The sequence below is a fragment of the Lygodium microphyllum genome, chromosome 2 (assembly GCF_053477565.2).
Source record: "Lygodium microphyllum isolate KBCC chromosome 2, Lygodium_microphyllum_v1.1.10, whole genome shotgun sequence".
Classification (NCBI taxonomy): Eukaryota; Viridiplantae; Streptophyta; class Polypodiopsida; order Schizaeales; family Lygodiaceae; genus Lygodium; species Lygodium microphyllum.
In genome coordinates this window covers 53,233,912-53,371,092 of record NC_141136.1, presented here as the reverse complement: position 1 = coordinate 53,371,092, position 137,181 = coordinate 53,233,912, and the positions used below count along the sequence as shown (strand labels likewise).

The 137,181-nt window shown below is 42.2% G+C and overlaps 1 protein-coding gene and 1 long non-coding RNA gene across 2 annotated transcripts; one reads left to right on the top strand and one right to left on the bottom strand.

Annotated features, from left to right (window-relative positions):
• Nucleotides 1-24,694: 24,694 nt before the first annotated feature.
• On the bottom strand, nt 24,695-102,777 carry LOC148039742 (hyperosmolality-gated Ca2+ permeable channel 1.5-like). Its single transcript, XM_087693585.1, has 11 exons — nt 101,417-102,777; nt 71,536-71,685; nt 71,291-71,426; nt 71,077-71,178; nt 51,211-51,330; nt 51,012-51,092; nt 50,436-50,776; nt 50,056-50,301; nt 47,173-47,497; nt 25,555-25,788; nt 24,695-25,217 (listed from the first exon to the last, which is right to left on the bottom strand). Exons 1-11 carry the CDS (start codon nt 101,731-101,733, stop codon nt 24,975-24,977), a joined length of 2,295 nt encoding a protein of 764 aa, XP_087549711.1. The 5' UTR covers nt 101,734-102,777; the 3' UTR covers nt 24,695-24,974.
• Nucleotides 102,778-102,897: 120 nt separating this feature from the next.
• On the top strand, nt 102,898-111,232 carry LOC148039741 (uncharacterized). Its single transcript, XR_015688360.1, has 2 exons — nt 102,898-103,225; nt 110,854-111,232. It is a non-coding gene; the product is annotated as an uncharacterized LOC148039741 (long non-coding RNA).
• Nucleotides 111,233-137,181: the final 25,949 nt, after the last annotated feature.

The window sequence follows — 137,181 nt, the reverse complement described above, 5'->3', positions numbered from 1 at the left end:
ATACCTTTAAGGTATCTCATGACACCCTTCACGACATCCCAATATTATTTGCGAAGTGTAGTAATATAATGTGCCACAACTCCCACGGAAAATGCCATGTTAGGATGAGTGGCTATGATGCTATACATCAAACTACCCACCGAGGATGCGTACTGAACCTTGGTTATCTTGTCCCTCTTGTGCTACAACTCCCACTACAAATGCTATGTTAGGATGAGTGGCTATGATGGCATACATCAAATTGCCCACCATTGAGGATGCATATTGAACCTTGGCCATCTTGTCCCTCTTATCATTTGATTGCAGACAATTGGCTTGACCATCCTTCAAATGAGAAGGTAAAGGACAACCAATAGGATTATCATCCTATACATGTAATTGCTTAAGTACTTTGCAAATGTACTCCTTTTGGGACAAGTAGAGAAGTCCCTTGGACTGATTGCACATAATGCATCGAGTATGTGTGAGGCCTGTCCCATATTCTTCACCTCAAAGTTCTTCTTAAGATGAGCCTTTGAAGCATCTAGCTTAACATGAACACTCCTAGTAATAAGCATATCATCAACATGAAGCACTAAGATAATAAGGCTACTATCACATGCCTTCTTCTTGTATAGACATGAATCCATATCACTATGAGAATACACATTTGAATGCATCAAAGCATCAAACTTATGGTATCACTCCCTAGCTTTTTGCTTAAGCCCATAAAGACTCTTTTTCAATTTGCGCACTAGGTGTTCCTTGCCTTTATTCACAAAGCTCTTAGACTGTTGCATATAAATGCAGGTCCCTAGGTAAAAAAGCCATCTTAACATCCAATTGATAAAGATCCAAATCCAATTAAGTAACCAAGGCCAAGACCAAGAGTCAGGTAATCATCTTGATCATAGGAGAGAAGATCTCATCAAAATCAACTCCCTTTTCCTACTTAAAACCCTTATCAACCACTCAAGCTTATTGTTGGGGGTAAAGGCGCCTCCGCCTAGCCGCCCGTGTATTACTACACTGATAGTCACTGCCACTGCACACTGCAAGTGGTGGGCACCCGTCACCGTCACTTTATTCTTTATTCTTTTAGTAATAGTTTGAATAAAGGAAGGCTCGGTCACACATTGTGACTGTTAGAGTTCCCATTTCTTGTCTCTCTCTTTCTTGCTCTTGCTCTCCCACCATAGCTCTCGAGTGCAAGCTTCCATCCTTCTCACCTTTCAACTGGTATCAGAGTACGGCTTTCGACTCTTGAGCTTGGTTCGTGGCATTCTCAGCTTCCCATTGACTCCCTACTCGCATTGGGTCTCCTCCCCGGTAGCCATAACTCATTCTCTTGAGCTCCCGTCACTCCCTGGCTTCCCGAGCTTCTTCCCGGTCTATTGAGGCACCATCAGGGCATTGACGTTGAGGTATTGCTTCATTATTTCAGAGATTTATCTCAGTCCACACGTCTAGGTAAACAAGGTTTTCACAGGTTGTGGGCAATCATAGCTCACACCTCTTGGAGCTTCCTTCACCTGGATCTTGCTTCCAGCCTATCAAGGCTTGCTGAGGCTTGGTGTAGGCCTTCTTTGGCCCCCATTTGTGCTCCCTTTGGGCCCCATTGTTGACACATGGGATAGTAGACCCCCAAGCTAGCTCACATTTTTTTTGCGGCTGTTTCAAAATCTGGCCCAAAAATCACTCTTTTTGTCATATCTCGGGCATTCGTAACCCGATTCAGGCAAGGTAAGAGTCTAAATTGGGGTTTTGGCATGCTCCAGACGCGATGATGATGTCGGATTTGCCAAATTCTAATGACAAAATATTCTGCAATAGATTTCAGGTCTGAGACAACATGTATTTGTATGCCTATGGCTTATGTGATGCTTCTACTGATGTCTATTGATACCGGATCACTTGTGGATGTTATGCCTCATTTGGAGCTGATTTAGCTCAGCCATTGACTGTTTTGAACAATCCCAGATCTGTCCAAAACATGGCAGCCACCTGTTACTTCAATTTTATGCTTATAGGTCTTGGCATTTGATGCTCGATTATGACCGGTTGGTGCCTATACATACGGGAATGTATGCCTATGGTTTGCCTATGGATTTGAACTTAGATTGATCACTGATTTGCTTAGTTTACAGAGGTTATATACTGCTGGAAACTTTTGGGCTGAAGCTATTTATGCTACAGTTAGGTTATGCCTATTGGTCACGGGGTGCTCCCGGCTACTCGGTATGATGTCATGATGTATTTGGACTATACCACATTCCTTGTTTATGCTTTGGAATGCTTTTGAGTTGAGATTAGAGCTCGATTTGGGTTTGACTGTCACTTCTTTGCAGCTGGCATTTCATCTATGACATGGTTTATGCCTAGGCTACCCAGTACGGGTTATGATGTCTTGGTGAATGCTTTATGCTTTGGCTGTGGATGGCAGTTGTTTGAGCTCGTCTCGACATTCATTTGAGTATTCCCTTGAGCAGTTGGACATTGACTTGGATTTTTCCGTTACGACTTGGCTTTTTCCATTATGACCTTGGATGCTATTGAGGCGTTGTCTTGGTTACCTGTCTTTGGTACTTTGACTTGGTTTGCTTGAGCTGTTGAGCTCGTTTATCCGCCTTTTGAGCCAGTGGGAGCATCTTGTATGCTTGACCGACATTGAGCAGGAGGTTTATGCTATTTTGAGCATTTTGCAGATACTTGAGACTTTGGGATCTCTTACACTTAAATGTTGCATGGCTCATGCACTGATATCTTGGAGTTGCTTTTGACCTGAGCTTGGGCTTTGCACTCTTGTGAGCATACACCTACTGGTGTCAGGTCTTGCCAGTGTTATGTATACTTTGCCCTATTGTCCAGGGGGTATGCCTAGTCATCACTGACGGATGCTTTGGTGACATGTTTGGGTGTTTGCTCAGGGTCTTGATGATTGTTTGGTGCTGATTTATGCCCGTTTATGGCTGGTCATATCTTGGCTGTCATTTATTGACTTGGTGCAGTGATTTGGTCAGCAATTGACTCTCACAGTACCCTGCTGTCATTTATTATAGCAACCATATAACTCCGGATTGACATGGATTTTTCATGCTGAAATATTCTGAAATGATGCACTTTCACTTGTACTTGGTGGGCAGCAGCTTTGGTTACACTTTTCTCGCCATTTTCTCTTGATTTTGGTGACTTTTTGGTCATTTTTTGCAGTAAACAACAAGTAGTTTTTGAAATGTCGACAGTCTTCCCGCCTGCATTATGGCGAGTTTGTCCACTGATCATGCTATTTTTAACATCACTAAGCTTCATGATACGAATTACTCTTATTGGAAGAGCCAGATTTGGTAGGTGTTGGTGCAAAAATCATAGATCAAACCATTGAGGTTCAGCCGGGCAGCCGCCTGCAACTATGCCAGATGAGGAATGGTTTGAGCTTGATGAGTTATGCAAGTCCACTATTGTATTATCTCTCACAGAACAGGTTCATTACAATGTATTTGAGGAAGAACAGAGTGCATGGTAGTTGTGGGATAAAATCAAGAATCTCTATGACAAGAAAAGTCCAGCAAGTTAGATGCATTGACTGAAGCAGCTTATGGATCTGTGCATGAAGGAGAATGTGACTATGTCTGCTCACTTGAGCCAGTTCCATGCTATACTCAAGAACTTGACTTCTTAGGACATCACTTTTGCAGAGGATGTCACTCCTCTTTTCTTGCTTGGTACTCTTAATGAGTCATGGGATGTATTCCGCATTGCATTATGTGCCTCTACTGCTACCTTGAAATTATCTGATGTTGAGAGCGCCCTTCTGCAGGAAGAGGTTAACTGTAAGAATTTGGATGCCTCTTGTGTGTCGCATGCTATTACAGTTAGAGGCAGGAATGATGGATATGGAAAGCATAACAATGGCAGTGGCCGTGGACGGGATTCTCAGAAATCTCGGTCCAAGTCTTAGGAATGCAGATGTTACTTGTCACCATTGTGGGAAAAAGGGCCATACTAGGCCACAATGCCATGAACTGCGCAATGAAAGGTGCAAAGATAAGGGGAGAGACAAAGTGCAGGATAAGTCTTCTGATCGCAGCATAGTGCCTGCAAAGTCTAGTGTTAAAATTGAAGAGATCAATGTTATGCAGCCTGAGGATGTTGATGATGATGATTATATCCTTGCAGCTTCTTCTAGTGCTTCGCAGATGACAGAGATACACTCTATGTATGCACAGTGTTGGCTCTTGGACTCAGGTGCGTCCTTTCATGTGACACATTTTCGAGAGTGGTTTCATTCATATCGTACTGTTTCAGGTTTTGTGCGCTTGGGTGATGACAGCTCTCTTGATATTGCAGGCATTGATGATGTTAGACTACAGTTTCCTTTTGGCAGTAGTTTTGTTATGCACGATGTACGTCATGTATCTGCTTTGACACGCAATCTTCTGTCAGCTGGACAGCTTGATGATGCAAGTTATCATGTATCTTTTGGAGACTCTGCATGGAAGATCACTCGTGGTAGACTGTGATTGCGAGAGGTGCCAAGGTTAGCAGCTTCTATCCCTTGATTGTATCTGCTTCTTCCCTTGATCATGTTTTATCTGTGGATTCTATCCCACATGTATCTCTTTGGCATGCCCATTTGGGCCATATGTCTTTGAAGGGAATGAAAATGCTTTTTGTTTTGCAGTACTTACCGCCCCTTGATTATGCATGTTTTGATTCATGTGAGCATTGTCTTTATGGCAGGAAGACTAGGTCTATGCATAAGAAGTTTGGTAGGCCACGAATGAGTGAGTCCTTGGCATTGGTTCATTCGGATGTCTGTGGGCCCATGCCTTGTCAGTCTATGGCTGGTGCCAAGTATTTTGTTACTTTCATAGATGATTTTTCACAGAAAGTTTAGGCTTATTCCATTAAGTTGAAATTCGATGTGTTGGCTGTGTTTCAGAGATAGCTTGCATTGATTGAGAACCAGTCTGCGCATAGGCTAAAATGTCTAAGGACAGATAATGGGGGTGAGTATGTCTCATATGCTTTTGAGCAGTTATGTGGTGAGAGGGGTATTAAGCGTCAGTTGACCCCCCCTATACCCCTCCCAGAATGGTTTGGCTGAGCAGATAAATAGAATCATCCAGGAGCGCATATGCAGTATGCTTAGCCACGCAGGCCTACCACAGAGCTTTTGGGCTGAGTCAGTTACTATAGCTATGCATGTCATAAACAGATCACCTTCTAGTGGTTTGGATTTCCAGGTTGCAGAGGAGGTATGGACTGGAAAACCTTCCTCTTATGCGCATCTCCGTGTCTTTGGATGTGAGGCATTTTGCCATGTGCCCAGGGACAAGAGAAGTAAGCTGAATCCTAAGAGTGTCAAATGCATTTTCCTTGGTTATGGGGATGCAGGCGAGATGGGTTACCGTATCTGGGATCCACAGGCGCGGAAAGTCATCCGCAGTCATTATGTAGTCTTCCATGAAGACAAGATACATCGGCAGCCTGAGAGAGTTGTTGAGATCCACAGGGTCATATTTCAGGAGGAGCTGAGAGCTTCCACACAGCCAGTTGGACAGCCTACAGCTGCAGCAACAGATGCTCATGGTCAGGGTATTGGACAAGCAGCTAGGCAGGTAGTAGAGCCTACCGTGAGACGGTCTACTAGAGACAGATGTCCACCTGATAGATTTCAGCGCTCGATGCATTATGTCTTGGTTACAGATGCAGGAGAGCCTTTCACTTATGATGAGGCTATGCGTAGGGGTGATAGTCACTCCTGGGAGAGGGCTATGTAGTTTAGATAGACTCCTTGCATAAGAATGACACTTGGGATTTGGTTTGCTTGCCTACGGGCAAGAAGGCTTTGCCATGCAAGTGGGTGCACAAGCTGAAAAGTATCCCTGGACACCCCAAGCCAGCATAAAAGGCTAGACTGGTAGCAAAGGGCTTTAAGCAGGAGCATGGTGTGGACTTTGATGAGGTCTTTACTCTTGTGGTTAAGATGACCACCCTGCGCTTAGTCTTGGCTTTGGTTTCTCAGCTTGACTTGGATTTATACCAAATGGATGTCAAGATGGCTTTCTTACATGGGGACTTGCATGATGAGATTTATATGGAGCAGCCTAAGGGCTTTGTAGAACCTGGCAGGGAGCACCTAGTGTGCAAATTGAAGAAAAGTCTTTATGGCTTGAAACATGCACCTAGAAAGTGGTATCATAAGTTTAATACCTTTATGCAATCACAAGGCTACAACAAGAGTGCTATGGATCCGTGTCTTTACACGAAGAAAGCCCGTGATGGTTCTTTATTGATTTTGGTACTCTATGTGGATGGTATGCTGATAGCAGGGAAAGCTCATGATGAGCTAGATGCTCTTAAGGCTCAGCTCAAGAAGAGCTTTGAGATGAAAGATGTGGGACATGCCTCTCATATACTTGGTATGCGCATTCGACGTGACAGGCATCAAGGACTCCGCTACTTGTCACAGAGGGAGTACATTCATAAAGTCCTTGAGCACTTTCACATGCAAGACGTTAAGCCTATTGGTTGTCCATTGCCTTCTTATGTGAAGGTATCACAGGCTGATTGTCTGCAGACAGATGAGTAGAGGGCTGAGATGGCCAAGATTCTCTATGCATCCGCAGTGGGCAATCTTATGTATGCCATGATAGCCACTCGTCCAGATATTGCCTTTGTAGTTGGTGTTGTGGCATGCTATATGGCTACACGTGGCAAAGAAGCATTGGGATGTCGTGAAGGGTATCATGAGGTATCTGAAGGGCACTACAGATTTGTGCCTATGCTATGGCAGCCAAGATACAGGAGTTGTGGGGTACACTGACTCTGATTATGCAAGACATGCAAATAGTAGGAAGCCCACTTCCGGCTATGTATTCACCTATGTTGGAGGTGCTGTTTCTTGGATGTCCAGGGTGCAGAAATGCACGGCCCTTTCTACTATAGAGGCCGAGTATGTTGCAACCATTGAGGCTTGCAAGGAGACCATTTGTTTGGGTTGTTTGGTTGTTGACCTTGATATTGATGCTATTCCTACACTGCATTCGAATTCTACGAGTGCTATTCAGTTAGCCAAGAATCCGGTCTTCCATGCGAAGACGAAATACATTGAGGTGAGGTATCACTTCATATGTGGGGTCGTTGAGGACAAGTCTGTTGACCTTGTCAAGATCTCGACTGACCAGAATCTTGCAAATCTGCTTACGAAAAGCCTCTCTACAAAGCGCTTTGCCTTCCTCAAGAGGTTGATGGGTGTGGGATGAGATGACGTCTTTCCTCATCCTGTTGTACATGTGTATATGTTGTACTGTCTTTTCTTTTTTTTTCTTTTCACTCCTCACTAGGGCAGATTCGCCTCCAAGTGGGAGGTTGTTGGGGGTAAAGGTGCCTTCGCCTAGCTGCTTGTGTATTACTACACTGACAGTCACTGCCACTGCACACTACAGGTGGCGGGCGCCGTCACCATCACTTTATTCTTTATTCTTTTAGTGACAGTTTGAATAAAGGAAGGCCCGGTCACACATTGCGACTGTTGGAGTTCCCATTTCTTGTCTCTCTCTTTCTTGCTCTTGCTCTCCTGCCATAGGTCTCGGATGCAAGCTTCGATCCTTCTCACCTTTCACTTATATGCTAGCTTAGGGTGACCAGGGGTACTCTTCAATTTGTAGATAGTGAGGATGGTTGTCAATAAAGATTATATAAATGGTGGAGATGGGGTATATCCATGTAGCCAAAAAGTAAGAAAAATGGCCAAATCTAAATTTGGCCTACATGGCCAAAAAAATGGTCACCCATGTTTGTTTACCTATGCACGACATGTCTGCTACCATATGCCTACAATGCCTATCCTAAACAAGGTGAAGTGAGCTATCCATTAATGTTGATCATTAATGCCATGCACACAAGATGAGGAAATACCATGACTAGAGGGATCTCAACCTAAAATGTCTCAAGGAGATAAATTTATTGAAAAAGACCATGTTAGAGCTCCTAATTTCCTCAACGAACTCAAATTGAGGCTCCCACACCCAAGAGATGACTATTCATGACACATGACTATTAACACCTCCTCTAAAATCCTAAATGTGGCATAAGACCAAAGGAGATGCAAGGGATCTCAGAGATGGTAAGATGAGTGCCATTATTGATGAAGTCCATCAATGAAGAATACTTGTCAAGGAGTATGAGATGTCTTGAAATGAGGCCCCAATATGTTGCTATAAACACTTGGATAGCAAGCACTTTACTAGGAAAGCTTTATGCCTATTATGTCTACATATGCTTTGGGTGTGCTACTTGACTATAGTAATGCTTAGCATTGATCTACATGCCTGGATATGCTTATGACATGCTCTGAGGCTTGGATTTGAGCTACACTTGATGCATTTGAGCTTTGGTTAGAGTCACTTCAGTGATCCCACTTACGGGCATTGAAGACTTATTGGATATTCATGCTTCCACTTTTATGCAAAGCTTGGTTCTTTGAGATAGTGAGACTATTCTAACTAATGTCTATGCTATCATGTGTGCTACTTGATGCAATTACTTCCGCTTGTGGGCTGATTTGACAATGTATGCTTTGGACATTGGCACTTACCTTTGTCAGTAGTTTGTCAGTGATATATACATGCATATTGGTTATATACTGAGTGTCATTGCTCTTTGACCCATTCACTATGCATATGGTGAATCTATGTAGTTACTCTCGAGATCTTTTACATGCACGATGTGCATATTTATGAGATGTATGCTTTATTGGGCTTTGAATCCTTGACAACCTTTGGTACTAGTGGTTTACGCCTATTAACTTCTAGTTGCACTTTTTATATCCTAGTTGCTACCTCGATATTTTTGGTAGTGGGGGCTTGCCATTTTGTCTATTTTCTCATAGTTGGATTGACATACACTATTGCATTTACTATAACAATGTTGTAATTACTATTTTCGACATTCTTTTCGAGAGCAAACACTTTGATTTGGCACTCTCTTGATTGTAGTTGGTGGTCAACCATATACTCTTCTATTCCCTCTTGTTTTCACTTTCTTTTGGCTCAAATTTGGGGCTATTTTATTGTAATTACAGTATCCTGTACTCTTGTACTTTGCATTCCTTTTGTAGTCATTATGGCAAGTACTTCTCACGCATCATCTGATAGTGTTATTTTTAACATTGAAAAGCTTTATGGTAACAACTTCAAATATTGAAACATGCAAATATGGCAGGTATTTGTGCAAAAGAAGCATGTTTAACCATTGAAAACCAAGGGCATAAAGCCAAAAAGTTGGGATAGAGATTATTAGGATGAGTTATTCAAGTCCAATATCATTCTATCTTTGTCTAAGCAAGTGTATTTCAATGTTATCTTTATTAAGGGTGACACGTTTGAGGATAACATAAAGTCTTTGTTCTTGCTTGTCACACTACTAGAGTCATCGAATACATTTCATACTGCTATGGCTGCCAATCTTCTTGAGAACGGTTTTAAATGCAATGGTATAAAGAGTGATTTACTTATTGAAGAAGTAAACATGAAGAATATTGATGCAACCCGCACTTCTCATGTACTTACTATTAGAGGTGAAAATGGTAATAATAATTGTGGTAGAGACTCATAGCCCAACAAGGGCAAGTCTTAGTCTCATGGTTGCTTCACCTATCATCACCATTGGTTTCGTAAATATTGTACTATTACGAGTTCTGTTACATTGGGAGATGACAGTGCATTGGATATCATTATTGGCATAGGTGATAAATTGCAGTTTGGTATCAATGCTCCTTTTGTGCTTCATGATGTACATAATGTCTTGGCTTTGACAAAAAGCCTTCTTTTAGCTGGATAGTTGGATGATGGCAGATTCCATATATCTATTGGTGATTGTTCATGGAACATCACCTATAGAAGTCTTGTTTTTGGTAGAGGTATCAAGCTTGACAACCTCTAGCCTTTGCTTGTCTCTAGGTCTATTGACCATGGATTGACTGATCTTCCACATGTATCTTCATAGCATCATTGCCTTCGGTACATATCTTTGAATAGAATGAAAGTATTGACATGTTTGTAGTATCTCCCACCCTTGGATTATTCTTGTTTTGATTCATATGATCATGGTTTATATGGCAAGCAAACTCATAATTTGCATAAGAAGTTTGGTTCTACGCGTGTGGGTGAGTCTTTGGCTGCTCTGGTGTATTCAAATGTTTGTGGCCATGCCCTGTTAGTCCTTGGATGGTGTGAAGTATTTTGTTACATTCATAGATGATTATTTGCATAAGGTTTGGGCTTATCCTATTAAGAAAAAATTAGATGTTTTACCTATATTTCAGGGCTTTCTTGCCATGGTTGAGAACCAATATGGGTATAGAATGAAATATCTACAATCTAACAATGGTGGCGAATATGTATCTAAGGCCTTTGAGAAGTTATGTGATGAGAGGGGTATTATGCGTCAGTTTATCTCCCCATACATCCCACCCTAGAACGGTATTGCAGAGTGCATGAACATGACTATTTAGAAAAGAGTGTGTAGTATGCTTAGGCAGGTAGGCTTACTATAGCACTAATGGACTAAGGCAATTACTACTACCATGCATCTCATTAATAGATCCCCATGCAGTGCTCTTGGTGGTAGAGTTACAGAGGATGTATGATCTAGTAAACCTCCCTTGTATATACACTTGCAAGTCTTTGGATGTGAGGCTTCTTGCCATATTTCCAAAGACAAGTGCAATAAGTTGGATTTGAAGTATGTCAAATGCATCTTTCTTGGATATGGGGATGCAAGTGAGATGGGCTATCATCTTTGGGATCTGCATGGTTGAAAGGTCATCTCAGCCATGATGTTATCTTTCATGAGGATAAAATACATATGGAACCAAAGTATGCGATTGAGGTACACAGGATGATCTTTCAGGAGGAGTCTCCTACTATACAACCACTCCCAATGAGACAACTTGCTGCAGTTGTTGATGATGTAGTAGTCCAAGATCCACCTATTGTATAGGGTCATGATGTTAGATAGATAGGACAAGCCATACAAGTCCCACAACCAATTTTGAGATGCTCCACTAGGGTTTTATGCCCTCTTGATCGCTGTGAGCCCTCTATGGATTATATCATGGTGACAAATTATGTTGAGCCACTTACATATGAGGAGGCTATATGCAGGGGTGAATCTATTATTAGGAGAGAGCTATGCAGTTTGAGTTTTTGTCTTTCTCTCTGCCTTTGTTTGGTGCCCACACTAACACTCCAAGTTGCATGTTGGAGCTAACTATGGCCAACCTTGTATCATTCAAAATTCAATTGATTATCAATGAAGATGGTGGTGTCAGATGACTTTCGAATAGCCAAATTAGTCAAGAGATGTTTGAGCCAAACACACACAACCATTACTGTGAAAGGTGCCTTATACTCAACTTCACAACGAAAAGTGGCCACAGTGGGGTTCCTTCTTGCTCAACCACAATATATATGAGTTGCCAAGCATGAAGAAAAAATCTCTCGTGGATACACATGTATTATAGCAATTAATCCATTCATAATATAAAAATCATATAAATTTGGTGAGAATGATGTCCCCTTGAATAAAAAATCCCAAGGTGTTGAGTAACATCCAAACAGTGAAAAATACACTTCACTACTTGCTAATGCTTGGTGTATAGGCTATGTAGAAACTTACTCATTTGTGAGATTGCAAACTGAACATAAAATCTTGTAATGCATATGTGAATCAAGCATCCAACAGCTTGTTGATAGAGAAAGGCATCAAAGAAATCTTCAACACCATGGAGGCATAATTTCAAAATTTTTACCATATAATTAGCAATAGGCTTGTGATTCTTAAGACCAAATCTCTATAGTAATGATGCAACACACTTTCTTTAGCACAAAGCAATCTTCAACATCATGGAGGCATAATTTCAAACTTTTCTCCATATAATTAGTAATAGGCTTGCGATTCTTAAGACCAAGTCTTTGTAGTAATGATGCAATACACTTTGTTTAGCACAAAGCAATGCCTCCATCACATGCTTAAATTGAATGTTCATTGATACAATATCCCAAATTTACCATATCAAAAGAAGAATTCAAATTAGCCTTAAAATCAACAATATGTGCCTTATTAGGACTATTGAGCAGTATGTCATTGACATAAACCATAATGATTAGTAGTATATCACTCTTAAGTCTAACATACAAGGTGTTCTAAGCTAGTTTATTCTTAAAACTACGTGTAGTCAAGTATGCATGTATTTTCTCACACCAAGCATGAGGTGCTTGCGTTAGACCATATGCCTTCTTCAAACTACACACTTTGTTTTCTTCCCTTTTAGAACAAAATCACAAGACAAAAATATATATACACCTTCATGCAAATAACCATTAAAATTCTCAATGGTAATGTCCAATGACATAGATTCCAACAGTTATGAGCTCCTAATACACAAATGCTTTAAATTATCATCATGTAGCAAGTGGATGCCTCCTAAGCAAAAGGAAAAACAAGGGAAACAAGGCCCTTGTTCCCACATGGGAAACCAAAGACTTCTTGTGCATGGGATGCCAAGGCATGCATTGAATATGTTGGCTATAGCTACATTTGATGGGGGACCATGTTGGCATTCTATCGTGAGAAGGTTGGTTGCAAAGCCACTTGTTAGTAGCTGCATTAGTCTCAATGCTACCAACTTGCTTGATAGGCTAGAGCCTGGCATGGATTATTACAGTCTCGCATGCTAAAGTACTTGGTAGGCTAAATACTATTGTGTAAATGCTGATGTTGCTATCATGGGGTTGCCTCAATGGCTTCTATGTTGTTAGCCTAACTCCCATGTGCTTAGCCACCATTTGTATTGTCGAGTTGTAGCCAAGTGGCATGTTTTGATAATGATTGCATGTTTTCTTGACGAACTCTATGATTGCAATGATGAAGTTTGGCTTTTATTTTCAAGGGTTAGTTCATTGGAATATTTTGGAGTGGCTTATACGAGTATTATTTATCTTGTGTACATTTGTTGTATTTTTTTGAGTTTATGAGTATATACACCATCTAGTTTTTGCCTTACTAACTTTTGTATTTTTTTGAGCTTATGTACACAAGTTTGTGATTACCAACTTTTGTAGACAAAGAGAGGTTACAAACTTTTGTAGGAAAATCACTCTCTCCACTCCTCTCATCATGTAAGGAAACCATGCAACTTATTTTCCTTTCTCACTTTACTTCATTATGATCCTTGAAGGGAGAATCTTGAGTGGGTGCATGAGCAAGCGAAAGTACGAGAGGTGCAAGCTATGGAGGATAGAGCAAAAAAGAAAGAGAGAGAGACTCAAGATGTGGGAACTCCAAAAATCACAATGTGTAACCAGCCTTTCCTTATTCATTAGTCATTGTAAGAATAAGGAATGAAGTGACAGTGATGGGCACTTGCCACCTATAGTGTATAGATACGCATGTATTGTAAGTGTAGTGAATACATAGGCGATGTAGGCATAGGTGCCTTTATCCCCAACAACCTCCCACTTAAAGGCGAATATGCCTCTAGTGAGGAGAGAACAAGAAAAAAGCGACAAAGTACAAATGTACATAAAGTGCAATAGAAGGAGGAAATATGTTTTCTCATCCTATGCCCATCGTCTTCTTAAGAAAGGAAAAATGTTATGTTGAAAGACTTTTAGTGAGAAGATTTGCAAGGTTTTGGTTAGTTGAGATCTTGACAAGTTGAATGGGCTTGTCCTCAACAACCTCTATGATAAAGTGGTTACGCACCACAATGTGTGGAAGACTAGATTCTTGGACAACTGAATAGCACTCATAGAATCCGTATGTAGTGTAGGGACCACATGAGTAATACCAAGGTTTGCTATTCGATGGCCTAATCAGAGAGCCTCCTTGCAAGTCTCAGTGGTGGCTATAACATACTCTGCCTCTGTATAGTAGTAGATAGGGCCATGCATTTATGCACCTTGGTTATCCAAGAAACAACACCTCTAGCAAAGGTGAAGACATAGCCAAAGGTGAACATTCTATTTCTTGCATGTCTTGCATAATTAGAGTTAGTGTACCCCATGATTCGTATATCCTAGCCATTATAACATATGCACATATATGTAGTGCCCTTAAGGTAGTACATGAATACTTGAAGACAAAGAAGATGCAAAAGACATGTTGCTACTCCATATAATGATAATAATTGTCATGCTTGTTGGATTACAGAATCACACAATAGAATACATCATACTAGTTCAATTGGGATTGCTGATAGCTCAAATCAATGGTTCTTCTCATCTTTCATGATGCTAGACATCCTCATAGTAAAGGGTGGTGAGCCTTGAAGTGGAAGCATGGAGCAGAAGCAAGAGCTATGGTGGAAGGAGAGAGAGAGAGAGAGAGAGAGAGAGAGAGAGAGAGAGAGAGAGAGAGAGAGAGAGAGAGAGAGAGAGAGAGAGAGAGAGAGAGAGAGAATGTGGGAACTTCAATAGTCACAATGTGTGACCAGCCTTTCCTTTATTCAAATGTCATTGAAAGAATAAAGAATGAAGTGACAATGATGGGTGCCTGCCACTTGTAGTGTACAAGTGTGCAGATACCCTCAACAACCTCCCACTTAAAGGAGAATGTGTCCCTAGTGAGAAGAGAACAAGAAAAAAGTAACAAAGTAAAAATGTACATAAGTACAGTAGGATGAGGACAGAAGTCATCTCATTCAATGCCCATAAACTTCCTTAGGAAGGCAAAACGCTCCGCTAAGAGACATTTAGTGAGTAGATTTGTTGGATTTTGGTTAGTTGAGATCTTGACAAGCTCAATGGACTTGTCCTCAATGACCTCTCTAATACAGTCATAATACACCTCAATGTGCTTCGTCTTCACATGAAAGATCGGATTCTTGGCCAACTAAATAGCACTTGTAGAATCTGAATGCAGTGCAAGGATCACATCATTAATGCCAAGGTCAAACCAGAGAGCCTACTTGTCCTTGTTTTGCAAGCCTCAGTGGTGGCTGCAACATACTCTGTCTTTGTAGTAGAGCAGGCCGTGCATTTCTGGACCCTAGACATCCAAGAAACAACACCTCTCCAACAAAGGTGAAAATATAGCTAGAGGTGGACTTCATACTGTCTGCATTTCCTGCATAATTTGAGTCAGTGTATCCTATGACTCTTGTATCTGGGTCAGTATAATAGATGCACATAGTTGTTGTGCCCTTCAGGTACTTGATGATATGCTTGACATCATCCTAATGTTGTCGGCATGTGTAGCCATATAGCGTGCCACAACTCCTATTGTAAATGCTATGTCAAGATGAGTGGCAATCATGGCATACATCAAATTGCCCATTATGAATACACAAGGGATCTTGGCCATCTTGGCCTTTTTCTCATCAGACTTTGTGGACAATTGGCCTAACTAACATTCACATGAGAATGTAAAGGACACCAAATAGTCTTAACATCCTACAGATGAAACAGCTCAAGGACCTTCTGGATGTACTCCTTCTATGACAAGTGAAGGAGCTCCTTAGAGATCGATCACGTATGATACGCATCCCAATAATATGTGGGGAATGTCCCATGTCCTTCATCTCAAAGCTCTTCTTGAGCTAACCTTTCAAGGCATCTAGCTCATCACGAGTACTCCTAGCAATCAACATATCATCCACATAGAGGATCAAAATCATAAGGCTACCATAACGAGCCTTCTTTGTGTATAAACACCAATCCATATCATTGCGGGAATATCCTTGTGAATGCATAAAGGCATCAAACTTATGGTACCATTCCCTAGGTGCTTGATTAAGGCCATAAAGGCTCTTCCTCAATCTGTACACTAGGTGTTCCCTACCATGTTTTACAAAGCCCTTAGGTTGCTCCATGTCAATCTCATCATGCAAGTTCCCATGAAGAAATACCATCTGATATCAATCTGATAAAGATCCAAGTCAAGCTGAGCAACCAAAGCTAGTACCAAGCGCAGGGTAGTCATCTACATAATAGGAGAAAAGAATTCATCAAAGTCTACACCATGTTTCTACTTGAAGCCCTTAGAAACCAATCTGGCCTTGTGTCCCGGCTTGGGGCACCTCAAAACTGGTTGTGGGGCCTGTACATCCTGTGGAGCATCAGGGACCTATGCCATTAGGGCATCAGCCATACTACGGGCTGTTGAGCTGGCTACATAGTAACAGGAGGCTGCTCTTGAAATATAACCCTGCATACCTCAATGACATGCTCAAGTTGCTTATATATTTTCTCCTAATGGAAAACAACATTATGGATGCATATAACCTTTCAACTTGTAGATCCCATAGGCGATAGCCCAACTCACCTACATCCCCATAACCAAGAAAGATGCATTTCCTAGACTTAGGATCCAGCTTATTGTGCTGGTCCTTGGGTACATGGTAGAAAGTCTCACAATTAAAGACATGCAAATGAGTATACGAGGGAGGTTTTTTAGACCATAACTCATTTGCAACTTGATAGTCAAGAATAGTACATGGAGACCAATTTATAATTTATTAAGTGTACGACAGTAGTAACTGCCTTAGCCCAAAAATGTTGTGGTAAGCATGCGTGGCTAAGCAGGATATGAACTTGCTCTTGATGAATTGTCCTATTCATATGCTCAGCCATACCATTCTGGGTGGGGTGTATAGGGCGATCAATTGACACTTACCCCTCATCACAAAACTGTTCAAAGGCTTTAGAGACATACTCACCTCCATTATTTAACAATAGGCATTTCAGCCTATATCCAAATTGGTTTCTCAACCAAAGCAAGCCAATGCTAAAATGTATACAAGGGGTGGAAGATACTATAAATGAGTAAGCATTTTCATTATTTTAAAGGGCACATGCCCAAGGTGACGATGCCAAAGAGATACACGTGGAACTGCATCCACCACCAAAATATGGTCAACTGACCTAGACACAAGGGATAGAGAGTATTGGACTTAGCATCAAGTGCAATGACAAGATTCCCACAGGTAATCTTCCATGAGGAATCACCAAAAGAAACTACATAACACTTGCATCATCTAAAGTGATAGTAGAGATAAGGCTCTTTGTGAGAGTTGGTACATGACGTACATCATGAAGAGTAAATACATAACTTGAACCAAACTGTAGCTAGACATCACCAATAGCAACGACCTCGAGTGCCATGTCATTACCCAAACAAATAGATCTAGCCAAACTACGATAGGAGTGAAACCACTCTCTATGAGGGGTCACATGAAAGGAAGCCCCTGAATCTATGGGTTAACACTTAGTATATCCTAACAAAGCATTCGTTAGTTGTGAAATATCAAGAGAAGAAGTTGCAAGTATGAAATCATCATTAGAATCAGTCTACACAACATTAATCTCTTCAATATTAACATTGAACTTGTTAGGGACAATGCTATGACCATCATTTTTATCCTATACTTTACCCTTGTCCTTTTCTTTGTGCTTGCCCTTATGCATCTTATGGGATTATGGCTGAATATGCCGTGCTATTGAGAGTCTCTCCCACAACTGTCATTAGCACTTCTACCATTATTGTCTCTAATTGACAAAGCATGATGTGCGAGAAGCATCAACATTCTTTTTGTTAACCTCTTTAGTCAACAGTGCACCCTCTACAACCTATTAGTAGGTATGTTGGCACACATAGCAGTGCAAAAGGTATCCCATGATTCAGGTAGCAGTGTAACTAAGAGAAAAAAGGGAAGAAGAGTGCCCTTAAATTCAATCCTCTATGAATACAAATGATTGATAATGGAATGAAACTCATTTAAGTGAGCTGATATAGAATTGCCCTCCTTCATAAGAAGGTCCATGAGTTACTTTAGCCAATACATCTGAGAAGTGGGGCTCAGCTTGTCATAGACATTGCAAATCTTTTTCCATAATTCCCATGCAGACTACCCATCAGGGACAACATTATATAACACCTGCTTAGAGAGGGATAATATGATGGGGCAGACTTACATAGGTCATCTAATTGAGCCCAATCCTCTGCATCAATAAGTTTGGGCTTGACACCCCTATGTTTCAAAGGCATAACTTACATTTTTTGCACTAAAACTTGCCAAATTTGGGCCTTTCAATAGTTATAGTTGGTGGCATCCAACTTATCAATATAAAAGATAGCACTATCACTTCAGACACCAGCCATAATGAAGGCAAACAAGCGCACAAATTGTCAAAGCATACTATTATAATGACTGTAAATAGCCCTAATACCATTGCTAAATGAGGTTGAAAAATAAGGGGTATTGACCAAGTAAGAAATTGTCCACAAACTCAATGCAAAGAACTATCAATTGAAGGTGACTGCTCATATAAACAGTGCGATAGACTACAATTACAACATGCTAAAGATGAAGTACATCAGTGAGAAAACAATGCCAAAGATGGGCAATCATTGATATAAGACAAACTGCAAATGCCAGGGAATAGCTCCAACTAGCAGTGTGAGTGAAGATGCGATGAGTATCGAGAACTGTTAAAGAATCAGTGTGTTAGTCTGAGATACATCCCACATAACCATCATGCATAGAGTGGGTCTCATGGGTAATAGAAGAGACCAACTAGAGGCACAACAGACTAAAAAATGTAACGGAAGCTCAGTACATAACCAACCAAGATGCATACATCACTGACAACATTGTGATAGAGATAGGTGTTGGCCCAAAAGTATTGTCAGATCAGCCCACTAAGCATCAACTGCATACATAAATCATGACAAGAGCATGTACATGTGACCAAGTCGTCCCATGGTCTCACTGTAAGACCCTCAAGCTCAACACTGCGTAGCCAAATACTCAATGTAACATCCAAGTGTTAAGAAGTGGCTCCCATGGAACAAAAGTTGAATGCCAGATAAGCAAACAAAGCTCAAAACATCATGTGAAAGGCATCCATACATCCAAGATCCAAGTAGCATATATCCGAGAAGCATCCGATCCAAGTAACTTGCAAAGGACTTACAGGAGCATTAAATAACCATGCATAGAAGTGAATGACAATCAATTTCAACATTCGAAGCTCTAGTTTGAGTTCAAAGGCAATCCGAAAGCATAACTAAGCATGTAACATGAACCATAAGCATTGGTACATCAACCCTAGTAGTCGGTAAAGCACTCGAGAGTAATAGGCATGTATTTTACTAATTAAATGAGATTTAGACTTGCTTATTATAGTAGTAAAAAACCTCTATAAAGTTGAGCAAAATAGTGCTCAAATCAATAGCATAGCATTCCAATACATTGGCGTAAAATCCCCAGATGATTCGACATCGAATAGACATCTCGGGAAGCATAAATGATCTCCAGACAATGAATGAAGTGTGTGAGTACTGCCAGTGTAATTAATACACAGGCAACTATGCACAACAACCTTTACCCCCAACACATAGTAGCCACAAAGGGGCAAGTGCGAAGGTGAAGAGAGGCATGCTGATGCTCTTTGTTGTTTAGTGGATTTGATGTGGATCATTGAATCCGCATGTTCTAGCAACTTCAAACCTTGGATTGGTGTGTCCAATGTGAGTTCATGATACCATATGTGATGTGTTCATGTGGTTGTGCACAAGGGATGTAAAAAAATGCATATAAGGCTCTTAATTTCATGTTGCATTGAGCTATCCATGGGGCTTGTGTGGTCATAAGAGGTGCAGTAGTGGCCAATTGGCTTACTTCATCTTCAGAGAGGGATTATGACATTTGTACTTCTTTAGTCTGGTTTCTCATTGAGGTGCATCCACTTGAGTGGACACCATTAGAGTATCCATCACACATCTGGAGTGTTCTTCTTTTCTTGTTCACTTGTGCTTTGAGAGAGGATGCATGAAGTGATCATTTCTTCAGTTCACAAGTATCCACGCTCTAGTTTATGGACAACCCTCTTATTGTTTATTTGATTATTGTCTTGCCTACCTTTAGTAGGACAACTTTATTTTTTATTATTAAGGGAGGGATTGTAGCCATGGTCATTCTTTGCATAGAGAGAGGAAGCATTCAAACTCTTTGCATAGAGAGAGGGATCATTCAATCTTGCAAACTCTTTGCCTAGAGAGAGGGGAGAGAGAGGGAGCATGCGAAGTGTGTGAGTTGTTAGCTAGCTCTCACAATGTATTCTATTTGTGTCTTTCATGTTTACATTGTGCATTGCCTCTATCATTCTTTTGCCGTGTGTTTTGCCTTCTAACACTAGGTGTGTATATAAGACAACAGAGGTTTAGTCAAATTGTAGGTCCTTTACTAATAATTTTGAAGGGATTCCTTTTGTATTCCACAAAGCTAAAAGCTTTGACTCATTATAAACTAAATATGGGGTGATATGAATGGTTACACTTGAGATTTTGTAAGTGGTAAGGAGCCAACATTGGGAGCATGCAGATGTTCTCCATATGCAATATCAATGAAGGAGTGTATCAAAGATAGCTTGAGTAGATGCACTTTTTTTCCATTTTCATGAAAGGAAGGGTGGGATTACACTTCAATAAAGACCGTATAGCTTTACTAATAATCACTTTCTTTGTAGGACTAGAAATCTTACACCATATAATTTCACACACAAATTATCAAAGCTAGTGCATAAAAATAAACATGTGTAGGCTTATCATTTAGTGTATTTCAAACATTACAAGGTCTATTTTTGAAATTTCTTTCAATAGGAGCTATATAAAGCATCTTTCTAGTATATAAGTGATATCATATAGAGGGAAAAGCAATACAAGGTAAGTCTTTGAAATCGATCCAAATAAAACATGTGTGCACCAACCTATTAAGGTGATTATACATAAATCCCATGACAACAAACACATAAGCTCTTTTATTCAAGATTTAGTTGGCATGTTTCTTGGGAATTGAAGATCACCTCATAAAAAACTCTCTCCTTATCTACATTGGAGATTAATTCACATTGACTTGTGATTTTATGTTATGGTGTTCATTAAGCAAGGGTTATAGAATATTTAGTTGCAATTGTATCAACTTGATGCTCATCCTCCTTTGATATGTGTACTTGCTATCGTATTCTACTAATATGTAATATCAAGTTGCCCTTGTGATGCTTCACCAATGGTAGTTGATGCATATAGCCTCTTGACTAGTGTATTAGAAGCATTGATTGCATTGCATGAAATGAGTACTACTCTACTCGTAGACATTTAAACTATGGGCATAATGTTTCTAGAATATTTTTAAACCTTTTTTGAAACTTCAGATTTGTATTTCAATGTTCCTATTTGCTCACTAGAGTAATGATTGTGCTCATTGACAAAGCATCCAAATTCTATATTCATCAATATATAACCATCACTATAGTAGGGTGAGGAGGATAATCAAGCCTAGAGGTTGCACTAGCATGTGATGATGGACTAGATCTTTCAATGGTAACATAAGCAACATGTATGTTCATGTGGCCTAGATGTAACATCTTGTGTCTTTCCACCACTAGTTTGGTTTTTTGACTCATGGAGGTGGTTATCCATGTTGTCCAATTGACTTAGGGGTAGTGGAACCTCCCACAAATCTTATAGTATGTCATACAATATATGTAGTACCCCTCTCTCTTTTGATATTTAGCTAGTAGAGTTGATGGATTGTGTCCTTAGGGGCTATTTCCCTAGCAACATATCTAGTTTTCTCAACAAAGTTGATAGGAGGAGGTACATACCTTAGTGATCACTCATCTTAGCCCAGCCCAATGTGAGCTCTCTATATCTAGGCATAAATCTATGAAAAGAATCTAGGTCTAACAAATCTAAGACATGAAAAAGGGGTGAAAATTATCTCGAAGGAGGTAGTGGAACCTCCCACAAATCTTATAGTATGTCATACAATACATGTAGTACCCCTCTCTCTTCATATTTAGTTGGTAGAGCTGACGTATTGTGTCCTTAGGGGCTATTTCCCTAGTGGCATATTCGATTTTCTCAACAAAGTTAACGAGAAGAGGTATGTGTCTTAATGATCACTCATCTTAGACCATGTGATAAACTAGTCTCCATGGATGGAGGATGTATAATAAATCCATCTTGTGAGAGTTGAAGAAAGCAATCTCTATTAAAGGCTGTTTGGTTCTATAAAGTGGATCAAGTCCTCTATGTGTATAATATTTCTATTATACATCCGTCTTGTGAGAGTTGAAAAAGTGATCTCTATTAAAGGCTATCTTGGTTCTGCATTAAGTGGATCAAGTGTATAACATTTTTGCTTTGAAGCTCAATGTGGGGCATCTATACTATACTATCTAGCAAAACATGTTGAGCATCTATAATATGCCAAAGCAACTAGAACCAATATATTTACATTTTTCAACCATATTATTATGTAGTTCCATGGGGTATATAACCTTAAGGATACCCATCATAGTGTTGGTCAACCAACCCATCGAGGGCCCTCGCTAGATGAATATATGCAATATGAAAGGTGCTAAAACATCACATGCTTGAGAAAAACTCTCCCACCAGTCCACATGATCATATAAACTTCAATTTTGCAACCTTTATATAACTTATGCACAATATCTCACTAGTGTTGCTCTAGAATATAAGCTAGAGGAATCACGTAAGTACATGGTAGAGAGAGGAAACACATGCATTTAGGTCTTCGACCAATGTAATGAGTGTGGGGTTTTGTGGTCTTGAAAGAGTTCCCAAGCCTCTTTACACTTATATCCCAATAAAAGCTAATATAATTCATGCCAAGTCTAGCAATCACAAACCATACAATTGAATTTTTATACCAATATAGGTGATAAAACATCACATGGATAAGAAAAATGCTCCCCCACTAGACTATCACAATCATGTGCTTTCTTGTTTTGTAGCACTGGAGTAGATGTGGCTTTGGAACGGAAGGTAGAGGGGTTGCATAGGTGTGTAGTTAAGAGAGGAAGCATTCACATGCAAGGTCTTTAAGAGATTTGTTGGGAATGGAGTATGATATTGAAACCTACTAATGCCTTGTAATATACACTTTTTTATGAGACTTGAATCACTTTGATAAAAGCCTAACATCTTACCAACATGGATTTAGGGAGTTTACTCCTAAAAGAGTATCAAACTCTATTTACAATCATATTCTAAGAAAATCATATCTAGTTCATATTTGAGTACATATTTATCTTCCGATCAAACTAGTTGACAAAGTTTGCTCATGTTTGCGTATAACATAGACTAATTGATAGTTCAATGGATAGTACAACTTAGAGGCCTAGTAGTGGCATGAGTATGGGAAAAAGCCATACATTGCTAAGGCTAGTATGGACATGTAACACACACACACACAAAAGAAAGAGGTATATTAATGTCCACATAAGTCCAACGTGACCTATAAGACGAAATCTAGAGTACATCCATGTCTAATATCATCTCACTAGTAAGGTAAAAATAACATTAAAATAAGTAAGCGGCCTATGAAACAATGCAGACAATAATTGTATGATGGGATTATACTAGAGTAGAATAATGTCTAGTGCTATCGCATTAGTAGAGAAAGAAAAGGAAAATCTAATATAACAAAGCTATTTACGAAAACTGTGGTTGAGACTAAGCTGTAGCAATCTCAAGATGTATGCATGATGTCAGCTATGATGTAGTCCTAACTGCTCCACTAATGTAACTCGTGATAAGTCTTCAATATCTCATGATAATGGCTTTGATCTGGCTGTGGTGCAACCTCCTCAAGCATGTATTGATAGGTGTGAATCTATCCAATAGTAGCTTGCATACTGTGGGAGAGATGGGTGTCCCTGAGACTGAGAGAGAGAGAGAGAGAGAGAGAGAGAGAGAGAGAGAGTGTGTGTGTGTGTGTGTGCAGATGAGAAAAGGTAGCATGATAATCATTATTGTAGAAACCACATACATTCATGTGGTTTCTATAATAATTGTATGATGGGATTATACTAGAGTAGAATAATGTCTAGTGCTATCGCATTAGTAGAGAAAGAAAAGGAAAATCTAATATAACAAAGTTATTTACGAAAATTGTGGTTGAGACTAAGTTGTAGCAATCTCAAGATCTATGCATGATGTCAACTATGATGGGGTCCTAATTGCTCCACTAATGTACCTCATGATAAGTCTTTAATATCTCGTGATAATGGCTTTGATCTAGTTGTGGTGCAACCTCCTGAAGTGTGTATTGGCAGGTGTGAATCTATCTGATAGTAGCTTGCATACTGTGGGAGAGATGGGTGTCCTTGTGTGTGTGTGTGTGTGAGAGAGAGAGAGAGAGAGAGAGAGAGAGAGAGAGAATGTGTGGAGAAAAAGTAGCATGATAATCATTATTGTAGAAACCACATACATTCATGTGGGTTCTACAATAATTGTATGATGGGATTATACTAGAGTAAAATAATGTCTAGTGCTATTGCATTAGTAGAGAAAGAAAAGGAAAATCTAATATAACAAAGCTATTTACGAAAATTGTGGTTGAGACTAAGTTGTAGCAATCTCAAGATCTACGCATGATGTCAACTATGATGGGGTCCTAAATGCTCCACTAATGTACTTTCTAATAAGTCTTCAATATCTCGTGATAAAGGCTTTGATCTAGCTGTGGTGCAACCTCCTCAAGTGTGTATTGGTAGGTGTGAATCTATCCGATAGTAGCTTGCATATTGTGGGAGAGATGGGTGTCCCTGAGTGAGAGAGAGAGAGAGAGAGAGAGAGAGAGAGAGAGAGGGTGTGTGTGTGTGTGTGTGTAGATGAGAAAAAGTAGCATGATAATCATTATTGTAGAAACCGCATACATTCATGTCACCATGATTTTTTTAAAAATGTATACATTGGTATTTTTGGATAAAAGAATTTTTAGTCAGTTAAAAAAATTGAGCTATCAAGGCACTCCATAGGGGGTGGAAATGGAAGTGGCAAAAAATGTGCTGGTTCATGCATGGACTCCGAACACCTAGCACCTTTGCTTAGCTGATACTAGACGGTTGGTTGACACTTCAGTGCCAAATGAGTGTTAAGTGACTTGACACAAAAAATCATGTGCTTTGGGATGCTATCATGATTATGTCAGTAGTCGTGCTTGATGCTGCTGGCGTGTTGTCCCTCGAGCCACGCTTAACCCGTACTAGAGGAGGGTCTTCTGTCCATTTGTCTGTGCCATGCTCCTCTTCTCCCTCCTGGTCCTTGAATACAGGATGCATATAAGTATCTTGCAAATAGTTCTTCAGGTCTAAGTGCGGCTCCATCGCCCTCTCCACCGTGTCTTTTGCCATAGCTTCCTGAAATAAAACCCTTACAGAGCTGAGCTGAGCGAGCAAAGGCTTGACAAATTTGCTGATCTTCATTTATTATCTTAAGCACAGACTAAGCTTTGACTTTTGAACAAAAGAATGCTCTTCTTTCTTCAATGCTCAGAATTTGGCTGTTTCAAGCCAATAGATGTTCATTGCAGGAGAGAGAGCATTGCAATGCGAATGAAACAATTGGGCATTGTAGTTGATGTTTATCACAAAGGGTCTAATGTGTAGAGTCTTTACTTGCTAGGAGTTTGATTAAGAGAAAATTGACGAAATATAGGATTTCTCCCAGATGGAAGGTTGGTTCAAAGATACTAACCTCTAAGGGATACTTGCGAAAGGCTGGCTCGAATCTGTTTTTACAATAATTATGAAATGCAATGGTTAGCACGGGCAGTAACAGCAAGATTGGGGTGGAATTCTTGGCATTTTTTGTTGCTAGTACGCCCATTAAGACAATCTGTCCCAAAAGAAGACATGCTATTATGCGGGTGTTCAAATGTGGCCAAAAAGCACCTGCACTCTCGTATTGCTGATCATAAACATTGATGACCTGTACCAAATAATGATGTGAAGTTCAGCTGTTATGAGTTATCTGACAGCATATGAAGAACTTGTTTTGATTGAAATTCAGTTCATACAGTTTACATCCAAGAATATAGATCAGGAACCTGATTGGTTAGGTAATTCGCACACGCATATGAAAAGTAGAAAAACCTTAAAAATGAATTTAAAAATTGGAAGAGTCTTTCAATGGGAGATATGGGACCTTATTTTCAGATTTAGTATATGGTCCGACTGGTATTGGTCTTTTTTGCCAACTAGCTTATGCATATTTTGTGCCAATCTGAAAGTTTGCAGGTAATTTGGGCCGCAGCCATGTTGCAATTGTTCACATGCAGTCCTAGTTTTCAGATTTTTATTTTAAAAAAAAGAGATTTAATATGGTTTTAAGAATCCCCCTGCGACAAATTCCTAGTTTTCAGTTTGTACTTAACGAGTCCTTTGCTCTTCCACCCACTAAGTTAGGAACATCAAACTACGCTAACATTCTGACAAGTTTATGCAATATGAATATAATCGAAGTTTGGGCAGCCATTTGAATGTTGATTTTTGGGTAGCTGATTTAAATGGATGGGCAGCCCACTGATATTAAAATATCCAAAAATTAGTGTGGGATTTTTGCAAGACTAATTAGAAAGTAAAAGTTGCAATTCTCATCTCTTCCTCCCCATCCTAGGCTGGATGTGAAGTGGAGCAGTCATTTTGGACTGAAGAGAAGCTTAGAGAAGCCATTTTGATGCAGGAGAGGTGATCCCTTGCTGAGGAGAGCTGAAGAATTGTATCATGACCTGTTGCTACAGCCTTGTGATCATCAACAATACATTGTGACTAGCAGGGATGCATCATGGCAAAGAAACACCCTCATGCTACTGATTTGGACGTGTATAATCTCCTCTAAGATCACTCTCGTCGTTTGGATCAGATGAAAACCATCCTCTCTTTTTTTCATGAAGGAGCTTACATTAAGTAAATAAAAGTATATACATCGGCCCTTTTGGCCAACCATAAAAAATCCTAACAATTCACAAGTCAAGCCAAAAGGGTATCAAAGCCTAGCACACAAGCATCTTGCTAGTGGCACAATAGTAGTAGAGGGAAGAATATCCAGCCAAGGAGCAGCTGCATCAGGGAAGACCAGGTCTACTGAAGCCATGGAAGACATCTGCCATAATAGTAATCCTTGAACATGGGCCACATGACCATGAATACCCGAAGGCCGAGGCTGAATAAAAAATGAAGGCATTACAGGTGCGCCAAATATGCCAGAGAGCTGTTCATTTGAGAACATGGAAGAGGCAGGGCTGATTGGATTGCAAAGTGGATGAAAAAGGCATCTTGCCCATGACCCAAGAACGGACGGGTGTCTACTGTCAAGTCACCGAGGTCTACATGGGAAACAAAGCTCAAAATCTGTCTCGCTATAGGGTAGGAGATGAAGAGATGAATCAGGGTCTCATCACACGTAGTGCAAAAGATATGTGTACCACACGAGATCTTGCATGCGTGTAGCACATCCCCAATGGGAAGACCTTTGATAAGCAGTCTCCATATAAAACCTTTCCCTTGATAAGGAATCTTGGACCTCCACAATTGAAGAAATCTGTCCCATTTCTTCACTTTGCTATCTCGAGCACGCCGAACTTTATTGGCTTTCTCAATACCCCATCTCTTATCCTCTACCATCTTATGGTAGATTTTGATTAGCTATGTCACAACTCTATAGAAACAGAATTTGTATCCTTTTTCATTAATTTGTCTATATAATGATTTATTAAATTTGTTTCCTTTGCACTAATTATTAGATATAAAGAAAAGTGCATTGGAGCTGGCCACTGATGAGTGGTCACAGGTTATGGTGGACCCACGCGGTGGGTTAGAGAAAAGATAGATCACACTTCCACCTATATGGCCCGATTGGGCGCCTGTGACCAGAACTCACGCATATCAGGGTTAGACTCGCACACAGAAAGAATTGATGCCTTGAAGTGTGGGCTAGATCCGCCAGAACAGACAGTTACAATTAACAAGATGGCATGATCATGAAATGCTTGTACAAAGTGCATCTGTGGGCTGAAAGCTTGAAATGCGCATTTCTTTGCATAGGAAAGTCACATGAATATTCTGATACCGTTTTTGCGATGTACATGGAAAAAGCTTTCATATGACACCCATATTGGGGGGTCCCTAAATTTTAGGAGCCTCGAATTAGCCTAAAAATGCTAGTCCTAAAAAATAGGGATGTCATTCTAAAAATAGTAAATTTTGTACTCTGACTGTGCTTACTAAATTTGATTGTTTCTATTCTTGACAGTATTCAGCCCAAAACGGAAGGCCATAGAGAAGAGACAAGTGTCAAGACACTTGTCACACAAGTTTCCAAGTGTCCCACCACTTGTCACATCTCATGACATGTGGCTGACACTTGTCTTGTGCTACTCCACTTTCCCCTTTTGTACTAGCTCTTCCCTCCCCTATAAATAAGAGCTCGTTTTTCTTCATTCAGCATCATTTTTCTTTGCTGTAAACTCATGTACAGCACCCATAGATAGCCAGAAACTGGCCCCATCCATCCCCATCATCATCCCCCACTTCTCCATTATCAAATTCCTCCATATTCCCTCTTCTATCACTGCTGTTTTACAGGACAGCAAGCCTGTAAATTCATTACAGCACCTCCTTCTCGAGCTCTTTCTTCCATTTTAGCAACAAGAAGTAAGCCCTATCCATGTACTGCTGATCAACGATGGAGAAAGGCTGTTTTCCCCTCTTTCTTCTCTCATACTGTAAAGAAATCAGTTCTTATCATTGCATAATAGATAATGCATGTGTGTTTGTACATCTTTGCATGATCTTGTGAGAGTGAGAATTACTTCTCCTCACTCTCAGGTTGATTGTAACTAAGCGTTTCCCTAAGGGACTTGGGTTGAGCAGAAATACTTCCTTCGGGGGGGGAGGGGAGGTTTTGCCCATCTTCAACCCTCAATCTTGTCTCCATTACTTTTACATTTTCATGGCTGAAATTTTGTGAGTACTTTTCATTTTCAGCTTTAAGTGTTCATTCTCTTTATATTAAGTCTAAAAAACAAGCAAATTTCATAATTGTTAAGCATACTATGTTGTTCGGGGCGTTTACAGTGGTATCAGAGCTTTGGCTCGGTCCTCACCCCAACACTGGTAGTACTTACGATTATCAGTTTGTTTGTTTTCAGTCCTTGCATTGAGTGCTTGAGCATATTTTTCTTAGAGTCTCAATGGATCAGTCGAGTGCTATCTTTCAAGCCATTCAAAGTCTTAGAGAGGAGAATCAGCAAATTCGTGAGTAACTTCTCAAACTAGAAAAAGTTGAGAATCCCAAAGAATTCAAGGAAAGAAGCCTATCTGCTTCAAGGAGACAAAGCCATACCAATGAAAGGAGCCGATCAAGAAGTCCGACTACTTCTAAGAGGCAGTCTCATTCTACTTCAAGACGAAGAAAGAGATCGCATCGAAGCTCATACTCTTCTTCAAAGTCATCTGGCGCCTACTCTGATGGACCCTCTTCTAGTGACGAAGAGTCACACCCTTCTCGTGGAAGACCTCATCATCGTCAAAGGCGTCGACATTCTTCACCCTTGTCTCCATCTTCATCTCCATCAAGCACTTCACCATCTTCAATCTCAAGATCCAGGCATGGATGAAGGCATAAGAAGAAGAAAAAGACTAAGTCACTATCTCAACTTGAAAAGAAGATCAAGTTCAGTATGCATGATGGTTCCCGAAATCATGATCTTCTTCTGAAGTTTATTCGTCAATTTCAAAATTTGTATGGCCGTGACAAGTATAAAGAAAAAGAAAAGATTAAGTTTGCAGCTTTACATTTGACCGACTTAGCCCATACTTGGTGAACGGGGTTGGAATATGATCATGCTGCCCCAAAATCATGGCGGTCCTTTGTTCGCATGATACAAAGCCAATTTCTTCCTGTTCATTTCAAGAGATGTAAAAATGAAATGGGATCGGCTTTGGCAAAGGAAAAATGAGTCACTTGGTGACTATACCAAGAGATTTTGGGAGCTACTTTTGAAGGCCTAACATTTCAAGAAGATTAGCAGTTCGGAAAAGCTTAGGAAGTTTCAAGGAGGTTTGCATTTTAAACTTTGTACTCCTCTTAATCATTATCATTGTTCTAGTCTAAGGGAACTCATTGACCATGCTGAGACATGGGAAATAGAGCACAATGACAACAAATCATTCCAAAAGAATGATAAAAAGAGAGTAGCTGATGATGAGGAGTATCCAGCCCCAAATGAAGAACAAAAACAGCGGCAAAAGCAGCCATCAAATCAAAAGAAGATGAAGCCCTATGCACCTCCTAATGCTCCTCAATTTCGCTCCAATCTGTACCCACAAGCAAAGCAACTTTCCGAAGAAGAAAAGCAGCGCTTCATGAAAGAAGGGAAGTGCTTTAAATGTGGACAAACAGGCCACATAGCGAAGCAATGTCCAAACAAAGGACAAAGCAAGGTTTTTGACAACAAGCCTTAGTCGCCAGTGAAAATCAATGCTATCAGTGATGTAGTTGCAAACACAACTCACACTCCAGAGATGCACAAATTATTAAAAGCTTGGGGACAGTTGCAAGGTAAACAAGCACTATTCTTGATAGATCTTGGAGCGAATGAAAATGTCATTTCCTTGCAATTAACTAAAGAGCTTGGACTAAAGAATGAAGAGATGGACACTCCGGCAGAAGTTCGCCAAGCTTTAAATGCCGATGAAGGTGACACAGTGAAGACTGTCACACCCTACATTGGCAAGCTCAAGTTTCAAATTCAAGGCTACAGTGACGAAGATACCTTCTGTATCGGAGACCTTGATGGTTGTGATGTGATTCTTGGCATGCCTTGAAATCATAGAGTAGATTCAACCATCTTCTCTCAGAAAAAGAAGGTAAAACTCACCAACAAAGGCAAGAAGTACGAGATCCAAGCTGGAGTTTCTGGAGATACCATACCTATGGTAAGCCATATGCAAGTCTCTAGAGCAATTAAGGATTGTGTTCAATGTTGTTTGCTTTATGTCACTGATGTAAAAGATAATATGAATGCTGAAAACCAAGAGCGACTTCAGCTCTTGGAAAAGTTTAAAGATTGTTTTTCAGAAGATCTTCCTTATCAGCTTCCCCCAGAAAGGCCAAAAGACCATCATATTGATATTATTCCGGGAAGTTCTCCTCCTAATATAGCACCATACCGTGTGAGCCGTCCTCAACAAGAAGAAATCAGAAAGCAAGTCGAAGACCTACTCAACCGTGGGCTAATTAGGCCAAGTAGCTCACCATTTTGTTCACCGGTTCCTCTTGTTCAAAAGAAAGATGGCACATTCAAGATGTGCATTGATTATCGAGCCCTCAACAAAATCACAGTGAAGAATCGGTTTCCTATTCCCAGAATTGACGACATTTTGGATCGTCTAGGAGGCTCAAAGGTTTTCAGCCGCATTGATCTAAAGAGTGGTTATTATCAAATTAGGGTAATACCACAAGATGTACACAAAACTGCTTTCCGCACTTCATACGGTCTTTATGAATTCTTGGTGGTTCCTTTCGGATTAACCAATGCACCAGCCACCTTTAATCGAATGATGGAGCACATCTTTAGAGAGCATCGACAATATGTCGGTACTTTCTTTAATGATATTCTTGTCTTTAGCAAGAATAAAGAGGAGCATCATCAGCACTTGGAGACTCCTCTACAATTACTTCAACAAAATCAACTCTTGGTAAATGGTAAAAAGAGTGAATTTTTCATGCATAAAATAATTTACCTTAGGCATGTCATCTCTTCTGAAGGGATTCAGAAATATCTTCCATTATTGGAGTTTGGTTACAACAATACAGTGCACTCATCCACAGGGAAAGCTCCAAATGAAATAGTACAGGGTAAAGTGATTCCTCCTCCAATTATTTGCACTAAAGATAAGATTTTTGCTGCTGATGAGTTTGCTTCAGATTTAAAAACAGTAATGGATCAAGTTCGAGCCACTATCAAAGTTGCCTAAGAGCGACAAAAGAAGCAAGCAGATAAACGAAGAAGACCTTTGGCTTTTGAAAAAGGTCAATATGTCTTGCTAAAGTTTGATAAAAGCAGGCTCAAACAAGGTTCCGGTCAAAATTCATCTTTTCCAAAGCTCTCCAGTAGATACTTTGGACCCTTCAAAGTGATTGAGAAAATAAATGAAGTTTCTTATCGACTTGAGCTTTCTGCTCATTGGAAAATACACAATGCTTTTCATGTAAGTTTGCTAAAACCTTACATAGGACCAGAACCAAAGGAACCCATTACTGAAGATTCCCCAGATGTTGAAGAAACAGAGCAACTCTTGGAACCTAAACAGATTTTGTTTCACAAGGATCGAACCACGAGAAGTGGCCTTGTGACACGAAAATTCTTACTAAAATTCAAGAATCTACCCACAACAGATGCACAGTGAGTAGATGAAAAATTCATGAAGGATTACCCAAACATTCTTCAGCCATATCAAGAAGCTTTTCAGCTGAGGACAGCTGAATAAAAAAGCCAGAGCGCTGTCACAACTCTATAGAAACAGAATTTGTATCCTTTTTCATTAATTTGTCTATATAATGATTTAATAAATTTGTTTCCTTTGCACTAATTATTAGATATAAAGAAAAGTGCATTGGAGCTGGCCACTGATGAGTGGTCACAGATTATGGTGGACCCACGCGGTGGGTTAGAGAAAAGATAGATCACACTTCCACCTATATGGCCCGATTGGGCGCCTGTGACCAGAACTCACGCATATCAGGGTTAGACTCGCACACAGAAAGGATTGATGTCTTGAAGTGTGGGCTAGATCCGCCAGAACAGACAGTTACAATCAACAAGATGGCATGATCATGAAATGCTTGTACAAAGTGCATGTGTGGACTCAAAGCTTGAAATGCACATTTCTTTGCATAGGAAAGCCACATAAAGATTCTGATACCGTTTTTGTGATGTACATGGAAAAAGCTTTCATATGACACCCATATTGGGGGGTCCCTAAATTTTAGGAGGTCCCTAAATTTTAGGAGCCTCGAATTAGCCTAAAAATGCTAGTCCTAAAAAATAGAGATGTCATTCTAAAAATAGTAAATTCTGTACTCTGACTGTGCTTACTAAATTTGGTTGTTTCTATTCTTGACAGTATTCAGCCCAAAAAGGAAGGCCATAGAGAAGAGACAAGTGTCAATACACTTGTCACACAAGTTTCCAAGTGTCCCACCACTTGTCACATCTCATGACATGTGGTTGGACACTTATTTTGTGCTACTCCACTTTCCCCTTTTGTACTAGCTCTTCCCTCCCCTATAAATAAGAGCTCGTTTTTCTTCATTCAACATCATTTTTCTTTGCTGTAAACTCATGTACAACACCCACAGATAGCCAGAAATTGGTCCCATCCATCCCCATCATCATCCCCCACTTCTCCATTATCAAATTCCTCCATATTCCCTCTTCTATCACTGCTCATTACAGCAAGCCTATAAATTCATTACAGCACCTCCTTCTCGAGCTCTTTCTTCCATTTTAGCAACAAGAAGTAAGCCTATCCATGTACTGCTGATCAACGATGGAGAAAGGCTGTTTTCCCCTCTTTCTTCTCTCATACTGTAAAGAAATCAGTTCTTATCATTGCATAATAGATAATGCATGTGTGTTTGTACATCTTTGTATGATCTTGTGAGAGTGAGAATTACTTCTCCTCACTCTCAGGTTGATTGTAATTGAGCTCTTCCCTAAGGAACTTGGGTTGAGCAGAAATACATTCCTTCGGGGGGGAGGGGGGAGGGAGGGGATTGCCCATCTTCAACCCTCAATCTTGTCTCCATTACTTTCACATTTTCATGGCTGAAATTTTGTGAGTAATTTTCATTTTCAGCTTTAAGTGTTCATTCTCTTTATATTAAGTCTTAAAAACAAGCAAATTTCATAATTGTTAAGCATACTATGTTGTTCGGGGCGTTTACAAGCTAACCTTTTTAAAAAACATTAGGGGAAGTAGATTGAAAAGCAGGCAATGTATTATAACGTTGAAGTTGCTCATGCAAGGTTGACCAAATGTGGCTATACCCTCTAGGCACCCAAAAGTACTGGCATATGCGACGGAAGGAATAAAGACAAGACCGGCTAGGAATGACACTACCACTTACATCTGCAGCTCCAATTGAGCCATCTGGTTAAAGTTATCTCGTTGTTATCTAGCCAATCGAGTAGCTTGGAAGTAGCCAACAATTTTGCCTATAACAAATTAGCATCCTTTCAAAGATCTGGAGGATGCCACCTGGAGGATACCAAGAGGCAATCAAATGACCAAGGAGAGAAATGACTATGAAGTCTTAAGAGGCCATGTAGAATTCAACACTTGCCACCAAGATGCTCAAATAATTGTGCGACCATGGGAGATACTTGTCTCCTCAATAAAAGGTTTTGCAATTTCAATCCACGGATGACTTTGCACACATAGGGGTTGCAAAAGTGCCATTCTCAGAGCTACTATATGAAGATTAACATCCAACAACGCAACTCCTCCCACTGTTTTGGAGTAGTGACATGTTGCCAAGATATCCACACCCGATCCAATGATTGCTTTTCCTTTTCCACAACATAAAGTGGATGGGTTGTACCAATTCCAATAGAGACTTCTTGGTCAAAGAAAACAAGGATTAAAAAAGAAGAAGACATACCAACAATGTCCCCATCAACAGCCATCCTATCTAGCAAAGAGAGCATTGGCTGAATGATCAATGCAACCAATAAAAGACTGAGAGAGCATCCTTGATGAAGGGAATGAGATAATGCAATCTCATTTGTGACTCCCCCAGTAAGCGCAACATGTGCCCCTACATCAGTGTTAATAAGAGAACTCATATGGAGACCAAAGCCCATGGTAGCCATCAATTGCCTCACGAAAGACCAGTTGACATCATCAAATGCCTTTTCAATATCTAGCTGGATCATAACAACCTACTGGCCAGAGGTCTTGGCATAACAACTGTGGGAATTCTTTTTGCAATTTGTTGGCAATAACTTGAAGAAGATTTTATACAAGGAACCCATAACAAAAATGGGTCTCCACTATTTCAAAGTACATGGGGAAGGAACCTTGGGCAGTAAACAAATAATTGCAATCTTCTGATCTGAAGGCATCGATCCGGATCTCCATACATGCTGGCAAAGTTGAGTCAATGGGTCCTTAAGCTACCCCACATTGACCCAAAAAGAGCTCATTAGGGAGGCCATCCCAACCCAACCTTTTCCTATGTGATAAATGGGATAGCACTTCTTCCTCAGTAATATCCGCTTCTATCAAGTCCACCCATTTAGGCTTAACCTGATTTTGAACCAAGTCACTGATATATTGACGAGCAAAAAGAACAGCATTAGAAAGAACTTCCTATGGACCCAACAAAGATCTATAGTATTCAAGACACATCCGGATAATAGATGTTGGCTCAACAACCATAGTAGCCACCTGTTTGGTAGATGGATGGAGGTATTGGGCTTACTAGAGGAGACCTCTATAGAGATTAGAGTGGGATCCAAGAGAATGGGAGTAGATGGATCTATTCCTTGATAGACCTTGCAACATGGCCTTCGTTGGCTACACTACTAGACTAGGAGGAGAACACAAACGAGCAAGATTAGAGTACAACCAACAGCCACCCCCCATAGGCATAGAGAGGAAATCATAGATGAGTTTCTATGCGACTTTTGGAGAAGGCTACATGACAACTTCTGGCCTAGGAAGATATCTCTCTTCCTATGGCTTGTAGCTCACAGGAGCCTAGTAGTTGGCATGTGGCTTGGTTATGGTAGGGACCCATTACCATGGGCGAGATGTGGTCTGCCAAAGGAGAGACACAAACATTTCCTATGGGACCACCCATGAGGTTTGGAAGAGAGTCCTCCGGATGATATTTCAAGGCACAATAGAGACCTTGGAGGGCTCTTGGGGGACTGTAGTATAGGTCACAAATAGAGGCCCCAACATGTGGCTATGAGGATATTCAGAGGAAGCTATTCTTCTCATCACTGGACACCATTTGAGCAGGATCTCCACTCCAAATTACTCATAGGCTCAATGGACCCAAGGACACTACCACAGATGGGAGTTGATTAGTAGTATCATTTTGGTATATTTGGACTGCGAGATGCACCTTCTGGATATATCCATAGTAGAGATACTATCAAGGATTTGGACAGAGGTCATTCACACTCCTTGTGGAAGATGGGGAAGGATGCAAGGCAGCTTTGAGAGGATGAGGACGAGAAGAGAGGCTTTTTTGCAGACATGGAATTTTTCTTTCATACTGCCCTCATATGTTTGGCATTACAGGCCACTACATTGGATGTTCGCATAACCATTGTATTTGCGATGTACTTTGTTCCTCTTCACAAAGTTTCTTGTACTTTGTATTTTACCTCACGATTTTTGCTGAGGTGTTATTAATAAAAATTATTGTCCTTGTGCCACATAGCATGTCTACTTGTCCATTGAAGCATTTCACAGTTACCCTGGTCAAAATCCAAGTGTACTCCATTCCCCTATCTTATCCTTCACCTAGTAGTCACCTTTTAGTTGCTACAGCCGAAAGTGCACTTACTGGGAAGGCTGCAATGGATCAAATTAGGACCTTGTCCAAGGTTTAGAACAACAACTTGATTCTAATGTATCCCATCTTGAGTTTGTTCATCAATGGAAGACTTGTTTTGCTACGACAAATGTTGAGCTGATGCAAGGTTTGTTGACTGATTTTATAGGTACTACTGCAACTGGTCATATTTCATCACTTGGTTCATTCTTATGCAACAAGTGCTAGAGTTTTAGGATCTTTGGGACTTCGGCTAAGGCTTAGAGCCATAACTTGATCCTAACATATCCTATCTTGGGTGGGTTTGTCAATTGAAGACTCCCAATGCTACCAATAAATGTTGAGTTGATGCAAGGTTTATTGACCAAATTTATGAGTCAATTATATTACTTTTCACTTGCATCAACCCATTGGGCTCATCACACTAACCACTATGTAGCATGGATTTGCATTTTGCACTAGACAAACTAATTTAAATCATGAACTCCAAGAGTGTACTATCAAGAAAGGGGATGACTTGAAAGTCAAGATGGCTTATTATTAGTGTTTACTCGCTAATAAGATCACCACTACTGGCTCACCAAAGTCAAATGCAATCAAATCATGCTATTTCTACACAACTGACCTTCTTTCATTTATATGCAGCAAAGAATTTTCTTGCTCAACTTGTCAACCTTTACGAGTTTGAGTATCAACTTTTGCATCAGACATAAATACATGACGAACTACACAAAAAGATTACTTTTTCTATTTCCAATAAAGAGGGGTCATTAATTTCCACTTCTACAAAGGGACAATCAAAGGGTAGCAAGAACTCTTAACGAATGATATTGCACCTTGCTCCACTCTACCTCTCATCTCTTGGTGCCCACAACTCTCTATGGAGACTTGCTGGAAATGTGGTATACGGTCAACCCCTTAGCCAATGTCTTTTGGGACTGCTGAAGGCTTTATTGATTGGTCTGTTGGACCTTCCTTAGATTTTGGCCCTCAAGTCCCACACATAAGACACGTCCCTCAAGCCCATCATGTATCCTTGGTCCCTCAAATAACACATAAGACATCTCCTCTCACAACCACATACAAGATGTAGACTCCCAGTGGTGAACCTGTCCTTAGCACTAGTCATCTATTAGGGTCCTTAGGCTAAATAGTCTAGCTATCCAATAGGATCTTTATGCTCATAGTTGCACGAAACACTAGTTCTTGGCCTGGGAAATAATGTTTTGTTGTTTCTAGAAATGTGAAATGTGTTTGTATTTCTTCCAAGATTACAAAACCTCAACCGTGACAAAAATCTAGTTATCGTCCATGTAGTCAATTTCATTGATCAACACTAAGCATTGTGAATTGTGTTTGAAACAACAAGTAATTTTTGTGTGTTAAGTTTAATATGCGATTATGTCTCCATTGTCATTGATATTATTATCTCGTGAGTTTATGTCTCTACACCTGTCCTCTTTCTAATGGCTCACTATTCACATCAATTTACATTAAAAAATCAATCATGTATACTCTTTGGTATAGTCACTCACCTAAGGGAGAAAAGGGTGCACGTATAGTAGGTCCTTGTATGATGCGTTGTCGCAACGCGTAGGGTTGAAGGTCACCACAGGGGTTTAGCAAGAGAAGAATGTATGAAGGTTTAAGAGCTTAGACTCTGAAGATGGTAGAGCTAAGAGAAGGGTTGAAGGTTTTAAGCTGAGTTCTTGAAGATAAGAGACAACAGGGTGAAGGTAGATTTAGGGAGAGGAGTAGACGGAAGAGAAGGGGTTTTAAGAAATTGAAGACGTAGAAGAATACTAAAAAAAAAGAATTAGAAAATAATATAGAAGAATACTAACAGAGATAAAGCCTGTCAGTTTCTTTTAACATTATGAGAAGATATAACTCTAATAGACAAAAACTGTGTATAAAATAATACCTTCCTCTATGTTGCTCAGATTGCCAATCTGATGCTTCCATTGACTCCGAAAGGGGGGTAAAATACCAACACACCTGGCCAAAATTCTGCCAAATCACTCCTTTATCTCCCCCTTCGGAGTGCTATTCACTGCCTGAAAACAGCGATCAGGTGTCATGCGATTTCGTCAATCTCTCTTTTTACATAAAATCTTCTCAATTTGGCTGAAAGCTACATGCTTTCTTTTACATGTCATCCTAATCTAGAAGTTGTCTATAGTTTTATGGATTTTTACAAGAGATAATATCTAGAATATCAAAAATTGGCTAAAAACTTGTAAAAAAAAACTAATATTTTGAATCATGGATACTAACACTAATGCCTAAAGTGGCATTGGCTCTCTAAATCTAAAAGGAAGCCACATTCTAGATTTTTTTACACGGTGTGCATGTAGCGGCACGGCAGCGTGCTACACACTTGATGGAGAAAGAGATGGGCCTACCCATTGCTCAATTTGGGGGCCCCATGCACACCCCAATCTCCCTCCATGGTAACACTTGCCTTTTATAAAGCATTTTTTCTCTACCAAGAGAGGGCCTGCCACTTTGTACTCCGTCCGACTGACATAGGAACTTTGCAGACATGGATTGGGCTCTTCACCAGAGGAGAGATCCTTCTTGCAATGATGCCACCAATGGAGAGAGTGCGTCTACTTTCTCAATAGAGATGGATGGCGGACTTAGATGAGAGCATCTACATTAGTTGAAGTTCACAGGATGCTCTTGACAAAGGATTAAAGTTGTGGCTCATTGTAATAGGACTTGGTACTTAGACCCAAACCCATAAGACTAGTTGAATAGATGGATGTAAACAACCAAAGATTGTTATTATACAAGAATTCTTGTATCGCAAAGGGCACATAGGAGGATTCTTGTATCGCAAAGGTTAAAACAATTGATGTATTTGGTAATTCATCCACTTCTGTGGCTAAACCTATGGTTGTACCTGCTATTCCCGCTGTTAGGGAAGATGTATTAGATGAATTGGTCAAAGGCATACGGGATCTCCAATTGAATGTTACAAAATTGGATGAAAAAGGACAACAGAAAAGGAGACGGACAACAGCCCCTAAGACAAGAAAAAGTTGTATGTGATGTGATAGTTTACCGCATAAGAGAAAGGATTGTGCTGCCTATCAGGAGGCCTTGGCACAACAGCTCATCTTTTGGAAAGATGGCAAGATCCATATACAAGAAACGGGATTGCCTCTTGCTTTGAATTTTGGAAAGGGAGGTAGGTAGAAGTTGTTGGAAAACTTGGCTGTCCGAAATGCTTATGCGGTAGTACATGCTTCTACTTTTGGTCTACAGTTGGATAGAATGCATGGCCAAGTGATGGTTGGTCCAAAGGCTGCAATATGGACACATGCTTTGCATGCAGCTGAAAAGAAAAAAGTTACTGATAGTGAAATGTCTCATGTAGGGCAAGACATTCGTGACATAACTGGTTGGGAATCACCGGTAGATGCATATTCAGTGTATGCATATTTAGCAAAGGTACAAAATACGTATGTACTTGTGGAAAAGAAACAAAAGAGAGATGAAGATAATGCAGGGACATCTAAAAGAGTGACAAGAAGAAGTGTGGATCAACCTAAAGCTACAAATCAGCCACCTCCCGAGTATGTTATGGAAGAGGTTAGTCAAGAGTAAAAACAGGATAACAAACAAGAGGGCAAAAAGAAAGGCAAGCATCGAGGATATAAGTTATTGCAGTCTGACATTGAGACAGCCACAGATCTTAAGAAGGTTCTTGAAGAACGGATCTTAAACAATCGGGTGGAATTCACCTTGGGAGAGGTTCTTAGCATCGCCAAGCGAGAATTTCATGATGAGATCATTGACATGATTAAGAGGAAGCGTCAATTTCTTGGTGATACCACCAGTGCATTACTGCAATTTGAAGAGAAAACTGGTTTGTTGGGTATTGGGGCTGAATATGAGCATAAAATAAGTAATGGATTATCTATGCAGGATGCTACTAATCAAGAGAAGAAAGTGGCTGAAAATGCATTGTCTTGTATTAATATGTATAGTGGAGTAAGGCAAATGGAACAATATAGGGAAGAGACTCTAGGATTTATTCCTCGAAGTCATTACACAAGAAATCATTGGGCCAGGGCTACCACTGAAACGGTAGTGAAAATAGGGGAACGTGAAACTCCTTGTATTGCTTTACTTGACCATGGGTCTGAGATAAATGTCATTGAGCGTGAATTGTATGAAAATGGTGCATGGCCTGTGGACAGTGATCATGGTTGGCGTATGAGGGTTGCAAATAATTCTTCGATGTTGCATGTCCTAATGTAAAAGTGACGATTGGTGATGTACAAGAAGAGCAACACTTCTTTGTGCAAGATAATTCCTCATATGGGGTGATTTTGGGACAGCCCTATATTACAAAAGTGCATATGGAAACAAAGGTGCTTAATGATGATTTTGCTTACGTAAGAGTCAGAAGCAAGGATGGGAGGAAAGCAGTCCAATTTCTTACTGTTTTTGTTAATCATCCTAGAAATCGGGATATGCTTCGAGAGTCTCCTTTGGCTCCAAATGCAAGGGAATTCAAAAACTTGGATCTTCATTAAGCACTGTTGTAATGCGGGGCTACAATAGTGCTGATCAGAGGATATACTCGCCTCTTAATAGAATGAAGCATGTATTTACTATTGGTTATTCTCAATTTACAGCAAACAGTTCATGTTGGTTTAAGCCTATGGAAGCTATGTTCAAGGCTGAACACATATCTATGAAATGGGCTACTAAGGAAATGAGAGCATTGGGACTATTAGCTGAAAATGAAGGCATTTCAAGCATCTTTTATGGGCTGAATATTAATGACACTATGACTGAAATTTCAACAACTATATATGTAAAAAATGAGGCTGAAAACAGAGTGTTGTCAGTATGTTCTTTGGACATGTATGATGTTACAGCATTGTTTGCTCAACAGAAAGGATTATAATGGTTTGAAGCACTTGTGGAGACAAAGTATAAGATAGTTGACAAAAAGGTGAAACCAATTGCTTTGCCACTTTCACCAAAAAGTGAGGGTTTGTATGAAAAAGTGTCAAGGCAGCCAAGCTTACAGAATCCTAAAGATGTAGGTCATCAGTTTACATCTGAAACATTACAAGAATTGAAAGTTGGTGCAGAAGGATTTCTTTTGCTTGGTGAAAGAGATTTTTTTATGCGGATATTGGCTAGGCATGGAAAGGCATTTGCATTTTAGCCAACTGAAATAGGTTGTGTGGATCTAAATGTTGTCTCTCCTATGGTAATATTTATTGTGCCACATGTACCATGGAACTTGAGGCCTATTCCAGTGCCTAAAGCTTACTTGCCAAAGCTGATGGATTTGCTAAATGAAAAGATTCGCATAAAGATCTTGGAGCCCTCTTCAGTCCCATACCCAAATCGTTGGTTTACTGTGCCCAAAAAGAATAGGGCTTTGAGATTTATTCAAGGCATGCAATCGGTTAATAAAGTGACCATAAGAAATGTTGGTGCAAGTCCTGTGGTTGATAAATTTGTAGAGGCTTTTGCAAGTAGAGTGATCTATTCTTTGGGTAATCTTTACTCGGGGTATGATTAGTTTCAGCTTGCACTTGAAAGCAGGGATATCACAACCATGAAGACTCCCTTAGGGTTAGTACGAATGTGTACTCTCCCACAAGGTACAACAAACTTAGTGGCACACATGACAAGTGCGACAAACTCAGTGGCACACATGGCAAATACTATGAATATTATACTTAGGGATTTTATACCACAATTGACAATGCCCTTCTTGGATGATGTTCCAATCAAAGGGTATGTAGTGGATGAAAAGAATGAAGAGATGGATGCTCATGGGTGCAAATAGTTTGTTGCAGACCATATTGTGGATTGTGAGAGGATTTTGACGCGTCTAGAAGAGATGCATTTAACTCTTTCTGGACAAAAGTCAGTCTTTGGAATTGAAGAGGTTTTGATTGTTGCGCATATGTGTGGGCCCTATGGGCGAAGACCATCACCAAAAAAAATAGATGGAATTGATAGAATGCAAGATGTGTGCACGAATGTATCAAAGGTGCGTAGATTCTTGGATGCATATGTATTCTATTTGATATGGATTCCTCACTTTGGACATGTAGTTGAGGCTCTATATCAGCTTCTGAGGAAAGGTCAAAGATTTCATTGGAAAAGGAAGTATCAGAAAGCAATAAAGAAATTGAAGCAGCTCTTAAAATCAGCTCCTACATTAATAAAGGCTGACTATTCACATGGAAAGCCTATCATTATTACTGTTGATACAAGCCCAATCGGAATTGGATGGGCAATTGGGCAAGATGATGAGAAAGGGCAAAGATATGCAATGCGCTTTGGTGCTAAAGTATTGATTGAACGACAGAGAAGGTATCCATAAGTAAAAAGAAAATTATGGGGAATTGTGACAGCTCTTAAATGTGATAAAGAGTATTTTATAGATGCTCGTGTAGTCATTGAGACCGATTGTTTGCAAGTATTGGGTATGATTACTAGTTGTGCTACCCCGGACATTGCTATGCTCCGGTGGATTGCATACATAAAATTTTTGAACCCTGAATTTTGGCATATTGCAGAAAGAGATAACCCAGTGGCAAACATGTCAAATGTATTCATTTGTGAGACATCGGGATGGATTGCAACCCACATATCCATTGTCTCTTCATTTTAAGTGGGTGGTGGATTTAGTTACGATGCCTACAGTTCTTTGGCAAATGAGATATCTTGTGCTTGCCCGTGAAGTCTTGACTAATCAAGTGAAAGGGAGAGCTCTACATACTAAGACAACAAATGCCGTGTGTACTTTTCTCTTAGAAGAGATCTTTTGTCGGTATGGCTGTGTGGGAAAAATTACTGCAGATAGGGATAAGCTGGATGCGGATGAAGCTCATGATTTTTTTACACGGTTGGGAATAAAGCTTGCTTTAACTTCAGCCTATAACCCTGAAGGAAACGGAAAAAGTGAAAGAGGTCATCCACCTATTGTGAAGGTATTGAAAAAAGCATATGGAGAGAAGGTAAAAGAGTGGCCATGATTGCTCCTTTATGCCTTGTGGGTTGACAGAACAACTCATAGTGCTGTTATAGGATATATACCTACAAAATTGATGTATGGTAAAAAACCTATCATGCTGATAGAAGAGATGACAGTCACATGGAGTGTGCTACCTTGGGAAAAGGAGTTGAATCGAGAGGAGTTGTTGGCCTTATGCATTAGACAGTTGGAAAGAAAGTCAGAAGACCTATAGAGACAGCAATTGCAAAGTTAAGAGCAGCAAGGATACAGAATAAGAAACGGTTTGACAAAAGACATAGAGGCCAAGAATCATATGATATGGGAATTGGGTATTGGTTTACGATAGCAATTTAAACAATCAACATAGTGCCATGCGTAAAGTTTCCAAAAGATGGTTTGGACCTTATGTGGTAAGACAAGTGTTTAATAATGCTACTTATGCATTAAATGAGCTGGATGGGACAACCTTATAACTTCTGGTAGCAGGGAAAAGAATCAAATCATTCAAGAGGTTGAAATCTAATGCCTATGAGTTGCCAGAATTGGAAGAAAATAGTGGCCATGATATAGGGGGTAGCCAGGAAGATATGGAAGATGAAGAAGCAAAGGACATGGTTACACAGGATGAGGAGGACTCAGAATCTGATGACAATTAGGATTTTGGCACATACTAGAGGATGTGCACATTCAGAGGGGGTGGATGTCGTGCCACTATGCGGACACAATGTGAAAAACTCTGAAGTGCATCATCATCCGACTTTCTTATTGATCAAGAGAGTCAATGACATCTGAGTCATTAGTGCTAGTGTGAGTGGCATGGATGGTCCAAAAATACTAGATTTTTGGATAATTTTAGCCTATTTTAGATATGTTGGATATCATTTATTGTAAATATCCGAAAAAGCTAGGAAAACTTCTAGATTAGGATGGCATGCAAAAAGCAAGTTGCTTTTTCAGCCAGTTATGGGATTTTTCATTTAAAAAAAAGATGGGTGAAATCGTGCGGGTCGCGATCGCAGTTGACAGCCAGAAAACAATACTTTGAACTGGAAGAAGAATAAGAAGTGATCTGGGAGAACCCTGATTAGGCGTCCTAGGGTTTTACCCCCCTTTCGAAGACAACGGAGCCATCAGATTTAGGTTCCGAGAAACAGAGAGGAAGTTGTTGTTTTGATGTACGTTTTTGGTCTACGAGGGAGCTCCAGGAGATATAATGCTTGGAGTTTACTTTTGAGTAGTGCCAGACAAGGAATTTCATGATCTGTCAATACATATTGATTCGATTCATTGTGCTTTGTCTTTATCGTGTTTACCTCTTGTCTATTCTTTTTCTTCTCTTTCATCTCCTATCTCTACTTCCTTCTATCTCTGATCTTCGGTGGATATGACCTTTCGACTAAAACCCCTCTGACAACGTGGTATTAGTGAAACTATGGTTGAGAGAGAGGAAGTGGCTAGAGAGAGAGAGAGAGAGAGAGAGGCTTGGGGGAGAAATTTTTTTAAAAAAAGAAAGAAAAAAAGAAAGTTGTAGACTCGAAGGAGAGTGGCCAAAAAGTACCTATTTTTTCGTACTAAATTGTACAGATACGTACCGTACCGTACCATACCATACGGATTGTACTGTACGGATCAGTCCATACTATGTATGAAGACAACCCTGCCACTACGTATACTTCAGTGGGACCCTCAGGAGTGGGTATGGAGAGATCTATTTGTGGAAACACCTGAGAATGTGACCTCCTTTAGATATACAACTAAGCTTGGACTGGGGAGAAGGATACAAATGAGTAGGACTAGAGTGGTGCTAGCTGCAGCACAACATCGGACTACCAAGGATACATCACAACCTTTCCTTGCAGACTTCTATAGGAGATTGGAGGATAGCTTTAAAATAAGAAAAATTTCATTCTTTCTTTGGCTACTAGCACATAGGAGTTAAGTGGTTGATACATGACTTGGTTATGGTAGAGAGGAGATTGGAGGATAGCTTTATCTTAAGAAAAATTCCATTCTTTCAGCTAATAACTTACTAAGAAATCATCATCAACCTACCTTTGGCTATTAGCACACAGGAGTTTAGCACTTGACACATGACTTGGCTATGGTAGAGAGCCTGTCCCTTGCGCTAGATGCAGGAAGCATGAGGAGACACAAAGGCATTGCATATGGGATTGCCCAAGGGCTCAAGAGATCTAGAGGAGAGCCCTTAGGATGGTGTTTCATGGCACGGAAGATTTTATGATTGCTATGTGAGGGACAGTTGCTTGGGTCACAAACAAAGGCCTAGCTTGTGCATATGAGGTGATGTACAATGGTGTCATGCCTATATTGTTTCAGGGCAGCTTATGAGTAGGATTATCATGCTCGATTTCTCACAAACAATATGGACTTAGGGGCATTGTCATAGATGGGAGCTCATAGCTAGTATTATCACTTGGTACATATGGGCAGCCAAGTACAGCTAGGCTATTGATTTTTTTAGACATATCTACTGCAGAGACTCTCTCCAGGATTTGAACAAAGATTGTGCATACTCCTTGCAAGAGATGGGAGAGAATACAAAACAGTTCAAAGACTATGAGGAGGAGGAGAGACACTTTTCTTAAGACATGGGATTTTGACACTTTCTTCCTACACACATGGTCTAGCATTATAGATTCCCGAAGGGTTGTTCATTCCAGCTCTGTAATAGACTTCGCCTTGTTACATATTTTTTGATATGGAAGTATCTTACAGGGCTGCTTTTGTATTTTTGCCTGCCTTGGGATATTTTGTTTCAAGGAGTCTTATCAGTGATTTTTTTTTCTCTTTTCTGAAAAAAAAAGTCACTTGAATGATGGATGAAGTTTTAATTGTGGAATTTTTCTTTCAACTGTTTCAGAAACTCCAAGCAACTATACTTACTCTCATCAGGCTAGATCTTTAGGCTACTCATGTAATGGGGCCCTTTGGATAGGCTGAGTAGAAACTTTCATCAAGCATTGTGTAGGTCATTCTTTCATCTATCCATTGCACATTCTCTAGGTAGCATCGCAATATGAAGTAATGGTATGTGGGCATTGGGTTGCTAGGTTTGTACTTCACTAAAAGACTAATATTGCAGCAATCTATCATTTATGAGTGGGCTGCCTGGAGACGTGGATTTTCAGCCCTCCCATGCTGTCTCCATGTGTTCTCTTGGTTGAGCCCTACTTTCTTGGACCAACATGGAGTTAGAGATGGTCTGATTTCTCTCCTAAGACTGCATCTTGGGCACTCATCGATGTTACCTCGGTGGCCATTTCTCCTTCAGGTTCCTAGCTGAGATACTTAAGTGCATTCTTCACCAGGTTCTTGGTACCTTTATCTGACACCCATGGTCCACCTCCTCCTTTGGCATGGACATAATGGGGAGATGGGGCCCTAGTCCCTCTTCCACATTTGGCATTGACATGATGGTGCCAGTCCATATCCTTCCAAGCAACAAACTAGATCATACATGAACATGCACTAACCTATGTAAATTACAATTTCCTCAAATTATCATAAACTTCCATGATTATACCAAAGATCTTAGCCTGCTACATATTTAAACAGCAACACTAACCTATGTAAATTACAATTTCCTCAAATTATCATAAACTTCCATGATTATACTAAATATCATAACCTCTTACACATTTAAACAGCAAGAATAAAAGCTACAACTTTAAGATCCATTGCTTTGCCAGTTGATTAAGCAGTTACGTCACCTGGTGTCGGTAAACGAAGAAAGCAAACCCAAAGTAAATTATAATGAATGGAAGCAGGATAGGTGCAATTGCAGCATACACAATTCCCAACAAAAAATATAGTTCAATTCGAGGAAGGGTTTGATCAAGCAAAATGCCACCAGGGTCCATGGCCTTGTCTCTGTCTTTGTCTGTTTTGACCAAAAAAGTGGTTTTTAGATGGTAAACAATCAACGGCTGCACACGAAGTATCTCTCCTGCGATTCCAGCCCATCCATCAACCATAATATATGTCACGAAAAACAAAGCCTTTTGTCCTACTGAATCGCCAATCAAATTGGGGATGCTGCATTTAAAAGAAAGCTACATTTAATTATCTCAAACAATGAGGGAACAGAAAAATGTATATAACTCCCAGCTGAGCCCCATAAATTAAAATTTAAGCACTTTTTTCTACAGGCAATTCGAAAACTCTTTCCTACAGGAATATTTGAGAACAGACCTATAAAAATTTGAGCATTCTTTTCTACAGTATGAAAAAACAACTCAAGTAAGCACTATGCTGCACTGGCCATCTTTGCCATGCAGAAGAGTGTTCCAAACTCTATCATGCTTCTAACTAATTATCCACAAAAAATAGTCTCCAAAACGAATTTCATGAAATCACAATCTCCATCCTACTCTGTTGTAGTGACCATTATTGATTTTTACATGATATTGCACACTAGGGCACTTCTCTGTACTTAAGTGTTGTCCCTACATCTGAAAGGCTCTCTTGGAACTCATTTAAGAATTTGCTCAAAACACAAACTGAGATGTCAAAATAACCATTTCATTGGAACAAGGCTATAGAGAAGCTTCCTGTATTTCATGGCCATGAGTACTGAGTTCTCTTTTTGGACAGCATTCTGTTAGTCTCCTACAGCATGAGCAATTTAATCGAACTAGTTTTCCTGAATCCTGTTAGAAATCTCTTATGCACACTTCTGCAAAGCATGAATTTGGAAACCATGTAAGTTTCCTCTCATCTAAGGCACACATAACATACTCCCTGTGTGGCCATTTCTTTTCACTATATTGTCAAACTAGGCTTTGTGTAGGTTGCTCGGTCATGGGCAATACTTTCCCCTTAAAGCCAATATAAGCTTTCATTCTCGCCTAGATCATTGGGTTTCCTTGCACTTTTGGTGCTGGTGCAAGTCTGTCTGCATAAGTGGAGCCTATTGCCGTACTACTGAGGGTATTTAGTAGATCTGACTAAGTGGACTGGGTATAAAATCCCCTACTCTCCTGTAATATCAATGCAACCTCCATGGCTTTCTGTGGTTGCATACTTTTCTTTTTGTACTGAAAATCTCGGGGTTCATTCAAGGTGATCAAATTGTTCCCTTTAAGGAAAGCTGAACATACTCTTTCTCCAAAAGAAAGAACAAGCATTGAGCGTCCTCTTATGCTTGTCCGGAGATGTGAGACTATTACAGCTACTTTGAACTCCCACTTTCTGTCTTGGCCTGGTCTTAACAATCTTGCACCACTACTTATGTGCTGTGTTAATAGCTGTTTGGCTTTTAGCCTTGCTCTTTCTGTCAGCCACTCTGTCTGCTAATGGTTGGTGCATTGGTTGCGATCTAGAGCTCAATTGTGTTTGGGCTTGGTGTTCTGCATAGCACAGATTCCCAAAGGTGAACAAGTTACCAAACAAAGTTTTTCAAGGATCTGCATGACCCTCCTCTCTAATTAAATTTCAATGAGGTTTGATTTGCTGCCCTTATCCGTAACTGGAGGAGTCCTTGAGATGATCCTACAGATACACACATTAAGAAAGAAATACATCATATTCAAGTTAAGTCACATTACCATGCTCATTGCTGCTTACAAGATCTTGTTTAGAACACTAACAACCAAGCAGGCTGTAGTATATTCTGAAGATTCAACCAGGACCTAATGCCATAATAACCCTTGTGCATGATCTGACTGTCTACAACATGTCAAACTTAGTAATAGAGACATCCTATTCAGCATCTTAGTCACCCAGATGATGATTTTCATGAACCATGATCAAATGCTGGTTAGATCACATCAAACAATCAAACTTTCTAGATGATGATATTGTTCCAAACCTACATCCATGCTCATATGGTTCATTTAAAGCACTCCCCTATTGCAGGCAGAATCAATACCCTGCAGATGTGCATCAATTTATCACTACACAAAGATACAGCATATATTTTAAACATCATACACATACATGGTTCAAAATTTTATAGGAAAGGGAAATCTGATTAGTAGTAGTGCTAATTATTGCTATTAGCAAATGTACATGCTACCTACCTATGTAAGGAGAATTGTTCTATTGGCATAAACATATGGTCACCTATTAGGCTTGAGATCTCTATTGGATGTAATGTATTATTTGCAATTAGTCCAATTGTGAAAATCTTGGCTTCTCATGTGATTCATATCCTGAAAAGGATTTGGAATCGCCTCCTGCCCAATAGTACATTTTTACAGTTAAATCACTTTTTGATCTTTTTCTGGCTAGACAATTGTTGTTTCTTCTTGCTCATATTTGAATCCCTTTTTTTACTTAGATTTTTCTACAACTATCTGGAAGGGAGGAGTTGTGCTTGCATGCATGTATATGCATGCCTTACCTTTCTCTTTTTTTTTCGGGGGGGGGGGGGGGGGCGGGGGACTTGTGGGTGGTGGCTGGGAGTGTTAGGGTTAGGCAAAAAAGTGCATTGAAATGTCATCAATATCATTTCTTGGTTTGTATGGTTTGGCATTTCATATGGTCATAAAAAAGAAAGAAAATCATTTAAGTCATCAAGCAGCTCTGCAGAATGTAAGCACACAACAAGACATCAAGCAACTCTGCAGAACAGAAGGACACAGCATTCATACTCAGTTGGCGTTTCATGGATGAACTGATTGAGCTGTTCTGATGCTGTTCCAGATAATATATTGCCAAAAAACACTGCAACTACCATAAAAATGAAATATTTAGATGCTGATCGCCTTTCCAACGTTGATAAGGAAGTATAACCCTCAATCTTCGACATCAACATGAGCAGTGTTGGAAGAAACATGAGAAATACTTTGAGTGCCAATCCAGGTAAAAATCCTTGAAGGATAGAGCTTACAACATGCCTGAAACACGAACAAGCTCTTTGTAAACATATGCCTACTCACAGTTGAAGATTTGAAGTAACCTAATCCTTTTGAGTATTCATTTGAAAGTCAAAATGAGAAACAGATTTTGGATGGAGGTGTGGAAAGTTTACAGCTGCAGTACTGGCTTCAAGAATGGAAGCGTCCTTGAAAGTCCCTCCAGATTTGCCAGAGTTTGAACAATTGTGATTGGTATCATGTAAAAGACAACTAAAAAGAACATTGCAATAGCTATGACCAATTTGCGTATTGTGAGCTCTACAAATGGGATTGCAAGATTTCTCCAATACACATCATGTGGCTCAGGAGCCCATTCCGTCAACCACACTGTAGGATTCTTTGTCTGTTGTGTTTGAGCAGCCACAGCAGCTCCCCATCTGCCTTTAAAAGAAACGAAAGCAACTGGAAGCAATGCCTTTGGATCCTTTATTACTCTGGCACGTTCAATGGAAATCTGCCAGAACAGTTGATAGCATGATGATCTCTGATTAATGACCATGTAAGCCCATGGCTGATACGTAGTTAGACTTAACTTTGTGGTACATAATGAAAAATAGTAAGGGGACTTCATTTGTCCATCCAAAGCAATGTGAAGGCTAATTGTACACAATTATTTATGTCTAAACATTGCTTAGTGACATGGTGAATTAAAAAGTGGTAATCAGAAATATAAATCCTGTTAATCTCACCTCATCTGTTATCTTTTGAAGTTCTGCTTCATAATGGTCTATAGCATCAACTTGTGATCCCCATAACCCAAGGAAACCTCTCTAAAATAAATACATTTTTTAGAATCCATAAAAATGAACAAAGAAAACCACATAATTGCACCAATCAGACACAAAGCCTAATAAATGTACAATGATGTGAGCTTTGTTAAGTAAAAACCTTTATAGTTGGTCGCACATTAGGATTTTTAAAATGCTTTATGCGATAAAAGTCCACCCAGTTCTGAATTCCCTCCTTCTTATTCACCAGCTTCATAAGTTGATTTGTGTTGCGAACAATCTGTCAAAACAGAGAGAATATAAAGAATCTGAAGAGTGCTGTGATCTCATGCATACAAAATATCCCTTTTGATAATTAAACTCTATTCAAGCACTTGAAGCCTCCTTCAGAAAGAAACACAAACATCATGAAGTGGCTTTATTATCTTTAAAATGTGTCAAGTATGCAGATATATTATGGTAGTGAGATGTGAACGCAGTTAGGGACTTCCTTTTTTTTGCCTCAAAAGGTTTTTACATCAGGATTTTAGACACTTACTCTCATTCATTTTAAGGTTTGTACTTATCTTTTGATATTTTTCTATGTCATGCTCTTTGATAGTAGAGTTGTGAGCTTTTTCTTTCTCCTCCATTGTTGCTTGTGTTCTTGTTTCTATATCCTTCAGAGTATTGCTTTGAATTGTTGGTTGTGCATTGAATGACTAAGATTGCAAAGATCTTATGATTTACATAGACTCTTAGTACTAAAGAATACATCTTCATACAAAAGAAAAAAATTCATATACAACCAATTTTTCATGCAAAAGTGGGTTTCGTATGAAATATGAAAGATTAGTGAAATACGATAATTAAGGTACTGCATGTTTTGTACGGCTGTATTGAATGTCCAAAACATTTTTCCTTCTTGCCATATGATCGGCATCAATGTTGTTTCACCCTCTGCAGGTTTCTTCTGTGCAGGTACAAATCACATTAGATTGTTGTTCCCTTGGAGTGAACTTAGATATGATAGAGGTGTTTAAAGTAGAAGAAGTTTTTCCTGCCTGTTTTGTAATCACATTAGGTGTTTTGGGTTCTATTTTTAGATTTCAGGTACTTATCATAATCCCCATAGCAACTAGTATCTATTGTTGTGGGCCATTTAGTTGCATTGCATATGTGAAAAATAATAGGGAAGGATCTAAACGCAGAAGAATGCATACACATACATCTGCTACTTTACCTTTTGTCTCATATGAGCATGTTTTTGGTGTTATGCAGTCTCCCATCCCTCCCTCATCAAGTTTACACTTAGGTTCTCTTCCTCATACTTTTAGCAACTTAGCCTTTAGGATTTAGATCCCACTCTTACCTCTTCATCTCTAGGTCCTATCCCCTTTCTCTTCATTCCCTCAGGGTAGCTTAGATCCCTCTTTTTTAGGTTTTAGGCCTTCCCTTAGGCTTTCTTACTTACCCCAAGGACCTCCTCCACATTTGGCGTCATCTCTACCAGCTCGTTGTCATCTCTACTAGCTTGATGCCAGCTTCCCTCTTCTTGGCGTTACCAACAAGCATTTCAAGATTTTCATCCCCTGATCCTTGCATTTGGCTATTAGGAGGCTTTCTCACTTTTTGTTTACTACTCTTAGGCATATGCTCCACTCTAGTGACCTTCATTCACACAGGTATCGACTTTCTAAGCTCCTATACCTTGAGTTTTGCAGCTCGCCACCTTTTGGGATTTGTGTTTGCATCCCAAGCCACATTCCTAGTATTTGAGGATTGTGCTTTGCTCCCTCGACAATTGGTGATCTCCTTCTTCATCTCAGATAGCATCAAAGGACTACCTTCCACTCCCTCCACATCTATCCTTCACCATCGGTATGCATCTTCGATAGCCCACTACCCAGAGAATTGCATTTCGCTCCCTTCATTGTGTAGATTCCCTATAATTGTTGCCGCTTGATTAGATAGGATAATGCAATCATCTTAAGAGCTTCAGCTCCAATGTATCAGCCTTTCTTCACATAGCATGATTCAGTGCTTCATCATCTTGTTCTTTTATGTTTCTTAGTTTCTCTTCTCTCTCAATGTTTGTTGTACACACTGTGTGTTTCTCCCTGCAAACCCTATCGTCTCTCTGCATCATCGCATATTCTAACACTATGTGCACTTAATTGTTGCATGGTGGGTACTTTAGGACACATCCCCTAGTGTACTCTAGAGCCCATCCCTTCCCTTACTATCCTGCACTCAACAATCATACTTTGGTTCGCATAGCCAAGAATGCCTTTATTAATAAGGCTCATTTTAATGGATCAAACTTTATGACTTGGTAGAATCTCATGCAACAAGTTCTTGAGTCCCAAGGCCTTAGGGAACTAGTCATTGGCTTGGAGAGTATAGATTCTTGACTTGCTCACCTTGATCTTAGCCGTCAACGAAAGGCTCATAACACCAAAGTGATTGTTGAATTAATGCAAGATCAATCATCCAAGTTTCACTCTCAATCACAATTCTTTCCCCTACTATATATTTGTTGGAGCCATCTCATTGATCGCCATGCATGGAGAGGTCAAACCCAGCACATCAACCTAGATCATGAGCTCCAAGAGTTCTCCATTAAGAAAGGGATGATATGAAAGTTAAGTTGGCTGAATATAAACGCATGTTTGTTGAGTTTTTCACTACCAGCTTGCCCAAGTTAGACAATAATTATGCCACATTATTCTAAAACAAGTTGCCAACCCATTTATGTTCATTTTATGTAGCGAGTCATTTTGTTACTTGATTGCCGACATTCTATGAGTTTGAATGCCAACTACTATGTTATGTGAAGATAACCTAGGGTTTGCACTGAGAAAACACATCATGTACGACCAAGACTGAAACACAAAGACTCAGACAAAGACAAGTATAACTCAAATCCTAAACGCAAAATGCAAAAACTCAAAACTCAAACACAGAGAGATGAATCTCTAAAGTGAATGGATTCTGTAAATGAATGTAAGAGTGTACAGAATGCCCAAGGGCAAAGCAATGGAGTGTCAGAGAGTGCCGTCCACCGGAGACGAATCCCGAGTGTAGTTACCACCAGTTAAGATGAGAGAGAGCTAAGGCAAAGAATTGTCACGTGACAACAAGAGAGGTGTTTGTTGATGTAGACGGCCAGTTGGACAGCAAAAACGAGGTACTGCAGCAGTTGCCTGGTGGGAGAGATGGTAGTAGCTTGTTGCCTGGCACTAGGGTCAGAACACCCTCTCAACCTCGATGTCGATGCCGAAGAAGAAAGAGGAGCCTGAGGATGTCGGTCTTTGTATGGTGCCAAGAACCATGTGGATGAAGATGATGAAGCATCCCTACTAGAAGAGCAAGGATAGAAGTCACTACCACGATAGCATCAAGAGAGATATTGCACGATCCGCCGTAGGAGGGAAAGCCTCCAAGTAGATGGAACCATGAAAGGAACGATGCGCATATCCTTTCTCCAGCTCAGAAAGGGCTCATGCAAGCCTGCATGTTAGCCCTACACTAAAATACAAAACCCTGCAAAAGAGAGAAAAAATATGCAAGCATAGGGATGAGAAGTGAGATGCTCCAAAAAAACAAAACTAAAACTAAAAGAAATCAAAGCTAAGTGCTAAGTGCAATGTAAGGAGTATGTGAGTATGCAACATAAGTCTAAATAAAGGGAAAGGCTAAGAGTGTGGCCACCATAGCATATGATGGTGAGGTGGAAAAGTGGTCTTAGAAGGTGCATTGGATATCTTAGGAATGGATGTGTAAAGTGCAATAGGCGAGCCACTAGTAGACCAATCAACCAATCCTTCACGAGTAGTGAAGGAGATAGGCTGTTGAGGCTGTCTGTATGCCACATATTCATTAGCCGTTGGAGCAAATGAAGCACATGGTGTAGTAGCGAGAGGCTTAGACCCACTAGACTAGCCAACCAGAGTGGGGGTAGTTGCAATAGTCTGCGGTGGTTTTCCATAAGGAAGACCATGGGCCTTAGTACGACACTCTTCGTCCACATTGGCCCGACCTTTGACAATGTGTGAAAATCCTATTTTCCTTAGGAATTTTCTACCAAAGGGGTTGTGTTTCTTTCATTCCATCGGAGGAAGTAGTGCCACCCTTGTTTTGACTTACTTTCGTATCTTGCAAGTGCTTGCCATTGGTAGTTTTCCCTCCCGAAAAAGAGGCAACCAACCCTCGCCCCTCTGAATGGATGTGTATGAAGAACTTCTTGTGGACTTGATCGTGTAGCCTCACGTAATGCAAGAATTGACACTCAAACTCATAGAAAGTCAACAATCTAGGTAAGGAGATAATATGCTAGATAAAATGGAAGTATTTGTCTGAAAACTTGTTCAAGAATAATGCGACCTGATCATCATCTAACTTCAGGGAGCCAATAGTGGCAAACTCAGCTAGTAAACGCCAATATTCGGCCAACTTGACTTTTAGATCATCCCCTTCCTTGATGGAAAAATCCTGGAGCTCAAAATCAAGATCGACATGTCCAGTGCAATCTTGTGCCACATAGCGGTCAATGAGATGACTCCAATACTCAGATGCAAGGGAAAAATGTTGTAACGAAGAGTGGAATTCGAGAAGCAAACCCTGCATTAACTCAATATTGGCTATGGCATTGTAAGCTCTCTATTAATGGATGTGATCAAGGTGAGCTAATTGAGGGTCTAGGGTACCAATCATGAGAATCCAAAGTCTTTGAGATTCAAGCACTTATTGCATGAAGTTCGACCAAGTCATGAAATTGGAGCCGTTAAAACATGTCTTATTCGTGAAGGCACTCTTGGTCATTGCAACACGAGTGGTATTGCTAGGAGATGGAGATGTGTAATGGGGATAGGGTGAATAGGGGGGATAGGGTGGGGGAGGGGAGTTCACTTGGAAAGGAATCCCAAAATGCCCACCATACATACGATAAGTGTGCATAGCAGATCCAAATGTGGGCAAGGGCGGACTAGATATGGATATGGTAACCCCCTATGGAGCCCAAGGTGGAGGAATAGGGACACGAGAAGTAGAGGATGGAAATCCCTGCATAGGAGTGACCCAAGGGATGTGTAATGACAATCCATAAGCAAAAAATAGATATCCTTGTGTTTAAAAGGTTGTGCAAGAGATTTGTGAATGTTTGATGGTAGTGAGAGGAATACCTATCATAGCCATCCCAGAGTGAAAGGATGTGGTAAAGTGGGGATAGATGGAAAGTGCAATGTTAAAGGGTGGCATTCTCCCTAATGATGCATTAAGAGGTGGAGTGAATGGAGGGTAGGTAGATGGTGGGATGTTGAATGAGAAGGTGCTAGGAGATGAGATGGAATATCCAACCCCTAGTGTGCTTTGAGCGGATGTGGAATGAAATCCAAGATTTTGAAATGAAGATGCGAGTAGATCAAAATGTGGAGAAGATAGTGGTGGGATGAGAGAGCTGAGAAGTGTGGTTTACATGCTAAAGTTTCTTTGATAGTGGTTGGTGGAGGCCACTCTCGGACATCCTTAACCTTTGTAGGGTCTACAGAGATTCCTTCTTCTGACACAATAAACCCAAGGTATTCGATCTGTCTCTTGAGGAAGGCACACTTTTTCTTCTTAGCATAGAGCTTGTGTGTCCTCATGGTCTCAAGGACGATGCGAACTTGGGGTTCATGATCCTCCTTTTCCTTGGAATAAACCAAGGTGTCATCAAAGAAGTGCGTAGTTTTCTTGGCCTAACAAGATAGTACAAGATCTTCATTAAGGACTATGCTTTAATTGCAGCACCCCTCACAAATCTACTAAAAAAGCAGGTTGCCATAGTGTGGACGCCCAGCAAACAATCAAGTTTTGATCAACTTAAGCATAGCTTAATGACAACACCAATTCTGAAACTCCCTGACTTGAGCAAGGAATTCGAAGTTGTCACGGATGCTAGCTCACTTGCACTGGGCTGTGTACTAATGCAAGAAGGTCATCCTATAGCATATTCTTCGAGGAAGCTAAAAACCCATGAGAAGAATTATGCTACTCATGACCTGGAGTTACTAGCAGTTATTCATGCTCTCAAACTTTGCCGACACTATTTGCTTGGCAACAAGTTCTCTTTGGTCACGGACCACAAGAGTCTCAAATGGATCTTCACTCAGGCTGATCTCAATATGAGGCAACATCGTTGGATTGAGGTTCTGCAAGAATATGACTTTGAGATCAGGTATAGACTTGGTAAAGAGAATGTGGTCACTGATGCCTTAAATCCCAAGGCATTCCTCAATTCTCTTATTATGGAGGAACCTTCAATGGCGAAATCATTAGCAACTATGGTGTCAATGCCTAGTAACCCTATCCTTGAATTAGCTAAGGAGGAAGCTAGCCATGACCCAGAATATCTAAAGATGATAAAGGAGATTTTGGAAAAGGAACAAAATCCCTGACTTAAGATCAAGTATCAAGAATTCTCTGTCAATGGGGGACTTGTCTATTTTAAGACAAGATTGTGCATTCCCTCAAGCAAGAAACTTAAACAGAGAATACTTTGGGAAACACATGACTCCCCCTTTTTAGGCCATCCCGGATATGTTAAGACCCTTAATACGGTCAGGAAGAGCTACCATTGGGAAAGATTAAGGGAGATGTACTCAAATATGTCACGGAATGTTTGTCTTGCTAGCGCATTAAGGCAAAGCATGTCAAGATGCTTGGGAAACTATAACCTCTTGACATTCCTCAAATGAAGTGGGAATTTATTAGCATGGACTTTGTTGTTGGGTTACCTTCAATTCAAAGAGGACACAATTCAATTATGGTTATGGTAGATATACTCAACAAGGTTACACATCTCATTCCAGTCAAGACAAACTATAAAGCTTCAGATATTGCCAAATTATTCATTAAGGAGGTATTCAGACTCCATGGGTTGTCTGGAAGGATCATTAGTGACCGCGACTCCCTCTTCACATCTCACTTCTGGAGAGGGATATTTGAGGCCATTGGGACTCAACTTTGTTTCAGTACAGCCTATCACCCTCAAACTGATGGCCAAACAGAGAGAGTCAACCAAGTCATTGAAGATATTCTTAGAGCATATTGTTGTCGCGAACCCAAGAAATGGATCCAATATCTACCATTGGTAGAGTTTGTCTTTAATGCTTCTTACCAGCAAAGTATTCAAATGACACCTTTTCAAGTATTATATAGGCATGACTGCCCTATTCCATTGAATTTTTCAGATCCTACCTTAAGGATAGAGGCTTCTAAGAAAATACTAGAGGAAATGTATGAGCAGGTCAACGCCATCAGACAAGACATTAGAGCCGCCAAGGATAGGCAAAAAGCCTATGTAGATCTGAATAAACAAAAGCGGCTCTTCAAAGAAGGAGACATGGTTTTTATACGTGTACGACCCAAGAAGAGTTTCTTATCATTGGGAGAGTTTAAAAAGCTAAGTCCAAGGTATTGCGGACCCTACAAGATCCTCAAGTGCCTAGGGCCCAATGCCTATAAACTCCAACTCCCGGAGAATGTAAAGGTTCACAATGTATTTCATCTTACCTAATAAAGAAATACGTATCCAATCCTAGCCATTTACTCAATGATTAACAAGTTGTAATGCCAAGGAGTCCTTGAGCTTTGACCTGACAGAATCCTGACATTTGGAAGAAGCGATTGAGGAGTAGAACTCTCAGAGAGTACCTCATCCACTGAAAGGACTATCCAAAAGAAGATGCCACATAGATTGATGAGAGTACTCTCAACCAACAATACCCCCAATTCCTTTCGAGATGAGGACATCTCAATCCCTTAAGGGGGGAAGGATGTAATAACACCCTCCCCTCTTTTCGTGTCCCATAGGATCCCCTCCTAATAATTAAAATTATTTCAAAATTTTTTAACTCCCCTCTTGTTGATGCCGTCAATTGGTGGGAGGGAGGGGAAGTAGAAGATGACGATGGAGACGATGAGGAGAAGGGGCACACGTGTGCCACCTCCCTTCCCCTCCCCCAACTCATAGCGGCCTGCATGGCGGCGGCCATTTTGGACCGCCTAGGTGGAGGGTGGGGAGAATGCCACGATTGCCTCCATTACCACTCTTCCTTCTCTCTATAAAAATGCCCCTCCCCCCCTCTGGAATGAGGGATACCCTTCTCTTCCCCCCCGTCAAGCTGAGCAGTGAGAGTGAAAGAGAGAGAGAGAGAGAGAGAGAGAGAGAGAGAGAGAGAGAGAGAGAAGGGGTTCCTATACACTGTCTCTCGTAAGGAGCAAGCTTCCATAATAGTCCGTGCGCACATCTATTGAAGAAGGCCGGAGCTAAACAATGGCTCCAAAGCGAAGGAAGGTTCAAGCGAATGCTAACCCCGCGTCAAACGATGGAGCTATAGGTCAAGGAACTGCAATACTTAGTAACCAGGTGCATTCAATAAATTTTACACTAGTAGAAATCATATTAAAGAACCAATAAATGTAGATCGATTACATTAAGTAGAAAAAAATTATTTATGCTAAAATTCACGATAGCAAGTCACCAATTATGTCGCATTAAAAATCATGCTAGAAATTGTATTTGTATTTACCTTAGCAAAAATTATGGATTTTATTGCACTAAAGACATGTTATAGAATGTAACAATTTGCATAATAGACTTCGCATCAATGCACACAGAAATTAGGGATTTTATATTGTTTTTTTTTTTGTTCATGGAGCATTAAATTTTATGCACTAGCATTGGCATGCACGAGAGATAAAAGGAATTGATAGATGTTTGCACTCAAGTGTGTAGAAAAATGATACGGACTGTCGGGGATTGACCTTTTACATAAAAAATATCATGAAGAAGACTTGCATCTAGGAAGTTGCGTCTTATGATTGCAAGGCAGGATCCTAAGCATCTTAGTTAATAAAGAAATATTTGCATCCATTTCTGCAAGAAATAAATGCATCCATGAAAAGCATTAAATTCTTGCTTCACTGCATGTGCAAAGAGTTAAGTTTTTCTTAGCTTGCATAAGTAGCGTATTCAATGTTTGCTTCACTTTTGCAGAGAGGAAAGAATTGAAGAAGATAAAAGTATTCTTTTTCTTTTTTCACAAAATTGCGTTTACATTCCATGATTGCAATGTGTATGAATTAGATTACTTGCGTTCACTGAAGCATTAAAAAAATGTATCTACAATAATGAATATTTCAAAGACATACAAGCTCTGATCTACTTGAGATAATGACGCGGATAATTAGATTATTTAAAATTTTCCAAGTAAGAAGGTCAACTTAGCTAGGTTATCCCAAGGATCCCCGATCAATAGGTAAACCTTGGAGCAATAGTTATGACCCAACTATCAAGACGATGGAAACACTATCTAAGGACCGATCCTAAGACCACTGATTTCTCTTCCCACACTCGTTGGCGAGAGTATAATTTCCCACAAACATGTGACTATTCATAGCAAACTAGGGTTTGCTATCGTGGAAAAATAAAACCCCATGATAGTGGTGGTCATCCAAACTACGAAAGAGTTATTCTTATTGTACATGAGGTAGTTGATAATGATTTCTGCAAGGAAATCAAATGAATAAGATAATGAGAATAGGAGGGACCCTAAATAAAGCCTAGAGTGATCTAGGATGACTTAATTCGACTTCCAAACCTAGAGGATTGGGTAGGGTTTCGTGGGCATAATAATGGAAATGGTGGTGCCTACTAAAGGCAAATCGCCATTTCTATTGCAAGGATAATCAAGGGATGAAGCGTAGATTACTCATCTAGGAGTAAGAGAACTTGTACCTAGAATACCTCTGCCATGCAAGCGATATGGATGATAACATCAAGGATTTGATGCAAATGCATCATGGCCAATCTCACTAAGGCAAGAAAAATCCGATGGTTGAATGCTAAGCATTCAAAAAGAAACTCCACCTTAGCAGGTGTTTTGAGCAGCCACCCATAATATTGTTTGTGCTTGTAAATTTTAGGAGCACTGTTTGGGAAAGGATTGTTAGACCAAAGCTCTCATAAGAATCTTGTATAATGAATCAAGTTAAATTCTTGGAGGGCGTGCCAAGCTACCTCCAACTGGCCGCCAACCCTATCCAAGGGGTTCTAAATAACCGTGACGGAAATGTGGACTGAACCCGTCACAAGAGGTCTCTCCGTGGATTAGTTTGATCATACGAGGACGCTTGGGTGCCAGGGGTAGCTCCAGCTGTAAATCCCCTGCCTCCGGGTCCTACTCAAATGGTGTATGTGACTCGCGATGGATTCTCGAGGTCCTGTTACTAGTGTAAGGGCAGAAACTTGGAGGATAATAAGTCGCGTCCTTAGGGATTGCGGGAATCGTCCTATGGACAGGATTTGTATCTCAGTTGAAATTTTAATATAAAGTTCACTTTTCAAAAAAAAATTCTGAACTATTTTCATGTCAGTGCATAAAATTACATAAAGGAACATATGACTAACAGGTTAATTAAGGAAGCTACTTGAATGTGTTACCACTAATGTGTTCTTAGGTAAGTAGAAACCTAAAGCTATCAAGGGAAGCAGGTGGATGGAACCCCCGAGGATCCGTCCTATGGCAAGGTGGTCCCACCGCATTGGTGTGATCTGAGAGTGTGGTGCCATGAATGATGCCAATGAGATGTCATCTGTCTACAGGCTACTCATCCACATAACTCCTCTCAATCTTGGAAAAAAGCCTAATCCCCACTACTTTGACTCTGCTAGAGAACATATGTGAGCTTGGAGACTGGATGTGCAGAATACCAAGGGTCTCATCTTAACTTTAAGTACAACACCACGCGACCTGTCGCCTGACTGCTTGCATTGTCGCCTGACTGCATGTGCGGTTTGCTATCTTTTTCCTTGACTGTCTACGCCATCTAATTGCCTGCACAGGCTGCGACTTGCGCTTAACTGTCCAACAGTCCCTGTGACTTGCGTCGCACCTTGCAAGCCTAACTCAATCTAGCAACCTGTTGTGTAAAAGAATTGTGATTCCTATTCTCGTTGCTCCCTCTATCTGCAGTAGCATTCCCCTCGGTATCACAGCAGCTAGCTCGGTAGATCCTCAACAGTGACGAACAATGGAAACCTTTGGTCAAACGCTAGTGCATTCTGCAAGTGCCCCCCAGTCAAACACATTTTGCATAGTTCCTTCTGAGGAACAATTCTTATCCGTCCATGCCACAGAGCTTTGGACAAGTCGTAGGACACTCTTTGGACAAGTCGTAGGACACTCTTTGGACAATCTTTGGAAGTCGTAGGACACTCTCCATCCAAGGCCCAACTTCAGGATTGGCTTCACTCCACGCTACGCATTGGCACAGTGCAGATTGCAGAGGCAGTTCTCATGGGTCAGGGGATCTTCATGGTCCAACTCACCTTCGCAGATGCAGTCTGTGAGCTAGTGGATAGCTCACCTTATGCCTCCACGAAGGAGAGGGTCATCTATATGGTTCCCTAGTATAGTGGCTTCACAGTGGAGGACTTCCCGCTCCACAACAAGTTTCCTCGATACACGGTCACCCTTCTATTCCCCGGACTGGGGGTAGAGTATCGTCAGTTAGTGAAGGACTTCGGATGACTTTTCGGCACAATTCTTTCTGCCTCCTTTGCGAATGCAGACAGCCGCAAGAGTCCCAAAGGTATGGGTGGCTGTGGAAAATACAAAGAACATACCTAAGTTTCTTGAGATTGAGGCAGGCAGATACTCTTTCAGGTAGCAAGTTATGGTGACAGGGCAGCCTGGTTAGTGCCTGCGATGCCATGACTTTGGGCATCAGGCAACAGATTGCACACGTTTCGAAGCCAAGGCGGCTCAGCTAACAGACCCGTAGGTAGATGTTGACGGTTTTACACGGGTCCTGCAACGATAGAGAGGAAGATGGCAAGGGAGCCTTAACCAACCCCTCAGACACAGCCACGGAAACAACAGAGAGTAGGCGACGCGCTCCCTCGGAGCACCCCGCAACAGCCCCCCACCCATCCCACCTAGTAGGATCACAGGCCTCCACCCCCACCACTTGAGGCATCACAGCCCACCCCACCCGAGATCCCCTAACCCTTGGTCCACCCCCACGTCATGGATTGCCCCCCAACCCTATCCCACAATCTCCCCCTTCCAGGGCCACTCGTCCCCCTCTCTCACCTGCCACATACTTTTGATCACCCCACCATCCCTCACTCTTCCTCTTCCCCACCATCTCCCCCGCCGACCAGCCCCCCTGATCCTCCCCCAGTACATATGTCCCCCCCTCCACCCATTCCCTCCCCTTCCACAGGGGGTGACGAGCCTCACACGCCCATATCTTCTCCTCACAAACAGCCCAACCCTTCCCTCCCCACACAGCCACTAGCTCATTTGGCCCAGCCGCCTGTCACACTTTCCCTTGACATGCGCAATTGCTCCCATAGGAGTTTTTCCACAGCGGTCCATAGTCCTATTTGAGAGTTGCGGAGCGCGGAGAGTTTCCACTCCCTCTGGAGGTGCCTGGTTATACTACCCAGAGCATCTATCACCCCCATGGTCTACTCGATAGCCACCATGGGGAAATGGAGTTCACCCGCTAGGCCTAAGGCCAAGCACATTCGCATGCCCCATGGCTCTTCTTCTTCATTTGCAGCTTCCACACCGGACAGATGCCTGTTCGGTCAGTCACAAGTTTCCCCATGAGTCTACACCTAGCATCCTAGAACGTGAACAGCCTACACTACAGTGGAGCACGTGATTCCAGGAAATTGATTGTTCGGTAGGAGCTACAACTTGCCCTTGCCGAACGGATCGACATCTTACTTCTTCAAGAGCATAAGCTCACCCCCTCCTAGGTCCATTGGGTGGGAAAGATACTTCCAGGTAGCTCACACTCCTACTAGGAGTACTCCATCGGTGCCCACAGCAAGAGCGGAGGCGTATGCATCTCTCTTGGCCCGATCCTTACCGCCTGTGTGCAAGACCACGGGACAATTGTGGCAGAAAGGGTCCTATGGATCAAACTGGATTTAGAGGACTCCTGCCTTAGAGTCCTCAATGTTTATGCTTCTACTAAGGTTAGGGCATGCAACAGGTTCTGGATGGAGATTGCAGCAAGACTTCCAAAGGTGGACTCTTGGATTGTTGGAGGAGACTTCAACAACCTGTAGGCCTTAGAGGACCAGCACGGCAAAGGCAGAGATTACCAGGGTATTGCAGGGGAGCAGCAAGAGGCATGGGAGGTCTTCCACCTCGCAGTAGAAGCACATGATGCGTGGCGGAACCCAGCCACACGAGGGAGAGGTCCCTGGACTTCTCTTGGGGATACAGGCGGCTGGGCGGAGCTCTTTTGGAGCGGCTCGACAGGTTCTATGTGGGAGATTGGGGGTGCTCTCGAGGAGGCCAAGTAGGGCAGTTGGTTGGCACCACTTTGTCTGATCACTGCCTGGTTCTCCTCACACTTGATGCTCCCACTTCAGCCCTTGACACGCGATCTTGTCAGATCCTTGACTCGATCTACAAGAGGGAGGAGGCAAATTGAGCAACTTTGGACTAAGAAGTGGGCCAGGGTGGACCGGATCGCAGAGGAGGTTGCAGAGGTCTTAGCCGAGTCGAGCAAGATCTGTCAAGAGGCAGCCCTACAGGCCAAAGAACAGTGTTGGGAGGAGGAGAGAGCACTCCGGTGAGACCTAGCAGCACCCAGAGACTACTCCAGGAGGCACCAGGGAATCCCACTCTCCACACGCAAGAGGTGCGCGCACGGGCAGCCCTTGCCGGTCTTGAGGACAAGCGCTCCAAGTTCTCCTTCCGTACCTCAACAGCCTTTTGGGCGCAGAATGGGGACACGATGTCAAGGATTTTTTTCAGGTGCATCAGCCTCGCACCTCAAGAGATTAGATTCACAGCCTTCATGATCAGTATGGGAGGATTCGCTCTAGCCTAGATGAGGTGATGGAGATTGCCATTGACTTCTACAGATAGCTTTTTCAGCAGGAGGCAGTCTTAGCCAGAGTACAATATTGTAGACAGCAGGTCTCGGATTGCATTTCGTCCCTTGTCACAGAGGAGATGGGACACTCCCTCCTAGATCCCTTCATAGAGAAGGAGCTAGCTGAGGCCGCCTATGCACAGGATGGGTAGAAATGCCCGAGAGAGGACAGTCTTTCTAAAGCCTTCTTCACTACCTACTAGGAGGTGATGAAGGACTCCCTACTACTGGCCTTTCAAGAGATTTTCAGCTCAGGACAGATGCCAAGGAGTTTATCGGCAGGTCTTGTCAGTCTCCTCCCCAAAGGGGGAGACCGGTTGGAGCTATCCTAGTGGAGACCGATCACCTTGTTGTCAATGGCCTATAAGGCACTGGCCAAGATGATTGGTAGTCGACTCCACCCCGTGCTTCCAAACATCATTCATGACACCTAGACAGATTTTGTCCATGATAGGAGCATCCTAGACAATGTCTTCACTTAACCTTAGGGTTGTAGAGGGGTGTTCACACCTGAACACGGTAAGTGCCCGTAAGTGTGTGTCATAAGCACATATGAAATAATACCATAAGTCTGGGGGAAGAAACCTCTCCTACCAAGAGTAAAAAGTGCCCCAGTGTCCTACTGATCACGAACACTCCTATATGAGCGTAGGCGTAAGTGAGGCATGAGTGAAATACCCAACATCAACGGTTCGTGTGGCTTCACCTACTCATCGTGTTCTCCCTTGGCAAAAGACTTGCTAAAGGACATGCCTAATGTTGGCTCTACACTAGGCTAGATCTCTAGTTCCTTTGGGGTTAGTTAGACTAGTGCATCCTTAGGCGAGTCTAATATATCTACTCGTAGATCTTTAGGATAATTGAGTTGGGCCCATAGCCTATTTGTCCTTAGGCTAAGTATCTTTTGTGTTTTCCTTTTCTCTTTCTTCTTCCTTTGCACATACTTTCTTAGCTTAGCTTTGCATTCTTAGCTCAACACCAAAGCATCTCAACATGAAGCACTAGTATGTAGATTTTGGTCTCTTCTAGTAGTTATTGTGCTTGTATTTCAAGTAAGGACTATTGCATGTATGCATTTGTCCTAACTAAATTGGAGACACATTTGGTGGTTGTTCCTTGGTGGCTCCATGGTCTCTCTTGCTTGAGACCTACTTCTTTGATTGACATGAAGCTTTCCCTCTTGATGCTGAGCTTCACGCATCCATTCATACTACCACAGTGGCTGCTTTTCTAACATAGCTCTTCTATCTAAGGTGCTTCCACTCCATTGAATTCTTCATTAGATACTTGGCATCTTAGTTGATGTTAGCACCTCCTCTTCCTCCACCTTTGTGTCAACATCCATGGTTTGAGAGGGGGTTGCTTTTCCCTACTTAGCCATAGGAAAAAAGATATCTTTCTAGGCCTAAAGCTATTATGTAGCCTCCTCCAAAAGTCATATAAGAACTCATATGAGATTTCCTCTTTGTGCCAATGGGGAGTGATTGTTGGTTGTGCTCTAATCTTGCTCATCTATATTCTCCTCCCTAGCCTAGTAGTGTAGCCAAAGAAGGCCACATCACGTGGTCTATCAAGGAACAGATCCCTCCACACCCTAAGGTTTAAGGATTGTATTTTGTACTTGCACCTTACACTTCAGATTATTGCATTGGGTGTCATGCTCTCACACTCTACACTGTCAACTATACTCTCAATTGAGCTTTGATATGTTCTTCCTCTCACACTTGGGAGGTCTCTCCAAGAGAGGTAGACCATCAAGCATTTATGTACGTTGCATAAGTATCAAACTGCCATAATTGACATGCCCAATGCGAGCATGCCGCCATAACTCTACGTGTAACATAGCAATGTAAGAGGAGATGCTTAATACCAACTGATCAACTGAATAAGCATCTAACTCATAGAGTCCATGACATAATGTGTCAGTCAAAACCAAAGTCAATAATTCTTTATCCTTGACCATACATTTGTCACCATCAAATGTGACTTGCATACCACACTTTGCCAAAGAAGAAATGGACAACAAATTCTTCTTTATGTCTGGCACATATAATGCATCCTATAAACGGAGAGTAGAGCCATCAATGGTTGTCAACACAATCTCCCCAATACCTCTAACAGGGTAAGATGCATTGTCGAGACACTACGCAGACTTGTCAACAGGAGCTACAATAATAGAGGAAAACAAATCCCTGCAGGATGTAATGTGCCTAGAAGCACCATTGTCAAAGAATCAAATGCTAGCATCCTCAGTACAGCTAAATACTCTATCAGCCCAAGAAGAGTCATAATTGCAAGTGAATAAATAGTAGTCACGGTCTACAATAAAATATGAGGACTCAGTAGCGGTAGAAGGTGCATCAGAAATAGCAAACATCCTCGACTCCTACTTCTTCTCCTTGGCCATGCGCTTCTTACATTCCGTGATGTAATGACCTAGCTTCTTGCAATAGTGGCACTTGCCCCTCTTGGCTTGCATGCCCCCCTTGTTTCTTACTGCTCTGTGAAATACCTAAACTTTGAGAACTCTCTGGAGCATTTTTAGACTAAGTGCCCTTGCCTCTTTGTCTTGCCATAAAAGCCTGTTCAGAGGCTACTACATCCACCCCACTATTCTTTCTTGTTTTCTATTCTTCTAGGAGCAAACTAACCAACTAAAGGAAAGTAAGTGGCTGCAGAGAAATTATCATGGTGAGATTTAGAGCCATATAAAAGGCCAAATAAGAGGGCGGCAATAAATTCATAGTAGTAGAGATCAACTGTACATCTGGCTACTCACGCAAGTCTTGAATTTTGTTAAGGCGATCCTACATGGAACCACCTTCATCCATCTTCACATTCTCAAGCCCCTTCTTCAAGAAAGAGATGCGTGCCTCATTTTTTCTAGCAAACATCTAATCAAGTGTCAGCCATGCTTCTCATGGATAAGCTTCATACCATATGTGCGGGATTATAGACCGTTGAACTACCAATGCAATCAGTGTCAATGCTTGAGCATCCTGTGTATCCCAAGCCTTTTGTGCTGCTAATCTCTGGGAAAGTGGCTGAGCTAGAGAGGGCCTTTGACCACGTCTTCCTGGAAAAGGTGTTGCAAGAGCCACAACTCAAGGACGAACTTCTTCACCACTAACATAATCCCAAAGACTATTTGCAATCAGCATATTTTTCATTATGAAAAACCATAGAGAATAGTTGTTCCCATCCAATCTATCCTCCTTGGATACATATGTGAGTACATCACTCTGTCCCTAATTTCCCATGGTAAATGTACCTTTTCAAAGAGCACAAGAGCAAGACCTAAAGCTAGACCAATCCAACCTAGAAATCTGAGAATTTCCAAAAATTACAGTAAGCACCACGCTATAATTAACAAATGTGATCACACTATCAAAAGTGTCAATGTACACACTATCCAATGCACAAATAGTGCTCAATAGCATTAAAAAATGCAAAAGCCCAAAATTTTGTTGTCCAAAATGCACAATTTCAATCTATTTCAGACTGAACCTGATGTACATTTGCCAATGCTTGCACTGAACCAAAAAGCCCCAAATTTCTGGCCTGAAATTCAAGAAATTTCTGCAATAAATGTGTCCTAGGCATGTCTAGGAACAAACATAGCTTGCCTGGACCAAAAGCCCCTATCTGAAATTCAAATTTTGAATTTAAAAATGGATAAATTTTTCCTTTTGCCTCTAGTGCTGGCTTTGAGCCAACTAGCATGGTAGCAAGATGCTGGAGGGGCGGAGCTGAGACAGGTGGCACTCAGCTGAGCTGGCAAGCGGACCAGGCTGGTGGCGGTGGCAGCGCGCTAGCTGCTGGCATTGGTAGTGGCACTGCAGACAATTACACAGGCAGCTGGGAGCTATCCTGCAGGCTAAGGCAGCAGCTGACCAAGCTGGAGTTGGAGCTGGGCAAAAGGTCTGCAATTCGAGTGCTGCTGGTACAAGGCTGAGAAATGCAAGAGACTGAGCTGAATCTGCGCTCTGATGCCAAATGTGAGAGATGGAACAGATCAAAGCTCAGCTGAGAGTACACAATTGATAGTGAAGAGAGTGTGAGAGTGAAGACACGACTCCCAATGCAATAATCAAAGAGTAATGTGCAAGTACAAAATATAACCCTTAAACCTTAGGGTTGTTAATGTACGTTCACACCCGAAAGGCGTAAAACACGATAAGTGCCCGAACTATGTAACATAAGCACATAAGATAAAGAAGAATATAAGTGGGGGGACAAACCTCTCATAAGAAGAGTAAAAAGTGTCCCAGTGTCCTATCGAGGATCACCAACACTCCTCTATGAGAGTAGGCGTGAGTCAAACCCAACAAACATTGCTTTGGGATAGTATGACTGAGAGGGTAGACCTAGATACTGGACTATCATGTTGCCTAGCAAGAGCTTCATGAGTGGAATTTATGGCGGACAGGGCCTTGAATGAGCTGGATTGGGAACCAAATGGAGTGGTGTTGGCCAACCTTGTTGGTCTAAGAGGTCTCCATGTGTGCTTCTCTTACATAGCTTCTGCCAATATATGTATCTTGATCTGGAATGATAATGAGTGAGCCCCTTCCAAAAGCAAGAGATACGTGAAGTAGAGCATATCTATGGCTTTCGAGTGAGCCTTTTGAAAGCAAATCTTGCCTTCTAGCTTTCCTACATCTCTTAGGTCTTAAGCTCTCGGCCATCACACAAATACCTCCTCCTTCACACACTGACCTTGTACTGATGGAGCAGCATAGCCCTTCACAGCTATTTCATACATGGATCTTCTACAAGTAGAGAAATGTAGCCCTTCATAACATACCTCACACTACATGATGTCTAGTAGCGCAACACTCATGTTTTCTTCATCTAACTGCAACCATAGCTTCTACCTAAGCCCTTTTACATAGCAATGGTGGCCTTTGTGACACCCACATGTCCATTGTGCCTTCCCAAAGGCATATTGTAGATCCAAGCCTTCATGAGGCTATCATTCTACTTTAGCTTCCCAGCATGAAAATGGCAATGCTGAAGCCTGAAACCCTTCTAGCCTTCTCTTCACATGGCTACTAAGGCCATCATCATCTTAATCCTTCATGCCATTTGTGGCTGAAGAAGGTAGTATTCTTCTTGTGGTCAGTGGCCATGGCAGGCTGGCAGTTGGTGATTTCCAAGTGTAGACACCACGAGATGGCACTTGTCAGAGATTCCTAGGTAGTGCTTGGAGATTCCCAAGTGTTGTCTTTTAGCTTGCAAGTTAGCCCAATTGGTGTGAAAAGGGACTTGCAAGATTGTTTGCCAAGAAGAGGTTAATGGTAAAGGCAACTATAAACGATTGTTGTCATCACCAAGTAACCTTGGAAAACGTGAAAATGCCAAGGACAAAAACTTGATATTGGAAGAAGAGAATGATTGCTTGTCAACTTGTACAGCAGAAACAGAGGCTGGAAGCTCAGCAATGGAGCTTAGCCCTAAACTTTGATCCTAAATCTTGAGGGGACGCAGAGCAGCATACACACGGCTGTCAAAGACTGACATACATTCTAGTGAAGTAGTGTACAAGCTAAGGTTGTGAGGGAAGATTGTAGAAGAGAAGAGACTGTCTTCACTGCTTTCCAGGCTTGAATAATGGCTGCTGAAATTTTGATTACAGAGATATCTAGCTCTGACCTAATGAAATATCTAGTAGATGCCTATGAGGATCGACTTCTCAAAAGGAAAGGCATTGGCATATGCTTCATTTCAGTATAAACCATATCACATATCCATCTCCCTGATTCCACGTGGATAGGTTCAGCACTCTGCTAGGAAATGGAAGATTGTCAATGCCTTTATGGCAGGAAATGCTGCTAAATCATTACAGCAGTCCACAAAAGGGCACCATCAGCACTATATCCGAGTATGCTTCCATGTTAGTCTACAGCAAGCTAGTCAAAACTGTAATAGGTCACCAAATTCTGTTCCCATAGTTGCAGTTAAACAAACAGTTATTTCCTGACTGATCTCAGGCATAACACTGTGCAGTGTCATTCACTCTTTTACAGCCAAGAATACATAAAGTAATGCAGGCAAAGCAATGAAAGTATACAAAAAAAAGCTTAGACAACAAGACCTGATGTGTAAGGTAGTAATCAGGGTGGTTTACACGGAAAAAACGTTCTACATGAAGGCTAAACGATTCATCAGGGTCTGCTGGTATGTTCTTCACTAAAACCTGCACAGCAACAAATGCCAATTTTAGAACTATGCTCTATGTGTCTGAGTTTCATAGGATAAACGTCTGATAAAACTAAAATTAAGATCAGCCATGATAAGGTTCAACATACAGTAAAGTGGTCTGGCCTTCTCTTCTGTGCATCATGGTATCGCACACGCATTAGCATCACTTTTTTATACTCCTTGTAAAGTGTTCCACATATCCATGCAGTGAATACATATGCCAAAGTGACATGCGCCCATAATCTTCACTCAGGTTATGAAAATGTTAGAAGGCATGAACCTGGGCTTGGCTGTGAGCTACAAAGATGACATTTAAATGTAGCAAATGGAAAATTGCTTCTGCAGGCCTTACCTCTGGGACCCATCAGCCACATTGCTAATTGACAGCTTATCAATATCACTAAACAAAAGTTTTCGTTCATCCTCTAGACTCTGACCAGTACCATTGATAGGTGCAAGGACAAAAGCTCCTAGTATGAAAATGGGTACAAACAGTTTGAGCCTGTAGCAATGAAATCAACTTGTTATCAAGATACTACTGATTTTCCTGATCACAGAGTGACTTTCTAATTTTTGACAATTTTGAAAGTTAAAATTTAATTTGTAAAAAGTTTTAAAAAGTTAAAGCTGCATGTTCTGTTCTGATTTCCATTTTTAGCTAATCCAGCAGAAAATCGGAATGCTCTTGGCATGCGAAGAGACTAACTATGGGAGTTGTATTGGCTGTTTGTGCAGTTCTGGGCTCAGGCACCGATGTTGCTTGCTAGCTAAACTGACACATAGTGCTGGTTGCACATCTAAGCTCGCATTTGAGGCTATTGTGTAGAGACTGAGGGTTCCTCATGTAGGGTGTAGATCACATTGCTGGTATTTGAAGTTATCTAATATCTTTGATGTTTTTTAACAGGTTAAAATGATGCAAGGGGCACAAAGGTTTTGGGCCAATTTGTTATTGGTGTTTTGTGACCTGAGCACTTATGCAGGAGCAATCTAGCTCAACTTACACTGCACTTTCTGATTCAAAGTAATTTGAACAATGGTGTTAAGTTCTACTACCTTTAATTATCAAAGGTCAGTTTCATTGGTTTCATTGCCAAGAAAGCATCAACTTTATCAAGGAGGTGAGCATTGTTTGGGTGTAGACCAAAAAAATACCATATCGAAAAGTGATGAGAAGGTAGATTATCTTGATTCACCACAAATGTCATCCATGGATAAAAGTGAGAAGCAACACTTGCTTCTGAGCAAGAAGAGACAAGATAATGTAGCATAGTCTGTATAAGCCAGCCCTAGAGATGATGATGATGTATTTGAGACTCCTATGTGTTTAGTGTTTTGGATGTGCTAGTAGACTTGTTCGAGATGCAGAGAGAGATGCAAGCAAGCATGTTTGGAGACATCAGTTGAGAATGCATAGAGTGATGTTTGGGACTTAGGGGATAGTGGGAAGCATGGAATGCCAATGAATGGATCTGAAATTCTTAATCAAAATATGGGTTCCTTAGGCAATCGCTAATAATTTCTTAAAGTGGGATGCATGGAATGTCAACAAATGGATCTGAAATTCTTGATCCAAACATGGGTTCTTTAGGCACATAACTAATAATTTCTTAAAGCCTCTTTCTTATGATAATCTACCATCTAAGGGTAAGCTCAAAGAGTTAAAAAGAAGGTGGAGAGTTATCATTGAAGTTTGAAACTGTTTGTGGTGCAAAGGATGGTGTTTCATGGCATTGCAAACTCTATGGGTTGTTATGTGGGGAGTGGTAGCTTGGGTCACAGATAGAGGTCCAACTTGTGGATATGAGGATGTACAAGGCAGTCATGCCTATCTTCTTTCAAGTCAGCTTGTGAGCAGGAGTATCATGCCAGATTTCTCACACAGTGTGAACTTGAGGACATTGTCATAGATGGGAGCTCATAGCTAGGATTATAGCTTGGTACATATGGACAGCCAGATGTAGCCAGGCTATTGATTTTTTGGGCAGATCTACTGCAAAGACTCTCTCGGGGATCTGAACAAAGATTATGCATACTCTCCATGGAAGATGGGAGAGACTACAAGGAAGTTTGGAGACTATGAGGAGGAGGAGAGATGATTTTCTTAGGACATAGGATTCTGGCACATTCTTCCTTCTCCAGATGCATATGGTGTGGCATTACACACCTCCTGACTGGTTATCCATTCAACCTTTGTAATAGACTTCCCCTTGTTACATAAATTTTTTAAATATGCAAGTCCCTTACAGGACTACTTTGTATTTTGCATGAACTTCACAAAACCTTCAAAAGTACGTGACACACCATCTTTCCTTAAGAGTAAGGTTTTACAATGGTAGTCTAATTCAATACATCAAGATATAGCTCTGAATTCTTGGGTAAACTTTAAGCAAATTTTCTCTTTTATTTGGCCCATCATTGCCTTTGAGGTGGATGTTTGCCAACCTAGAGGATTGTAACAATAAGTTTTGGGATGTGCTTTGCTTCAAGGTATTTCTTACAAATAGTTAAACTGTATACATCCTATTATAGCAAAAACGTAGGTATTGCAGCAAACCCTAGTGGGAGAGATGGCAGCAGCCTATCACCTAGCACTAGATGCTGAAAATACACGTTGATCAAGTGCTATGATGAGGCAACAGATGGAGACCTCCAAATAACAAGGCAATGGCTGAAAATAGGCTGCCTAGGGCTGGATAGTGATGGGCTACAATCGGTGATGCTTGGATAACACATGATAGATGGCTAATGGCTGATGGCTGAAATCTGCATGATAGAGTGAGGAACTTGTACAAAAGGATAAAGTTGAATGGTGGGCAACCTGTCTATTTATAGATGTTAAAGGATGCCCCAAAAAATTAGGCTTTTGGGGGACCATTGAAACTCTCTCGAACCACGCACCAAATTTTTATTTTTCATTAATTAAGTGTATTTTGGAACTATTTAAAAGTGCTAATCAGTTGTAAAGTGTGTTTTAGCTCAACACCCCCTCTTAGGCATAAAACTGAGCCTAAAGGAAAGGCCTACAATGTTTATTCCAAGGCATCCCACCCCAAAGCAGCCAGGGCATCAAACAAAGGGTGCATGTCAATTGCCCAATGGCTTACTAAGACTATAGAGGGGATGGTTATCTCACTAAAGAAGTCCAAGTAGTCACCCTAGAGAGGACAAGGCATCGAATAAAGGGTGCTTATCGACTGTCCACTAGCCTACCAAGCCCTACAAAGGCGGATGGAACCACATCGAACTTTTTTTTTTTTTGCAAAGAGAATCTTAGGGGATAGCGGCCGATTAAGTAACAATGATCCAAAAGATGGGAGTAGGGATAGTACATCCGACACATCACAAAATAGTACAAGCTTACCTAACCACTCAAGGATGTCAATGATGAGGAAAAGATGATGAAGCATCGTATAAAGAAGAATGGTGGTGTGATACGTCGGTGGAAACAATTTAGAATCTGTCCAGTGGTGCTCTTCACAATGGGATAAATAGTATGCTACATGCTGAAGAATGCTCATATAGTAGATGTCACTTGAACAGTGTTCCTCATGGAAAAATTGTTCATTCGTCCAAGTGCCCTAGTACAAAGATGATGAAATCATGCAATGCCTATATAGGGAAAGATACATGTCATGAGGACATGTTTTTTTTTTACCTTACTTAACATGTGGATTAATTTTTAATCACATGGTTAAGTAAATGTTGCACATGTGAGGTATAACTGGGGTTAGAGTAAATTTACAAGCTTGGAACCCAAGGAAATCACAAGATGTTAAAAGGCAAAAAAAGTTGTAAGTTATACCGCACACATACTTGCTGGTGTCTGGTGCTAATTGTTGGTAATTCATTTGGCCATAAATGTTAGTTGCCGACACTAAAGAAGTGGCATTTAATGGTACCTAATACCAATTTGATGGTCAAAGATGGCACAAAGACACTCGAAAAGGGAAGTTGCCTAGCCAATTTAATGATTGGCTAGTCAGATTATTTCTAAAGGTACCGAAATAATTATTAGATTAATTTTCAATATTTGAAGACTGAAAATTAATATTTAATTATGGATAATGCTGGAAAAACCGTTTGAAAAGGCTGCCACTTGTCAAAAATGCCCATGCAAGACTGAAAAACGTCTTTAGAGACTGGAGAGAGGCATTTGAATGGATTTAGCCTGCGAGAGAGAGAAAGGAGATGTTGTTGGTTTGATTAGCAGCCATTGGAGGACCTTCTGAGGCAGCCAAGGGCAGGAGAAGGCCAATCAATAGCAAGTGACAGTATCTACAAACTGTTTTGACAAGGCAATAGCAATAAATGACTAATTTTCTTCAATTATTTGCATCTACAAGCTATTGAGACAATGCAACAGCAGTAAATGACAGAGTTTCTTTAGTTCTTCTTAAAGAAAGTCTGAATTTTCTCTCTCCTCAGCATTCTCTCTCATCTCCCAACCTCTCTACAACCTTGCTCCAAAGATAACAATATTGAGATTACCAAAGACTGAGAAATTTCAGATTTCTCTACTGTAAACCCTAATCTACAACAGCAGAAATTAGGATTTAGCAGCAACCTCGGAAAGCGTGCCAAAAATTAAAAGCTCCAAGACTTGGATTCAACTGTTTTTAGTCAAATTCAAGTGGAGGGACCAGCAAATCCATGAATTTGGGGCATTTTCCATCTCTATCAGAGTGAATGAAGACCAATTAACTGCCCGAATCAAGGGGCAAATCAAACTGAAGACTTGTTGGTCATTTTGGACAGCAAGGAAAGTTGGAATACCGAAAGGGATTGCGAGAATACCATTGTATATCAACTTCTTCAATTAAGTTAAATAAATACCGAAAGGGGTGCCAGTTTTGGAGCCAACAAGGTGTCCAATGTCCAAGATGATATGGTAAAGTGTGCATTTCGGTTTTGTGAATTTGTTAATTGCTTTAAATAGTGCTTAATCAGGTTATTTACCACCCTCTTAACCTATATCGAGGAGAAAGGCTAGTTTCATACAACAGGGAAAGGAAAGGCCAATATCGAAGACAAGTGCCGAAACCTATAGAAAACCAAGAAGGATAGAAACCCCCTCTTAACCTAGATGTCGATGCCGAAGAAGAAAGAGAAGCCTGAGGATGTATCGGTCTTCATGTGGTGCCAAGAACCATGTGAATGAAAATGATGAAGCATCCCTACTGGAAAATCAAGGATACAAGTTACCACCATGATAGCATCAAGAGAGATGCTGCATGATCTAGGGGAAGCCTCCATGCTAGTAGAAGAGCAAAACTCCAAGTAGATGAAACCTTGAAAGAAATGGTGTGCATCTTCTATCTCCATCTCAGAAAGGATTGGTGCAAGCCTGTATGTTAGCTCTATACTAAAATACAAAATCCTGCAAAAGAGATCAAAATCTACAAGCACACATGTGAGTAGTGCAATGCTCCAAAAAACAAACTAAAAATAAGATAAAAGAAAGCAAAGCTAAGTGCAATGCAATGAGTATGTAAGTATGTAGCAAAAGTCTAAAAAGAGAAAGGCTAAGTGTGTGGCCACCATCACGTACGGCAAGGTGGAGAAGTGATCCTACAAAGTGCAGTGGATGTCCTAGGAATGGATGTGTAAAGTGCAATAGGTGAGTCACTAGTAAACCAATCAGCCAATCCTTCAAGAGTATTGAAGGAGATAGACTGTCCGTGGGCCACATATCCAGTAGCCGCTAGGGTAAATGAAGTAAGAGGCGTAGCCCAACTAGACTAGCTAGCCAGAGTGGAGGCAATCGCAACAGTCTGTTGTGGTTTTCTAGGAGGAAGACCCTAGGCCTTGGTATGACACTCCTCATCCACATGGCCCGCGACCTCTGGCAATGTATGCAAAACTTATCTTTCTTAGAATTTTTTTGCCAAAGGAGCTGTGTTTCTTTATTTCCGTGATGGAGGATCCGTCAGTACCAACGATGAGGTCCCAAAGTCCTTGAGATTAGAGCACTTATTGCACAAAGTTTGACTAAGTAGTGAAATTCGACCCATTAAAACAAATCTTATCTGTGAAGGCATTCTTAGTCATTGCAAGAGGAGTAGTGCTAGGAGATGGAGAAGGTGTGTAATGGGGTAGGGTGGATAGGGGAAACAGGGTGGAGAAGCAGAGTACACTTGGGAAGGAATCCCAAAGTGACCACCGTGCATACGAGAAGTGTGCATAATGGATCCAAATGTGAACTAGGGAGGATTAGGCATGGACATGGAAACTACCTATGGAGCCTAAGATGGAGGGATAGGGACACAAGGAGCACTAGATGGAAATCCCTGCATAGGAGTGACCCAAGGGATATACGATGACAATCCATAAGCAGAGGATGGATATCCATGCGTCTGAAAGGTCGTGTGGAGGATTTGTGAGTGCTCGGGATTAGTGAGGAAGATACCCATCACAACTGTCCTAGAGTGAAAGGACGTAGTAAAGTGGGGATACGTGGAAGATACAGTGTTAAAGGATGGCATTTTCCCTAACGATACACCAAGAGGTGGAGTGAATGGAGGGTAAATAGATGGTGGGATGGAGAAAGAGAAAGTGCTAGGAGCAAAGATGGAAGATCCAACCCCTAGTGTATTTTGAGAGGAAGTGGAGTGTAATTCAAGATTTTGGAATGAAGATGTGAGGAGATCAGAATGTAGAAAAGATAGTGATGGGATGGGAGGGAGTTGAGAAGTGTGGTTAACTTGCTCAAATGAAACAAATGGTAGAGATATACCTGACGAAGAGTATCTACTTCAAGAGCTCCTTTATTAAACTCAACATATTGGAAACCATCTAGATTATGCACACCAAAAGGAGAAACATAAGAGGGTTTTGGCTCATACAACTCAAAAGGGTTATGGCTCATATGACTCAAAAGGATTGTATAAACCTGACACAAGGCCTAGCTGTGATGAAGGAGATGGATTGCCAAATGTGCCAAATGTCATAATCCCTCCAAGATCAAAGAGATGTCTAGTCTCATCAATTGGTCTAGATGGAGTAGTAGCACTTATTGGAGGAGTATAAACCGAACTATACGTGATGTGCAAGTACTCCTCGTCTGCAAGACAACCAAAACAAGAAGAAGAAGATGGAAAAGACAAAGGCATGTCTACCTCCTCCTCGAGACCATAATGCCTTCTCAGAGCCACCAATGACGGAGAAACCTGATAAGACATCATAGGATTTGAAGAAGGTGCCTGAGACATTATGAGTTAGAATCAAGTCACGTGTGAGTCTTGTACAAAGACTAGCCTCCACAATCACCACAAGATACTCTTTAGAAAAGCATCGGCTCTAATACCACGTGAAGATATGCTAGGGTTTGCATTGAGGAAACACAACATGTATGACCAAGACTGAAACACAAAGATTCAGACAGAGAAGCAAACTCAAACCCTAAATGCAAAACTCAAAAACTCAAAACTCAAACACAAAGACAAATACAAAGAGAAGAAACTCTGAAGTAAATGAATGCAAGAGTGTACAGGATGCCCAAGGGCAGAGCAATGCAGTGTCAAAGAGTGACCTCCACCGAAAAAGGATCCCAAGTGGTGCTGTGACCACCAATTGGAATGTCGGAGTGCAGGAAATACCAAACGTTGATCAACAGTGCCAGGGAACTAAGGCGACAACAGGAGAGATGTTTGCTAATGTAGATGGCTTGCTGGACAACAAAAACGCAGATACTACAACAAACGCCTAGTGGGAGAGATGGCAGCAGCCTATCACTTGGCACCAGATACTGAAAACGCAAGTTGATCAGATACTATGATGATGGAGCAAATGGAGACCTCCAAACAACAAGGCAATGGCTAAAAACAAGCCGTCTAGAGATGGATAGTAATGGGCTGTAGTCGATGATGGCTAGATAGCTGATTTTAGGTGGCTGATGACTAGAATTTGCACAATAGAGTGAGAAACCTGCACAAAAGACTAATGTTGAATGGTGGGCAGGCGATCTATTTATAGATGTTGAAGGGTGCCCCAAAAAATTAGGGTTTTGGGGAACCACTGAAAATCTCTCGAACCACACACTAAATTTGCATTTTTTTATTAATTAAGCGTGTTTTGGGGCTGTTTAAAAGTGCTAATCAGCTATAAAGTGTATTTTAGCTCAATACATTATCTACACTCCATTCACAAAGGATATCTCAACCAAAGCTGTCTATCATCGTTATCTACCATCTGACACACGTTCACCACCCTTCTCTTGCAGTTTTCTATCCTTATCTATTATCACCTGCTATCTACCAGCCCTAGGAGGTTGCATTTGCTGCTAGCAGCCCATCCACATTTGATTAACAACTTAATCAAATGTTATCGGCAAGATTAAAGTATCTTAAAATTTCACGTCCCTGTGACATGTATAGTATCGAAAAACCTCAAAAAGTGAGGAAAAACGATTTTTTTTCATTTAAAAATCATGTTTCACACAACCACTTCACTCAGGCTGTTTCAAGTTTTAGTAAAACATTTCAACCATTTCAGTTGTTTCACATTTCAATGTCAACAAAACGCATTTCGTAGTTACCAGGTTGCCACCTTGAACAAGGCATTGTACTCCTTTTTGATAGTGGATGACTTCTCAAGATACACGTGGATATACTTCTTAAAGCGTAAATCCGATGCATTCATCCATTTTTCTGCATGGGCATCAAAAGTGCATTTCTGAACGGTTATCTAGAGAAGGAAGTCTATGTGGAGCAACCACCCAGATTTCCTTCTATTACTCAAAAAGACAAGGTCTTTTGTTTGCAAAAAGCCCTTCATGGGTTGAAGCAAGCACTACAGTCTTGGTTCCAAAGAATGGACAAGTTCCTTAGGACTCACAGATACCATTCTACCCCTTGTGATCCGAATTTATATATCTGTATCACTTTAGAGGGGGGCGGCTACATCCTGTTATATATAGATATTTTACTTCTCATTGGCTTAGATTATGCTATCATAGCAAAAATTAAGGCCCATCTTTGCTACTTTTGAGATGACCAACCTCAATCAGTTTTCATATTTTTTGGGGATGGAAATGTCAAAAGTGGACGTAGCAATGGAAGCATGAAGAGATGCTGAAATAAACTATTGGACACAAGACAAAAAAAAAAAGAAAGAGAAAATGCAGAAGAACATTGCAAAGAAGAGAACTCAAAAGAATGCTCAAGAAATGAAATCCATATACCAAACACAAGTTAGTCGCATACAATAGTGAGTCACTGGCTGCATAGGCACTATGCACTAGCCTCCCTCTCTCCAACTGAACCTCAAGTGATGAATAAATGACTAAGGAGGAAACCTAGAATATCAAGGACAAAATAATGCCATAAATGGCAACAAGTCAGCCAGCATAAAATGTCCAAATAATCATCATAATGACCACCATAAAATGCCTAAAGTACCTAGTAATGTTAGGCATAGCCCAGACTCACACATGAGCTGACTAGACTACTAACAAGACGTAGTTTGATTAGAGGGTAGTATTTTTGTATCATAGTAGAAGTACACTTTTTAGTTGGTGAAACAGTATTGCATAGATCGAACATGGCCTGTAGCAATGCCTCTTGATCCCATTGTCTACTTATCTAATGATACTCTCGATTAGCCCTTCGATGAGCATACCTATAGGTCTATTGTAGGAAAGCTCCTTTGGTTGATTCATAGTAGGCCAGATTTACCATACTCAATTAGTTGCTTAGTTAATATTTTATTGTACCTAAGATGTCACGTTGGACTGTTTGTTTACGTGTTTTGAGATATCTTCGGTGGATCTACAAATACTCATTAAGACAGAACACTTCTTGAAAACACTTACACAAAGCTAGATCTTGAAAACAAAACAAAAGCCCCTCCAAAAAAACCAAGTCCACTAAGTTTCCTTCTACCTTTACAGGTCTTAGTTGGCCACTGGGCAGCTAACGTGCATCCTTTGTCCAATGCTCTGTCCTCTTTGGGGTGAATACTTAAGCTCCCTTGGTAAGATTACCACCTCTATAGTCTCAGTAAGTCATTGGGCAGCTGACATATATTCTTTGCCCAATGCCCTAGCTGCTTTGGGGTGGAATGACTTTAGGTAAAAGAAAAAAACAATGGCTTGGGCTTGTTTGCAATCCCTACTAGTACCCATTTTGGACTTGAGAGGGGGCATTGAGCTAAAATTGCATTAGCTTCTTTAAAACAACCCCAAAACATGCTTAATTAATGAAGGTTATCAAACTTTATTAAAAGAAACGTGACTCTCTGTGTCCCACATGCAAATCCTGATTTGGGAGTCCCCAAATTTCTACAAATAGACAAGCTTTCCTCCATTCAACCCAATCTAGTTTTTGCAATATGCAAGTGCTGAAGCTTCGTTGTCCACATCCCATTCATGGGGATATCTCAGCAAAGCTTCCCGTCATCATCATGTATAATTTGGTGCTTGTTCACCAGCCTTTTTTTGCAGTTTGCTACCCTATCTGTTGTCGCCTGCTGTCTACCATGCCCAAGAGGTTGCATTTTGTGCTGATAGCCCATCTACTGCTGTGTTTACACCTCAAAAACAGATGTCTCAAGCCAACAAACCAAGTACAAAGCAGCCATGTAAGGGACTTCCATATCAAATATTATATAACAAGAGGAAGGATAATACAAAGCTTGAGTGAATAGCTAGTTAGGAGGTCTATAATGCCAGACCCTATGGGTTTGCAAGAGATAAAAGGTTCAATAATCCCATGTCCTGAGAAAAGCATCTCTCCTCTTCCTCATAGTCTCTGAAATGCCATGTATTCTCTCTCAATCTCCCACCAAGAGTATGCACAATCTCTATCTAGATCCTGGAGAGAGTCCCTACACTAGATATGTCCAAAAAATTGATGGTCTAGCTATAGAAGCTACCTGTGCAGAGAACCTCCGCCAAGATAGGAGGGTCCTCTCTCCAATGGTGTGGCCTCTCTTTGCCTTGAGTGCATAGTTGTCAGGTACAATACGGTATGGTACGATAAAAAACGGTACTAATTGCTACCTTATGATTTTATAAGGTATGGTACGATATTAGTACGAAAAAAATTTAAGATGATTTTTTAAATAACAAAAACCATAAATCATTAAATGATAGATCATAGAATACATGTTTAAAGTGAAAATAGCCATTTCATTACAGAATAAGATGAATACATGAGGGTAACCATCGTGATCGCATGGGCTACGCAAAACATGGGATACAACTACAGTCTAGTATATCTGATACAAAAAAAAGAGAGACCTATGTCATATGAATGATGAATCTATGATGAGGCATCACTATCATCATCATCATCATCATCATCAGAACCATCTGAGTGCTCATCAAGAGAGTCTAAAAATGACTCCTCGACATTCGATGATGAGACACACTCATACTCATCCTCACTGATGAGGTTACCATCATCATCAAATGATGGCTCCCTAGGTGGCAACTGTGTAGGCAAGAGAGGGATGTCATCATGAGGCGCAGGATGTGAGCTACTAGAACCCCTCCTTACATATGTCTGCAAGCCACTCGAACCACCCCTCCTCGATGATGGAGGGCGTTGAATGACTATGCCCCTACTACCACCTACTCGAACTCCTCGCCCATGAGCACGTTGACTACGAATGTCACGAGTATCTGCTGCTATAATCTCTATAGAGCTCTACAAAAATCATCTCCTCCTCCTTGTCCACCTCCTTATGTACACTCGGAAAAGTGTCACCCGTCAACTTGAATGTATCAACATTCACCTACACAATGTAGTGATGCACATAAGATTGATCATTGTAAATGCTAAAGTCTAAATTGTAAAGTATAAAGTTTAAAAGTTAAAACAAAAAATTTTAAATGTTATGGTTAAGTGTTTAAACTTTACCTGCTTCGAACTACCTATGCTCATCATAGCCCTCATCATGAGTAAGTTAGTGCAGCAATAGACTAGCCGCTCTAATTGTCATGTGCTAAGCCGATTGCGAATCTTTGTGTGAATGACAGAATAGACCCTCCAGTTTCTCTCACATGCACCCGAAGAGAAATCCTGGGCAAGGACCCTCATGGCTAAGGGCTAAAGGGTCTCCAATATCCAAAGTTTTACCACCAAAATAAAGGCTTCACAAGTGACTCTCTCTTCCAACAAGTAGAAGAAGCAAAAGCCACATACCCTCTCTGATATACATAGCATCCTAGCTCCTCTAGCACTACATTATGGTCATCAACAGGGACCACACGAGTCAAATAAGCAAGCTGGTTTGAACGGAATACTCTATCATCCATGACTGCCGGTGACTTGTAGGGCGGATGTACCAATGCGGCAAAACCATGGTTAGGCTTATGCATCCACGCCCACCTCCTCTCTGCTATCTCTAAAACATGTGCACACTATGTCTCTGTGATCACTGTACAAGCACGTGCCTCCGCCAATGCCGCTCCAAAGAAGTGAACGAGAAGGCCCATGGTGGACCCCTCGCAATCACTCATACGTAACACCCTATAAAAGGGAGTCACGACAATGACAATGGCACGGAATTTTTCCCAAAACTGCTCATTAAGGCACAAGCACTGCATGGCTTTGGCCTCCTCTGTATCATGCTCATCCCACTCATTCCATAGAGTGGACACCACTGTCTGGCACAAGGCAGACCGCACCTCATAAAGGCACTCCAACAATAACCACATGTAAGCAAAGCGAGTTGAAGAAGGCTTCTTCAACTCTAGTGTGCTATGCTCACGATACATCGCAAGCACCTTTACCTTTACCGTGAAGAATGTGACAATTGATGTAGCTTTGCGGACCACCCTCTTCACCCACTTGAGCTTCCCAATGTCCTCCATGAGCAAGTCCAAACAATGACTTGCATATGGAGTCCACACAATCGTAGGGAACTCAATCTCAAGCAAACAACCCATGCGCGGACAATTCAATGCATTGTCAGTAACAACTTATACCACATTTGAGGGGCCCACCTACAACCACAATTTACAAATTACAAGTTATGTATAAATCAAATTTCAATTATAAATCATGATATTATCATAATGAAAGAAAATGAAACAAATTTAAAACACAAATTGCAATGTATACCTCAATGATAGCTTATCGAATGTGGCGGTAGATGAATGCGCCCGTTGTTTTTTTCCCCCTCTTGCCGATATCTACGGCCCGCAAAAAGTAAGTGCCGAGTGGACATGAGACGAGTATGTTGATGATGCCCTGTTCCTTACGATCACTCCATCCATCGGTGAGAATGGAGCAACCATGCGGCCCGAATAGGATCAAGGGCTCTATCAATCCTCTTCTTCTCTTCATCAATCTTTCTCGTCCTCATGTCGTTGTATGTGACACCGGTCCATCCTTCACATGGACCCACATTGGCAATGGCTTTTACCATCTTCTTCAATTACTCTTGCTTTAGGACATTGAATGCAAGATTACACTCAATCACCGTGCGTGCAATTTCAATGTCCGCAAGTTGTTGCCTTTCTCTAAGAAAGGCAACCGATCCACGCACATGACCGGGAGCTTGAGAGAGAGACGATTGTCTCTCCGGCACCGCATGAGCCTCCACTCTCTATCTTTTACCGGAGCCGGATGTGAATGTGGAGCCCCCACCACCAATGGTAGAGGCCTCTCCCGCATCGGTTGAAGATACACCCACATTGGATGCTTCCTCGTTAGTAGGCATAGGAGTTGGTGCCAATAAGCCACTTGCTCCTCCTCTTGTGGATCCCCCTCTCATCTTGGAGAGAATCTCCGCAATGTTTTGAGGAATCTCCTTGCATGGAGCAACTAGCTCCCCCGTCTTGGAAAGATGTTGGAGAAGCTGAGTTGCACCACTTGTATAGCGCTTCCCGCAATACTTGCATGTCCAATGGTGGGAGTTGAACTTCTTTGTGTCCCTCTCCACATGGATCGCATACAAATTGAAGGCCTCGTGCTTCTCACGAATCATGGTGCCGATGACGAATAAAGAGGCCCGAGAGAGAGAGAGAGAGAGAGAGAGAGAGATGCTTGAGTTTGATTGGGTTTTCGCGCAGCCCAAATATCCCACACTGACACAGCCACATATGAAGATCTTGTTTCACTTTCTTCGATATTGGGGCTGTTGGCACAACTGGACCATTCGGAATGCTTTCCTTTTTAATTCCGCTTATAATGTTCAGCCGCATATTGCTAGGCTTAAAGGTTTCTTGTATTGGCAGATAGATCTTCTCCGGCACTCTGACATCCTCTCTCGGGAGGACTTACGCCCCTGGCATATGGCAATTTCCTCCACGTCTTTGCCATGATTTTGTAACTCTTTGGCCGTCTGGTTCTTGTAAAGAGTCAGTGTGTACACACGATGGGGTAGAGCCATCATGTATCTTGTAATCATGTAAACTTTTTCGTAATTAATACAATTACCTTTTACGAGAAAAAAAAGAGAGATGCTTGAGTCTTGAGTCTTGAAACTTGAGTCTTGAAAGTTGAAAGGGAGGGAGACTCGAGCGGCCCAAGGATTGGGGTAAAGTTAAAAGAGCAAGAGTGAGAGAGAGGGAATGGGAGATGAGAATGGCAAATGCTTTGATAGGGTGCGGGATAGAGGGCATGGGAGATGAGATTTAAGAATGGAAAATGCTTCGATAGGGTGTGGGAAAGAGGGGATGGGAGGTGAGATTCGAGAATGACAAATCACAAGTCCATTCAAGAATCAAGATCCAAGAGAGGAAGATGAGAATGGTAACTTGTAAGTGCTTGCTGAATTGGTGTGGAAGCATGGAGCCTTGGAGGAAAGGAGCACCTTTTGTAGATGAGAGAAGGGTCAAAGTTCAAAGTTCAAACAGTCAAAGAGAGAAGGAATCCAAAGAGAGGACTGTAGCCTACAAGCTGGAAGGAATCCAAAGAGGAGCACATTTTGCATGGCTGGGACTTGGAAAAGGGAGTGAGGTGAGGTATCCAAGGCTTCCCACCCCCCCAAAAAGCGCAAGAGTGCACGAATCGTGAGACGTGGGGGCACAAGAAACGTGGAATGAGAACGTACAGGCCAAGTGGCCCAAACAAGCTTGTTTTAACGTACGAATTCGTATCGTACCGTACGGATCGTACCATACTGTTTCGTACCACGTATGGAGACAACTATGCCCATTGGATAGGGAAGGTACTCCCAGGCAATTCACACACTTACTGGCAGTATACCGTCACTGCCCACGGCAGGATTGGAGGTGTATGCACCTCCTGAGCCTCACCGCCTGTGTACGTGACCATGGGGCGATTGTTGCAAGGAGGGTTCTATGGATTAGATTAGATATTGGGGACTCGTGCCTTGTTGGAATCCTCAATGTCTATGCCCCTATTGAGGTTGGGGCACGCAAAAAGTTTCGGTGGGGATCGCAGTAAGACTTCCAAAGGTGGACTCCTGGATTGTTGCAGGATACTTCAACCACCTGGAGGCCTTAAGAGGACCAACAGGGCAGAGGTAGGAACTACCAGGGTATGGCTGGGGAGGAGGAGGCATGGGAGGTCTTCCTCCTCGCAGTAGGAGCACATGATGCTTGGAGAGACCCATCTTTTCACAGGAGGGAGAGGTCATTGGACTTCTCTTGGGGATACAGGCAACTAGGCGGAGTTTTGCTGGAGCGACTGGACAAGTTTTATGTGGGAGAGTGGGGATGCTCTTGCGGAGGCCAGATAGGGCAATTGGCCGGCACCACTTTGTTTGATCACTGTCTGGTTCTCCTAACACTTGATGCCCTAGCTTCAGCCCTAGACACGATCCTATCACATCCCTGACTCCGTCTACAAGAGGGAGGAGGTGAAGAGGCAGATTGAGCAGCTCTGGACTAGGGAGTGGGATAGGAGGGACTGGATCACAGAGGAGGTTGCAGAGGTCCTAGCCGAGTCGAGCATGATCTGCCAGGAGACATCCCTACAGGCCAGGCAGCAAAGTTGGGAGGAGGAGGAGGAGAGCACTCCGACGAGACCTAGTAGCCACGCAGAGACTACTCCAGAAAAAGTTGAGTTGCTGATCAAAAAGAAGTGGCTGCATCAAATTCTCTTCAATACTTGCTGGGTCAATCTGTTGAAATCCTGTGGATACTAATCTCCATGCCTGTATAATAAATGCAGCAAAACTGACCTCAAAACTGTTCCCAAGCCATGTAGTTTGGATATGTTGAAATAGCCAATGTGTGCTAGGCTGCCACAGTCCTCCATAAGCAGGAGCAATGGTCTCTAATCTCCATAATAGTAGCCCCTTCCATGGCTCCTCATCCAAAAGAAGGCCCCCTCACAATGAGCTTTACCATTAGTGCTCTACTTTGACTTTCTGGGTCAATAATCCCCAAGCCACCCCTGGATCTAGGTTGGATGATAACATCCCAAGCTACCTTAGCGACTACCATCTCCACTTGATCTAATAAAATTCCTAACGAGTCACTTCACTTGGCCCAACAAGAAGTTATGTACCACATTGTGGCTAACATAACCTGATTTGTAACTACCACCCTGCCTGCTAGTGATAGCCTTGTTGTGCTCCAATAAAGTAGCTTTTGTCTTATGCCAAGTAATAAGGTTGCCAGTTGCTACTCTAAAGAAATATCAATGCCTACATGGCAGCCCAAGTATCTCACAGAAGTGCCACAAGGGACCTAAGTGAAATTCTCATGTGGTTTCCAATCTATTTGTCAAGTATCACATACCCAAAACCCATAGGATTTGTGCCAATTAATAAGAGCTCGTAAATCTCTACCAAAGGCCTCCATCGCAGCTACAAAGGCCCTAAAATTCTCCTCATCCCCATCCAGGTAAACAGGTGTGTCATCTGTAAACTCTACATCCAATAACTCCTAAAACTCTGGAATGGAAAGTCTAATGCCTCAAATACTTGTATTGTTATTGCTTAGGAAGGATCTCATAGCCTCTGCCACAAATAAGAAAAGAAGAGATGCAAGGGGGAATCCCTCTCTCTCTCAACTCTGAATACTGTATCTGACACCTCTGGTCCCACCAATGAGGACCTAGCTGTAAGCTGATGGATATAGAACCAAAACACCTCCATTGCTCTAGGAAACCCATCCTCAACATGGTGCTCTCTAGAAACTCCCAATCAACTCCATCATAGGCCTTCTCGAAATCAAGAAGCAACACAATGAGATTTTGCCCCTCGATCATGCAAGAGGTGTGGATTCCCAAAAGGTGAAAATATTGTCAAGGATGCTGCTCTTGTAAACAAAACCAGTCTAGGTAGGGTGAATGAGGTCTAGCATCAAGAGAGAGAGTGTGAGGCTGATCGTTTTGGTTAGGAACTCTCACTCCTCCTGCGAGGCACCCCTTCATCTTGAAAGTAGTTCCGGTGAGGCCCATATTCTATCTCCTTTGCTCCATCCTAGGGCAATGTGTTGCAAGGTGGCCTACCATCCTACAAGCGAAGCACTGTCATGGGAGACCGGTGTGATATATGTGAGAATGCGCAATGAAAGAGAAACACAAACACAAAGAGAAGTAGAAAGAGAGGAAGCAGAGGATAAGGGAAGAATATTGCATTGATTGAAGAAGAATGCTAACACAATGATGATGGACTGATCAGTCCCTGCACGCAGCCCAAAGCGTCAGTGAGGGCACTAGATCAGGCTGCCAATGATGGCAGCACCAAGCACGGAGAGTCAAAGTGTCGGAGTGTGCACCTGCAAAGGGGAAGACTGAAGACTAAAGAGTGTGTATATCTGCGAAGTGGGGGGCTGGCTATAAATAGCCATAAATGCCCAAATCTGGCCGACCTGCATCAATGGAGGCCAAAAATGCTGGCAGACTAGCAATAAATGCTGGTCACATAGAAAGAAATGCCTAAAAAAATAGGGGACACCCCAGAAAAATCCTAGATGGCAAAAAAAATGTCTAGCGAGCGTAGGTAGATTGTGGAAAGAAGTAACTGGCCCAAGAATGCACATAGGAAGTGACAAATAAAGAAAATGCACCTAAACTGCCAGAGCTCCTATGTCTCCATCATACTCTAATAGGAGCTCACAACCAAGAGATGATAGACTAACATGACTTAGCAGCTGAATCAAAAGGATCATATCCATGTCTTCAAAGGATATCATCTGAGCAAGAGGGGCAAGCTCACCTCTCAAGTCCTCCATCTTCATGATGTGCTCCTTCATAGAGGAGGAGGAATGATCTACAACTTCTTTTCCAAAGAAATCTTGTGGGCAAACGTCTTATGCTGATACAAAGATGCAAGTTTCGTCCACATTGTTAGACAATCATTTCCTGGACAGTCGGAGGGCAGTGCCACGTAATTAGAGTATGGCAACAGCCAGACACATCAGCACAGTACGGCAAGATGCCACGTCAGCAGGGCACACAGGTGCCACGTGGACAGGTAAAATCGGATTGCATTTCTGTGCAGTTGGACAGTTTTACTGCAGTCGGCTGCATTAAATGCAGCCGACCTGGGGCTGGTATTTCCTATTTTTTGGCTATTTATAGCCAGTTTGTGGCACTCTCCAAGATATTCATTATTCAAATTCTGATGTTGAGATCTGTTAGCTAAGACAGACTGTGCTCGGGCGGACAGAGATTGAGGTCATCAAGTCGGAGACATATGCAGATATTTCCTCTGCCCCTATGTATATTTCTGCACTCTTGTACAGCATACTACACTGCAGATTTTCTGCGTTTACACTGTCTCCTTTTCTCTCTCTCTTCTCTCTGTGTTCACTCTCTCTCAGTCTTTGTCCTACGCTTTCGTATCGCTGCACTTTGACATGGTATCAGAGCGGTGAAGATGGACTGACTGAGGGCTGAACCTATCTGAAGAGGAGATTTCTGCATGACACAAGGCTGTGTTTCCAGGATTCGAGGGCGAGCGGGAGGGCTGCGCATCGGATCAAGGCTGAAGCGAGCGTGGGCGTGCAGGAAAGGAGTCCAATCGGTAAATTTGCTGCAGGTTATTGCTGTTTGAAGAGGAGGAAGGCTGTGTTTGAGGCCTTCCATTGCAGATTTTACCTTTTCATCACCTCTGGCGGGTGAAGAAGGTTTGGACAGCGCAGGAACCAGCCCTAGAAGGCTGCGTTTACACAGTCAGAGGGCGCTGATTTTGCATTTGTGCAGGTTTTGTAGGTTAACATGTCCACAGAGACTGTTTTGGAGTTCCAGGCGATAATGGATAGGAAGGTGCCTGTCCTACCGGCTTTTCCATTGAATCAAAAGCTTGATGGTGACAATAACCGCATCTAGCGGGTGATGATGTTGGCCATTTTGGAGTCTTATGATTTGGTGGAGCTAGTGATGGAGGAGATTAACAGGCCCTCGATGAGGGATGAGTCCAAACTCTCTTCCAATGCTCGTGTAGAGTTGACCAAGGCCCAGTCTCATTGGGACAAATTGAATGCCACGATTCGATCTTTTCTCTTTCTGTCTTGCACCACAGCCGTGATAGCTCACATCGAGCACTTGACGGTGGCTCGAGAGATATGGCTGGAGCTCGACCAAATGTACAACCGGATGACCCTTATGAAGAGGGTTTCTTTGGAGGTGCAGATGCGGACCTTGTACGTGAATAAGTCTTCTTCACTTTGGAAACACACATCAACAAGCTTCAACTGCTTCAGATGCAGGTTCAAAATGCAGGGACGCCTATTTCATCCGAAGACATGGTGATCACTTTACTATCCCAGTTACCGCCACGATTCGGTACCTTTTATTCCGCTCTTATTGCATCATGGCAGGAGTCAACTCTTCGGTGGGAAGAGTTGGTTCCTATGGTCTTGGACCAAGGTTCAAAATCCGGGGAAGCCTATTTCCTCCAAAGACATGGCAATCACTTTACTGTCCCAATTGCTGCCACGATTCGGTACCTTTTATTCCGCTCTTATTGCATCATGGCGGGAGTCAACTCTTCGGTGGGAAGAGTTGGTTCCTATGGTCTTGGACCAAAAGGAACAATTGAAGGGATAAAATGCTTCCAAATCGGAGGCTTTGGTTGGTCAAGCCTCTCAAAAGAAAGGGAAGGACCAAAAGAAGAAAAAGGACAACAAATCCAAGAAGAACAAGGAGAAGGAATCGACTTGCCATATTTGTGGTAAGACCGGTCTCACTGGAAGAAGGATTGCCCCGACAAAGACAAAAAGAACACCAAGAAGGACACGAAAGATTCTGGAGAGGTGGCCGCACCCTTATCAACTGCTTTTCTACACTTAGCAATCATTGAGGACTCTACATCAAAGACTTATGATGCTATGATGACCGCTCCCCAAGCTCAAGAGTGGATTATGGACAGTGGTGCCTCACGGCACATGACTCCTTCCGATGGTATTGCCCATTTACGACCTTCGCGTGGGCAGATTCTCATTGGAGACAGCTCTTCTGTGTCTATTGCTGCGCAGGGTGAGATACAGCCTATTCCAGATGGATGTGGTGGTACCCACACTTTCGAGGTATTGTATGTGCCAGGCTTGGGGTATCATTTGCTTTCGGTCCATAAGGTTTGTGCTCTTGGACTCTTGGTGGAGTTTGACAGTGATACTATTCGAGTCCTTAATCGTGGATCAAGGAAGGTTCTCTTTGCAGGGTATGAGGAGGATGGCATCTACAAGTTGAAGCATTCCACAGCTCTTACCTCTCTTCTTCTTACCTCTCAGACACAGTCCGAGCTTTGGCATGCTCGGTTTGGCCACTTGAACTATGAGCACCTTCGGAAGGCGTCGCAAGGATCGTTTGTCCGAGGTTTGCCGGATATAGTGGTGAGCCATCAGCCATGTGTCTCCTGCATTGTGGGAAATTGCATCGGGATGCGATTCCCAACAAAGCTTCGAGGCGGTCTACTTCACCCATGGAGCTTGTATCTACGGATCTCTGTGGCCCGATGAGGACTGAGTCCCTAAAGGGGATCTTGTACTTCATGTTGATCGTAGATGACTACAACAGGATGACTTGGGCCTATTTCTTGACTTTGAAGTCGGAGGCTTTCTCTCACTTCAAGGATTGGCTTCTCTTTGAGGAGAACCGTTCTGGCCGGCGACTGAAGAGCTTGCGTTTAGACAAGGGAGGTGAATTTATGTCTAATGAGTTTGCTCGTTTTTGTGCAAATAGGGGCATTCACCAGGAGTTTGCTAACACCAACACTCCCCGAGAATGGCATTTTGGAGCGGAAGAACCGAAGTGTGATCGAGATGGCGCGCACCATGATGGAGCACTGACAGACACCTCAGTTTCTGTGGGCCGAGGCAATGGCTACTGCAGTTCACATCCTCAATCGATCTCCCACTTCGGCCGTTGACAGGATGACACCTTTTGAGGCTTACTTTGGGACTGACCTGATGTCTCTTATTTCAAGATCTTTGGGTGTAATGCTTATATGCACATTCCAAAGACCCAGTGTAACAAGTTCGAGGCGGCTTCCCAATGACACGTTTTTGTTGGTTACAGCTCCCAGTCCCAAGGTTATCGTATGTTTGATCTCGTCAAGCAGGATGTCTACACGAGCCAAGATGTGCAGTTCGTGGAAGTTCTAGCCACAGAGAGGAGTGAGAAGCACCCCGTTCTTGGAGATCCACGGGAGAGTTGGACTCCCAAGACAGTTCCTTTGGAGCCAGAGTCTTTTGATGGAGATTCTTCTTCTGATTCAAAGTCTTCACTTCCACTGGCCACCCTCGTGGAGCTTCCGACAGTGGATGTTCCCGAGTCTTCAGCAGATGGAGAGCGACGGAGAGAGGTCCGCGGCCTCCTCCTCATTGGGCCCGTGACACACTCCGAGATTCAGGGATCGAGGGGGTCCTTGAGGAGTGGGAACCGCAGGATGGACCGGGGAGGTCACGGAGGAACCAGGCACATTCTTCGGAGCTTGTTTGCTCCAACTATTGTTTGCTGACCCGTGTTATGCAAGATCGTGAGCCCACTTCAGTAAAGGAGGCTTTGCAATCTGATCATTGGCGAAAGGCTATGAAAGCCGAGTTGGAGGCTATTGAGAGGAATGGCCCTTGGTCTCTTGTGCCTCATCCCTCTCACAAGAAGGTGATTGGTGTCAAGTGGGTCTTCAAGATCAAGTACCTTAGCAATGGTTCTTTGGACAAGCACAAGGCTCGCCTTGTTGCTAAAGGTTTTGCTCAGCGCCCAGGCATTGATTTCCATGATACTTTTGCCCCCACTGCTCGTATGGCGACTATTCGAGCTGTTCTTGCTTTGGCTGGCTATAGGAGATGGTCTGTCCATCAGTTGGATGTGAAGTCGGCCTTTCTGAATGGTGACTTGCAAGAGGAGATCTATGTTGAGCAACCTCCTGGCTTTGGATCCTCGGATGGGAAAGTTTACAGGTTAAAGAAGGCCTTGTATGGCCTCAAGCAAGCTCTGCGTGCATAGAACGAGAAGAATGACTCATTTCTTCAGTCGAAGTTGGAATATCAGCGCTCCAAGGCCGATCCGCAGCTTTATGTGCACACTTCCGAAGTTGGTCGTGTGTTGTTTGTGTTGTATGTTGATGAATTGATTGTGACAAGGGATCATGCACAGAAGGTCCGAGAGACCAAGACAGCTTTACATCAAACATTCGAGATGACAGATTTGGGGCTTCTTCATTTCTTCTTGGGTCACGAGAAGCAGAGGTATATTCAAGATCTCTTGAAGACTTTTGAGATGGAGACTTGTCGGCCCATTACCACTCCTATGGATCCGAACTGGAAGCCGCTTCACACTCGGATTCTCCCATGACGGATGCTTCCCGCTACCGTCAGTTGATTGGATCCTTAATTTGGCTTCTCAACACTCGTGTTGATCTTTGTTTTGCTATGGGTCTTTTAGCAGGGTTCATGACTGAACCCAAACAAGTGCATTCGTAGGCTGCCCTGAGGATTCTTTGGTATTTGAGGGGAACCTCTGACTTAGGGATTTCTTATCCAACAAGTACAGATGCTTCAGATCTAGTTCTTGCAAGTTGGAGTGACTCGGATTGGACTGGCGATGTGGACCACCGACGGTCTACTACAGGCTACTGTTTTACCTTGGGTACAGATGTTATCTCTTGGAGTAGCAAGAAGTAGCCCACAGTAGCCCTTTCTTCTATTGAGGCGGAGTATCGAGCTGCATCTTCCACCACATGTGAGGTTGTGAGGCTTCAGAGATTGTTGGAGGGCCTTGGCTGCCCCCAAACTTGTCCTACTCTTCTGCGATGTGACAATGAGAGTTGCATTGCCTTGGTGCAGAATCCTGTATTCCATGGCCGGATGAAGCACATTGAGATCCAGTATCACTTCATTCGGGATTAGCTTCTGGATGGAACCATTGATGTGGAGTAGTGCAAGATGGAGGATAATCTTGCAGATTTGTTCACGAAGGCACTTCCCCGGACTCTTCTTTGGCAACATTCCAGATCCCTGAGTCTTTTACCGCGTCCAGGATCTGAGAGGGGGTGTTAGACAATCATTTCCTGGACAATCAGAGGGCAGTGCCACGTCATCAGAGTATGACAACAAGCAGACACGTCAGCACAGTAGAGTAGGATGCCACGTTAGTAGGGCAGACAGGTGCCACGTGGCATAAGTACAATCAAACTGCAGTTCTGTGCAGTCGAACAGTTTTACTGCAGTTGACTGCATATGTAGCCGACTTGGGGCTAGTATTTCCTATTTTTTGGCTATTTATAGCCAGTTTGTGGCACTCTCCAGGATATTCATTATTCGGATTCTGATCTTGAGATCGATTGGCTAAGACAGACTGTGCTCGGGCTGACGGAGATTGAGGTCATCAAGTCGAAGACACACACGGATATTTCCTATGCCCCCATGTTTTACTGCAGTTGACTGCATATGTAGCCGACTTGGGGCTAGTATTTCCTATTTTTTGGCTATTTATAGCCAGTTTGTGGCACTCTCCAGGATATTCATTATTCGGATTCTGATCTTGAGATCGATTGGCTAAGACAGACTGTGCTCGGGCTGACGGAGATTGAGGTCATCAAGTCGAAGACACACACGGATATTTCCTATGCCCCCATGTATATTTCTGCACTCTTATACAGCATACTACACTGCAAATTTTCTGCGTTTACACTATCTCCTCTCCCTCTCTCTTCTCTCTGTGTTCACTCTCTCTCAGTCTTTGTTCTATGCTTCCGCATCGCTGCACTTTGACCCACACTTCCACCACAATCTTCAACTTGTGAACATGCACAAGGACAGAATCCTGCAAACTCATAAAAAGGAAGGATCATGCTCGAGAGTTGAGCTGATCCCACAAGGCTGCATGGTCCATAGAAGTTCCATTTGCGGGAGCCTCCTTAGGACGGGGGATGGAATATGAAACAAGAGCCCAAAGATCGAAGGTGTAGAGTATGCACTCCACCTTACACGACCACAATGAATAGTTCAAACCATCAAGTTTGTCTTCTTTGGGTAATGAAGGTAAGACAAACACCTATACTGAAGGTATCAAGAACGGTATCTTCACTGAGGAGGACGAAGCCTTCTGTGAAAGACGAATAGAAGGGGAACATGTGGGAGACTCCTCATGTTGACTATAAATGTAAGAATCGTGTCTCCGCTTAGAGGAGTGTCTAGAAAGAAGCTCCTCCTCTAACTCATCAAAGCTCGTGAAATGATAAGACATTTTCAAACCTGCAATCACCTAGAAAGCTATGTTTGACAAACAAACAACTGTCACTTGCCACCAGGAAGCTAGCGCCTACACAAAAAGCTATCGCCAAGGCTCAAGAAGCTATCGCCTACAGCAATATGCTGATGCTTGCACTAGGTAGCGAACACCAGCAAAAATGCAAAATTGCGTTTTGAGCAAAATGCAGAAGTTGATGCTGCCTAATGCCAAGAAGCTGCCATCTGGCATGTAGAGACTATCGCCTAGCTGCCTGGAGGTGCAAATGGGCAATAGACCACCTGTTTGGACAAGAAACATAGTAAACACAAGCTGAAAATCTGTGTTTGGGAAATCTAGGCTGCTCCTCCGCAACGAAAACCTACTCTTCTACAAGAAATCTCCACATTGTGTCCTCACTTAGGCGATGATACCATGTGAGTGCGCAACAAAAGAGAAACACAAACACAGAGAGAAAGAGAGGAAGCAGAGGATGAGGGAAGAACATTGCACTAGCACACCACCGTAGACTGCTCTAGTGTGCTAAAGCTGACCCTAAAGCACCCTTTCCCCAATGGGGTTACCTCTGTAACTCTCATTGGAATGCCTGTAAGAGCTGAATGTATCATGTCTTTCTCTTTCAATGTGTGCATCAATGGCCGGTCACCTACCAATCAACAGGCCTGAGATGATGCCTCTAAAGGTCACCACTCTATCTCTAATATCGAGCTCTGCATTACGATCGAACCTAATCTACGGAATACTATTGGTTGTGGGAGCTATGAGGGCTGCACTGGAGTCCTCGAAGGTGAAGGATGGACCAGCTACTATCTCATGGATCAAGTTTTCTCCTTATGGCTGATATGTCATGTATCAGATCCAACAATCTCGGTAATCTCTGTCTACTGTCAAAACTAGATACTTCATAATGTTTTACTAAATAGTGGCTCAAGTGTCAACATTATTACTATGGCAACCTATAAAGACTTTGGGCTGATCAAGTGGAAACCATTCCCCTTTCTTGTCCTTGTGATGCTGAATTTAAGGCACTCTACTAATCCTATGGTAACTCTTGTGAGGAGGGAATGAGTGATAAGGAAAGGGCAGCTATTGCTTGGAACAGTGCCGCTAGGGCAGGGGAGTAGAGGCCATGGGTTCAACGAAGCAAGTGGTAATCTTCCCTCTGCTTGTAGGCCCAAACCCTCATTATGACCTGAACTTGTATGTCCATATCACTTTAGAGGGGGTCAGCAACAACTTGCCATACATTGACAACTTACTTCTCACTAGCTCAGATTGTGTTGCCATAGCGAAAATTTAGGCCCAGCTTAGTTCCATATTTAAGATGACTGACCTGGGTCAATTGTCTTACTTTTTGGGGATGGAGGCTACTCGTTCCGAGGGTCATTTTTGTGTCACGGCAAAAATATGCTCTTCAGTTGGTGGAACAATATTGCACACATTAGACATGCCTTGTGGCTATGCCTCTTGATCCCATTGTTCACTTATTTAAGGATACACTTGATCAACCCTTCAATAAGCATAGCTATAGCTTTGTTGTAGGGAAGCTTCTTTGGTTGATTCACACTAGGCCAAATTTAGTATACTCGATCAGTTTGCTTAGTCAGTACTTCACTGTACCTAGGATATCACATTGGACTACTTGTTTACGCGTTTTGAGATATCTTCCATGTACCTATTCTTATGGCTTGACTTTAGGTCATGGTTTGTGCTTGCAAGATTACACTAATTTTGACTGGACAAGAGATCCCAGCACCCGGCGTTCCCATAACAGCCACCTCTTTCCTTGGGCACAACTCCCATTTCTTAGTCAAGCAGTAACCAGGAGATGGTGGTGGCTTCCACGATTGAGGCTGAGTATAGGGCTCTTTATGATGGCACTACCGAGGCCATCTATAGGAGGAACTTGATGCATCGTGGCAGTTCAATTCCCTTGTGCTGCTTCAACTATCCTCTATTGCAACAATCAAAGTGCAATTACACTAGCTAGTAATCCCATCATCATCCAATGGACAAGACACATTGGAGTACACTTTCACTTCACCAAAGAGTAGGTTGAGTTGGGCACTATTCACCTAGAGTTTGTACCTTCCAATGATAATTTTGCAGACATATTGACCAAGTTCGTCAATCGGCTACTTTCCAGGATCGGCTTGGATACACCCTCCCCTACTGCTTCACAATACTAGTCATTAACTAGGTTCTTCTTGTGACCATGTGGTACATTACTTCCTTTTGGGCATTCTCCAAGTCATGCATCAGCTAGGTGAAGCTTATCAAGAACTTTATTTGGTCGAGAAGATGGGAGCCTAGCTAGAGTGAAGGTGGCTTAGGATGTCATCATAGCCTAGATCTAGAGGAGGAATGGGGAGCATAGACCCAAATAGCCAAAGCAAAGTCTTATTGGCCAAGAATATTGTTAGGGGTCCTCTTCCAAGTGAGGGAGTTACCACCAACTACAGCCGAAGAGAAGAGAAGGTAGCCTCTTCTGTCACTATTTGAGCTTAGAGTTGGGCAACACTCGTGGACAAAGGACATACTTATCCTAGGAGAAAATCTCTTTATAGATTGTTGTCAATTGGGGACCGGTTTGCATTTTAGGAGCTACTGCAAGAGATTCGGAAGCAAAGGCTACAATGTCTCAAGCTATGATTGAGGCTATGATGAAGGGAGTTCCACCAAATTGGCAGACAGATATAGGCACTTCTCAAACCTAGGCCGGTCTCTTCTCTAGAGGAACCATCCTTCTAGTAATCATTGCAACTAGCAAAGATAGGAGATTTAGTTTTATGGTTGAGGACGATAGCCACCTCCAATAAGAGGTCTTTGATAAGACCGCATTAATTGGGTGCTCCAAACATAGAATGAATGTAGTGATACATTGTGATAGAAAGTGGTATATCAACCCAGACCCAACCACCAACCCAATAGATGGATGTTAGAGGAGGCCTCTTTAGAGATTACAATGGGATCAAGGAGAGTGGGTATGGAGGTATCCATTTCTTGATAGGCCATGTGAAGTGACCTTCTTTGGCTACACTACTATGCTAGAGAGGAGGGTTCTAATAAGTAGGATCAAAGCACAGCCAATTGTCACCTCTTATTGGTATTAACAAGGGCATCTCGGACCAATTCTTCTCTTATTTTTGGAGGAGACTACATGACAAATTTAGGCCTAGGAAGTTCTCTCTCTTTCTGTGGCCTTTAACTCACAAGAGCTTCACAATTGGCACTTGGCTTGGATATGACAGAGACACTACCTATGGAACTACCCTAGAGCTCACGAGGTATGGAGAAGAGCCCTCGAGATGATATTCCATAGCACAGCAAAGAACATGGTATCGACCAAGGGGCTATAGCTTGGGTCACGGATAGAGGCCCAACATGTGGCTATAAGGATGTTTAGGGGAGCCTTTCTTTCCTCATCATTGGATAGAATCTGAGTAAGATTCCTACTCTAGATTACTCACACACATAGTGGACCCAAGGACACGGTCATAGATGGGAGTTGATTGCCAATATCATAGCTCAGTATATTTGGACTGTGAGGTGCAGTCATGCTAAAAACCTCCAAGATGTACCCACTGTGGAGACTCTATCAAGGATTTGGATTGAGATCATTCACTCTCTCCGCAGGAGATAGAAGAGGATGCAGGGCGGCTTTAAGAGGATGAGGAAGAGAAGAGAGACCTTCTTTCAGACTTGGGACTCGGGCACTTTTTTCCACACTGCCTCTAGCAAAGCCTACCTGATTGGTTGTTCACACAACCATTGTATTTGTGATGTACTTAGCTATTCTTTACAAAGTTCCTTGTACCAAGTACTTTGCCTCAAGGGCAGCATTATTAGTAGAATTTTATTTTCTCCAAAAATAATAATAGGACCCAAAGTCAGCTTCGGCTGTGCTATGCAAAGGAAGATATACTAGCGGTTCCAAGCAGTATGGCTACAATTTTGTGGCCACAAATTTTTCAATGCATGAAATTCATAAAGCAAAGCAATAGAATAGAAGCCAAGGTTGGCTAATGATGTGATCCACACAAAAAAGATACATTATTTCCCAGTAGAATGGCTACAACTTTGGCTTAGGCCATGCTATACAAAGGGAGATAATGACCAATACATGGTCTCTGATTGGCAGCAGCTGATCAGAGAGGAGAATATCACAAGGAGGATGTTACTGCTTGGTAGGAAAGCTAGGAATGGAAGAAGCTACAAAGCAGATTGCAGGGCCTAAAGCTACTATTTAGGAGGCTGAGGTGATTGATCCTAGAGCCAGAGTAGCCATCATCGTCGCAGTCCTACATCACCAGTCAAAATTGCCTTGGTTATCTACAACCATATGTAACATCACCAACAATGTCTCATTTCCATACTGTACCAGTTTTGTTATTTTAGTTCAAAACTATTTCTCAGCATTGTTTTTCAACAGGGGAGGATTTTCCAAGCTTTGTTTCCACTAGGCAAGCATTCTAAAACAGATTCATCCGTTCTGGGTTGATTGCTTTACAGCAGATTTCTTCCAGAAGTTGTCAGGAGGTTGTTTGCTGCATGCTTAGCCACCTGGAGCTCTTTCTTAGGATCTGGAATTGTGACGTGCCTTCTAAGGAAGAAAACATTTTGTTGGAGATAGAGCTGGCCATGACAATCTTGACTAGATCCTGATTCCTCTCATTTCACTGTTCACATTTTGGTGTACACCTACCTGCCATCTATATCGGCCTACCAAAGTTCTCTCTTTCCTGCAAGTCTGCCTTAAAATTGCCTTCCTCTATCTTCTATTATCCAGATATTCTCTTCTTAAGTTCTGTGTGAAATGGATTCAGTGGGATTAAAATTCCACCGAGTTGCAGTACTACTTCCCTCTTCATATGTTGTCTGACACCATAGTTGCAGGAAAGAAGCAAGCCCCATAGTTTCTTGAGAAAGAGTACTATCAATTGGGTGAAATTTCATGCGACAGTCAGTGAGAGGGACTCAAAAGTTCCTCAATCAGATGGTAAAACTACAACGGTCACTTCATGCACATTCATCTCACAATGGAAACAAGATCTTCCTCTGGTCAATTTTTCTAACAATAGGTGCTAAGCATACAAGTAATCAAGTCCCCTAATTCCCATACATTAGTGGCTCTCTTAACTTGGAGGACACTATTACCCTGATGAATCGTCTGCAGTTGCTATGCATTGTGTATCACTTGTGTATGGAGAAGTGATACACAATTGTTTGCAGTCAGATTGTGTTTCACTTATGCATGCAAAGCTTGCATAACACCAAATGAATAGAGCTTTTGGCATTTCATAAAGAGAATCTTGGGAATAGTCAATCAAGGATTGATGGCCTTGAGACAATCACAAAGTTGTGATAACTCCCATTAGGCTCCTGTGTGCACCACATAATTTGGTTACTCCAGCAGTGTGCATGCAGACTTAAGACTTTTTGCCAACATCCCCAAATTAAGATTTCCTTGGTCATCTTTCTGAAACATTTACTTGTTTGAAATTAACTGCCAATGACTCCCATAGACTGTGAGTGCGTTTACAGTGCAAGAACCATACAATGGAAGGGCTTGCCTTAGACTATCAGTTAAAAAACTGATCAAGCTTATATTGGAAATTCAGCTGCTTGAAATTACCAAAACATCCTTCAAAAAAGCATGGAAGCACTCACCCAAGCAGATGGATACGCAAAAATATAGCAGAATCAAATCCTGCATGCTCAATCAGCTCAGGCTCTGGCATTCTTAATGCTTCCCTTGTCCAGTCCAAGAAATGCAAATAAACTTTCCAGTCAAGGTTGATGATAGCAGATACAGAACGTGGGTGACCCACATTATTGTCATGCCTCAGCCGTTTGATGTACCATTTAGGATAGTATACCCTATCATTTACAGGCTGTAACCTCAGAAATGCGAATGTGACCAGAAAGGCAACAGCAATTGCTATATTGATAGCAGCAGACACACCCACGTCTGAAAGAGATGCCATGTTTTTGGGGGATGTGGAGCTATTGTTTTCTCGTATAAAAGTAATTTTTCGTGATTGAGGTCTTATGAAATGTGATTATTATTCTTTCAGCACTATGGAGTCTCACTCAACACTGAAGTTCTGATAGTGAATCTGTGCATAGCCTGTAACTATGTGTAAGGGCACTGTAGATAGACGCAACACCTTTACGTTGCTATAAACCTGGTAAAATTTGATGGTGCAGCAAGCTGAGAAATTGTCGGATCCAAAGTAGCTTGACAGATTCCTTATGTATCATCCGTATGATGGATCACAGCTATACCAAGAGGAGAATCATCATCTTGAAGTGTCATCCATTTTCCGTGCTTTCAAGGGGCAAAGTGTCCTCTGGTTACATTTATAAGGACATGAATCGGCGCCATAAGGCTCTCTCAGTTTAATGAATATCCTTAATCAAGGACACGGATGAGTGCCATAAGGCTCTCCCAAATGCCTATATCTACCAGAGTTTGATGAACATCCTTAATCAAGATCACGAACCAGTGCCATAAGGTTCTTGCAAAGGCCTGTATCTACCACAGCTAAACGAATATCCTTGATCGTCCTCATGTAGTATAACGGTGGCACCAGTAAGCTCACATGCAGCCAGTTCTGGTGAGAGCACACGGGGAGAAAGAACTGGCACTGATGATGGAGATGATGATTTTGCAGGCCGCGACGTGGAAAACGAGGAACTTCCAAGGAAGCTCATGTGACGACAAACGATGGCCACTGCTACACCATCTTTTTTGCTTTCCTTTAAGCTTCTTCGTCTTCTTCTCCTTCTTCTTCTTCAGGATGGACAGCAGACTGCCGACCTCCTCTCAGCAAAGACGAGCTCTCTGAACGGAGCTTTGCAACGATGAGAGAAAAAAGAGAGAGGATGGCCAAAATGGCTAAGAATGGAGTGCCGTCCCAATAGGTTGTAGCATGCCGCCCTTTCAGCTTGCCGCATGAAGGCCCGATTAATAAAGTTGTATTTATAGTGCGTTGTTACCACACCTTCTTAGGTTACGAAGTTGTTTGAGACCCTGCGGAGATAACGAACCTGGTGGCCTTAAGCTCAACTGACTTCGTATTTTATCTACGTGGCAGGGGAATTTCAATTTAATTGTCGCGTTCGCGAAAACTGTGGGGACCCGGGAGAACTGGTGTTTAACCGTCCAAAATTCAAATGTTTAACGGAGCTTAGTTATCATTCCGATCTCCTACACGTGGCGAGATCTCGCATGCAAGGTGGTTTTCTATCCGACCCTAACAGGGCAGCGAGGAGGATTCTACAGGTGAGCGAGGCGCGGGCCTCCGCGCGGTGGGGTGATGAGCGCGATGTTCATCTGTAGGTCCGCCTCTGCTTTCTGCTGCCACTTGCATATATCTCGTCCTTGGTAGGCATGGCGTCGTCTCCTGCAATCGACGTACGAACCATTTTCTCTGTGTTCCTCTCGTGTGCACCGCTATCAGCTCGGTCATCAAGGTAAGGCTCTCTCTCTCTCTCTCTCTCTCTCTCTCTCTCTCTCTGCACAACCACCTGCAGGTTCGCATCCAGGGACCAGAATTCATGGCGACGTCTCCATTTGTCTGTGTTCCCGACGTCTCTTTTTTTTGGCGAAGGTAATTGAATTAAGTAAATATTTTACATTAGAACTGTCTCTCCGAAAAATATATACATCACACCATCCGATCACGATTCCCACTAAATCTCCTACATTCTTTTACATCAGACCATCCGGTCATGATTCTCACTAAATCTCTTACATTATGTTACATCAAACCATCAGGTCTTTATCCCCTTTTCCACATGTCAACCACCCGGTCAGGATTCTCACTAAATCTCTTACATTCTGTTACATCAGACCATCAGGTCTTTATCCCCTTTTCCACACGTCCGACCATCCTATCAGGATTCTCACTAAATCTCTTACATTCAGACCATCAGGTCTTTATCCCCTTTTTCACACTTCTCTTTTTCAATCAAAACCCCTTCCCTTCCCTTCCCCTCTTTCTCACGTGTAATCTCTCATTTTTCTTGAGTATGATTGTTAATTGATTCTCACTAAATCTCTTACATTCTGTTACATCAGACCATCAAGTTTTTATCCCCTTTTTCACACTTCTCTTTTTCAATCAAACCCCCCTCCTTTCCCTTCCCCTCTTTCTCACGTGTAATCTCTCATTTTTCTTGAGTATGATTGTTAATACTAACACGCGAGTATTTCTCTTTCCCCTCCCTTTCTTTCATTAAAGCTTCTCCTCCCAATCTCCTTTTTCAAAATTAAAACCCTCTCCCCTTTCTCACTTATAATCTCTCTCTTTCTTTTTTTAATTAAATTCCTCCCCTCCCCCCTCTCTCTCCCATGTGTATGATCTAGGTTCTCTCTCTCTCTCTCCTTTAATTAAATTAAACTTCTTTTTAAATCAAAAGTTTCTCCTCTCTCTCTCTCTCTCTCCCTCTCACATTAAATTTTTTACTTTAAACTTTTCTTTTAATTAAATATTTTAAAAAATTAATTTAAAGTTTTTTTAACATAGTTTTTTACACACTTTGAGAGAGAGAGAAGAAGAAGAAGAAGAAGAGAGAATTACAGAGAGAGGAAATATAAAAGTTAAAATAAAAATAAAAAATTTTAAAGAAAAAAAATTTTAAGAGAGAGAGAAGGAAAAGAGAATATAGGGGAGAGAGAGAGAATAATAATAAGAAGAAGGGGGAAGAAATAAAAAGAAGAAGAGAGAGAGAGAGAGAGAGAGAGAGAATAAAAAATTTTAAAAAGAGAATGAAAAGAGAGAGAAGAAAAAAAGGAAAAAAGAGGAGAGTGAGAGAAGGAAAAGAGGGGAGAGAGGGGGGAGAATAAAAGGAGAGAGAGAACCAAGAGAGAAGAAAAAATAAACTAAAATAGAAGGTAGATAGAGAGAAAGAGAGAGAGAGAAAATTAAAAAATTAGAAACAGAGAGAAAAAAGAGGAGAGAGAAATATGAGAAGTGGATTGTTGAGCGAAGTTACCACGCGATAGCATGGCACATTTGCTCACCGCTTTGAAGTGGCCTAGCATTCTGTACGCGCAACAAAATGCTAGTATATAGTTATTGACAATTGATTCATGGCTGGGTCAAGCTCTATGTATATTTTGAATGTAATCAATTTAGGAATTTGATCAAGACATGTCTTTCTTTGGGCTTTAAGTGTTTTTCATTTTTAGGCTTCAATTTTGAAAATTGATAAACATAGGTATTTCCTTGGGCTCGAACTATTTATTCTTGATATTTATAAGAGATAGATTTGCTATTGTGTATTTAATCTTTACATTTATCTTTAGTTTCATAAGTGTGATATTTTTAATATGGCAGCATTGGGCTTCTCTAATGTCTATCATGTAAATGAGGATTGCACAAAAAACTAGGAACACGCACATAGTAGTGAGATACATATACTAGTACTCAATAGAGGTAGAAGAAACGGCAGCATTGGGCTTCTCTAATGTCTATCATGTAAATGAGGATTGCACAAAAAACTAGGAACACGTACATAGTAGTGAGATACATATACTAGTACTCAATAGAGGTAGAAGAAACATATCATGAGTGGATGTAGATTTCATATTAAAGTATGATATGTGTACTGTGGCAACATAACCATGTTTTCCATGTTTAACCTTTGCTTTAGTACACTGATGCAATAGATGGGCTCTAAGCTGTCAAACTATTGTGTACTTGTTATTACATTTATAAGAGAGATTTTGCAAACAAATCATTATTATCTATAAGTCATGTCCTTTCCTTTCAAAAAACTTGGAACATATGCACACTTGTGTGGTAGATATCCATGGCAACATATCTTGACTTGAGCTTTTCGCATAAAATGGATAGTCACTACAGTCTACAATATCATCCGCCCCCATGCATTTTCAGCCTTTATGGCCGCAACACCACAAGCAAATGATGACCTCCCACTCAAATGTCTCAGCTTAACCCCCGGTTATTGGATATGCCTTTTTCTGATGAGGTTGGTCCAAACTCTCAAATATCCCCCCCTTTCAATCTTACCTTATGGAAACACCTTTCAAACACTTATGCATGCGGCTCCATTCAAGCCTCCACCTCCTCAAGAAGAACCACAAAGGCGAATTGTAAATGTAGATCATATAGTGAAAGTGATGGTGAGAGAAGAGAGAGATAATGAGACAAGGAGATGGAGAATGAACCATGCACTTGTATTGCTCACTTGCTTACACTCTTGCATTGGAATAGGTGAGAGTACACATATATATACAATGAATGTTTGGATATGGTAGGTTCTCTTCGTGAAGTATCATCCACATGTTATAGATCCATCTTATCTACTTCTCCTAAATATCTAGATATTGTCTTCTTAGATATTCTCTAAGTATATGTTCATATGAGTACATTTTAATATTCTAACATTCCCCCTCTCTAGAAAAGGTTAACAATATCTTCTAATATTCTTCCTCCCTTTTCAAAAGAAAATATGATTTTCTTTTGCAATACAAAGACTTTCTACCAATCATTTTGGGTACAAGAGAAGTAAGATTACAATGATGACTATAGCATGATACCTTGTCCTTATTATTATAGAAGATATACATTAATCTTTGCTTGCAATGATTTAAGGGATGTAAGTTGATGATGAAGATATTTGGGCTTTGGTTGATGGATGCCTTGATGAAGAGCTGATCACCATATAAGTTTGCTTCATGATAGACTTGATAAGAGATGGACTCATCATATAAATAGATGTTGTATTCCAATTGGAGCTTGATAGTTGAGTAGTAAAATAATGGTGAGAGTATATTCGTAGATGGAAATATGATCCCAATGTCACCATATACCATAGTAAGATAGAGATTATAAGGTGCTTGTGGCATGCTCTTTGGGAAGGTTATTGATGAATATAGAAGTGTAAAATAGCAAGTGATTGATGAGCAATGTCAAGCATATTGTCTTTGAGAAGACTCCAAGAATTGAGTATCGCATCTTCAATAATAGCATACTTAGTGTGAGCGTGCTCTTTTATCTATAGAAAGTAGTTTGTGCAAATGTGCACAAGTATTTCTTTGTACTTTATCCATTCTTTTCCCCTCCTTTGAAAGGCCAAAATAGTTGGCCAATTTGAAAAAGATACAATTTGTAGACGATGATTTGGGTAAGGCAATATATAGACTATTTCATGATGATACTGAGAGAAAATTGGAAGAGAGAGAACTTGTGATTGTTGATGAGGTTGTTGCCATGTAACACAAAATAATGATTGAGATTTGGGTAGACAATTAGAGCAAGATGATTGCAAGAGGAAGGTAGGATAGGATAGGATAGAAAGAAATGATGATTTGATAGATTGGTTTTGATGGGACATAAATAAAAATAGTGTGGATGGAATGTGATGGTAGAATAACATCATGTATAAGGATTCAAGATTGCACATTGAGAAATAATGATGTGAAAATGAGACTCAAGGAGATAGGATTTTTATGTGCACTTGGAAGCATTTTGAGAATCGTGAATGTGTAGGAGGAAGCCAAGAGTGTGTGCAATTGCATTTGTTCAAGAGATAGTAGAACACATGTGAAGTGGAGTGTGTGTGTGACCATTAGAATATGAGGATATTGAGCCCATAGAGAGAGTGTGAGATAAGGACCAGGATGTGATCTTGAGATTGAAGCAGAGTTTAGATAAAGTCTAGATGTTGAGTGACAAATGTAAGGAAATAAGATAGAACACAGAGATGTAAGAGAAGCGGAAGTAATGTACTTGATGAGGGAGTGATCTTGAAGGTTAGTAGAAATATCCAATAAGAATTGATGAGGAATGCTAGTCATATCCATGTTGTTAATTGAGAGAATGACAAGGTTTTGCCATATTTTTGCCACTAAAGTACCATCAAAAAGTCTTGAAGAACACAATTCAATGGAGAGGCCACGAACAATGCCTTCTTGGGCTTCAAGATGTAGAGTACAAAGGGTTTCCCCTTCTTCAATTATTGTTCCAACTAAGATAGAGTCTATTTCATGATGCAAGAGGAGAGACTAACATGGATGCCAAACATTGTAGTATTGAGAGTGACCATAAGAGCTAGAACATGCTGGGATGGATGAGCTGAAAGCATGAGAGTACAAAATGGAAGAGCCATGAAAGAGATGTGGATATGAGGGGCCTTTGTTTGGTAGAGGATTGGGGTTGTCCATCAAAGAGTTTTCTGTGTATTCCACTAGTTGACAAGAGAGTGTGAACAATGGACTTAATGAGGATACAGGGATGGAACATATGTGTTGCATGACGTGATAGGAATACCTTGTGACAAAGACTTTAGATAAGGGAGAACATTCATAGTTTAACAAAAGAGGTGAGAGTAAACATGTGGCAAGGGCAAGCTAGGAAATTATATGAAGCATATGTGTATTGGCACAAAGTAATAAGGTAGCCTATATAAGGGAGGATAAAATTAGAGATAAGATTTGTGGATAAGGATCAATAAAAGTGAAGAAAAATGGAAGGTAATGTAAAGGCTTGAGCTAGACTAGAAATGAGTGAAGTATATATGGCATGGATAGCTCAATGTCTAAAGGAGAAGAGGGTGAGGTTGGTTTGAGAAAGGATAGAATATATGTGTGGCTAGAAAAAATATTCTTTGAGGATAAGGTTGGGTGAGAATTAAATGGATTGTGTGTGGGAGATCACTTTAATGGGTAATGGATGGGTGGGCCACAAATGAGAGTGAGAGAGAAGGGGTTTAGATCTTAATATGGCAAAGGACCAAAGGGTAGGTGGAGAGAGGAGATAAGATGAGATAAGGATGACAATAATGATAAAGAGGACAAATATCTTTCTCTCTCTTAAGAAGAGGTGATAATGAAGAAGATAAGAGTAGGTGAAGATGATAATAATAGACAAGAAGTAGGTGGATAGGATAAACTGAGATCAAGATAATGAAGATAAGGTGCATGTGGATAAGGTTAGTTTACCTTGACATGGATTTAAATCCTACTAATTAACACACAAAACAATTGATTTGGATTGCATGCAAGAAATAAATCTAAGGATTAATTGAGTAGACAAGAGTTGGAAGCTAATAACCTAGGCCCTTAGGAGCTTGGTCTGCTCTGATACCATGTAGTGAAAGCAATGGTGAGAGAAAGAAAGAGATAATGAGACAAGGAGATGGAGAATGAACCACACACTTGTATTGCTCACTCGCTAACACTCTTGCATTGGAATAGGTGAGAGTATACATATATATACAATGAAGGTGTGGATATGGTAGGTTCTCTTAGTGAAGTATCATCCACACGTTCTAGATCCATCTTATCTAGTTCTCCTAAATATCTAGATATTGTCTTCCTAGATATTCTCTAAGTACATGTTCATATGAGTACATTCTCATATTCTGACAAATCAGAGGCCTCCAGGATCCATTCCTATGAGGGCACCTTTGGCGGCCCCACAATGGCAACCCACACCTCGATTGAAGGTCCTCTAACAAGAAAAATGCAATATGCCTCCAGTAGAGGCAACCTCAAAGCAAAACATTGGTAGGATATTGTGAGACATCTAGTTCACGAAGCCAAACATTTTCTTGCATGTCGAACCAATGAGTGTGTTGAGGTGGAAAAATCCACTACTCACGAAAATAGTTGTGTGCACTAGATGCACTCCATGCAATGCAAGGGACAAGAAAGAAGCACCAGATGAATGCCCCAAAAAATAAAGCCTTTGATGATGCGGCTTCAGAATCCAGTAGCAAAAAAATCAAGTATAGTTGTCGCAATTGCTCTACACGATCCATGAGAAGGTGCAAGAGAGAGAGACACAAAGTGTGTGTGTGTGTGTGCGTGCGTGCGTGCGTGCACCCATTCGAGCGAGCATGTGTCCACGCCAACTATGGGGACAGTTAGAGAGGAGAGGAATTGTTTAGATTGGGTGGGGAGTAGGAAGGTGGGCGGGAGGAGAGTATCCTTTGCCTGTGAAATGGATGGCGAGAGGAGAGTGTCTATGCGCCTACGAAAGGGATGCTGGGAGGCACAAAGAGAGAGAGAGAGAGAGAGAGAGAGAGAGAGAGAGAGAGAGAGAGAGAGAGAGAGAGAGAGAGAGAGAGAGAGAGAGAGAGAGCTCCATGCCCCCTGAGAATACGAAGCACAATTTATAAAGAAGGCAATTCATGGCATTCGTAGGTGTGGCGGTGGCGGGCAGAGAAATTTGGGTGCTGGTGGCCACCCACTGTATTGGTGTAATACCCCCCTTGAAAAGGTGCCACTGCAACCAATTGAGTTCGTCATGTGTGCCTAGTAGCTAACTTGACATTTTGCCAGTGGAAGAATGTCTGGCACACTAACCCCATTCATCTGTGTAGGGTAGGAGACCAATGGACCCCTCTTTCAAAATGAAGATTCAATCAAACTATCATCTATACCTACAATTTACACCTATAATTATATTATCTTTTAAATTGATTCACACAGTTTTGGGTGGATTCCATGTGGCAAAGGGAAGAGAGAGATGGTTGAGACTATTTCTCTCGCTGTGTGTGTGTGTGCGTTTTGGGTGGATTCCACATGGCAAAGGGAAGAGAGAGATGGTTGAGACTGGTTCTCTCTAGTGTTCATGAAAAACAATTTTTATAAGCAATACAAAACCCATTAAACATGTGATAAACATCCTCATGCAGGTCCCCATGCAAGAAAGTCATCTTAACATCCATTTGGTATAAGTTTAGATCCATTTGCATAACCATGGCCAATATGAAGCGTAAGATAGTCATCCTGACCACACGAGAGAATATCTAATCAAAATTAGCTCCCTTCTCTTGCTTAAAATCCTAAGCAATCAATATAGCCTTATATGTTGGCTTAGGCCAATCAAGGGTACACTTCAACTAATACACACACTTGCATGGCAATGCATGTTTACTATCTGGTAAAGAAACCAAATCCCATGTATGATTTTTATGTATGAGTCAAACTTAGACTACATGCCCTCTCCCAAGAGTGACTATCACATGTGCATATAGCCTCCTTATAAGTAAGGGATTTTTTTCTCAATATTTATAATTCATAAATGTATTCCTTAAAAGTTTAAGGTATTTTATGTTTACCGCAGCACAGAGGAACGAAAAATAGAGCAAAAGTGCGGGAGAAATGGAAGAAGGAGACAACCAAGAAGGCACAGGACAAAGAAAGGAAAAGGCCCTGAGGGAAATCAGACTCTGAAAATCTGAACAACGGTGTCACCTTGAGAAAAGAAAAGAGTAAAAGTGCGCCATTAAATAGGAAGGCACTCCCGAATCCTTGTAAAAAGAGCACCGGGCTCACTCCCGTGCCAATTGTATGCATTAGTAGGAATGGAATAAGTTAGAATGGTGGGAAATAGGAAAAGAGGGCCTAGGCTAATGGCCGGCCATGTAAAAAGTGGGGATGACCGCCCAAAAAGTAGGGCATGTATATAAAGTTCAAAAGTGAATGAGAAGTTCATTCTTAGGTGTGGCTAAAGCTTCTTCTTCTTCTTCTCTTGCTTCTTACCTTCTTGCTTGTATTTGAGTGAGGGATTGAGGGAGTGAGGGAGTGAGTGTGTTCGAGTGAGGGATCGTGGAGAAGAAGCTTCCCATCTTCTCTCTTCATCTTCCCTTCTCTTCTTCTCTCCTCTCGTCTCGCGCAACTATGGAGGATGGAGCTTGACGGAGAGGGATTGAGGTTGCTTGAGCTTGCTACAAGGATCGTGGAGCTACCGGAGTGAGAGAGAGGAGGGAACTCGATCGAGCATCAAGGTAAGCTCAATACACCCACAAGGTAGGCATTGCATGTCGGCTATGTGAGAGGTAGCCATGGCCGCTCGGCTTGAAACGCTTGATCAATAAGCGGTCTGTAGGTCTCATGGTAGAGCTCCGTAGCTCCCCTACATTTTGGTTTCATTGTCGGGACCGACGGAATCGAGCCTTAAGTGCCACACGCATCGTATCGAGCATGGCAGTAGGGTTTGCAGCATGAACCGGTGCTTGAGATAGTTAGGAGGATTAGGAGGTTTTAATCCTTGGAGCAAGTAAGTATTTTGATTTGTTGCTGAATGTAGAGTAGGACCATCTGTCTTTATGTCTGTTTCTGTTTTCTGTTGCAATAGGTTAAGGGTAGGATAGGAAAAAGAAGGGAACAGAAGGGTTCTACTGTTACTGGAGACAAGGAAGTTGGGGCGCAGATTTAGACGTCTGGCTGATGGTGTAAGATAATTAGTCTCTGAGTCCACAACAGACTGTGGGAGGTAACAAGGGGCACAGCAGACTAGGGTGCCCACATTTGACACCCTGTTTTTTGAGAGGACTGTGAGATTGGGAGCCCGAGAGAGAGCAAGAGAGGGAGAGAGCTGCGGGAGATCGCGAAGTGCTGACCGATTGAGCGCCCCATTGCTTCGAGGTATGCCAGACGTTCCCCTCTGTCGCTCGCATTGATTTGGAAAGTGCGGCACGATTTGATAGAGTAGGCATTAACCTAAAGGCGCCGTGCGTGACTTGTGGGCCGTCGACTGCGCAGTCGGACCAGTCCATCCGATTCCCAGAATCAGACCGTTCGATTGCGAGAGTCGGACTGTCCGACTGCGAGAGTTGGACCGTTCGATTGCCATAATCGGACCAGTTGAATCCGATTCCTAGAATCAGACCAGCCCACCAAGTCCGGCCACGTGTCCGAGTCCCAAACTTGAGCCACTCGACCCATTGCAGTGGTCGGACCACCCCCGTACGACTCAGGGAAGCATGACCAAAGTAAGACTAAACCCATCCCGTCCGATTCCCAGAATCGGACCATCCCGTCCGATTCCCAGAATCGGACCAGCCCCGTCCGATTCCCAGAATCGGATCAGAGCACCAGAGCTTGAATAGAAGGCGATTCACCTTGGCCACAGACTTGGGTACCCTGGTGACATCTCTGACCCCCCCAAGGAACCCAGTTTGATCTTGGAAGTTGGATACCAGACAAGGTGACTGAAGATTCACCCCAAATAACTAGACACCAGGCTGATATAATTGGGATTGGATGCAACGGCGACTAGTCACCCAACTAACCAACCCTGAAGCAGGATAGGGAATGCAGTAGGGTCTTTCTGTAAGACTTTAGAGTGGCCAGGACCTGCACCTAAAGCCACATCAGGCCACAACCGGAGGCAGTGAGGCGGAGCCTGCATCAGGCATTTAGTGCATCCTCACCTCACCTCCTGATTTCATCACCTAGGGTGCACTACAAGGAAAGGAAAAACCCGCTTCCACACCGAGCACTAGAAAGCACTAAGCACAAGTTGTGGATAAGATTAACGACGATTTTTAGTAACAAGGAGCTTAACAGGAAACATAATAACATCAAGGAACCCACTACTAGGAGAGGATCCCAAGGCATAGCGGGCTACTAGGGAACTCCATCTGTAGGGCCCTAAGAAGACACGAAGGTTAGGAGGACCACAACATAGAGAATCAGACGCCGCCAGAGCTAATCAAGTTGATCGATGATCCAGTGAACCGGGAAGCAGAAGCAATGTCAGGATCCCAAGGCAGACCAGGAGAGGACAGACTGGACTTGGGAGAATTTTCAGTCATGGTGCAGGAGTTAGTCAACAAGTATGACTTACTGGCCAGGATGGTAGTTCAGGGTAGGCCGGTAGAGGAAGTAGTAGCGGCCCTAGAAGAGGAACGAAAAGCAATCAGAAGGGCGCTAGAGAGCATGATCGCCTATAACCACGAGCAAAAGACTAGCAGACTCCAACAAGACGTGAATATGTAGCCCTGGCTGGAGTAGCTAAGGCAAGACCAAATGCGGAGAGAGAGCGGGCAGTGGAGGCTGACTTGTCATTAAGTGAACTTGTAGCCAGGCGGCTCATGGGCAACACGTCCGCTGAGTAGGGCGCGACAACCTTAGCCACAGCCTTACTCTCAGGATTAGGGGTCAACAAGGGGCAATCTAGGATCCCTATAGTGGCGAAACAACTAGACAAGTACGAACCTAGCAACGACCCATATAGCTTTGTGGAGTAGTTCGAACAGGTTTGTGAAGCAAACGACCTCACAGACCCTGTACAACGCTCCCAAGCTTTTGGGTTGTGCTTAGGAGACAAAGGGAGGGTGTGGTACACCAGCCTGGATGCAACCGAGCGCGGGAACTTTGCCCATCTTAAGGACCACTTTATCAAGAGGTTCTCTGAGGCAGGATACTTTGACAACCTCATCGTCCGCTTGATGAATGTCAGCCAGAGAGAAAAGAAGGACGTAAGAGACTACGTCACACATATACGTAGCCTCTTCAAGAGGATCCCGGCCAATGAGCGACCTAACGAAAAGGCTATGTCTACAGTGTTCATAAATGGAATCCGTAACGAGGAACTCTACAAGGCCTTGGCTAGTAACTCCACACTACACAGAGACGTGCTGGCTAGGGTTTTTGATGAAGCAATAAGAGTAGACGACCAGCTGAGGGAGCAAAGCATGAGAAACACCAGTCGGGATGGTGCAGGTGAGAGGGCTTCAGAGCAATCAACGACGTTGGGTGAGAGAGAGAGCTCTAGCACGCGGGATAAGGGAAAGGGAGTCGACCAAGGCCAGCACCTGGCGGAGGTGAGAATGGAGCTTGCGTTTTTGCAAGAACAAATAAGGAAGCCTACGCGAGCCTACGTGCAGTGCATACACTGTGGTGGAAACCACAGCCGAGTGTCAAGATCCGAGATCTAGACTATGTTCAAATTGTGGTAGGTTCGAACATGACGCGTTGCACTGTAGATTGCCCAGGAGGTTTCCATATGCTTAGCAATACAACCCTCCTTACCTAGGCAACATGCCATCTAACTTCCTTGGCAGGGGAGCCTAGCTAGCCCTCCCAACACCAAACGACACGAGACCAGCCATCCCTAGGCTAGAGATGAACCAAACAGGCATACCCAGACCACCAGGACCCTACGTGACCCAACCACCGAGTGACGCTCCTGTTCATTATGTGGAGGAACCTAGTGAAGAAAAGAGCTACGTAAATCCATACATCTCCTATGACGAGGAGGGTAATCCAGTCCTGATGGACTATTGACCGCCGGTGCCGGTGATGGCGTTGGGCAGAGGAAGAGGCAGAGGCTTTGGAGGACCAAGCCAGGACCCAATCTCATGTTGGACCTGCGGTCATCCAGGCCATATATCATCACGCTGCCCAGAAAGGGAACATGCAAATCAGGACAAGGCAGACCTTAGGTGCGCCGAATGTGGGATCACGCACTTGTTCCTTGATTGCCCTAGGTGGAAGCCATCAGCCGGTCCAGCCAACGTGCCCTCTGTGCCCTTGGGACTGTTTGGCGTAGAGACCTTGGCGGAGAGGACACACCCATCCCACTGCATGTCATGACGCGAGTGCAAACAAGACGAACAGGCATCTCACTGCCTGGGCCAAGTAACTTGGATGCCGCCTCGCTGGGAAAGAAAAGCTAGAGGAGAAGGAGAAAGAGAGCAGATGCAAGGATCACTCTTAAGACCAAGGAAGCTACAACCTTAGTGGCAGGAAGAGGGGTCACAGACGCCAAGGCAGAGACCTCCGCCCCCAAGATGGCGGAACTAGGTAGTGCCAAGGTGAGGGAATACCCTCATCCCAGGCGGCAACTCGAGGCTATCACCAAGGTAAAGGAGTGGGTCAAGGATGCCCAAGAACACCTTAAAGATGTAGAACCCATATTGGAGGATCCGATGGAGGACCTTCCTAGTGCAAGCACACCCGATTCGCCATCGTGACCTCAATCGGGGAATGCACTAACACCACGAGAGATGCCATAAGGGCAAGACCAGGAAGAAGCTTATCAACAAGCTGGCCACGACATGTGGCCGAAGAGTGGTGACCGAGGAGAAGGCCAACTACCCATCAATCTCCTCACCAGCATAGTAACCACCCTAGTGACCATTAATTTGGGAGACCTGCTTCGGCAGCACCCTCCATTGTGGCGAGAATTGAGGCACTGGGTGGAGGGAAAGGGGGAGCATGCTACCGCTGACTTGCACAAGCAGGACGCAGTCACGCAAATTCCAAGCCTAACGCTGCACTCGGCTCCAAGGTCACTGCACATCAACGTTTTCTAGGAAGGCACGAAGATGCATGCATTTCTACCTGTCCTAGCCTTAGGGGACGCAACACGGAAAGGAATTGTGGACACCGGTGCAGGGGTCAGTGTCTTGAGCCACGTAGTTCTACAGGCCTGGGGAAACCCACCTGTGGAAGCGGCTAGGTTCAATGTTACATTGGCCAACAGAATGAAGGTTAGACCATTCGGGGTCTTTAAAAATTGGCTAGTAAAGATCGCAGGAGTGCAGTTCTCCGTAAACTTCATTGTCATGAAAGGGGTGGACTACGACATACTGCTAGGCCGGCCTGGATGAGGAATGCACGAGTGGTTGAAGACTGGGGAAACAACCTCATATTCTTGGGGAATAGGACGGAAGCGGTAAGGGTTGAGATGGACACATGGAAAACTACCCCAGTCGACCTCGATGCTATCTCGACCATGCTAAAAGGTGATGCCCAGGCGCAAGCCTTATGGGACGCTGACCAAGTACATTCCCTGCCCTGGGACGAGAGGGATTGGATGCATGTCTTGGCAACCATTGAACTGCCATTATTGGATGAGGAAGAGTTGTATAACCAAGTGGCTAAGTCACCAAGCATGCCAGCAGAGGAACCCACGGTGCCGCTCTGCATGATGGCGGGGAGCTTGTGGGAACCAGAGAGACCGGTCTTGTTCCACACCCCCACGAACAAGCTCGAGCTTCAGGGAATCGTAGGGTACCTAACCACTAAACTAAAAGGCAGTGAAGCGGCTAATCTAAAGCCCCTAAGCAATCTCTTGGCTCGGCTTGAATGGGAATGGACCAAAGAGCACGATCTCAACCTATCATACAACTGGGCTTTAATCACCAACGAGGCGGAGATCGGAGAGGAGAACCAAGGGGATGACGAGCAGTCGGAGGGGCAAGATTCCAGTGATAAGGAGTATGAGCACTGTTGCTCTGAGACGGATGAGAGCGAGGAAGGGTTTAACACAATAGATTATGACACTGAAGGGAGAGCAATCGAGTAGATTGAGGCAGACTCTAGGCCGAAACGGGAAAGGGATAGAAAAGGAGTCATGCGGATGGAATGCGATAGAACCTGGCTAGAGTAGGTGGGAGCTATGGATTATGAGCAGGTAGGGGTGGCACAATCGTTGGTAGTCCCAATATTGAAGACAGAATCACCTACTGAACTACGACCCCCGGGCGAAACCCCTTCCTCAAGCGAGGGATGTGAGTTTAACTCGGAGTCTGAAGTCAGTATAGAGAGTGATCCTGAAATACCCCAACCCTCTAATGTTAGACGCACTAAAGGGGACTTGCTAGTCCACTTAAGGCGCAAGCGGATTAAGGAGGGGACCAGGAAGCAAACTAAAGACTCAGAAGAAGAGAGGCAAAGGAAACCACAGGACCTACCCAAACGCTTCACAAAGTTTAAGAAGGGTGATAGAGTGGTGGTTCTGCTAGGAGAAAAGAGACAAGGGCAAGCCAGGGAACCAATTGAGGGACCCGCCAGGGTCAAGGAAGTTGACCTGGCAGAGGAGGGTAAGAACCACGACCCGTGTTCATTGCTGATGACCTGACCAAGGAGGAGGAGGCTAGGCTGGTGGCCCTCTTGCGGGAGTATGTCGATGTGTTCGCCTGGTCCTTGGAGGAACTGAGAGGAGTCGATCCTAGGGTCGTGACCCATAACATTCCCATGGTCCCAGAAGCAGTGCCAATGAAGCAACGACCTTACTTTATGAATCCCAAACACGCTCATGCGGTGAAGGAAGAGATCGATAAGCTTATGAAGGCGGGATTTATATATGAGATTGAGCACACAAATTGGGTATCGCCCATAGTGATAGTTATGAAAAAGAACGGCAAGATTCGAGTGTGCGTAAATTACAAGAAGGTGAATGCCGCTATGAAGAGAGACAACTACCCTTTGCCATATGCCGAGCACATGCTGGAGAGAGTAGCAGGCAAAGAAGCTTACAGCTTTCTGGACGGATTCTCAGGCTACAATCAAGTGCAAGTGCATCCTGGTGACAGCAGGCACAAGACGGCCTTCGCTACAAAGTGGGGCGTCTTTGCCTACATCGTTATGCCCTTTGGGCTAATGAATGCTCCTACAACCTTCCAACGATTAATGTGCATGATCTTCAAGGATATGCTACGACGCGAGCTGGAGGTGTTTGTGGACGACCTATGCGTACACTCCAATTGGGCTGAACACTTAGAGAGGCTGGGAGCCATCTTTGAACGGTGCCGACTATACAAACTCTCGCTGAACCCCTTGAAGTGCCAGTTCTGGGTGAAGCATGGATGCATCCTAGGGTAGTGTCACGGAATGGCATTGCCACTGACTTTTCAAAAGTCAAGGCTATTACCGACCTCCCACCACCCACCAATTACAAGGGCGTCTAGTGTTTCTTAGGCCACACAGGATACTACCGACGCTTTGTACTAAACTATGTGCTGATTGCTAGACCATTGTACAAGCTACTGATTGTATTCGAGTGGACTGAGGAATGCCAACGCACGTATGAACAATTAAAGAAGGCCCTCACCACTGCACCCATCTTACGAGCCCTAGACTGGAGTGTAGCATTCCATGTACACATAGATGCCTCCAAATTTGCCATCGGAGCCGTTCTCTACCAACCTGGTGAACATAGCCTTGATTACCCCGTGAGCTTTGCTAGCAGGCAGCTCATCGAAACAGAAATGAACTACTCCACTACAGAAAGGAAAGGGCTAGCCATGGTGTTCGCCGTGAAGAAATTTAGGCATTACTTGTTGGCCACACCCTTCATCTTTTACGTGGACCATCAAGCCCTGCTGTATCTCGTAAACAAGCCATGCGCCACAGGCCGTATAGCAAGGTGGTTACTTCTCCTAATGGAGTTCGATTTCTCAGTGATTGTGCGCAAAGGGAAGTAGCACTACATGGCGGATCACGTGTCCCGCATACCCACCGAGGAAGCTGCTGGCCAAGGCATCCCTGACGATTTACCGAACGCGCACCTCTTTGGCCTGTCTAGAGAAGGGGACTTGTTTAGAGCTGATTTGACATTGACACCCCTGGGCAGACGATGTTGTCCGAGTGTTAGAAAACGGCCTGCCAGAGAGTCCTATTGAGAAAGCCAGGCTAAGGAGACTCATCTTAAAAATTTAGCCATACCAATTAATTGCTAGCCAACTCTACAGGTTGGGACAGGACGCAGGCTGTTACGTAGATGTGTGTGCGAGCACGAGATGCACGATGTATTGAGAGAGGCACACGGCGGGATAGCTGGCGGGCATTTTAGTGGGGACACGACTGCCCGTAATGTATTACAATCCCAACTCTGGTGGTCCACCCTATTGCGCGACACCGCTAAGTTCGTCAAACACTGTGACGAATGCCAGAGGACTAAGATACATATGCGCAAAGATAAGATGGAGTTAACCCCCATAGTAGCTCGACAGCCCTTCGAGAAATGGGGCATTGACTTTATCGGACCTATTAGTCCAGCGGCTCAATACTCCTAGGCATGCTACATCATTGTGGCAATGGACTACCTGACGAAGTGGGCGGAGGCGCGAGCCACCAGAAGGAACGACGCTAGGACTACTGCGAAGTTCCTGTGGGAACATGTCTTTTCACGGTTTGGGTGTCCAATTGAACTAGTGAGTGATCAAGGTGCACACCGTTAACGAAGTAATATCCCACCTGCTCTCAACCTTTTTGATCATTCATAGAAGGTCTTCCCCCTACTACCCACAGGCAAATGGCCAAGCGAAGTCCACAAATAAAATCATGGTCAACGTGCTTACTAAGGTAGTATCCACGTCACGAAGAGACTGGGATATTAAGCTGATGGCTGCCTTGTGGGCTTATCGGACAGCTTATAAGATGGCTGTCGGGCAAACACCCTTTAGGCTGACCTACGGGACGGAGGCCATTCTACCTCTAGAATTTTTTGTCCCTAGCTTGATAATAGCAGCGCAGGAGCATTGGGAAGGGAGAGAGACTTGGACTAACCGCTTAGAGGAACTAGAGCGCCTCACAGAAACTTGGCTTTTAGCCACCCACGCTTTAATCTGCGAAAAGGCACGACGAAAGCTGTGGTATGACAAGCACGTCAACCAGCGTAACTTTGATCACGGGGACCTCATGTTACTCTACTCGGTGAAAGGGCGCAAACAGAAAATGAAATTTTGAGGGCTGGGGCCTTTTCGGGTGCGTGCAATTAGTAGAACGGGCAATGTCGAGTTGGAGACACTTGAAGGGAAAGGAATAGGCTTCTTCAATGGTAGTCGCATGAAAAAGTACTATCCCCCTTCCCATCCGCTGCACGAACCACCGAAGCGTGAACCCCCCGTCGCTATCTGCGTGGCCACAATCACCGAACTAACAGATCACGATGAAGAAGCAATGACACCCGCCTACCTTTGAATCACGGTCACCGCAGAGCGGACATATTCTTTTGATGCTCTGATCGATGAAGGGGCCGACCGGAATGTCCCAACACATGACCATTGGACACGCATTGGTCAGCCCAAATTACAGCCCACGAATGAGAAACTTAGCCCATTTGGGGGCAACACTTACCCTCTCTTAGGGAAATGCCAAGTGGCTGTCTCCGTCGAGTCTGGGAGTATCCTAGTCATCTTTTGTGAGTTACCAAACACTAAAGGGGCCGGTGATAGATCACTACTAGGGTGCACTTTCAAAAAGCAGACAAGCTGCAATGTGGACTACAACCTAGACCGCATTCACCTGACCATGGGCAGTGTGCATATAGTAACCACTTCCAACAAGGGCCATCTTGCGCCTTCTACAACTGCAGAGCCACTTCCGACAAGGGCCATTTTGCGCCTTCTACAACTACAGAGCCACCAATGGAGACCCCCGTAGCCCAGCCTAAGGAAAAGGGTAGGAATGCCTTACCCCATACCCCAACCGCTAGAGGCAAACCCACCCAAACCGTCCACATGGCCAGGGAACCCACGCACATATGGGCGCCGAAACGATGAGCGCTGCCTCCTGCTAGACCACAGAAACACGCTCCTAAACATAAAAATTATCAGTCGCGGCCTAAGAGGCAGCCCAGGGGCCATCGACATGGGTGCACCGCCATGCCACGATGGATGCCGAAAGATCTCTTGCGAGCACAGGGATACTATGAGGGCAACCCCTGGATATGGGTACCTAAGGTTAGACACCTGAAAGTGTCAACTTTGGGCAACCCCACTCTAGCTGGACAGACCGGCACAGGCACAACACAAGTCACACAGTACGTCAAACCAAAAATGGTGACGGTTAAGGCCACCCAGCACCTTCAGTGCCCCAAACCGGATGATCCAGCACCACCCAGGTCAGACAAGGTGCACACCCCCATGCCCGCTCAAATGAATTACCGCACGCTCCCTAGGGCACGGGAGCCCGTCGCAGCGTTTCCAAATGATCCAAAGTGCACAATTCCATTAACAACCCCTGCAAGGGAGTCACTATTGTCCAGCCCAACTGCTCCATCGCCACCAGCGGGTTTGAAACCTTCGTACGAAAGACGATCCTTCTTGTCAGTGGCCAAGGATCTCGCTGAGACCTCCGAGAATGATGTAGTGACGTGCATCAAGGAGTTGGACAACACCTTCACTACATTCGCTAGAAGCTACGAGAGACTTGACCTAGGAATTCTTGATGAACCCCTCACGTCCGATGTTCGCTCGTTGCCATGCACTTGGGAGGACTACGAGTTCATGACCGTCAAGTTTCCCAAAATTGCGGCCGAGCTAATCGCTAATGGAGAGATCTTGAAGGAACAGGCCGTTCTCAGACGACTAGTCACCTCATACCGCAAGCCCGCTTGCTCTATGCCGGAACGTGAACTGGAAGAGCTTGTGCACCTTGCCAACTATGCTTCTCCATTCCTACAACTGTGGTATGCCTTACGACTCCAATGGGAGAAAAAAGGCCGCCGGATCATGACTAATGCTGAGCAATGGAGGGCAATCAAAGCAATTGAACGCGACCCTACGTATGTGGCACCTCTTTCATTCAAAGTTCTGGCCATTACATGCAACTTACACTTAGATGATCAGCTACTGGCCCACCCGTGCATTGACCAATTCCTCACAGAGGAGGAGTTGCACACTGCTAGTCGCCTCAACTCGGGAGACATATTCCATGACGTCTTAACTTACATCACTCAAGCTTCCCTGCAACCAGGCGAACTTGATCGCCATGCCCAGTTTGAGTACAACCCTAACCTGCATACCTGGCTTATGGCCAAGTAGCCCACCCCACACAGCCCATGCAAGCCTTCCCTCCCCCATGCCACTTAGAAAAGAGGGAAGAAGAGCCAGTGAAGGGATCGACCGAGTGAGGTAACAAAAGGGTGAAGGCTAACAATGCTCTACTAAACTCAAAAGAGGAAAGGAAAAAAGGAGGAAAATATGTTGGTTGTTAATTGTTTCTAAAAAAAGTTTCATCTCCTTAAGTCTGCCCAGTAAACTGGCGCACATGTTTATTTTGTTATATGCTAGGAATGAAGCAAATCGTAACTCTAACGTTGACTGGGGTAATGACAAGCACATACCATGGCAGGACAAGGCAAACTTCCATTTACGGAAGCAGAAATGATGAAATATGGAATCGGCATCAAAACACGGGGCTTCAACCAATTTACTTTCAATCATACCATGAACCTGGATGAGGCTATCTCGGAGGAGCCAGTCGTAAGAGAGCTGGTGGACAAATGCAGCCTCCAAAAGTACATCGAGAAAGTCGGGCAGGCTGTCGACTACAGCATGTGCACAGAGTTCTTGAGAAATTTCAATGAAGAACGAAGCTGTAGCATGGTCACAGTAAGGGAAGGTAATCAAGAAAGATGGGTACAGGTACCTCTTGACACCGCCACTATCGAAAGAGCCCTGGGACTCATGCCCAAAAAGGAAAGATGCCTAAAAAGGGACGTATACGCCATGTTGGGAGTCAAAAAGGAAGATGTACACACAGTCGATGGAATTAGTCTAGCCGACATTCCAGACCTGGCGACAAGGATGCAGGCTAAAATGATCCATTCTCTCTTCTCCAGCCACAGGTACAACGCCCTAATGAACAGGATCAGCGTATCACTGCTGGAAAGCATTGTGGCAGGGGTCCCAGAAGAGGTGGACTGGAACGGGATCGTCCACCAGAAGACTATAAAGAGTTATGCCGCCCTTCTAGCTCCAGCCGCAACGCCAGCCAGCGGGGATTCCCCAGCCTCCACCGCACGATCCACGAGGAAAAAACCTGCCATCAAGGCCTCCACGATCAGGTATGGAGGCATACTTACAGCAATCATTGACGAGGCCATTAAGGGTGCTGGCATGGAAGGAGAGCAGTTGAGCACCAAGACTCACCACATCGAGAGGAGGAAGTCTCGAGTGAAAGGATGGCTAGCAATGTAGGGGACCCTAAAGTACCACCCCCGCAAAAGGCCGGGCCTCAAACGCAAATGAAGGACAACAAAGGCCAAAAGAGGGCGAAGACACTGAGCAAAAGGAAGCGAGCCGAGGTGAAGAGGGCTCGAAAAGAGTCATGTGGGTTGGAAGAACAACTGCGGAAGGAGGAGGAGGAAGAACAACTGCATTCCTCTTGCTGAAGTACCACCCCCGCAAAAAGAGGAACTGAGCATGAAGGAACTGGCTGAGTTGGCTGAGGCCACTCGCAGGTCTATTGAAGAAGCTCACAGACCAAAAGAAATCCACCCCTATGGTCCTCACTATGAAGCCGAAGCGAGTGGCAGCGCGAGGGCAGCCCTGATGACCGCATGCAAGGGAAAGTCACTGCTCCATCCCCTGCCTCCCTCCTTCATGCCAACGCCCACAGACACCCCAAATGCCCCACAGCCCTTGCCTTCTTCGGACACCGCCCAACTGATGAGCATGATGCAAATGCTTCCATCTCTTTATGAGCAGGTATCATGCTTGAGTTTGTTTACGGCGTGCATTTTCTTGCTGATTTGTTGGAACATGTATTGCATTTGAGCTACACATTTCAAAGTGCTTTTGTGGATGTCACAACCATTCCTAGTATTATTAATGCTGCTATTGGGGCCATTGAGTTAGAGTTTATAATTGACCGAGTCATGGATATTAATGCTTGGAATCATGATAACAAAGGATATACTATTATTCTTGATTATGGCTCTAAGACAGGTCACTTGGCATCTTTGAGATCATCTATAAAAGGTGATTGTTTTCGTGGTGTGAAGCTACAAAGATGTGTGATATGGACTAATTTTCATATTGCTCTTACTTTTCAAAAAGAGTATTGCTCTCAATTGTTGGGTGCTTTGAGAGAGAGGTTTGAAGACAACTCCATCTCAAAGAACTTAAACATATTATGTCCCTCTTCCTTCCCCGTTGGAGAACTTTTTGAGATTTCTTTTTACAAGGATTCGGGAGTGCCTTCCTATTTAATGGTGCGCTTTTACTCTTTTCTTTTCTCGAGGCGACACCGTCGTTCAGATTTTCAGAGTCTGATTTCCCTCTAGGATGCCTTTTCCTTTCTTTTTCCTGTGCCTTCTTGGTTGTCTCCTTCTTCCATTTCTCCCGCACTTCTGCTCCATTTTTCGTTCCTATGTGCTACGGTAAACATTACCCCCCTCCTAGTGGAGTGCCAGTCCCATGGCACTGGGGTGGGGAGCAGCAGGGTAGCTGGGATTGGTGCTAAGTTAAAAAGGCGGGTAGATGACCACTTGTCAAAAAGGCGGCGCTGCGATGAGAGATGGTAGGATGTTGGTGCTTGGTGATTTGGAGAGAGTCTGTCTTGCTTTGATCTGCATGAAGATACTCGGCCTCGTTGGCACAATTGGAATTTGTCGTCGACGATGACTGCCAAATTCGGGCTCCGTTATCTGTTGAAGAACACATGTAGCCAATGGAGGCTCGACTGAGTTACGAACAGCCTGCAAGAGAAAGTTGTGCACTCCCTAAGGGGGTATCTATCTCACGGTGAGGTGTAAGTGCATGTGCAGTGGAACTAGGAGGTGGGTCTAACCTTGGGCATGCCCTTGGTAATGTCTCACACTTGAGGACCCAATTCGTGCATGGTTGGAGGTGTAGTGCAGTGCAGAGCTTAGGGTGACAGTTCTGAGAGTCCTGCCCTTGATGTGCCCTAAGCGTGGAGTGGGGGGAGGGGCTAGGGGTGATCCCTAGGTGCCATGAGAAAAGTGTGTGCTTCTCTCTCTCTCTCTTTTTTTTTGAAAGGCGTTTGGCTAATGCCGATCACCGTCAGTTGAAGCGTGGGGAGGTCGCAGGCATTGGGATAGGAAGGCACGGCTTTGGAGATATTCTTTAATTGTAGCTCGGGCCTTCAAAGGGGTGGATGACAAAAAAGGGTGGTTACATCTTGTGAATCAGGTGTCATTCATGTTTTCTAAGAGCTCCAAGAAAAAGGAGGGGAGGAGGGATGCCCTCATCATTAATCGAGTCATGGCTCTACTATCGATGCCTAGGTTGATGTCAAAAAAGAGGGGGGGAAGGTGAGCTTCTTCAGCGGTAGGCTTTTGTTGTAATAGGAATTTGAGTAGTCTAAGATAGTTGCAGGTGGTTAGGAAGGCAAGATTGGGGCAGGAGGAGAAGTGCACGAGGAAGCGGGTGATGGATGGAAGAATATCCTGTTGTCTAAAGACTAAGCATTCCTCGAGAGTTTGGGCATTTACATTATATATTTTAGGGAAGTCAAAATCCCCGTGAATGGCACGGTCATAGTCCACTCCATGCCGGTGGGGGTAGGGCATGTGGGAGGGGTATTCGGTGTCCCAAATCCTCCGTTGCCATTTGGCTGCGCCTCGTAGCCTTGGACGGATTTGGGAATCCGGTTCACCTTGTCCTACCAGTAGTCTGCAGGCTCCTGCCTCCACCGGGTCATAATTAGGCTCCTTTCTTCCACCCAACGGTTCGCTAGGTCATTGGCTAGCTCCTTGATTTTGGATAGCACACTGAGCGGCAGCGCCCTATCCAGCGAGCGTGGGTAGGAAAAGGACATCTCAAAAGGCCTCGTCTGAAACTCCTGGTCACGCCAGATGACCAATTCCTACGGCCAATCAATGGGGTTGGGGTCCCTTCGTAGTGGTACTGGCTCGTTAAAGAATTGTCTTGGCAGTGATCGAGCTCTGCGTTGTGCATCCTCTGCCAGCTCCTGTCTCCTTCTTGTGGCTGCCACAATGCACTCCGGCATGTGTGTCTCTTCAGTGTCGTGTGGTGGGAGGTTGGGTAGAGGGGGATTGGGCGCTTTCTGTAGTTCTTCGTTGGCCTCTTGGTCCGAATCCAAGCCTTCCTCGGTATCTTGTTCGGCCACGGCTGGGACTATTTGCGATGGTGGTGCGGGCGGCTCCTGCCCTTTGAATCCCAGGTCCTTGAGCTCAATAGTGGAGAGGCCGGCACTACGCAGGTAGCTGAATTGTTGTTCCTTGGTGAGTCCCTTGCTGGCGGGGAGCTCCCGTTCCTGAAGACCGTACCTTAGTGCTCGGGTAGTCAGTTCCAGTTTTCTTCTCACCCTCTCCATTGAATCATTGCCCTGTGCTTGTGTGACATGGAGCACGGTGCTGAAGAAGGCTTGCCTTTGGGCGTGGGTGCATACATTGGCTGCTTCAGCTCTAGATTGGGCAAGCACTCTCTTGCACTCTACCGCCGCCAAGCGTTCTGTTAATTGCCTGATTCTGTCAAAGTTATTTGCTTCCCAAGCGTTGGCCTTTTCATCCATCTTTTGTCTTTCCGCTTCCATCGCACTTGCCAGTGTGGTCATCATTTGTTGTTGTTCGTTCGTTAAAGCCCAGAGTTGATGCCACTTCCTGGACTTTCGAGCCAGCTGCACGGCGATTTCCTTTGCTTGAGTTGCGATGCTGAATTTATGCTCTGCTTCATTAATTCATTCTGACCTCTCCTGTGCCAGCTGCACATGGCTCTGGATTTCTGCAAGGTGCATTCTCCATTGCAAGAAAGCCATGGCCATGAGGGCCTCAGTGTCTTCATTGGCCGCTTCCAATGCCCCCTGCAGCTTTTGTACCTCCTGTTGTTGTTATTGCACTTCCGTTGCGAGGGTTGTGGACCGGCCCTGCACCAGGAATTCTATCTCTCTTTCTAGCCTATTTTGCTCCTCGAGCGCATATTGAAGTTGTGCCATGGCATCCCCCTGCCCCTCGCTCGGTTCACCTTCTTGAGTTGCCAATAGGCCGTACCCCTCTAGTCTGGCCGTTCTTTGCTCTAGGTCGGCATACTGCTGCACTAGCAACTTTAAACTTTGTTGCTCGGCCACCAGGTTCTGTTCCTCATCCTCCAGCCTCTGGCGTAGGCGGTTCTCATTGTCCTGGGCCTCCTTCTTCTTTGCCTCCAACTAGTCTTGTAACGCCTTGACCTCCCTTCGCCGGTTAGCCTCTTGCTTTGAAACATTGAGCTTTAGGGCCGCCAAGGTTTCCCTTTCTTTCTCCAGCTCCAGTATGGCCACCTTCTTTTCCTCCTTTGCCACTTCCAGTTGCGCTAAGAGCTCGGCCACGTAGGCATCGTAGTCTACTCCCGGTGATGGGGGCTGTGGTGGTAGATGCTTCGAGTTTTTGCCGTTTAGGGTCTTTCCTGGATTCAGCATCAAGCGGTGGCAGGTCTTTTCGTGCCGGGTTCTGGGAAAATCTCTGCCACCTTACTGACTGAACGTGCAAAATTTCCAAAAGTAGCTCAAAAACCTCACAAATGGTTTGAAGAACTTTGTGCTAGTTTAGCCATCTGATTTTATGAATGTTCTTTACATGAAGTGTAGAACAATCAAACTCTTGCTCTAATTGTTCTAACATTTTTATATGTGAAGGACTTCATTTTATGAAGGTACCAATTTCATTAAGAATCATATGTACTTTGTATGCATAATCAATTCTCCTCATTGCATCACCTGCACATAGATGCACTTGATGTGCAACACAATGGATTGCAGTAAGAAATGGACTGCCTTTCTTTAACATACTAGCAAGGCCATTTTCTTTTTCCACCATTACTGATGCACCATCTAATCCAAAACTAACCATCTTTGACACATAAACTCCATGTTTTGCAAAAAAATTTGAAAGCAATGCATACAATCCTTTTGCTGACTTGTCATATACTTCTAGCAAACTAGGAAAAGAAACATGTGACTCATTTCGCCACATGTAGCTGATATACACAATCATATGCGAAGTAGCTAAGACATGAGTAGATGCATCTACATATAACCCAAAGAAAGAAGATTGCTTTACCTTGTCAATAATATAATTTTTCATAGAATCAACAATAAAAGACACAAACATGGTTGTGGCCTTATCATTGTTATATATGTATTCTGGAACATTTTCAGCACCACAACAACGCAATAGTTCCAACTATGGGGCAAATTTCAAAAAAGACATATTATGCTTTGCAATGAAATAAGCTACTCTAAACAGACATAGCACACTATCATCTGCATTATCTTGTTGTCTTTGTAACCCATTTTCGAATGCCTTTTGATTGTGTCCTTGCACATAAGCTACAAACTTATGTGCCTTGGAGTCTACATGCTGCTTTATTGCACTAAGTTGAATATTAATGGACCTGGTAGTGCCATACTCACTTTTACACTTCTTATGATTTTTACATATGTTACCAAACACTCTTCCTAGTGATTTATCAAAACATACCCATTCAAAGAGAACTGCCCAAGATTCGTTCCATGTACGGCGTGCTCTTTTAATATGAATTGCCTCTTCCTCACCCATATTTTCTGTAATACATGCATCTACCTCCAAGGTACTACCATTGCTTTCAACATTCGAGTGCTTAGAGTTTTCTACTTTCATTTATGTAAAGCATGGTATAGTGAAGAGTGATGTTTGCCTTTGCTTGTTTTTTTGTCGAGTATCTTTCATTTTTTGCAATTAAACAAAAGAAAATTAAGATTACTATTATTCTTATTTCAAAATTTTACCCCATCAATATTAAGGCCTCCTCATAAGATCATTGGAGACCATTGCAAAAGGGGTGTAAGCTACTATACAAACTTAGATTAATTGATACGGAGCAACATTTTCATCCATTCTTCCATCCATGCCCCCAATGAAATCAACAATGCTTGCTTTGTTGCTTGACCAAATGAGAGAGCAAGACGAAGAAGCAAAAAAGAGCTCCTAGTCAAATGATGTGTTCCAAACTTAGATGTACAAATTTTGCTTGCTTTCAAGAAAATCATTATGTATGGTGGGTAATGCAAACTTTGCTTGTATTCAAGCAATTCATTGTGTAAAATGCATGGTACAAGTGGTGCAAGGCCTCTCTCTCTCTCTCTCTCTCTCTCTCTCTCTCTCTCTCTCTCTCTCTCTCTCTCTCTCTCTCTCTCTCTCTCTCTCTCTCTCTCCAGGACGGATCCCTCCTGGAGGCCTTGCACCACTTTATCACAGTCGACATTTGTTCCCCCTTTGTAGCCATTATTTGGAGTACCAGAGCTACATACGCACATACACATACACGACACTTATCATACTCACAACACCGTATTTTCAGTTTCCAGTTTTTAGCTTTTCATTCAGCACTTTTATTTTGGAGAGCTGGACCTCATCAGTTGTATCACAGTTTGTCTCATAGGCCAGTTTTGGTCTTTAGAAGACGTTAATATAACTTTCTTTCTTTCTTTCTTTCTTTCTTTCTTTCTTTCTTTCTTTCTCTCTCTCTCTCTCATATTTCTAGTTGGTGAATCTCAAATGAATACAAAGATTAACTATCTTCTAAGGTTCTCATTGGTGTATATAGGTAGAGCTTCTAATCTCATATGAATCTCAAACAAGTACCAAGATTAACTATCTTCTAAGGGCTTTTTTATCACAACTAGATTTAGAGCACTAGTAATTTAGGAAGCTGATAAATTGTAAGGGAAAAAAATCTACTATTGACCTTGTTGACAACAACAAAATTGGAGGAGATCGTTGTGCCTGGAGGTCCGAGGAGCCGGAGGAGATTGTTGCATGAAGAGGAGCCACCAGTGGTAGCACTAGTGACTGGAGGAGAGCTGCAGGACGCTGTTGGAGGAGGAGTTGCCATTGGCAGCGTTGAACTGCAGGAGGAGTCGCTAGAGCAGTACTGGCTCATGCAGTGCTGCATGTTGTTAGTGCTGGAGGAGATAACCATTATCTCCTCCATTGGCAGCATTGGATTCCATTGGAGGAGCCTTGGAGCCTTGGAGCGCTCGCGGAGTCTTAGTGCAGTTTGCAATGTTGGAGGAGTCACCACTGGCATAGCATTGGATGCTGCAGGAGGAGGACTCACCCAATAGGTAGTGCCTTTGGCACCTGCTGTAGCACTAGAGGAGATCGCAGGAGTGGGGACACCGCTGGAGGAGCCTTGGAGGTGCTTATAGCGATAGAGGAGTCACTGCTAGCACAACGTTGGACGCTGCAAGAGGAGGAGCCGCCCAATAAGGTAGGTGCAGGAGGAGGAGGAGCAAGAGGTAGTGTTGGGAGGAGCTGCCTAGTAAGGTAGCATTGGAGGAGGACACGGTGTTGGAGTAATGCAACGCCGCAAGACGAGGACACAGAGGAGGAGCCACCTAGTAAGGTAGCCCGAGAGGTGGAGGAGCACTGCTAGAGGAGGACGTAGTGATGCCGTTGCTGGTGGGAATAGGAGTGGAAAACACCCTTTGGAGGAGGGGGAGATCGCAAGAGTGGTGGGGGTTTGAAGGAAGGGAGATGGATGGAGCAGTCAAGATGGAGGAGTGGAAGAAGGAGGGGGAGATGTAGGAGTTGAAGAAGGAGCGGGAGATGGGATTGAAGAAGGAGCAAGAGATGGAGGGGGAATCAGGATTCAGAGATGGAGGAGTGGGAGGGGTGGGGGGTGGGGTTGGAGGGGGGGATGGGGGCCATGGTCAGCCGTCTCCACTCCCAATTTTCAAACTTTGTCAAGGGGCCATTTAATGAATTAAATTTTGCTCAGTCATACTAAATATTCTTGAATCTTACACATGTGACTCATAACTGCCAAGTCATGACATGATATGAGACATAAAGTATATATTAAATAAAATAATAATAATAAAATATATTTATAATACATGTCATTCAAATATGCTTTAGGAATATAATATCAAGTTAAAAATTTTATATTTGATAAATTGTTTCATTAATTTATTATTTCAAATATTATTTTACATGCAAATAATTTATATTCTCTTTTTTATGAAATTCACTAAACCTTTTACCTATATTTTTAAAGGAAATTTTTATAAATTTGCAATTCATTTTACATTAAACCTCAATTTTTTGTGAACACTAGTTCTCTCTCTCTCTCTCTCTCTTTTCTCTCTCTCTCTCTCTCTCTCTCTCTCTCTAATATGATTAATTATAATAATATATGGCAATACTAATATAATAAAGATAGCATATTATCAATATAATACATTAAAACAACAAAATCTTAATATAATCAATATGATGTATTATTCATATAACTTATATAGCATTCTATATTAAACTAAAGTGTTTTATTATATTATAGCACACAACATATTGACAATATAAATATATGATATGATTAACATTAACATGTTTGTATAGTTAGTAGCTTATTATATTAGTATATATAAATATTAATCTTTCTAATCTATTAATCTTAATTATTTAGTTGTAAAGCAACAATAGTAGCATAGTTGTCTTGTTGTTATATGTTAACATATTAATATGATCTTATTAATAATGTATATATATCATTGATAAATTGATTAACTACTATCAATTTCTTTCATATTAATACATTATAAATCTTAAATATTATAGATTAACATATTAATTATATGTTATCAGTACATTATTATCTTATGTTTATGTATATTATTAATGTTAATATATAAATAGCATTAAAATATTAAACTATCAATTGCATTAATAACATTACAAAAGAATGTGTGACTTTAATCTTGACTATATTAATTATTTAATACTATCGATATATATTGAAAAGTGCTTTATAATATGGATGTAATAAAATAGATATAATTACTAATTAATAAGGTTTAATAACAATTCTTAACTATAATAGTGACTATTTGAAACTATATACCACTATTAATATAATATATTGAGTATTAATAGTAAATTTATATTATGTCTTATGCACATATATATTAATAATATAGTAACACATAATGGTATATGCTAGCTAGATATTTATTAAATATTATATAAATTGTCTTTAAACGTGTGGGCCATAATAACAAAATACGATGTCTATGTGTGAAGTATGTAGGGTCAATAACACTCTTGCTTGCAAAGCATGGCTTAGAACATGAAGCACAATCCATTTTGTAACTCCATGATTTGTGTGACATATGCATGGAGCACCTAGTATATATCTATAATATATCTAGAATTCTCCTTCTCTAAAGCCTTAAAAACTTTATCACACTTACAGACATACATAGAGAGCGTGAGAGAGCTGCCTACGACTTCAAAGAAAACTTTTAGGCCAAAGGCTCTTCCTACTACCATCCCTTGCATCACCTAATCTATAATATAGTAATCAAAGATCAGTGGGATGGTGGCCAAAGGGGTGGGAGGGGCGTGTGTGTGTGTCACATTGATGGATTGCATGTGCCAACATCTTTCTCCTTTGCTCTTCCAAACTACAAATCATTTATCCTTATTTGGTATGTTCTAATATTGCTAACACTCTTTTGTAATGTAAGCTTATTGATTTGGAGGTTTGGTGATCAACTTTAGATTAATTTCTATAATAGATTCTTATTGTTTGTTTCAACTAAAAGTATTCCAATTCTTATAGTTTTTAATGTTTCAATATTATATGGTTCACATTTTCTTTATTGTTTTCAAGGCACTCCCAGCATCGGATTAACATGATTTAAAATTGTAAATTGATTAATTTTTTGAGGTGAACACATCTATGCCATTAGTTTTTCCCATCTTTAACGTGTGAGTTTTTTCATATTTCAATGTTGTTAAGTTTTTCTAAGTATGCATGTGCCTAATAATGAGTAAATGTGGAATTGTGACAAGTATTCACATTTTATCTATGAAATCACTTATCCAATATTTTTTGTAGCATCAAAAATCATTTACATGATATGTTAATATTGTTTTGCTTGGCCTTGAGAGTGTATGATATATTCTTTTTTTAACTAGGCCCTCCCTTTGAAAGTGAAGAAGGTTGAAATTTTTTTCTCATTAGCAAATAGAAATGACAAAGAAAACAACTTACTCTATATAAAGATACACAACATAAGATGCCCACTATACCTTGATTATGCACCCATACTTGCATTATTATGATGAGAAAGAAAAAGTTCAAGTTTGCATATAATGGGTGTTAGATCAATGGAAAGAGACATGGTACACTAGTTACTTTTGTGTTAGTTGAGATGTAGGAGAGATTAATATTCTAGGCTTGGTTTACATTCCACATTCTTTCAATGTGGTTTGTTTTGTGAGTAACAATTTCATAAAGAGTCATTATCATGGGCCCATAATAGAAATCATGATACTACATATCAATTATCATCAATGAGTTCTATGAAGTACAATTCACAAGTAAAAGTATGAGTAGAAATTCAAGAATGCATTATCTCTATGTAATCAATTCAAATGTCAAGTCTACAAGACTACTATTTTAACCACTAAACCATAACTTGCAAAACAATCATTTGTGCAATTACTACAGTTTTATTTATGTCTTCACAAAAACGGCACTCAAATATAATTATGATAATTAAATGGAGTGGGCTTAATTAGATGAGTATCAAGTGAAATTCGTGCCAATACATGTGTGAAAGAGAAGGGGGAATGATGATTGGTTAGTGAAGATACTTACCATAAGGAAAAAACGACTTCTTATACACTTAAGGCCACACTATATCAAGAGAAGTAAGTATAGAAATAATGTACCACTTAAGCTAAGGCCACTAAATAAACCACATATCTCTTGAATTATATTGCTTTGAAGAATGTTTGGGAGAAAATATTATTATCCTTTGATGCCACTTTTTGAAAAAAATTAAGCATGCAGTCAAAGAACTCTTGGTAGAAATAACATTGAGAAAGGTATTTGTATTCATAGTATAGTTGTGTCAAAGCATAGTGAAATTTTGATCTCTCTTTAGAAACAACTTTGATGACAATAAATTCGGGGGAGAGAGAGAGAGAGAGAGAGAGAGAGAGAGAGAGAGAGAGAGAGAGAGAGAGAGAGAGAGAGAGAGAGAGAGAGAGAGAGAGAGAGAGAGAGAGAGAGAGAGAGAGAGAGAGAGAGAGAGAGAGAGAGAGAGAGAGAGAGAGGGAGGGAGAGAGGGAGGGAGGGAGGGAGGGAGGGAGGGAGGGAGGGAGAGGGGGCGGTTGGCCATCCTTATCTTATGAAAAGAAAGGCAACTTATGTTGACAACACTCTTACAGTATATTTTCTACTAGAGAATTTGCTGCTAAGCATTTTTTGAGTGCTGGATCTTCTCAAAAATTGGCAATACAAGATAATCATAGTTCGTTCATACATTGCCACTACTCGTGCGTGCAACTCTGTCTTGATCATCTTCCTGATTCACTCAAGTTATTATGTTAATATCACTTGTAGTACATTGGGCTTCTTACATGCAAATTTGAGGCACATGTATCATCAACTAAAAAGACGCACATCATCCTATAGGATAGGCAAACGCTAAAACTCATCGAAATCTCTTAAGGAGCTTAGCAAAGACTTGTATGTGGGATACTTTTTTCCCACATGCTAAAACAATCAAATGAGATTGTCATGCATCACAAGATAAAGGAAAAGGGAGGAGTTCCTGTGTGGATTCTTCCTCCTAAGTATCACATGATTCCTAAACATGCAAATATATTAATATGAAGGTTTTGGAGATATCCATAGCTTTTTTGGATTCTAGGTTCGTCCTTCCAACATTTCTTATTTTGGCTAAAAGGTGTTAAACATGTTGATCCTCTTCAAGTGTTATATGGGTTAAGCTCATAGGGGTTTGACAATCTAATCAACTCAAAATAAGTGTTTGATACTCTCCTCTCCTAATGAGAAAAAGGACAAAGCTCATGCTTTTTTTAAGGAGGGTGTCATTTATAAATATGTAAATATATCATATGCGGGTTCAAAATAATGAATTTCTTAAATATCATTTTTTCACATTTTTTACATACAAAAGGGTGTCATATAAAGGAATTATTCACAAGTTGAATAGCAAAGGGGTGTGTCTCCTTAAATGCATGTGATATAGAGGGCTTACATGTAGTGAACCCCCAAGGTGTGAAGTGGTTACATTTCTAGTTGGATAGCCTATCCTTTGAAGGGAGCTTATGCGTTCAAACCCATCAATGAAATAAATTTAGGAAAAAAGGAGAGGGTGGTCTCTCTAACATATTTGATCCTATTTTGTCATGGTAGTGTGGATTCATTCTTGTTCCACTGCTTCCAAAACTTGGCACTTTTATCCATCCAAATCTATGTGTGAGAGAGAAAGGGAACAAAATCATACCTTGCCTACCATAGGGTAAATGTTTCACCTTTCTATTCAATCCACTTATTGAGGAAGTCATCCTCATTGAGAATGACCAAAGTCAACCATTCATTGCTTTTCCTACTCAGAATCTCCTACAACTATTCATATCCTTTACTTGAAAGCTCATGGCATAACCTCACATCACTCCATTGAGTGCGTGGTACTTTGAGAATGGTCCCATACATTTTGTTGAGTGTTGGATAACCTTGCTAAAGATGGGGGTTGAATATCCCAAGTTAAGATGTGAACAATCCATCAAGGGTATGGTTCTTATAAATTAGCTTCTTTTGAAATATATATGCAACACATCCTTAAAGGACTATATTCAAGAACCTCATTGGGATTGATTCTACCTTCCATGCATCAAAGGATACCATTCTAGATAAGGGTGTGAATCTGAGGGGGGATTGAAAATCTGAAAAGTTTGGGTGCTTGCTCTAAATGAAAAAACCTATACAATATTTCCTTTAAAAAAGGATTGTTAGACTTGATTTTTTGTATGTGGCTAAAGACATGCAAATGAACTCTACATGAGGATCTAATAAAGGAAGTCAACTTTATCCATCCAACAATGTGGTAGAATACCCTACTTATAAAACTAAGGAATACATGCATCGCATGCATGGAAAGTGGGTGGATACTCCCTGATAGGTATTACTCCCCTAATAGGTGTTCCTATGGATGGTTAGCCTCGAAGTTGAGTAGCTTTCAATTGAAAAATGTTATGTTAGAAATTAGATTACAATGGTAGTATCCTTGAACCTAATTTTTAAGGGGAAAGGAGTGGTAGACAATTGGTTCTACACGTTATAGCAATATTTGCCACTCTCCATGAACTAAGTGCAAGTTGATTTGCATTCTAAGCCACTACCTTAGCCCCAATGGTACAATGTTTTAGGAACTAGTTTGCCTAGGCAAACCAATGCCTAAACATAGGTTAGATCCAAGCTATGCATACAATGCATTGTGGGGTAGTTGGGAGCCATATAGGTTCTCAAATAACTACTAATGGATCAACACCTTGATATGTTGGGTTTGACTCACATGACATCTAAGTAATTTTAGGAAGTATAATTTCATGTTGATTTATTATATTATTTTCTTATAGATATCTCAGTTAGAATAACATAGTAAATTATTATCCTTAATTACAATATCTCTATAAGAAATAATGGAAAACTTGATTCAAAAGAAGTATTCATGATATCTTCCCAATGGGTTGATTACCAATTTTGGCATTTGTCATGCTTCTCATTGACAAAATGATCAGACCTTGGGTTCTATATATTGAGTGAAGCAAGTGAGATTACTGGCGTCAATACTTAAGGGGCAAAATATTCCTCATAAACACTAATAACCTTAAGTTCCTTTATCAATTGATTACCAATTTTGGAGTTTGATCATGCTTCTTATTGACAAAATGATCAAGCCATGGGCTCTACATATCAAGTGAAGCAAGTGAGATTATTGTCCTTGATGCTTGGGAGGCAAAAACTTCCTCATAAACCTCAATAACCTTAAGTATCTTTAAAGAAACTTAAAATTGATTGAAGTAGTTGAAGTTTTATGCCCTTGCCCATTTATTCTTGTTCTTTGAAATCTGATCTTTCAATGCTTAGATAAATGTGAATTGTCAAATAATATTTAAGAACCAATGATGTTCATATGTTGTCAACAGTAATAAAATCAACCTTCCCTCAAAGATGAAGTTAAAGAGGCACAATCCATGCTACCATTGAGAATTAAGCAATTGTTAGGGGTCGAAAAGCTTCCCCATTAAAGATTACTTCAAGGTACAGACCAACTTTGCACTGAACAAAAGTCATTTCGCAATTCAAACAATCGATTACTCAAAACAGTT

Coding starts and splice junctions, on each gene's coding strand:
- LOC148039742 (XM_087693585.1), bottom strand. CDS start 101,733: ATGGCATCTCTTTCAGACGTGGGTGTGTCTGCTGCTATCAATATAGCA. Junction 71,686..101,416: donor TTGCGTATCCATCTGCTTGG/GTGAGTGCTTCC, acceptor TCATTGCTACAG/GCTCAAACTGTTTGTACCCA. Junction 25,218..25,554: donor TTCGCAAGTATCCCTTAGAG/GTTAGTATCTTT, acceptor GTTTTATTTCAG/GAAGCTATGGCAAAAGACAC.